Genomic DNA, 130,854 nt, shown 5'->3' on the forward strand with positions numbered 1-130,854 from the left:
GAGTCGTATCTTATGACTACAATCAGCATAAATTAATATTATGTACATAAAGTACGCATAGGTTAAGATTAATGCTCATTATCTTTATGGGTATGAGGAATTTCTGAAACGCTTACAAATATAAGGAAAATTTCCATTGAAGAATTTATTTAAGGTTAACGAAAATATCAATAAGGAAAAGTACAGAAGTTACGCTTTACTGATTATTTTTTTAATCGTAGCTTCTGACACTTTCCTCGACAGCTGCTGACAATCACGCTTTCGATGATTTCCTCAATGTTTAATCTTTATTACATCGTTTATGGTTAATTTTGTAATAAGTGTTATTATTGTTATTTCGTATGTTTTTAAAAAATCCTAGTTTACCGTCTATTAGATAAATATACGTTTTATAAACTTTCTAATGCATATTGCAACTTAAACATATTTCTACAAATTTCAATGTTTTTCTGGGTAATATATTTCATTGCTAATTGTCTGCTGTGCTCTTTTGTTTTACAACTTTATTCACCCTCGTATATCATTATTTTTTTTAACTTGGAGAAAAATAGTCGTAGACTAATAAATTCCCTGATATGTTTTAATAAATTAATTATTCGGGAACTAATGGTACAGGAAATATAAGCAGGGTTTTCGAAACTTCAAAGTATTCTGAATAAGATCGTTTTTTATAAAAAAGAATTTCAATGCAAGAAACTTGGTAAAAAAAAGGTAAAAAATTGCGTTTTTAATAATTTTCGTTAAATTTGAGATAATTTTACAATTAATAAATAGAATAAGGATATTTTCGAGTTTTTTTTAGTATCCCAAAGAGATCCTCAAGAGTTCAAACCGTTGTGAATTTTCTTTCATTGTGATCCGAATAATTGAAATTGTCTCTTTCGCTACAAAACAATTAAAGAATATATGTTGCATATATTTTAAATTTAAATTAAAAATGTTTTTTCGCACATCCATAATTATTTGATCAAAAAAATTTTAAATATCGAAGAAATTTTGAAAGAAAATGTTTCTATGAAAATTGTTTTTGCATTTTTTTCGATATTTAACATTTTTAGATAAAAAATACATGATTATTTGCTAAAAAAAAGAACCAAAATTAACAATTTTAATTATTGGGATCACAAGGACAGAAAAATTAGAGCGGTATCAGTAAGATAAAATAAAGTACATGGATGATTTCATCTTGTTTCATTTCATATCGATTTTAATTTATTCCAAAAAAATATAACAATTTAACTGAACGCCTACATACATAATTATAACAAAATTTTGTTTATTTTGCATGAACTACGAAGTTTATATTCAAAAATATTCGTATATCTTCACGTTTGTTTTGCCAATAAATTATTTAAAAGTTGATACTGTTGCCTTATATAAAAGATTTATCGATATTACGTCGGTGATGATATTTGCATATGTTCACCAAATGGAACTTCCTTACATTGCGGTAGATATACTAAACTGGATCTTAGCCTAGGTCAGGTTTATTGCATTTAAAATCGTCTAAGATGGTGCTATACCGGTTTTCCTACACTACATAGAAATGTCAGTTATAATTTAAATAGACAATTTATCTATCTTACACAATAGCAAACTAATAATGATTTGATATCAAATATTTGTAGCAATTAATGACATGTAAATAGGTACTTTAATTAATTTAAATTTTAAGAACATATCCACAGGCTATTTTTATTAGTTATACATACCTGCAGACTTGTATCTACTTCCTGTAACAGCTTTCTCTCATGTGTACGAAAAGGGTACCACTTATGCCATTTTTTAATTAGTTTTTGTTACAGGAATTGGGCCATTTTATAGAAATAGATTTTAATCCAGAATTGGTTACAATTTAACTGAATAATAAATAGAAAAATGAGTAAGTGAGAAATAAAAAATAATAATAACTAAGTAATAAGAGTTGTGAAAATAAACATTTTTCATAAATCTGATTTTTTGCTTTTTTAAATTGTTCTTTTAAATTTTTTAAATAAGCCATTTCGATAGGAAATTCAATTCTCTACAAATTTTTTCCTATGAACTATGCGAAATTTTGCTTCGTTTTCGAGCTACAATTAAAAACCTGGAAGGGGTGCTTTTTCACCCCTATCTCCAATTTCCACCCTCTAATTTAATAGCACTCCGCGGTTTCTTCATCTAAAATGACCCTTTGAACGAATCATGCAATAAAATTGCTTGAACGTCCTTTTAACCCTGTTTTTTGGATATAATCAATAGCCTATAGAGCCGTCTTTGTAGTTTCATCAAACGTAGAGCAACACAGGATCGGCCTAAGTCTCACGTAATAATTCTTTATTGTTTATTTTCACTTCCCCTATTACGCGTTTGACAAAACACACTGTGTAGTCATTGTATGAAGTATCTAATAGATTTATAATTAAGTGGGTTCATTTAGAAACATAGATGGAAACACTTCACATTATTAAAACTAAATAAAACAGAGAAAAGTAGAGGACAATCAATGAAAAAGAAACAAAAAAAGCTTTTCCAAGATTTACAAACTTGATTGTTCCTAAAGTGCCAATTTTCTAATTATTTACAAAACAACACATATATGAAATGTGTATATGAAAACGTAATTTTATGACTTCAATACGTTATTAAATTTTGCAAAAGTTAACATAAAACTTCAGAAGCAAAATTAAATACAAGTGCTTGTACTTAGTTCCGGTTATTGTTATTACATTTTCTTAATAAATGGATTTATCCACTGTAATTTTAAAGTCGTTACACTGCTCTTTATGTACCCATAAACAGGTGGAAAGTATTTTTTATGATGTAGGTCGGACGCTAAAAAATTAATGAAGCGTCCAGCCGTAAGCGATATTTTCTTAAAAACGCACTTGAGAAACGTTACCAGGCGAAATTAACACATCTTTGTACGTTAAGTATTTTGTATGAATTTATTTGCCGAGTCATTTGGTATATACAATACGTCTAATATTGTTTAGTCCAGTTGGACGCGACTTTTTGTTTCGACAAGCTGAATTTATCACTATAGATGCTAAATATTATGTATAATAACATATTAGTTTCCACAGTCATAAAAATGGGGGGAAGAAGAAAAAAGTTATAAGCGAAAAACGTGAATTTACGTAAAAATTATACAATTAACCACCCTGTAAACAATCTTGTCCCCATTTTTATGACTGTGGAAACTAATATTTTATTGCGCATAATATTTACTAATTCCAATAAATTGAAAAGGCAAGTTCAGAAAAACTTTGCAGAAAAAAAAGATTAATGACGCCACATACACATTTTGTTTATACTCTCATCACTAATGAAATACACTAACACACCGCAAAACAACCGTAAAGCAGTTGAGTAAATTGTGTATTGCGCGGAACACATTTATTTTTGCCTCTGTTTCTTTACATAAGCACCCAATTAGCAACTAAAAAAAAAAACTGAAACCGAGCCCTTCCCGCAAATAACGTGTTATTAAACATCGCTTTGCTATTATTTCAACTCATCGCAGTTACATCAGAATACCACGTAACATTTACTATCAATCACACAAAAGCTACCTACGCTCTACTACATCTAAGGCCTACTTACTGAAAAAAAAAAAAAAACATGCCAGTCATGACACTACAAGAATCTAACCGGTGCCTAATATCGGAAGTGGACTAATGACATTAATCATGTAACAGATTCCACGATAAAAAAAAACATTAGGAAGTAACGCAGTCGTGTTCCCCAAGCCATCGGATTTGAAGTCCATAGAAGAAAGCGCACTCCCAACCAGCCCCCCTTGGTACATCGCTAACCGCTCTCCTACAGCACATTGTGGCCGAATCGGGGGAAAGCAAGACAAAATACGAAATATCGCCCGCTATATAACGTCCGCAGATTGATAGCAGCTTTAGTAAAACATCTGCGTTTCAACGCCATAGTCCACCCCTTTTTTCGGGGATGATATCAATCATGAGGTGTTGGTCACTCTTGGTTAGTGCTTTTTTATACTTCTAGTGTTTGCCAGTGTGTGGAGTTTGTTGACCCTTTGGATTCGCGCATGTACAGGGTGTTGTTAATCGTGTAGACAGATATTAGGTCCAAAATATCTTTCAATCGCGCGTTAATTCTTCAAAATTGTAATTTTTAATTTGATTTTATTTATAAAATATTTCTCAATCATATATTTACGTTTCAAGAAATATTTACAATCGTAAATAAATCTAAACAGATATGAGATGCTATCTTCACAGCATTTTACAGAAAATCATTGCTTATACTTTGTTTTTTTAATGTAGAAACATAAACAGCTTTTAAAAACCAACCACATTAATTTTTCCTTTTGTTACTTAAATCGTTGTTTCTGTTACTGTAAATTCTAACGCAAAAAGATCTGTCAGACACTTTACAAATTGGTTTTGCCTAACCTAAAAAATAAATATATATAAAGTTCAAGGTTACGCTATGAACATTGTAGCAAGGTTAAAACAGGATAAGTTTTCCAAAGGTCACGTGTCACGTTACAATATTTATAGTAAAATCATCTTCAATTGTCTACTTTCTTACTGATCCTTTTGACGCAAGATGTTTCCATTCATTGTGGCATAAATGTATAATCAAATATAAAGAATTACAGACAATAATTTACATGTCGCACTATATTAACTTTATGATAAAACCATTCATGTGTATTTTACATAGTTTTGTATATTACAAGGGAATTAAAACAGCTTTTGCAAGAATGACTAAAAAAGTTTTTTTGCAGGTAATCCTTGGATGCTACTTTGCCGTCGTATCCGAAAGTAGTCCTGTTAGTCTCTCGCGTTCGAAGAGGTCCTATCATGAGCCTGAAGGATACTGGAGCAAGAAGCTCACCTGGAAGACGGATTGGGTCAAGGTCTGGAAGACGGAGAAAAAGCTGATCTGGAAACCAGACTGGAAGAAGATCCAGGTCCCCATCTGGAAGGAAATCCAGGTTCCCATCTGGAAGGAGATCCAAGTTCCAGACTGGAAAATAATAAACAAGCCCATCTGGAAGGAGACCCAAGTCCCCGCCTGGAAGGAAATCCAAGTCCCGGACTGGAAAGAAGTTCAAGTTCCGGCCTGGAAAGAAATCCAAGTTCCAGACTGGAAGGAAATTCAAGTACCGGACTGGAAGGAGATCCAGGTGCCAGCGTGGAAACAGATCTGGAAACCGGTGTGGGTCGAGGTCCAGGTACCAGCTTGGAAGGAGATCCAGGTGCCAGAATGGAAAAAATCGTTCGTACCTGAGTGGGTGAAGGAAGGAATCCACGGAGAGCACTATTTGGGAAAAGATCACCACGGCAACGAATACACTGCGCACGACCTCTGGAAGAAGAAGCTTATCTGGAAACCTGTTTGGAAGAAGGTGTGGCGAACGGAAAAGAAACAGATCTGGGTCCCTCAGAAGAAAATGGAGTGGAAGTCCGAGTGGAAGCAGATCTGGAAAACGGAAAAGAAACAGATTTGGCGAACGGAAAAGAAGCAGATCTGGAGGACAGAAAAGAAACAGATTTGGATCCCCAAGAAGGAGCAAATATGGAGGACGGAGAAGAAACAGATCTGGATTCCTAAGAAGGAACTGATCTGGAAACAGGAAAAAGTACAGATCTGGAGGACGGAGAAAGTACAGAAATGGGTGACAGACAAGAAACTCGTATGGAAGGACGAGTGGAAGCAGATATGGGTACCGGTTTGGAAAACGATAGAAGTGCCCGCATGGAAAAAGATCTCGAAACCTATATGGGAAAAAGTGTGGGTGAAAGTTCACCACCATCACGGGTGGGACAGATAAAGACGCTCGTGTACCTCACCTTCTGTAAATAATTCCTTGACTCTGTACCTAGTACAAACACACTGTTCTTCTTGTTAATTAGTAGACTTTTGTAATTATTGTTATTGTTGTATATTTAAGGATGTAGATTAAAGATTTTGTAATTAAGCGTATTTATTTGAATGCAAAGCGCACTCCCTATCCTGTAATTATGAAAACAAGCGAAGATCTGGAAATGGAATGCCTTGCTTTCACCGAGTTACGCAACACCCGCAACAAGAGATGCAACCGCCGCAGGCCCAGACTAGTTCTCGGTGCGTGTACGTAAGAACAGATAGTACTTTCACTATGTGAGCTACATTTGCGTTTTATAGAAATGGTGGCTTGCCCAAGATCAAGGGTGAATTTTTTGGTACGACCAATTGCAACACCGCTTTCTAACTCCTTTTAAAAAAAATTTATTGGATTGTACAAGGTGCCGTTTATCAGGCTGGTGTTACCACATTAATTCATTAAAAGTCATTCGAATGTTTGTCTATTAACAAGACAAATATAGAAATACCATGGATCGAATTTACATAAAAATAGGTTTGTAAATAGAAAGCTAATGCATTATGCTTTTTTCGCAGCTGTCCTATCGTGTTTATGTCATTAAAAGCAGGTAGGAAGGCTCAATACTTAGTAAGATAATACCAAATGTAAATAAAATTTGGGGAGGTCAATTTTCATTATTTTGTGCAATACCATCTTAACTGGGATATATCCTGTTTGCATAAGGGTGAAATTTTAGACAAAAAAATATATAAAGTAATACTAATATTATTTGAATTTCAGTACAGAAAGCACTATATCTCTGTTGCGATTTACATTAAGCTTCTTCTTGGATAAAAGTAAAAGTAACAAAATTATTCATTATATATAAAATAATTTATTATTTATTTTTCGTGTATTTTAAATATATGGGACACAAATAATGGAAAATTACAAACAAAGAAATGTTTCCTATGAGATTTTAAAAATATTTATGAGTAGGATGACATTGATTGTCGTTACAAAGATACCTACTTTCACTAAAAATTCTTATTAGTCATATCTATTAAATGTTTGAGCCAATATTCATAATTCCATTGAATCGTTTGTATTTATAGTCACAAAATCTTTTTTATAATTATTGAATTTCTATTTTAATCAAACTGAGAAAGTTATACTTTATTATTTCATTTTGCTTTAACAAATAAAACCATAATAAAAAATTGTAATAATATTAATTTTTAAGGTTATATTAATGGAAAAGGTGGAAGTTATTGTTCATCATCCATATTAATTTTGAAATTGAGGAACTGATTGATAAAAAACATGTTTTTCATAAGTTAGGTATTTAAAAAATCTATAATAATTGTAAAGTTTGCCAATTTAAACAAGTTCACAATACAATACAACATTTGAAAGAAAATTTAAAGTAGATTTTAAAAAATATACGGGGCATCCCATTTTAAGAAATTCTTTACAAATAACAGTTATTTTTATACATGGTGTCACATGCAAAACAATTAAAATTGTATCACTTAAAAGAACCACGATTTTGAGATATGGTTTCTGACATTCAATTTTGAAAATTGAACTCGAGACATCTCTTTTCGGAAAAGAAATGTATCGACATTGACCTAATTGAATAAAAAAAATTACACCCAGTTTCATAGAACTAATGTGGTTTTAAATACTCTTGTCAGAAAATGGAAAACTGAATATTTTAATCCGCGACGGATTTTAAATTTTTTACATTTTTAAGCTTGAAAATAAATAATTTTAATGTCGACATTGATTGATCGATATCTAGGAAGGTAATGCTTCGAAAAATTTGAAAATTTGCAACATAGCAATGTCCTTGTGGCGAATACAACTAAAATATCTAGAACTGTCCAGCACTTCTGGTTATACCGGAAGTCAACACCAACTTCGTTATTTTAAATGGGACACCCTATATATTAATGCATTTTCGGATTCTACGTGAAATTTGAGGGCCACTATTAAATATACCCTATACCTAGAAGTTATAGAATTTGAGATATTAATATTTAGAGAAAAAATTTGACAGATGCAAGAGTGAGCGGAGATGTTAGTAACTCTTTTCAGGAGCGTGATATCAAGTGGATTTTTGGTACCTGCAAAGGGCATAAGTAACACTAAATTATGGTGTACCAACAAATTAAAACATTTAATACTAGGTGTTTTATTTTTGCTGTTACATTTTGATAACTTCAAACAGCTACAACTTTGTTAATTTAAATAGAACACCCTGTATTTTTTTACTCTGTCATACGCAGATTAAAATTTCCTTTCAAGCCATATAAGTATTGTTAGTGTTGTCGTTTCTACATTTAGAGATATTTGCAATTTTCTATTTTTTGCACAGTTTTTCTCGTATCAGACCTGTTGTCAAATTGGCCATGACCAGAAACAATTGAAACAATTGAAATAACTTGACATTTGTCAAGTTAGTTGTCAAATTTCATTATGGAAAATTTGACAAAGTAATTTCAAGAACATTTGGAGAATTTGCTGCTTTTTCCATAAATAACAAACAAATTAAAATAATCCTCATTAGTACAATTTAAACGATCCGCGGGCATTTTTATTTAAATTTTCTTCAAAACCTATTTAGACACAACAATAATTTGACAACTAACTTGACAAACGTCAAGTAATTTCAATTGTTTTTGGAGATATCGATCGACGCGTTCCCGGTGGGACACCCTGTATATCAAAGCAATAACTAAAACATTACTTATAAATACTAAAATTTTTGTACAGTAATATGACATCTTCAGGTAAAACCTCTCTTTGTTTAAAAGTTGATTTATTTAAACAAAGGAGGCACCTGAAATCATGTATTGATTTGCAATCCTGCAATAGCGTAAATTATAAGTTTGTTTCTGCTGCTGTCTTAAACCGTTTTCAAACTATCACGATAACAATGTATTACTAATTATTATATAATCAGTTCAAATCAGTCCTTAACTTCTACAGAAACAGGCCTTAATTAGTTCACAAGTAGGCAACACACTCTACAAAATAAACACAGCTTAGTTACTGCCTTATTAAACTTTTAAATAATCTCAAGTATTCTGGTATAACTCCATTTTGTTTATTTATTAATATCGACTTATACTGTTAGAATGTATTCTGCTCTGAAAAAAGTCTTCCATATATTAAAAAATAATAATGTAAAGAAATATTTCATTCAAAAGCAATCAGCATAAAAACAGTAACTAAATCATGTAAGTGGTGCCATCTGGTTAACTGTTGTCTAACTAAAAATCTGCATCTGTTGCATACCTGTAAAGACTTGCAGTTTTTTATAAATAATTTTTAACAGGTTAAAAAAATGTGACCTAGAGTGGGCTAGCGATTTTAAGAAAGAATAGTTCTTCATTACACAAAGACGTAATAATTAAACACCACAACGTTCTGAAGGATATCGATGGTAGATGCTGTCAAGGAACAGCACTTGCTTGTAATTATCTAGTAGTTAGGCTACCTGCAATACAACGCAACTCTGTTCTTTGCCTATATGCGTTTGATGTTGATAATGTTAATATAATTTCGACGTATATGCAAGCCGATAGGTGGCTACAATTCTACTCTACGACGCTTTTTAGTAAGGTAAACATATATTTAAATATTGCTGCATTGTCCATCTACAGACAGAAAATACAAATAAACTCTTTCATTTACTACTTTACTAAAATTGATAGTCTGTTCTTTTTTTTTCTTATATTTGTAGGCATATTTTCTTTACTAAACCATAGCTTAAATCAAATTTTATTTTAAATTTATTTAATGTAGGAACATATTTAAATTTTATAATGAATAATAAGTAAATGTTTTCCTTTGTCAAACTCGTGCTACAAATTATTTTCTTCAAATGGAAAATGTATGTGGAACATTACACTAAAAGCACCGCTTCCAGTGAATGATCGAATATTAATTCCAACATGCCTGAAACTTCATAGTCTTTCATAACTATGTTTAGTAAACCATGACGTATATCACGTAGTGGCAGACGATAGCTGTGCCGGCCATACAAATGTTGTTTGTTTGAAACTGCAAAAACTAATTTGTTTTCGAATGGTGTCATTCACCAAGTCATTGTGAAACTGGTATTTCCTTAATGTACGTCTGGAGAATCGTTTCCTTTTAATAAAATCAGAATCGATATCTGCTGATATGGGTCTAATACCAGACTTACACCACATTGACCTTTGACACTTAAATGAAGTAATGGTTAAAATGAAGCTTTAATGTTCAGAATAAAGATTTTGGTGGAGTAAGGAAAGATAACGCTGCAACTCTGAGGATTCTTTTCCTGATCAGTCTGCAGAAATTCCCAACCAATCAAGAGACATATATTTTATAATTTTTACTTCAAATAGCTCGTTCTCCATAAGGTCTTGGCATTTTCTCTGTTAGTTTCAATAAAAGCATTAGTCGTTACTAGTTATATCAATATTTAAAGACGTTTTGTCACATCGTTCTGCAAATGAAGTAGCTTCAGAATGTAGAAAGAAGTTCTCGGTAACGACAAGGTTGTCTGCAATTACCTAAGGAACCCAATGTTATGCCATTATTACACTCGCTACCTTCTAAGTAACTCCAAGAAAGTTACATGTAGACCATTATGGATGGCCAGAGAAAGTTTTCCGATGATCGTGACTAGCTTACTCAGGAAGACATGTCGCTTCCATATAGAGTTGATACTACACCTGCAACAGTCGTAATTATAAAATGGAAATATGGAAATATTATTCTGTGGTAGCAACAAAAATGCATACTTGTGTACTTTCAAAGCAACGATGATTTAGAGGAAAAAGTTGTGGTAGCAAAGGTCAACCAAATACAAATGAGACATTTTCGCAATGTACAACAACTACATATGAGGGAAAAAACGTTAGATTTTGTTCACTTGAACTATTATGTGATATACAGAGTACCCCAGGATGTTACTCATACAGAAAAACATGTTCAAAAGGCTTCTATAAATTAAATGGGAACGGCTTCAGTATTTTGTTTTATTTTTGTAGTGGTTTGGCATCTCTTGAAGATGCTTTAAGGTATTTGCTTTTTTCCTGCCATTTTTGTAATTGTAGAACTCAGTTTTTCATTCTGTGAAGCTTAATATTTTATGGAATGCTGAATATATCTATCATAGTTAATGAATATGGTGACACAAGCAACTGTCTCTATCGAAAAATAGATCTTCAATACATTTCTCAAGGCAATATTAAATTTAACAATATCTGATCCAATTTCCAAAACGAATTCAATTATAAATCTCTTCCAACCAAGAGCGTTGACATCGCCCGTCTCTAAAATTCAGAACAATTATTATACTCAGCAAAAAGTAAGATAATAAAGGATGGCTTTTTTCCGCTCACTAATTATTTTTGCTCCTTATTTTTACGCTCAGTGAGTCGCATTGAACTGTATCAGATACATTTAATCGCCAACTGATGATAAATTAATGATTTGAGAGTTTAGCTTGCGCTTTCCAAATCATGAATATGCAAAATAAATGCATTTTAATCGCGACAAAGCTGCTTATCTAATATTTTAAAGGCTTGTAAATCGTATCGTATTGACAATTCTGAAGTAGTTTTGTGTTATAGCTATTAGGTTGTAAAATAAGTCTAAGAATATTCAAAAGTCAAAGAAATATGTTACCCTTCTGATTTTCATTTAATAACAACAAAGTAGTCTGACGTTTCGGGACCATCTCGCATTCTTTTTCAGGAAAAATTCTTAAAGATTTGTCTCTGTAAGCATGGCATTCAGGTAGAAGTTGAAGGAAGATAATTTTTCGTTAATATACAGGGTGGTCCGTTTTTCATGGCTCATCTGGGAAATCGTAAGATATACAAGGTGACTCAAATTAGAAAAAAGTTACGCCTTTTCAAGGTCATTAAAATAAACCAAACAGATCAAAGTTATCTGCTGCTGTTCCTGAAATATGGTGAAAAACCTGATTTTAGAAGAAAATGCCATCTAGCGTCCTTATTTCTCAACAGAAAGAGCTGAAATTTGGTACTGGGAGATAAGAAGATACGAAGAATCTATTTTCATCGAAAGAAAATTTCTAGGACCACTAGTTTCAGTTATGCAACATTCAATTGTTTTTTTTTTTCTTATGGGAGCCATATTGGATCTTGGCAGTAGCAGATAGAGGATAAAATTGCAAACACGTCAATATGTAACAATACTATTTTATTTGAAGAATAACCCATAAAATTAAAGAAATATATTAATATATTTAAAAAATTAATAAAATCTAGTTAGTTTTAATTGACGTAAAACAAAAATAAATACTCAATAATACAAAATACACAAACATTCTACAAATCCTATGTGGATATGTTTCTTAATGATTTATCTTAAACCGTATTAACTATTTTTTCTATTACAAAGGTAGTCGACCCTTTCACCAAGTGTCGATAAGTCAGTATTCTTAAGATAATCCGTAATTGTTGCTACATTTTTACGCTTTCCACCATTATCTCCCACGGGTTCTTGTCCATTTTACTTTCTTCCTTGTGTTATTTATAACAAGTTTCACTTTCTTGTCAAGACAAGCTAACTGAATCAATAAAAATGGTGTTTGACCCTTGATATAGCATTACCTGGAAATTTTTATTACATAAATTTATTATCTTGCATTTATGAGGTCAAGAATAGAAGAAGTACTGTTACTAAATGATGATCCGCGATTTTTGATAAATATTTTTATTTTACCCATAAAACGACATGCAAATATACAAGCACAAGTCACTCAAAAAGACCCTAATCTGAAGGAACAAAAAAATCATCCATAAAATATTACAGTCGATAACAGGTAATGCAAACATTCAGTGTTTGTAAAAATAATTTGAAATTAATGGAATTTTAGAAACTTCTTGTTTGTTTCGTTGTTATTTTTCTGTGTCTAAAAGCAGTGAAAGCTTGATCATACACATGCACAGTTTGCAATATTTGCAAATTACGCGATAATCACGGCATGATCATCAAACTAATAATTATTGGCATGTCTGTATGAAAATATTCACTGCCGATATAAAAAAATCATGAAATTGAAATTTACAATATCTCTCTCACTCATTCTATGTTGAGGAAATATAGCCTTACTTTTTAATTGGTAATAACTAACATTCGAAAATTCTAAAGGTGGGTAGTTTTTCAATAAATAATATATGGGATATATTGAACACGTAGACGTTTTGAATTCAAGCAAAAACTTCTAAGCGTAAATTAAATATCACTTTCGCGAGTGCTACTATTATCCTGATATTTCTTATCTGTAAATTTAAAAGAGCGCTATTAAATAGCGTAAATACTTCCTGCTTCCGGACTTATGTCGAAGAAAATAATAGTTACGGTCGTACAAAATATATATTCTATAAAATATAATCGTATAAATGTGCTATTAATATACATATATCAGGCTGACTTGGAAATATGCATTTATAAATAATTAGAAAGCTTACATACACACTACGTACAACTTATTATTTAATTATCCTCATCCTTCGTACGTATTTCTTACACACTCGTAAATCTTATTGAAAAATTTATTGAAATGATGCTTACTCGTCAATACTCGACAATAGGTAACGACTATAAACATTTAAACGATAATTTGCTATTGCTGTTGCCGCAAATTATGAGGTAATTGTTATTTTACGATGTCTTTTTTGTTATTTCAACACCAATAATGCAGTATTTCTAAAAAAAAAATGTAAAGCCAATACGGTTTTCTACAGCTGCTGGTACTTATATTTAAAGTGCTATGGATTTTCGGATTGTTAGGGCAATAGCTTATGTGCCTGGCCTAAGAATCTTTTATCTGCGCTTGTTGCTCTCGATCCAAGCTCTGTGGGAACGAACCGGTTCCTCAGACAATAATAAGGGATAGATTGCCAAACGAATATAATTTAAGCGTCTTGGACAAAAAATTATCCAAAAATTTGCCTATTTTTTATCAATTATTGCTATTTTGCAACATCGGTAATAAATTTAAACAATTAAACCTACAGTATTGTAAAAAATTCAATTCTAAAACTTTTTTTCCTTTTCAATATTCTTCCAAAATGCGTACGTTCCAAGATATAAGTAAACAACTCAGATAAAATAGGTATTTTTTAAAATTTTTTAAAAAAATTACAGGCGAATCTAACATATTAACATGATGATCTCATACAATAAGACATGGTTTCCATCTATTAAAATCATGGATAGCCACTTTCACATTGAATCTAAAACTATTTAAAATTGTCAGACGGTAGTAAATAACTCTGGTACTCCCCAATTCCGTAATATCAAAGAGAAAATTAATTAAATATGACGTCATAATGTAATAATATCAAGTGTAAACGGGTATTAGAACCCAAAGAAACTTTCTACAAATAATTCCAAGACGTTTTCCCCACCTAAACTGAATTCAATAAAGTTCATATATCCGTCATTAAATTGTTGTTTTTTTTTTTCTAAGAATTTAATAACAAAACGTTTGGAACTAAATAAAACAACGATTTCACATTGATTGAATTTTGGAAGGAAATATTTTCATCTCAATAAACATATTGTGTTTATTCTTATTCACTTTAAAGCAAATTTCCTTGAATATGTCAATTGCGATTAAATTTTTTAGTTCATTGAACTTTTCTATAACCCCAATTGCATGATTTTATTACACCCAGTGGCAAATAAATTATTTTATGATATATCATGTCACACTTAACATTTTATGACAGCGAAACACTTTCTGTCAGAATAACGATGAGAATAGAAATTAGTTTAAAAACATCATTTACTGCTTCTATATTTACACACATGTTAAAACGTATATAATAAATATGTGTTTTCTCTGATTTACAATATAATAAATCGATTGTTTGTCGTAATAAATACTAAGTAATAGCCATCCAGGGACTTCTGATGTTTATATCGTTATCTTCCAATTAATTCAATTTGATACAGTATACAGTACATTAATCAAACTAATTAATTTAATTTGAAGTTTGTTTTAAGTAGACGTATGTCAAAACAAAAAATAAATATCTTTAGTACTGTATTGCTTACTTATGTTACAAAATAATATATAATGTTAATTTAATAAGGTAATATCTCCCATGAATATTAATTTTCGTTAAACGATAGTAATGAAAATTAATTATTAATGAAGTATTTTAATATTTATGTCACGTTCTTTCTCAACCACAGTAATTGGTAATAGGGTATAACTTTCATTTAGTGCTTCAGCTTCATTCAAAAGTGTCGTTACTATCCATCTCCCATTTACATATTTGAAACAAGACGATTTGAGCTTTAATTTTTAGCATTGGACTTGTTAAAGAAATGTTATGCAACTTTGAAATTGTACCGCATGCTTGTTGTAACATAATCCGGATAAAATTTTCCGGCGTAGTAAAATAAAACAAATAAGAGGTGTACAATCTCACTTTCACGGATGCAGATCTTGACCCAGATGTGCTTGGAGATTCCGACATTCGCTTACGATTTGGTACCTTATTATTTCTTATTCACCCACGAAGATAATGGCGAAGTTCAGAAGCGTGAAATTTTTATATTTCCTTATACCTGTACTTAGATAATAACAGTTTCAAGCTTTTTAAGAAAATGTAGGCATGCATGCTTTCAGCCACGAACCTTGAATAATTCCAAATATTTAGAATTTTCCCCACCAAGAACGGCGGTGACAACATTTTTAACATTAAGGCGATGTTTCGCACTGTATTAGCTATGTGGCTTTGCAAATTTGTTGTCTACTTGTTATCACATACTCAGATATATTTGAGGAAGGGTATAATCTTAGATATAACTCTAATTGCATTGCACATAAATTTCTAATTGTAATTTTACTCAATGAAAGTCATGAATTGTTTTTTTCCACACCTACATAATTGGTATTAAAGAAAACATAACAATTGCATTAACTAAGTCATCAATATTTATTAGCCTACAATTTCCATTATAATTTTTTCAGTTACTTTGAGCGCTTCTTTGCATACTGATAGTATTTGGTACCAAACAACACACAACAGTTCAACTGGTTAATGAACAATTATTACAAGTAGTCTGCAATTTCTTTTACTTAGAAATATTGTTTCATTCACTGTCTTTTGACCTCATGTATTTATAGCATCAATCTGATAGTTTTATTTAAATAATTTATGTTCTTATTAACATATTTAACTTTACGGAAAGAAATTATAGAAATTAACAATTTTATTTGTAACGTTCTATCAGCCAATGCACTCGAATAGCTTCATGAAATCCAGGCAGATGATTCATTTCATGTAAACATAGCTTCACCTGTAACTAACGCATAAGACAAATGCAAACAATAAGACAGATGTAAACAATAAACCACGATAATAAGAGCGCTATAGAAACCACAGTAATGTTGAATGAATAAACAAATACATTGAGTTGTGATACATAAAATTCATTGCTTTGCACGACTTTCTATTCTTATTTTTGTTGGTGCTTTGGCATCTATTTGCAAATTTCGAATAAAGTATTGGCTCCACCGAAAACTATTCACTTAAAATTCTGGGCAACTCTGCATTTGGCGGTTTTACACGCGAATACAAATGCAATGCCACTTCTAACGGTTCCATCTGAAACCCATATATCTTCATATTTTACAAACCGTTAGCAATGTCAGTAGATCTGTGTGAAAGTGTTTTAATATTATTATGTACACTGACCGCTGCCACGCAATACTTGCCGGTCTTTTCACCTAGTCAACGAAAGTGAATACTCAAAGACCGGAACTATATGTGTTAACGAAACAAATGAAATTAAAGCTTAATTGGTTTAACCTGTAGGCCCGCTTAAATATGCGCGTTTATTAAATGAAAAAAAACGCGTTTGTAATATTTTTTACACGCTGTTAATTTCTTTTGTGTTTTGTATGCTTTGAATAATTATGTTACTAATCTAGGTGGGTACGTTAAAAAAATTAAAAATGAAGTTAATACCAAGGGTTTTAAAGGGAGTATAGTCTCTAATATAATTTTCACAGTTACTCAAGTAATATTCACGGCAATTATTTAAAAAAATTAAATTGTTTGCCCTAAACACGGCTCTTAAATTATTGTAAAATTGATTATGTGTTCGTGATTATCAGTCTCATAATTAAGACCTACTAGGCTTCGAAACAAATAGAAATAATTGCGTTTTGCGTTATTTGTTCCCAATTAGTGGAGAATCGCCATAATCAAATTAATTACAGTGTTTTCAGTGTGTAACAGGGCAGGATAGAAAATCAACAGAATAATAAGCAACTAAAGGAGAGACATCTACGATTTTAAGTAGGAATTTTTATAATCTTTAGCTTAAAATAATAGACTAGCATATTATAATCAACTTAAAGTATTATATTTTATTTAAGAACTATGATGTGCTATATTTTATTTAAAAACGTATTTTAGTTTTCATCAACGATGAACATGACACTCTACTTAATTCATAAGATAGATAATTCAGGCTTACCAGAATTTCTATTATATGTTATTGCATTATACGTGTCTATTTTTTCACTTATTAAATAGTGTATCGTTACAAACACTTGAGCACTTATTTAAAGCAGTAAATTACAGTTTGTTTACTTTCAAACAGAAATGTCAAAATTTTTGTTTGTTTTGTCCATGGCAATTAGGATTGAATTAAATAAATTATAAAATTTGTTGCTTTGCTTAATGAAATCTCTTCACCCAAGTACAATACAACATTGAACTTGAAACTTTTTGCTTTGTTTAATGGTGTAAAAATTCAACGTAATGTCCATAAGAAAATCAGAAGTTGGTTATGAAAATATAAGAATCTAGTAGGCTTGGGGCTTCCAAGAGAGTATCTGTAGTACTATATTTTCAATAATAAAAAGATATGGAAAAAATAATAAGGGACCAGTTTTTTCAGGATATTTCAGGAACGCTGCAACTTATCTACAATTTAACCAATCATGTATATCTTTTAGTTTAGGAGGTGTACGCTTAAAAAGTGACCACCCTGTATACCTACGTAAGTTAACAAATAGAACACAGTCTGTAGTAGTCTACGTCGACCTAGACAAGTTGCAAAATTTCTGGGTTTTTATAACTGTTATATAATGCAGGGAGAGTGTTTAGAAATACAAAACTATTTATTTACTTTTACTCACGATCTGCCTAGGCTTAGATTAATTTAAAATTAGGTAAATAAATACAGTGTTACGCAATATAAAAAACCGAGCATAATTTGATAAAAACGTTAAATTTTCAGGATATACAGGGTGCCCCCACCTAAGAGGGATTGATCTGTACTTTTGTAACTTTAAAATTTATAACAAAATGGTTTTAATAAAAGTTGTCTGGAATCATGGAATCACATCAGGGTGTTCCATTTCGCGTGGGCGCTACATAACTTTGTTATTTTAAATGGTAAACCCTCTATACAGGGTGTCCGCGTTTTTTGTAGCAGGACTTTCACAACTTGTACTAAAAGTCCTTTAAAAAAAAGTTCATGTAAACATACTATATGTATAGATGCGTCGTTTTCGATTTACAGAGTGTTCAAGTTTAAATTGAGAATTGATTTTTTATTCGTAAAACGAAAACCCCTTTTTAGACTTTGTTGAAACTTGGTAACTTTGTTTGTAATAATAATACTCATTTTCTCACATAATTTAATTTGTTCTATTTTCTCCAGTGGCGTCACAACAAGATACCAGCTTGATAAAAACAGAAAAAAATATGGTACGCCACTGCTTTTTGGTAAGTTTGAAATTTTTCTCAGATACAGATATCAAAAATACAACTTTCTTTGCTATTTAATTTTTTTCCTATCTCGCTTTGTTTAGTCAGAAATAAAACATTTTCATGAATAGGTTCGAGATTTGCTTAATTTATTTATTTACTTGTTACAAAGTGTGTCGTGAATATGTCTGTTTTTGAGTTGCCAATAATTTTTTGTTGGGACCTTACATCCTGCCCAATAGAAATGCCCGGGCATTTCGAACAGCTCCTTTGAGCTCTATTTATACAATAAGTTGTTTTTCCATACCGTGTTGTTTATTTTTTTTATGTTACAATAAACTGTGTGAAACAAAAAGTTTTATTTCTGTCTAAACAAAGCGAGATAGGAAAAAAAGTAAATAACAGAAAAGTTGTATTTTTGATAGCTAAATCTGAGAAAAATTTCAAACTTACCAAAAAGAAGTGGCGTACTATATTTTAAACTTGAACACTCTGTAAATCGAAAACAACGCATCTATACATATATGTTTACATGAACTTTTTTTTTTAAAGGACTTTTAGTACAAGTTGTGAAAGTCCTGCTACAAAAAACGTGAACACCCTGTATAACAATCAATGTACCTACTTTCTAACAAGTGTTGGAGGTTTTGTATTCAAAACAAGACAGTTTATGATATTTTCCTACGTTTTCGCATATTGCTCCGCGCCGTGAAACAGATCGGAATATCCATCCGCAGGACCCGCTGGCCACTTTCCTCCGGCTGACCGTAGCCTTGCGCCTTGGCCTTGCACCACGAGGGTGTTGGGGAAAGTGGTGGGCCCCACCTTGCTCTGCTGAATATGGCGAACCTATATAACAACGTGATCGACATCCAAAAACCATGAGTTAATAGTTTTTCCCCGGCGAAGAACTCCAAAATTTATCCCGGTGGCTCCCAAAAGCATGAGGGTCCACAGGAGCCTGGTGGTTAGTGAATTTTTTTTAAATTATTATTTTGTGCTTCGCTTCCAGGATTATAGAGTGTGTTGTGATGATTGCGGGGGTGAAATATCCTGATTTGTCATTAATTTGGACTATTTTTTACGGCAGTGATAATGAAGCAAAATAGTGGTGTTGGAAGAGTGGATTGATGCTAGCATTTATTTTCTAAATGTTTTTAAGTACAAGGAACCTGTCAAACAATACTATTTTGTTTCATTACTTGTGGTTAAAAAATATAGTTGCTTTACCGCTTAAATAAATAGAAACTAGACACATTTAATCATTATACTTATTTATTTTCAGCATGTTTTGATTGATAATACAATTTGGATATTAAACGAAGCTACTTTTGTGATACCTAATCCATTTGGACTGCGTATTTTCTTATAACGTACATCTTTTTCTAAATTAGGTCCTTTCTTGTTACTTCCTTTGTTTCCCGATTGAGATTTACAGTTGCATTGTTAACAATCAACAAGTATATTCAGATCCAACATCTTAGTCACTTGTTTATATATTTTATTCTTTGTTACCTATCTGATGCAGAAAAACAACATATAAACTTTTATTTACGGTGACGTAAAAACAGAAAAGCAAAACTCAATATCCTTACTTTAAAAAATGACGATCCATAAGCGCACAGCATCGTTATCAATGCACAAACAAATTGCTCCTTTAATAATATCAAATTAACTTTCATAGACGATCTTGAAGAGGGCTTAATATAAGCCAAAACGTAGGTATGCATGATCCTTTGCCTTCTGCATATTCTTTGTATTTCAAAAATGACAATTTCATTAGCAGTGTTTTGTTGCTATTAAATTCAAAATAATGCCAACGACTATTATACATTTGTACATATAATTTAATTGGATATTCCTGTCACACTAAAAGGAAAACAAAAAACTTATTATGCTAAAACAATCAGTCAAGGGGTTGATATAAATTTAATTTTGCCCAAATACAAATATCTGATATTAAAAGAAGCAATTAGGTAAAAAAAATGCCACTAATAGATATTTTCATACAATACAGTAGCTATATTAACCAAAAATTTTTTAATTGCTGCTAATTTTTTACAGGGTCCTCTTAAAAAAACATTACAAACTAAACTCGCCTATGATATTTTTAAATATAAAATTTGATTCGAAGATATGATTGATCTATCTCTAAATATATCTCTAATAATAAGAAAGATGTGGGCCTTAGAACGTGCTACATTACATAGTCCTGCTCAAATACGAAACAATATACAGAGCGTTCCATTTATAAGAGTCATAAGTTTAGTATATCACGCCTTTTAATAACTTCAATATAATCATAAAAATAATTTAGTTCTTATATACAACTTTTTTATTTAGCATTTTCTTATATTAACAAAATCAAAAATGTAATGAAGTCATTTATAATCTTTGAAACCTATATTTTATTTGTTTTTTAAATAAACTGTGTCGTCCATATCACCAAATTTTATTTAAAAAATACGAATCTAACAAATGTTCTATTGACAGTTAACTGGTACAGAATATTTTATGAATAATAAATTGGATAACGATATAAATATTTAAGACACGCCCCTCTGTAGATATCAAAGCTCTCTGTAAAGGAAAAGTGTCATACCACTTTCTAATTAACACCATACATTTTTTATTAATTCTCCTTCATATATTTTTTATCAATAACCTGCTAAAAGCTTAGTATTTATAATATGAAAGGTTTTAATACAATTAATGTATGCATGTATTTTATAGGCGTAGGAAAGTCTCAATTTCGTAACAATAAAGGCACGAATTTCCCATAATTGTACAATTATTTTCAATCACAATAAATAGAACGTTGGGAAACTTCTTCTTCGTTGAGAAAATTTATGCTAATTGTATGTGACATCATTTGTGTAGCGAAAAATAAATGTTTAGTACATTTTTAAGTTTATACAAATTTAAATTTGTTATCTTGAAATTCATGTTCAATTTAGGTTCGATATATCAATACAACCAAACAGATTTTCAAAATTTGTAAAAAAGATATATTTTATTATACTTAAGTTAATTCTATTTTTGTTTTCTAAAAAACCTTATCAAATTAAGTCTAGCTATGTTCTTCGATACCAGAATGGAACTGAATCCTATTCGAACAAAATCATATAAAAAACACACAAAAAGACCGGCTCTATTAGCACCTATGTATTTGGTTTTAACTGAAAGAACAAACGTCAACGTAACATTCTCTTTCTACAAATATAGCGTACTTTCTTTAATTAACAATTTTCGTATTTACCAAATTATTTTCTTTACGATACCCACAGCTAAAAGCTACTACTGGCTGCAAAGAGTTTTTTTGCCATAACCATTTAATAATTGATTACAAATAAATACTTCGTACAAAAAAAACATGAACAATTTCTCCGACCTTTATATATTCTAGGCAGACCAAAATGATAAATAATTCATTTCAAATTTATGCTAGTAAAAGTTTTTAACAATGTGACATAGGAATAAATTTCACGAAATTAAATATGACGGCATTGTTATTTAATACAGGGTGTTTCATTGTTAATAATACAAAGTTTTAAATGTTTTCTCAGATTTTCCGATTTTTCCCAACATAAAATAATTTGTAGTATAACATCCACACTGTGAAAAGGTCCTATTTTTTTTCTTGAAAGATAAAACTTAAAACAACATCTATCTGAGAGAAAGAAATTGCACTCGTTTTGCATTATTTTGGAATATGACTAACTCGATTAGGTCCCGTATCCGAGTTACTCTAATCGTAGACATTCACGACATTCCCTCTGTTTACTTCACCAGGAGAAAGTCTAGGCAGTGAACTTGGCAGTGTGGCAATTGTTTATGCCATCATTAATACCATGGTCATGCAATTAACTACTTGGCAAACGTGGCGCGGTGAGCTTAATAAAATTAATTCGGTTGTGTTTGTAATTGATTCCATTTACGGATTTAATTATCCACGACATTTCGCGTGATTGCATATTAGTTTTTTTTTCGCTTTTCCTTTTGGACAGAGAAAACTTCGTTGCGTAGAGATCTTTTAATATCTCATGAGCCGCGAAATGCGCGAAAGGTGTGGCGTATCCCCATAATTCTTCTAATAAGCACGTTGTGAAAACATTGACTCAGAATTAGACCACGTCAACTAGAAATGAGCTAAGGCGCTCGTGCATCAATAAAGTCAACTGGCCAACGTTCGTTATATATATTTTTATTGTTTAAATTAAAATAATAAAGAATAGGGCATTTTATTATGATATTTGTAATCGGATCAAAGGCTTGTTTACGCTAGAGCTCGAGAGAGACTGTGAATAATAGGTGCAATGTTTTTAGGATGTAGAATAATTTAGGCGACGGTCGGAATTATGTTTCTGCGCATATGAAGGTCAAAGCTCATAAGATTTTAAAACATCTCTAACTAGCACTTTAACTTGACATTCCTAATACTGCAAAGAATTAGGAATGTTATGTTTTTGTATTCAAAATGTTTTAAATAGCAGAGATACAACCAACAAATCCTTATCTCACAAAAGCGGTTTAGTTCCTAAAAATTTTTACTCGTCTTTTCATAAATATGGCGTATAATAACTTATAGACTAGGGCTTGCCCCCACTTCTTGGATGTAAGAGGGGGCAAGCTAATTTTTGCTGGAATATCTTCAGTACAACCCACATAATAAAAGTGTAGATCCTTATTTGGAAGAATATTGAAGAGGAAAAAAGTTTTAGAATTGAATTTTGCATAATATACTGTAAGTTAAAAATGTTTTAATTTATTGCCGTTGTTGCAAAATAGCAATAATTGATAAAAAAAAAAGGCAAAAAAAATTAAGTTTTTTTGGTAGTTCTTTTTAAGTGTTAATTTTTCCGAGGGCATTCTAATTTTGGAAAAAAAAACAATATAGTATAATAAAACAACACACCAAATTTCATTAAAATCGATACGATAGTTTTCACAAAATAATTTTTTTAAAAAAATTTTGAAAAAAAAAATTTTCGAATTTTCAAAATTTTGCACAGCTTCAAATAAAGCATCTAGATACTTGAAAAGCCCCCCTCCCTCACTCTTCGTGTTTTGAGTCACTTTTCGGGCGTGCGAGCGACAGCTTTTCCGCAGATTTATCTATGTTGTCGATAACTTATGGATATTAAAACTTTTTCCAGCTTAAACTCGGAAAAACGAAGCCACTGGATCAAAGATTATTGCTAAATTGTTTATAAATTAACGGTAAACAATAACGAGAACCAATAAACAGAATTTTACTTTGAAATTATAATTTTTGAAAAAAAAAACAAATTGCAAATTGATAAATGTAATCTCTAATTGTTTAAAAATAAAAAAAGAGTGTTAACTTTAAAAATTTATTATGGCCGTCTTAATCAACCGTTTTCAATTTTTCAAAAACCATTTGAAAAGTTGAGCGGTCTTTTCTATGTGAAAAAATTTTCAAGTAGGTATCTAGATTAGGGTGGCCCAAAAAAAATATTCTTTTTTTTTCGTGTCTTGTGAAAATATGTTAAATTTTCATGTTTTAAGAGCCCCCTCAAAAAATCAGCTCTAAAAAATTTTTTAAGAAGTCACTCAAGATTTTTAATTTCTTTGGAAATTAGTCAAAAATTAAAAATTTTTTCTAGTTATTTTATCATTTTTTAGGTTAAAAAAAATCTCGATTCTGAAAATTTCAAATCGATATTTTAATTTGTAAAGGTCACTCATAACTAAAAACATTAAAAAAATTAAATTTTTGACGATTTTGGAAATTTTTAAAAATCTTGAGCGACCCCTAAAAAAATTTTTTTTGAGCTGATTTTTTGAGGGGGCTCTTAAAACATGATAAACTAACATATTTTCACAAGAGACACGAAAAAAAATTTATCGTTTTTTTTGGGCCACCCTAATCTAGATTATTCGAGGCTGTGCAAAACTGAAAATTGAAAAAAATTATTTTGCGAAAATTATCCAACCGATTTTAATGAAATTTGATGTGTTGTTTTATTACACTATGAAGTTTTTTTTACCAAAATTAGAATGCCCTCGGAGCAATTAAAACATTTAAAATGAATTATCCATAAAACTTATTTTTATATTTATATTTGCCTTTATTTCATCAATTATTGCTATTTTGCAACAACAGCAATAAATTTAAACATTTATAACTTACAGTATGTTGTGCAAAATTCAATTCTAAAACTGTTTCTTCTCTTCAATATTTTCCAAAATGCATAAGTTCCAAGATATAAGTAAAAAAAATAGGTATTTTTTAAATTTTTAAACATATTTGCAATTTTGAAAATATTCCGGACCTCGCCAGATCTAGGGATCTACATTTTTATTATGTGTGTTGTACTGAAGGTAATCCAGAAAAAAAATTGCTTGCCCCCTCTCACATCCACCTCAAAACAGATCCGCCCTGATCTAGTACATGGTTTTACCTAACCATTCAATGGACAATTTTTTTAATACCTTACTCTGTCAAATCAATAATTTTTTAAAATATTTTGATTACTTTAATGTTTTTTTAGGTTACCCTTTGGGTAATTCTACATATTTCGTGGACAAGCGGCAAAGCCGTCGAGCCGGTTAACCAAACGCCTTTAGAAGGAACACAGCAGCAGTAAGTCTCTTTGCACCGCACTGTTAACATAAATAGAACCGTGATTGCTTTTCAAGGGTCGCCCAGAAGAGGGTAGGATACGACTACCCCGCGCCTGCACCATCGGTAGAGCACGTCTACGATGTCCAGCACATAACCGAACACCACGACAATCACCACGATCACCACGACCACCACGATCACCACGATCACCACGACCATCACGATCACCACGATCCAGGCTTCTGGAAGAAGAAGGTGATCTGGAAGAAGGGATGGAAGAAGATATGGAAACCAGGAAAGAAACAGATTTGGAAGCCCCACTGGAAGAAAATCTGGAAGCCGATATGGGTCGACACCAAAAAACCAGGCTGGAAAGAAATCCAGGTCCCTGACTGGAAGAAAATCTGGAAGCCAGTATGGAAACCCATCCAGGTACCTGCCTGGAAAGAGATACAAGTACCGGATTGGAAGAAGATATGGAAACCAGTGTGGAAACCAATCCAAGTACCTGCTTGGAAGGAAATCCAAGTCCCTGACTGGAAAAAAATCTGGAAACCCGTTTGGAAGGAAATTCAAGTGCCTGCTTGGAAGGAAATCCAAGTACCAGCTTGGAAAAAGGCGTGGATACCCATATGGGTTAAAGAAGGTATCCACGGGTCTCACTACTTAGGCAAAGATCATGAAGGCGCCGAGTATATAGCTCACGACTTATGGAAAAAGAAACTAGTTTGGAAGCCCATATGGAAGAAGTACTGGAAACCAGCTAAGAAACAGGTATGGGTCGCTGACAAGAAACTCGAATGGAAAGAGGCGTGGAAACAAATCTGGAGGACTGAGAAAAAGCAAATATGGGTAGCTGATAAGAAACTAGTATGGAAAGAGGCATGGAAACAAATCTGGAGGACGGAGAAGAAACAAATCTGGGTCACCGATAAGAAATTAGAGTGGAAGGAAGCTTGGAAGCAAATCTGGAGGACCGAGAAGAAACAAATCTGGCTACCCGACAAAAAGTTAGAATGGAAAGAAGCGTGGAAACAGATCTGGGTACCAGACTGGAAAGAAATCTGGGTACCGGGGTGGAAACTGATCTGGAGACCGGTGATCATCCAGGAATGGTTCCCTACTCCAGACCATCACGATGACCACCACAAAGAACACGGCTGGGATCGTAAAGATCACCAGTTGGGTGAGAGTAAAGTGCAATATGTCACAGCAGCTCCAAATCCAAAGGAGTCTGTCCCACAGCGGCAGGCGCAACGATCTAATAACTGGTCGTTCCCATCTTCGTAGTGTTTCCTCAGTGAACCGTTAACCACGTACCTTTTGTATATATTAGCTACTAGGTAATTTTATTGCATGAAGCGTATCCTCGACTGACTCTAATGTAGTGTAGCATAACAGTTTTTGTGAACTAGAGATTGTAGTTCGAATAAGAAGTTATTTTATTTTGTTAATAATTTTGTTTTCTGTGTAAATAATTGAAAATTGTTGACTGGTAGTTTTATTTAAAACCTTATAGATAGGGAGATGCAGAGTTAAACCCAGAATCCAAATATGTTTTTGATATTTTCCTAAATGCTTTGAATTGATTTTACAAAGTTTAAAAAGATGTACATATTTTGATAAAGGATGTACAACTGGGATATTGGAAATTATCACACCTGCTCTAGTTAGAGAAATTTTGGAAAAAGTATTCCCCTTTTTTATTTTTACGAACTTTTAAAATTAGAAAAAATTCAGAAGTTTTTTGGTAAAAATTTCACTGCGAAGAAACTATTCAACTTCTTTTTTTCTTATGTTTTTTATGTTTGTGATTATTCAAAAGCCAAAAAAAATGATTTTTTCGTTCAGCATTTTGAATTCATATTTGTCTTTAAAAATCCAAAATTACTGATTTATTAACTATGTTATTATTTATGCAAATTTAAAAAATGGAGCAGCAAAGCCTGTGTAAGAAAAATTTACTTTTTGCAAAACGTAATGTCGTCGACATTTTTAACTACTTTTCAATAGATGTTCATATATTTCAAATTTATAGAACTGAGTTTGTTTATTGATTATTTATACTCCGTCTCCTATACATGTGACTCATTAGACTAAAGAAAGTATTTTCACTTTCTACAAACTGATCACCCAAAAGTGAAAAGTTGTCTAGACGACTTAACATATTCGCGGCATAAGAGATTCGACGCTTATATTCAATATCCTCGTTTCCCTTATCTGAAAATTCCTTTAATTCAATTATCGCTTTCATTGAACCTATTAAGTGTAGAGAAAGTTACCACAGGAAGTTCATCTCGTGACCATTAGTACATTAGTACAGTATATTTAATTTTTATATTAATATACCTAACTAAACAGTATATAATAGATATTAATTATCACTATAGCGACCTTTTTTTATAAATAAATCTGATTATGGGATTAGTATTACATTTTTGAAGAGGAATTACACTGATGGTGGCTTTCATGATTCGAAACGTTACTAACAATAACATAAGACTCATTTTGACACCAGAAAACATTGAAACGCGGTCTAAAAAACAAATCTAAAAAAATCTTATTGAACAAGGTACCGTAAGTGGTTTTGGTAGGTTCTTTTGATTGCCCATCCTTAGTTTTACTCCGTTAATAAAAATAAATCATAAAAAAATTTACAAGTGTTAAGTTTATTACGCATTAGTACGAAAATTCTAAAAATTTTATTACAAAATTTTTATAACAGGAAAAACATTCATACAAAAATAAATAACAACCAACGAAAAACGAAAAATAAATATTATCTGAAATAAATATCTTATCTAACAAACAATTAGCTACGTTATCACTTGTTCAGAGTTGACAGGAGGGCATACAACGTACAATTGTATACAGTAATACTGCCCAGTATGTTGAGACTTGGAGCAACTCTGTCTAATGTGGCGGTGGTGGACTTGGGATAGGGATCCATTCTCTGACGTCCACAGGCGTCCATATTTTTCGCCACACCGGCACATATATCTGAAATAATCAATGATATTGATCACCTTTGATTTTTAGAAGGAAACAAAAAGAATATAATTGAATGACACAACACTACTACAAATAAAATGCAGTCGGATAGTTTATTTCGAAAATTCACCACACTTTCCATTCGGGACCACGTGCTCCCGTACGACGATGCTGAGGGAAAATCAAGTGCCCAATGCTGTTGGACAGTCTAATGATCTAGTTCCGCAACAGCTCGAACTATCTTCCTGATTGGATAAGCCCAATCTGCCTGTTCCGATATGTTTTTCTTAGAATTTTAAGTGCTTATGAACTGAGACAAGTATTGTTTCCAGTGAGTCAAGTCAAATGACGAACGTTACAATCATTAGAACAAAAAAATCACCAAATTTGCCAGTAAAATGTGGATAAACTGTAAGAACTACCTCTTACCTTTCTTATGTGCCACTCTTTGACCCATTGTGCTTTCCATTCTACGTTACTTTTCCAGATTCCACCAATGCCTTCTCCTTGTCTAACTGAAATAATACTTCAACGAAATTAATATAGTTATATACATTTCGAAATGTAGGTAGCCATTATTTTAGAAGCTACTTAAATAATGATCGTTCAAAATAAATGACAGCGTTTACTTTGATTTATTATATTGGAATGTATGATTACAAACATTTCTTCAGATTAAGTAGGTATAAAGATATGTTAAGAACGATTTATAGTAGATATACAACAAACCATTTTGTAGTTGTGTGTTACTTACTTTTTTGGTAAATAGCTACACCAAATAGTTCCAAAGAAAACAGCCAGGAATATTAACACCTAAAAAAGTATTCAGTTCTTTTTACATGCACTGTCTCACAATATAATAGATACACTCACACAAATTTTCATTTTATGCAAAATCTCGGTATACGAACACCATACGATTGCACCTGCAACTCAACAGAATAAGAATAAATGCAGCAAGTCCATAGGTGGTAGTAGAATTTATACCACGGCATGTTTGTCAAATCTACATATCGCAGAAAGTGATACAATTGTTTCGAATTTAGGTCGCGGGCCGAAAAAGTCTCATCTCATCAAAATTATTATCATGGCATTGAAAGCTTTCATGGTCATTATTATAAAACTTATAGCGCGCATTATATTTAAATAGATAAACCCGCTCGGAATACCAATTGCGATGTAGAAACCAGCTTTATCCTAAATTTGTGCTTTTCCCGAGAAATAGAAACTTAATCTGCATGGAATTTACTTTCATTTGTTTCGATAACTGATGAATATCGTACAATACCTACTTTAACATAATTTTACACAATGTTAAAATTTTTTAAAAAGTATGACTAATAATAAATTCATCGATAGCTTTGTTCCTAGAGCAATCCGAAACAGTTTCCAACAATTTAGACGCATGCGCATTCCAATATAATCCATACATAAAGTTCAAAATTCATTGTTTCCATTGTTGAAACTCTTCCTAATGCTAATCTTTAACAACAAAGCTAATCTTTATACCAGAACAGAACATAGAACACAGTCGAATCAGGTGTTCGATTCCAAGTTGGAGGAAACATTATTACATAACCTCATTTATCTTAATCTAGAAATAGAACTCGTCAATTCTGTGTATTTTTGTCCTTTGTATTTTCTTGTTTTGTGAGAGAAATATTATAATTTGCCTTATTTATTTATTAATTATTTAAATTAGAGAATGAATATTATTCATTGGTAAACATTAATTGGGGTGAAATATATGAAGCTCTAAAAAGCAGTTCCAGCTTGTGGACAATTAATTGTCTTACAGTACAGAAATGCTTGTGGAGATGCTGACTTTCTTGTGCTGTCTAAATTTGCTGTATAGTTTTTAAATTTACCTTGGAGCATACCTATACTACTGCTACTGGGAGATAGCTTTGCCGGATTCAAACTACAAAATTTGTATTTATTAAATACAATCTTTTTGAAATTTACGAAAATGTGTTTCGTGAACAGTGTTAATTGTTCATAACAGATGTTCTGAAAAGCTGCATAAAATATACAGAGTTCTACGTAGTGTTATCTGAAATATCCAGGTTAGAATTTTGAAATAATTTTTTCTCAAAAACTAGGTTCGACCGTACAAAAAAAACTGCAGTTTCGTGTTCAGCACCATCGAAAATAGAGGGATAGACAAAATTTTGTGAAAATTGGAGGTGGTGCCACTAAAGTAAATAATTACCCAAGAATTTTAGATATTCTTGGGATAGAACAAAATTAAACAACATAACTCAAACTCACAAAATATTTTTGTGATTACATACGTAGGACATTATTCTGCAACAATGAATGTGTTAAATAACAGTGATTATCATTATTTATATAGCATAGAAGATTGTTAATCGCTTGGTATTTTATAAGGAAAACAGAAAATAGAAAAGTAAGTAGTCAAAATTATTGCGATAATTGCCAAAAATAAAAACCGTTTCTATTTTCCTGCTCCTTATATTTAAATTATGTGATTCTCGCAATATATTGAAATGAAATTAAAACCCGCGAATTGCTACTGCATGAACTTACCTTTCAATTCTCTTTTTCATTATCGATTATTGTTAAACGCAGATATTTATTAAGAAAATATGCAAAAAACATACATTATGTTTCGAAACGGTCAGCATTATGAGAAGAAAACGATCATTTTTTTATATTGAAAGCTGAACAGGGATTTCGGAAAAATTTTTCATGTTCTCTCACTCCATTTCTGTAAAAATATTTGAGAAATTTTATTCAATGATCAAACTATGGAGTGTATACAAGGAGTGACGTTTCCTCGTTAAAAAAAGAGCCGTTTCTTGAGTCGCGTACAGGCGGTACTGATGTAAGTCGAGTATGAAAAAGACGCGTGACGTAAGTGCAACATCGTTACTAGACTCTCCAGTACATCACCGCTACAACGTCGATTCCTTAAACTTTACTTTGGATAATAAAACGGGATCCGAATTTGTATGCGCTGCTCATGAGTCTATTAACAACCTGCCTGTTACTGGTGTTACAAATAAAATATTTCAACAAAAAACCTAGAAGACAATAAAGTGTGTGGAAGAAATGGCGGCATATTATTAACGTTCATTTCGGAACTTTGTCCAAAAAATTACACGGGCTTGGGTTAACAAATTAAACGATCCAAATGAAAATAGCTATATTTTAAGTATAATCGCCAGGTGTTTTTACACAGTCTTTACTTGGAGGTGCCTCAATGCCACCACCAACGACTTCACTATTACTACAAACGGTTTTTTCATTATTACTAATAGCGGTATCACTACTATTACTTTCTTCATCAGTACCATCGTTTTCACTAAAAGTTTGGAAATCGACTGTTACTGGAAGGAGATCGCCCCATTTCGACGACCTAGCGCAGTGGTACGTTATCCTGAAAAGAAGCAAATAAAACACTAAACATTAAAAAATCGCAAATAAAAACACTTTCTACTGGAGCTGATCGATTAAAGGAGTGTCCTGCTTTATAAAATCAAAAAAAAAACTTTTTTTCGTGATGTTCTTTAAAGGGGAAAAAGACAATTCAGCTTCGTAAACTTTCAGGTATATTTGAACTAGATTCAAAGAGTACAAAAAAAATTATAAAATATCGCGAATTTATCAGCCGATTCCTGAAATGCCTCACCACTGCTGTCTAATTGGCAGGAAAGATTCAACCTGTAATTCTTGTTTGAAATGATTTTTAATTCTCATATATTTTTCTTCTCGGTGAATCAAGAAAAAGCAGGAAAACGTGAAATTATTAATAATTTTTTCAGTTTGAAAAGAAAAACGTGTATTTAAAGCTTATTTAAAAAGACTTTTCTAATATTTTCAGTTACCTAGAAAAGAATTTAAAACTAAAGAGAATGAATAAGCTTTGGTTCGGTTGACAGTTTTTTTACTACCACTCCCGCCAATTTTCAAAAATCGAAAAAATGAAACTAGGAGAAAACTGGTCGAAGCTTTATAAAAAAAATATACTGTTTATAGGTACAAATAAATATTTTACTATTATTATTGCATGAATGGATAAATATTGCATATTGCTCGAAAATATACTTACTTTCCGTGTTTCGAAGCCGTAAATATGACTTCACTGAGGTTTCCTTTAGCCGTACACACCCGGCAAATGGTATGTTTCGATCTGACGAGGGTAGGTCTGACGATCCTCGGCCACCGGAGATCGTTTTCCCCTCGCATACCTCAAAATATTACAAAATACAAAAAGGAAATTCATCCTCGAGTCACTTACCCTTCTTAAGCACCACGTACGAATAAAGCTCGGTTTTGGACTGGGATATTTGGCCAACGGGCAACGTGAAATATCTTACTTCAAAATTACACGGCGTTCCGTCGTCCAGCAGAAATCTTGGGCATGTTTCGTCGTGGGGGCACTAAAATTGAGCGTTTACTTTCAGTAGTGCATTTCGTGAGATTAATAACTTACCGGACTGAAGACGTGACCTTTGTTCGATCCGTCTTGCACTTGAAGTATAAAGTCTCGTATTTCGTTGATAACCTGAAATCGTTACACGTTACGTACTTCTTCTTTTTTAATCGTTACTACAGAAAGTTACTTTAAAACCTGCGTTAGTCCCTTGCTCTACAATTACGAGATACCTCTCCGTCTTATTCCACAAGTTTACAAGAGTTTGGAGCCTGGCCTCGAGCGAAGGCAGTTCAAGTAACGAATAGGCACACGTTACCAAATCGTATGTTACCTGAAAAGCAAATAGTATGGCAACTTACTGATAAGTTGTTAATCTACAGTGAATGTCAGCGAAATGCTGCGGAGGCATTTCAGAACATTTTATTTTATATCGTACCTTAGAAGCGGGTAGGAACTGTCGATAAAACGTGCCTTTAGGAAGATTGCCCGTGCCTCTGCCACCTTGTAGTAATATTAGGGCTAGATCATTCATATCTCGAGATGAATCGACATTAAAATATTCAAAGATGTGATTCTTCCAATACATCTGAGCGGCCCTAAAATTGATATTAAACGTACTTCTGATTCTGATGGTGAACTGTACGTTAAAAGAGGGATAAAAATCTTACCATGATGCTGTACCGACACCAGATCCAAAATCGAAAAGGCTCTTAGGCTTAAATTCAGGATCCCTGGAAGAAATTTCACCAAATATTTTTATTAAAACTGCGTACTCGGGCGGTGCTCTAACCAGTAAATATAAAAGGGAATTATAAGCATCATAGTTAATAGGTTTCCAGTTGTAAATTTTTTCTCTTAAAATATTATTTACTTTATTTTGAACCATTTGTTGAAACCTCTTCTCGTCCTCCTCGTTTTCGATGATTATGCCTTCGAACTTTGATAAAACTTTAGCATGCATTTCTTGAGTTTTATTTTTAATTTCTTCCTTCTCCATGGGAGGCACTCTACCTTTTAAATGTCTACTTAACTTTTGGCTATTTACGTGCAGTGTTTTGATAGGATAATCTGTAAATTAAAAAAATATTTAGACCATTACAATTACCGGAAAGTACTATAAATCCTACCTTCTGTAACACATGCTATTGCTTTAACAAATTCTTCTGGAAGTGTTACCGTTTTGGGGTTCATAACACCCGGGTGTTTCCTTGGTCTAAAAACATTATCACTAATTTTGTTCAGGACATTTTCATCGGTCACGACAATTGGTCTAACCTTAACAGAGTACTAAAAAAGTGTGCAGTCAACTAACTGAAATTGAAAAATTGCTTTATTTACCTTGCAAACAAAATTTGTAAGAGACATTATTTTAAAAGATTGCATATTTAAGAGAAATCTTTACAATACTTAGGTTATGTTAACAAAAAATAGGGTTATATATGTAACCATGGACCATGTAAACTTATCTTACCGGATGTCAAAAATAATTGGTTCGTTAATTTGTCTCTTCAAACATACTCTTGTACTCGTGCCTGGTGCGGATTATGTGAGTCAAGAATAAACTATAAACAAAATTCATGGCTAATGCCATGTATTAAAGTTATCATGGTCATATTTGATAGCTGCCAAATTCTTTATTAAGTTGCACGTAAAGTAATTTTTATCCCTATCCAAATGACTGAATACCAGAACCTGCATTTTCTCGAAATGTCCCTGGTTCTGGTTGATAAGCTCAAGCCAACAGAAGCCGACGCATGCTTAAACGACCAAGCAGCGTCCCGACGTCAGTCGCCTTTTGACGTCTCGACGTGGGATCGACACAACTGGCCTCTCAAAACACATAATGGTTTTTAAATTGTTAACTAGTAGCATTTAGATCAACGCGATGAAGTTCGCAGAGCATTTATCGGCCCATATTACTCCCGAGTGGAGAAAACAGTACATAAATTATGAAGTAAGTTATTTTGGCCGACGTGTTTGAAAATATTCTATTTCAATTTGGTTTTAGGAAATGAAATCCATGCTCTACGCCGCCGTCGAACAGGCACCCTCTGCGGAGGTCGTAGAGCCTGAAATCCTCAGCAGGTATTTCGCTAAGTTCGATGAACAATTCTTCTCTTACTGTGATAAAGAGCTGGCTAAGATAAATACTTTCTATTCAGGTATGGGCTTATGTTTTAAGTAGCCCCACTAGTATCGCTGCTAGACCATTAATTTTTAATTTTATATCAGGTCACTAAGAGAGCGAAGGTAGCAATAAATTGTAAATATTGCGCAAGTTATGTCAGTGAAAATGACAAATCTTTTTATGGGTAGTTTTAAAATACGTATACGGAAAAATCATGTTAGAAGCAGTTATTTTTAAACTGGCTGCAAAATTGTCATTGCAACTTTAAACTAAAGAATTTTTATAAACATTTTAATATGTGCAGTGCCAGAATTTGTTAGATATTATAAATTTGTGACTAAATACCTAATAACTTTAGATAATCATGATTTTCCTGGAAAGGCATTTTGTTATGTCTTCTTGTAATTTCAGAAAAGTTAGCTGAAGCAACAAGAAAATACGCAAGCTTAAAAAGCGAGCTGAGCGAGACTAGGGATGTCCACTTCACTGGAAAAAGCAGATCTATCAAAAATAATATTTTACGCAAGAAGACCGTCCCTGCAAGAAAAATGCAAGAAATCAAATTGGCTTTTAGTGAATTTTACTTGAGCCTTATTCTGCTCCAAAATTATCAGAATTTGAATTTCACGGGGTTTAGAAAAATCTTAAAGAAACACGACAAGGTAAGTAAGCTTAGGCTAGAACAAGTTTTGCGGAAATACCTGTCTATTATATTGTTTTAAATAGAATCAGCAAAAATAATAAATAAAAACAGAAATAGTAACCTTACGCAAATTATCAAACTCTTTTATTTAACTTTAAGTCATAAAATGATAAAATAAAACGACCCTCAGCAAAATAAGAAGAATTTTAAACTATTAAGTTAAAGAAAAATATTTAAATGGAAGCCATAAAAACCAAACAAGTCATAAAGACTAGAGATGAGGCGAAAAGAAAGGAAAGTTAATCTATATTGGTTAAAATTGGAACAAAAAGCTAGCTACACAGAGTAAGGAACCGAAAAGTTCGACGTTTAGGGTGTCATCCTTATTAATAGACCAGGGCGGATCTTTTTTCAGGATTACCTTCAGTACAACTCGCATAATAAAAGTGTAGATCCCTAGATCTGGGCGAGGTCCGGAACATTTTCAAAATTGCAAAAATGTTATTTTAAAAAATACCTATTTTATCTGAGTTTGTTACTTATATCTTGGAACCTATGCATTTTGGAAGAATATTGAAGAGGAAATAAAGTTTTAGAACTGAATTCTTCACAATATATATCGTAAGTTAAAAATGTTTAGATTTATTGCCGATGTTGCAAAATAGCAGTAATTGCAAAATCTTTTCTTTCGGATAATTTTAATTGCTCCGAGAGCATTCTAATTTTGGTAAAAAAAACTTTAGAGTATAATAAAACGACACACTAAATTTCATTAAAATCGGTTCTATAGTTTTCGCAAAATAGTTTTTTGAAAAAAGAATTGAAAAATTTTTCGAATTTTCAAAATGTTGCACAGCCTTAAATAAAGCATCTATACTTGAACATTTTTTCACATAGAAAAGACCGCTCAACCTTTAAAATGGTTTTTGAGAAATTGAAGTGTCGCAGTGTCGACCGCATTCGACAAAAGACAGTCTCGGATAGCTCAGAGTATTGAGACATTAGCTGGTTTTTTACTTTTTCTTTAACATACCTTCGCAACGAACCAAAAAATCCACCAACATTTCCTCTTCCTCATCTTAGTTATTATTGATCCATTTCAAATCAATTTTCTTTAAATTATACTAAAGTAACCGAAATTGCGCAATCAATCAATGTTTGGATCGCATTTACGTCTGCATACAATCGTTATAAATATTTGTAGTTGCTTTCAATGGATTACGGTGCAATATGGCGGATAGAACACGTGGAAAGCTCGCATTTTTACAACAACAAAGACATTGACCGCTTGATTCGAGAGACCGAATCGACGGTCACCCAAGAACTCGAAGGCGGAGATCGGCAAAGGGCTATGAAAAGGTTAAGGGTGCCGCCCCTAGGTGAACATCAAAGCCCGTGGACAACTTTCAAAGTTGGACTTTTCTCGGGAGCCTTGATCATTCTTATAATTTCCGTAATTTTATCGGGTAAGAAAAGCTTTAATAGTTACACTCTTGTTTGCTAGGTGATAAGTAAACTTTGGATTATCATTTTTTTTAGGAGTTTTTCACAAACGACGCGATGACTGGCGCATAGTGACGAGGCTGTACAGAGGTCCATTCCTTATAGTAGAATTCCTTTTACTGTGGGGAATCAACATATACGGTTGGAGGTCATCGGGCGTCAACCACGTGCTGATCTTCGAAATGGACCCCAGGAATCACCTCTCCGAGCAACACATAATTGAAATGGGTGCTGTCTTCGGGGTGGTGTGGTGCATTTCCGTCCTATCCTTCTTGTACAGCGATCAACTAAGTATCCCAGCTTACATCAATCCGTTGGTGTTGATGATTGTCATGATGCTGTTCGTTTTAAATCCAACCAAGACGTTTAGGCACGAAGCAAGATTTTGGGCTCTTAGAGTAATGGTTTGTAATATTTAAATGATCACGATATAATAATAAAACTCAACTAATAGTCCGGGCGAATAAGGTTTTTTTTATGGGCTTAAAATTAAGTAAAAAATACTCAGACCACGATGCCTATCAACAGTTCCGTAGAGGGACTGTGTTTATCTAAAACCTAGGTCTGTTTGTTCTAGGGGAAAGCTCTTATGGCGCCATTTTTCTATGTTTCCTTCGCAGATTTCTGGGTGGCCGACCAGCTAAACAGTCTGGTGACGCTGTTCACGGACCTGCAGTATTTCGTGTGCTTCTACTTCACCAATCCGAGTTGGTCCGTTGGTGTAGGTTTGTATTCGCTGGCAGTGTCACAGGATAATATTAAAAATGCCCGTTTCGACAGATGCCAATTACTGCGTTGCCAATCACATGTGGATCAGAGCGTTCATGGCTTGCCTTCCGCCCTGGTTCAGGTTCGCGCAGTGCATGAGGAGGTACAGAGACACCAAGGAAGCTTTCCCGCACGTTGTCAACGCTTGCAAGTACGCCACCTCCTTCTTCGTGGTAGTGTTCTCGACGCTGAACAAAGTTTATGACAGTAAGCGAGTCATTTTTTCTTTTGTATTACCCTGATTTTGGCGATCTTAAAATATCACAAACAAGTAAAGTTATCGTTCAAAAGGGACATGTAGTTCCGAGCGACGTGTAAGGCTTGTACGGAATGCGATTCCATAGGCGTATCATTATAGAGAGTTATCAAGAAATTCGAGTAATAGAAGTTCCAATTATCAAGTAAAAATAACCTTAAATTCTCACTGGTAATGCTTCATAACAAGCTGAAACATTTTTGCTTTTAGCTGCTAACACAAAGGGCTTACAGTACATTTGTATGAGGGCAGTGATAACAGCCACTAACTGAAAGCAAATTCAAACAACTTGGCCAACGATGGCCAAGCTTATATGGATTTATTAAATACCTAAATATTGCAAACTCGTAGGAGTTATCAGTTCGTTTTTATATTTATAAGCAGAAAATGGTGATTAATCGACCGCAATCACGCAGCTTTAGATTAATTAGTAAGTTTAGATTTTCATTATAAGATAAAATGTCATAAGTCGCAAGCGCTAAGTGGAACACGAGGCTCATTTCCTTACGGCAAGGGATGAAGTGATTAGTTTCCCTGTAGTACTGCAACTCGAAGCATGGACTTGAAAATTACTAATTTTCTACAATTACAGAAGAGAAACGCTTATTAAATACTTTCCACGGATAGAATTTTAAGTCGGTCAATGCTGTCCGATCGGACAAGCCCTGCGCTCAGCGGTTACGACCGAACATTTGCATAACTTTAAAAATTCCCAAACACGTTTTCCTAACGCTACACTACCGATTCCTTAATATTAAAAACAATTAAATCTGTTTCATCCTGATTCTGGCAAAAACAATTTTTGTTCCTCACAACAAGACTCCCTTTTGAATTATGTTTTTTAATTTTAACCGAAACATGGTTCAGTTAAGGGAAAATGTAGTAAGCTATCGCAAGTGATGTATTGAGATTGACTGCCTGTTCCCCTCAGATCTATAGAATTAATTATAAAATATTTTCTGTAGAATTCGAAACTTTACCGGGTAATTAGAAAGAGAATAAAAGAAACAACCGCAGGCGTCTATTCTTTCAGAACAGAAAACTTTAGGTACAAATCTCTCATATCAGTTGAAGCAAAGTATATTCTGAAGATTCGCATGCTTTTTTTTACCACGAAATCTGAATCCAAATACGTGTTTGTCACGGTGTAGAACCTGTGGAAGGTAACCTCTTCTCTTATATGCAGGGTGTAAGAAGTTTCACTGCCATTACTTCAGCGTGAGATAGAGTAATTATGAATGAACAAAAAAAGTTGTATATTACAAGGGCGTAAGAATAACAGGTTTCAAAATACAGCGAATATTAATATTGGGGAGTTTCATAATAACACGACAACAACGCTACACATCTGATTCTAATGTATACCACGTGTGCACGCGGCAGACTTGTCCTACGGAAAAAATGTAAACAACTATTATTGTGAAACATTTAGTAAATTTTCCAGTTTTTAAATAAATAAAATAAAACTTTTTAACGATAATAATTATGTATCTATTGCAGGTTTTTAACATGGGGCATATGAATAACCTTTTCTTTTATGAACAGTAACTATTTCTGATGAAGATATTATAGGCCCCCAATATTTCATTTTAAATTCAATTCATATAACTATTCCTCCAGTCTACAAGAATGTTATTTTTATGTAATAGATACGTGTAGGTACTCTGGAAAATCTGTATTAACGTCGATGAAATTCAATGATCAATACCTACAGTATTTTTAATTGATAGTCATTTACCAGGTAGCCGCAATTACATGGAAAAACAATCTCGTTAAGACCTCTGGCGTATGTAGGCGTGCAACAGACCTTGACTTTGAACCCTTCCCAGGTGAAATCGATAAAGTTGCCGCAAAGTTTTTTTTTTTTACCACCTGCTACAATAAAGTACCATTGTAGAAATATAACAACAAAAGTATTAAAATAAGTTTTGATAATACTTTAAATTGAATAATTACGATAAGAATATTATTAATTACTATTAATATTAATTATATTTAATTAATTAATATTAATATTAGAATATTAACTGAATTTTAATATTTGTATTTTATAATTATACAGGATGATTCAAAAAACCGCTGACAGACTTCTAGGGTAGATAATACATGAAAAGTTAAGACGAAAAATTTTAATAAACATAAGGTCGCAAATGCCTTCTTAACGAGATACAGGGCGTTTCTGTTTCAAAAACTAATCAAAAAATGAAAACGAAAAGATGTACTTTAGTCCCTTATTATAAAGGATGTTTTTAAAAGTGGGGTTGTAATTTTACTAGTTGCCTATTTATATAAAAATGGAGCAGTATAACCAATAGTTATGAATAAAGTTTTATATTTTAAAGAAATTTTGTATTAGGTGCGTAATCATGAAAAGCTCAAGGGTTTTTAATGGCGTATTGTAATAATAATTATTATTATTATTAACGTTTTACGTCACAAAAAACGCCAAAATCAATTTGTTCGCCACTTATGGTATAGTCTTACTGAAGTCAGTTGAACATGTATAAAAACGCCTAGCAATAAAATTAATGAGTTTCATAGGCGTCCCTAAAAAAATTTTCTACTAAAGGTAAAAAATTATAATAATTTGTATATAATGTGTAGAATATAATATATATGTTACATGTTCATATGGCCAACAACATATTTTAATTATATATGTCCTCAAACAATTTTATTACATTGATGGTATATTTCGTTTTGTTCCGTTTCAAAAGGTCTCCAAAATGCCATGTTGTAATGATATTAGTAAACAAAATATCCGTCTTATTTCTCCCTTTCGCAATTGTAATATGAATGATTAATAAAAGGTGCCTATAATAAATTAAAATTACCTGAATCACACCAAATTCCGCATTACTGCACTGCACTGCTAGGCAATTCGTCAACTACTTGTCAACAACTGAGATTTATTGCCCAGTTGCCCAGTGCAGTTGTGTTATACACAGGTTACCCGCGCGCGTATTCTTCAACTTTTTTCTCCTACCCTAGACGAGAAAGAAAATCAGTTGCATATAATTTTGGTGAGTTTTATTCTTTGTTAACCAATATATTTTTAATATGCTTGAAAGACCTGTTTCGAACTCAATAGAAATCGCTGTTGTATTAAAAAAATAATGAAAAAAAATTCTTTATGGTTTCTACGTGCTATGTAACAGAGTCTACTGATGAGGTATGGCGTTTTTATTCAAAGAATTCTGTTTCTGTAAAATTAAACATTGTCAGCTATAATTCTAAAATGCCTGAACATTTCTATTTCAAATTTGCTATGCGTAGTTATCACCTTAAGACCAATGTTTGATGAACTGCTCAAAATTTTATGAGCAGCAGTGTCGTAGAGACGGGGTCAACGTGACACTTTTTTAAATATATTTTCTACGCCACTGTTAATTTTGTCAAAAGGGCACTACTTTCGTGTAAAGTGTTCAATTGTCTATCGAATTGGTCTCTTGCAAAATTTGGATTAAAGCAACCATTTTTAAGAGAAACACCTTTGTAGAAAATTTGTAAATCCAATTTTATTTTCATTCATTTTAGTTTCGCATAGTAGGCTTGTGCTATTCAAAATAAAATTAAACATCGCCTGTCACTAATGTCAATGTGTACAAGTGAGTTAAGTAAACTAGATTAAAAGCTTATTTTTGTCATTTTTACGCTTTAATTTTACGGAAACTTTGACGCCCTGTATCTCGTTAAGGTTTATTAAGACTTTTCGTCTTAATTTTTCATGTATTACTTACCCTAGAAGTCTGTCAGCGGTTTTTTTAATCACCCTGTATATATTCGTAAACGAATGGCCATGTAATTTGTTACAAGCAATATCAAGATACACATTTATTTATCTTCTGGTATTCTCATTCCTCACGGGGTCAAAAATCCCTAAGATTTACAAAAACTTCGGCGCCCTAATGCCATAAATCCCGATAATAACAGACATAACGTTTGATACACGGCCTTTTTTTCAGATGGTTCCGAAGCCGACGAAAATCCGTTTTTCTATTTATGGATATGCGCCTCGTTGATAAGTTCGTGCTACGCATACACGTGGGACATCAAGCTGGATTGGGGGCTTTTCGATGCCAAAGCTGGAGATAACAAGTTCCTCCGAGAAGAAATCGTATACTCCTCAACGGTAATCACGCGTTAATGATGCTCTAAATATTTTAGTATCCGCAATTTGCGCTTCCCGTTCGAACAGACAGAAATGTATGCGATTTTCTGATAGAAAATGGTTTGGCTGCCTGAAACATAGAATTTGCATTTGATCATTTGAAATCAGTCACAAAATTGAAGGGTAAAAGAATTTTTTCTTTGACCATCTTCCAGGAAATCAGGTAGTCCAGCGGAAAAATATTTCAGTTCCCTTTCGAAAGGTCCACGGACTTTTTTTCACAAAATGACCTTTTTGGTTTTGATATTCGGAAAATATTCTCGTTCTCATTCAATAGGAACATTTTTTTATTAAGTAAAAGTTTGTGTCTGATTGACCGTGACATTTGAAGGGTTATTTGTGCTTGAAATAGCACAAAGGGTGAATATAAAATGGAAATGCTTATCTTCAATTTTCACGTGAACGAGAACAAATACTTTTTACACGCGGGTATATTATTGCACTCACATATATTAATACTTTTTCTTTGGTATGTTTGAACCAAAACAAGTTAAAGTTACAAATCCATAAATGATAAACATTTATAAAATACTGAGTGTTGCAAGAATTGGTACATCTCTTGTATTTGAGAAGGAAATTGGATATTCTGGTTTGCTCAGTAGATCAGGGCCGATCTGTCGAAATATCTAAGTTCTTGGATGTAAGAAGGGGTAAGCTAATACCTTCAGTAGAAAAATGTTTAAAAAATTTTATAATTTAAAAAAAAATAAATAGCAAATTGATAAATGTAATCTAATTGTTTAAAAATAAAAAAAAGAGTGTCAACTTTAGAAATTTATTGTGGCCGTTCTTATCAACCGATTTCAATTTTTCAAAAACCGGTTGAAAGGTTGAGCGGTGTTTTCTATGTGAAAAAATTTTCAAGTATCTAGATGCTTTATTTGAGGCTGTGCAATATTTTGAAAATTCGAATTTTTTTTTCAAAATTTAAAAAAAAAATATTTTGCGAAAACTATGGAACCGATTTTATTGATATTTAGTGTGATGTTTTATTATACTCTAAAGTTTTTTTTGCCAAAATTAGAATGCCCTCGAAGCAATTAAAATATTTTTAAAAAATTATCCAAGAAAACTTGATTATTTTGCATTCTTTTCATCAACTATTGCTATTTTGCAACATCGGTAATAAATTTAAACATTTTTAATTTACAGTGTATTGTGCAAAATTCAATTCTAAAACTTTTCTTCCTCTTCAATATTCTTTCAAAATGTATAGGTTCCAAGATATCAGTAATAAAATAGATATTTTTTTAAATTTTTTAAACATTTTTGCAATTTTGAAAATGTTCCGGACCTCGCCCAGATCTAGGGATCTAGACTTTTATTATGTGAGTTGTGCTGAAGGTAATCCAGAAAAAAATTGCTTGCCCCCTCTCATATCCACCTTAAAACAGATCCGCCCTGATCTATAGTATCAATCCGTCAATGTCAACTGACATTTTTTGGAATTCCAATATTTTTCAACTTACTTTCAACAATTTCGCTATTCACATTACAGACAAAGCGTAATTGTAAAACTTTTTGCAGTGGTTTTATTACTTCGCCATAATTGAAGATTTCATTCTGAGATTTGGTTGGGCCTTTCTGATATCGATGACTGAGATGGGTTACGCCTTGGAAAATTCCATGGTAACAGTGTTGGCCCCTCTTGAAGTATTTCGGTAAGCTCTTAAACAATTTTATATTCCCAAAATCTAACTTTTTGGAATTGTACATTTTTACAAGTGAAATGAAAAATCTGACCTTACCTAAAATTGTCTTTTATCTAATACAAAGGGAAACTTAGCCTGACCTAACCTAAGTTAGATTAAGTCAGGTAAAGGATTTTCTTTGTACCTACAATATAACAAAGTTAGATTAGGGCAGGTTCAATTTTGTTTTGTATAAAACCTAAACTCTTTATGCTCTGATTAAATTCTAATATATCAAAAATTAGGGATGTTTGTCTGCAATTTTACTCTACAAACTCAAATTAATCACATTATTTCCTTATCTTTATGAAAACCCTAAACAGCCCTTTTATTTTCGGTAATTTGTACCTACTGTATTATTTATTATTACGATCAGAGCTTTGCTACCACCTACGGAACCCTCGAGATCCAACGGCTTAATATACTCGTACGCTGACATTTAACAAACAATATCCGTATGTTGGTTTGTTTGCCTTTCGGCACAATCAAACCGCCACACTTGACATTTGACGCAATAGAATTCTCAACGAATATAACCATTATTGTTCGGAGACACTTATAGAAATCTCTCAACTGGAGTTTCTTTATTGGAATCGACTTTTTTTTCTACCGAAGAAAATGTAGGATACAGGATGGTCCTTAATAGTATGACGGTTAATAAATTTTTGGTTTCGGAAGTTGATTTAGATTTTAATTTATGATACACAAAGAGGGACGCTTTTTTATCTAGTAATACTACTTTTATCGTAATAAAAACCATAAATCAGACCTACGACCACTAATGGTTGAAAGGCTAACTTATTTATTGTCCCAGGAGGTTCATCTGGAACTTCTTCCGCTTGGAAAACGAGCATCTGAACAACTGCGGCAAGTTCAGAGCGGTCAGGGACATATCCGTTGCTCCCCTGGACACCTCCGACCAGATGCTGATCGTGCGGATGATGGACGAAGAGGACGGCGTCATTAATCGAAGGAAAAGGAAGAACGCCAAGAAGAAAGAGGAGCAGCCGAGATTTACGCTGGGGGAGGGAGAGTCCACCGACGATATGGATTAGGGAAGGCGTCTGCTTAACGTCGTCGTGATCTATCTAATGTACCTACTTGAGTTTGTCAGATATAGAATGTACGTTTTATTTTTGTATTTGGTTAGAAATAAATGCCTAGGTCTTTCCCGTTTCAGGGTGTTGTCGTTTCATTGACCTGACATTCTGGTTTTCAGCGAAGAGAAGGATGCGATTATATTTCCCGCCAAAGGGGTAAGGTAAGTGATGTGAAGTTTTCGTTGAAGTCAATTATACAGTTAAAAATTACCTTGTTCACTTGGAAACATTGTTTTTATATGTAAAATGAGATGAGGCACATCAATTAAAGACAGAATATAGGTTTTTTAAATCCATAAATCTTAAAAATATAAACTTTATTGGTAATATTGCTGTCTACATATTTTTATAGTAGTGGTATAACGAGCAATTCGAAAATGACTGATGGTATCAAGAATATCCTTTCTCGGTACATTAAAAAAACCAATTGGTACATTAATAAATTCGCGTTTCGAATAAATAAGTTCGCCGAAACTGTTCTGTAATTTCCTAACCTCACAAAAGATTCTGTAAGTAAAAAATTACGATTTTATAAGCATTTCTCTAAGCTACATGTCTTGCAGAATTGAAAATTCTCTCCATCATTAATTATATTGCGCGCTCAGTTAGTTACATTCCTGGTAGAGTAAATATCATCTAAACTTTTTATCCCTCAAATATGGATAAGTTGAACTAAAAATAATGAAGGCATGTCCAATTTTGGAAGGTAAAAAGCAAAATTTCAAGTTAAAGCTTATTGTAGGTATGTGTTTGGAAAAGAATCTATATTGATTGGCAGATTTTCGTGGCAAATGTCAAAGGTTAAACAAACTTCGTGCTTGTTGCCGCGTTGTCATTTCTTAAGACTTGAGAATTCTAAACGAATGGCGTGACAACCAACTTGGAACTTGTTCCATCAGTGACATAGACCTGTTTGGCAAACGTAAGGTTTGAAATAAAAGGTATTTTAATTTAATTTTTTTATTTTTGACTTTCGACTGGTACCATTTTCATCCAAAATCACTCAAGTTTTCGTTACACTCCTTATAAACTTTGACAGATGGTGGCTTGATTAATTTCAATGATTTTCTCTTCTTCGAGAAGAAGGAAAGCCCGCTCCAAAAAAAGGCCATTCGTGCTATTGAAATGTATGTAACTACAAAATGAATCTTCATTTATCAAAATGATAGACCAATCAACGCGCTACATCCACGATTTTAACGAACTGATGAGCCAGCAATTAAAGCCCTAATTACGGCTCGAGAGGTGCTTTCCAAATAAACAAACAAACAACAATTATCAGACCGGGATTCGCTTATCAGCATAGCCGGTGCGAGCGCCGAAGAGGTGGCGCATGTGCGACGACGTCGCGATATTTGTAGCAGTTCGCTTCAGTCAATGAAAACCGTCAGTTAGAATAGCCGGGAAAGTCGAGCTTCGAAGTAGTGACGTACCAAGCAGCGCCCAATGGCATGCCCGGCTTGCTATTGATTGCTTGGGAAAATGGCAGATCTGTGAAAACATATGGAGTGAACCAAGCCAGAATCCGCAACATGAAATTCGCTTTTATATGTATCGCCGCCGTCATATCATGCAGTGTGTGTGCTTCTGGTGACCTGGAAATCTATCCCGGTGAGTGCCTTCCAGATTTCAAAGTTTTTCAGTTGATGTGTCGCAGCTTTTGTGCACACATGGATTTTTTGAAATACCGCCAAATAATTAGACACGTACTGACGGGATTTGAATCATTTAGTTGCGATTTCAAATTTAGTTTACGATTCAGTTTTACCTCGATGAACTCTCCTTTTTTATGTTATACAATTAACGCTTGTTTTGAATTTAGACCACAGAAAACCAAAATTATGCATGTACATAGAAAAAAAATATGGAATTTCATAATAATTATATTGTTGGTGATAGCTTATCAGCTAAGCAGCTGTAATTTCCATAACATTTAATTTACTGTCGTTTTGTAAACATGAGGCACTAAATGCAACTTCGATATGTTTAAATAAAGGTCATAAATTATTCAAACATCATCGACATGGCCAACTAAATTTGATTTTTGATTAAACAATAAGCGCTCACTTGAAGAAATATTACAATCTTACGTTAGTATCACTGAGAGAGCACCAAAAAACGATTAATAAAGAAGCATTAGCAACTACTATTTTAATTTGTGGAATTATACAATTTTCTGAGATGACCGTACCCAAATAGTATGGGAAAATATAAAATGCGTAGAATTGGTAAAGTAAAGACAAACGATTTAATGAAGAAAGAATATTCAAAGACTATATAAGACACTTTACGTCATCTTCAGTAGCTGGTTGTGACAGTCCTGTCCCGATTAAAGAAAAGGGAACAGAAGCTCAGTTAAAATTCTCGAATTATTACATCGAGAAGAATGCACTTGTCAGGATACTCCAGATTGATTTCAAAACATACATAAAAAACTTGATGGATAAAACTAGTAAAACATTCTTGTTTGATATAAAATCAAAACCAGCTTTCGGATGTCATTAAAATTTCTCCACGTTTCTTCTTCATCCGATTCTTTTAATTTGCTGTGTTTCTTAGAAAGACACTTTATCAGATTTCAATTAAATCCTTGCACGTACTTTTTCAGCTAATTAAAACTGTTTGAAACTTGAATAGTATCGTCATAAATTATATCAAAACTTTAAAGCGTATCAAAGGGAAGATCAATTTGATTAGCAACATGGTAGAAATGTAACTAGACGTACAAAGCGGAACGCGATATTTTCCAGTAAAATTCTTTTGAGAAAATAAAGTCTCTTGGTGTAAGAAACTCTAAAGTATGTAAATTTTATGTCTCCTGTAATCAACCTACAGATTTGACTACCATCAGTCACGTATTTCATTTTACAAAGCAACAAACGGAATGAGCTATTCTTTGTTGTCACATCACTATGCAAATTATTGCTTCCCATTCATACTTTTCATCGACGTTGTTCTATATGTCCAATAACAAAGTATGCTCGAGGAATTTGCGATTATTTTTTAGATTACAAACTTACTTCATGATAGGGATTTCCTCAAATTACCTTGTGATCCAGGACCCACTCTGGTTCCAACTTAATCTTAACGTAATTAAAAAAAAAGCAATGTTGGTCCCTTCTTGCCAACAATACCTTCGTTATTTATAACCTCAAGGGACAAGCCTGCTTCCCTTTTCCATTATTGGTCCCTGTAGAATAAAGTAACTGCTTTTCTTGTTAAGAGTTCATAATGAACCCTAAAATAACATTGAAACAAAATAAATGTCCTGAACATCACAATTGGAGGAATGAATTTCTCATTTAATGTGAATCAATGAAAATTATTTATTAGAGGCATTTTGTAAAGCGTTTCAATTTCTACTTTTGTCAAAATCTTCGACTTCTTTGATTTTTTAGCGAACGTCTAAGATTTTGATGATTTACTTTTCAAATATAGTTTCAATTGATACACTTCAAATACAAACGCCTCAAATGCGCTACCGCCTGGACTACAACTAGTAAATTATGAATTTAAAGAAAATAGTGCAGGCTTTGGAGAAGCAACGAGAAATATCTCTCCTTACGAAGGCAGTTCATAAAATTCCCTCATAAAACCCCCATAAAACCGCATGTGTATGTATTTACTGGCAATCTTATCCGTATTACACTAGTCTGAAAGAGCGAATCTGCTGCGATCGAAGGAAAATCCAACAATACGAACCGAAGACGTTTACATTTCACGCAACGGAGATAAAGAGAAACTTTATCACTCCTTCACTACCTTACCAGTTCGGATGTCGTCCTGCCTAATGAGAACGGCAATTTCCGCTCACGATTTTAGAAAATTGCCCTCAAAAAGTTGACAGAAGCCGTTAAGAACTTTCCACGAACGTGATCTCTAGCGGTATTCATTGCTCCGTCATTTATTAAAAGAAGAGTGTTTTATAGTCGCAGAGCATGACGGTGTAGAATGGGAATTCGGGGACGAAAATATGGCACCCGACTGCATTTTTACGCAGAGGGGTTTTCTGGCTCGATGGGCACGTAAATTGTGGAGGCGAGCTGCAGTTAAGTGTTTAATTCGTGTGGGTTCAGAAAAACAGGAGCACTGTAAATGATATTGATGATAAAATTATGTTGACGTAGATTATATGCTGACTTTAACTTTTTAATTTTTTAATAAAACACAATTTATTCGAGATAACTAGATATTAAATATCAAATTAGACATGTTACGGTTGATAATAAAAAAGAATGTGAGATAAGTGACCACCTCATGCAGTTCTACAAGCCTTCAATCTTACAGCAAAATTTTCCATCACGTGTTCACATAATAGTGGTTCAATTTGAGTCATTTAATTGGATTCTCTATCTATTTCCAATTTATTTTTGAAAAAAATGTCCACCCCCGAGAAGGGGTGTCAACCCCCAACAGGGTGGAAGCGTCAATCGGGGCTATGTCACTAATGTTCATTGACCTTTTCTCTAACTATCTGCCAAATTTCAAGTCGATCGGTTTAGTTTCAAAAAACGTGTACCTATAGATTATAATAAAATGATAAATACAGACAAAAATAGTATGATAAACCATTAAAAAGAGAGAAAATTTAAAAAACTGGACAGAGGGACAGAAGTATTTAATTAAAAGACACATATTACCTATACTATATATGTGTACGCCTATAAATCTCTTCGTGATACGAGGAGCTGCTTCATCTGCCTACGGAAAGACAAAATACTTGGTGTTCCTTTTATATTGTTAGGGATTTTGTTAAATATCTTCGCAGCGTTATACGAAAAAGAACCTTGAAGTTGAGCAGATTTGTGTTCTGGAACCAAGTACAGGTGTCGGTATCGGGTGGAACGGTTGTGTACTTCACTGCCTTTTACTAGTTTGTTGCACAGATAAACAGGAGAATTAAATGTTTCAGTTTTATAATCTATGCAAGACAAATGTAGCCCATACATTTCTTTTAAATATAACCATCTGGATTCCAAAAACTTATGTGATCAAAATTTCTTTGATGTTCGATGATATCCGCAGGTTTTCAGAGTTGCTGACGACAAATCTGGTACGCGTTGGATTATATACAGAAAACTTATCCTCTTTACAAAAAGCAAATATTTTCACAAACAAAAACGTTATAGAGCATCATAAAATAGACAGAAAATTGAAATACGCTGATCTGATTTAATCTAAAGTAAACTGTAAATCCTGAGGCATACCAGTTGTTCCAGTTCCAGTCAACTTTTTATGGATAAAGCTATCACTTATCAATGTGTGACGTAAAATATCATATTATCTTATCAATCCATGTATAATTTCATTAATGAAAGTGATACAATATAACTGACTTTTCCGTAGAAACAAGAGACTGTATGTTTAATATCGTCATTTACCATGATTGCGATATTCATGGTAAATGACTATATTAAACACGTCCAAAATTATAGATTACGCAATACTGAAAATGTATACTTGTACAGTAATTGTAATTATACAGGGTATCCGAGAAAATGTGGGAAATCTCTCGAAAAAATGTTATAGGAACTTATCATCTTACTTTTTCATGTTCTGTCTGCACCCGAGAGATTTCCCACATTTTCTCGAACACCTTGTATATACGTATTGGTTCAAAAAGTTTGAAACTCGTTAATATTTCAAAAAATGATGTTGAAAAGCATAAAATAACAGTAAAGTATAAATTATGGCATCTTAAGGTACTGGTCATAGTTTTAGACATCATCTGCAACCATGGCTCGAGATACAGAGCTAATGTTTTAAAGTTGAGCTGGCGTGATGGTTGGAATGGTAGGAACCTACTTACAAGGACAGTAAAAAGGTAGAAATTAAAAAGATAAACCCACCAACGCACACAACTCATCGTTCTTAAGGATTAGCCAGAACACCTCGAATACAAACGATGTACTTCGTTGTCTTACGGGATATAACTGGAATTGTACCTGCAAGCTCCTTCGAGACGATGAATTCGCAGTAGCTCTCCAAGGAATCAAATAATTTCAACTCTCGAGATAGCCGTTTGTAGGAGAGTTTTGTGTAATACGCGCCCTCTGCTGACCTCGATTCAGATTTGATAAATTGGGAGCATACGTTGCACTGTCGAGCAGCTGCAACCATAAAGTTTATTTCAGCTAGGTTTAAGAGCGAAGCCTCTTCTAGATTTTATTGTCACGAGCGCATGTCTCAACTCATCTCATAAATACGCGAAATGTGCGAGGAATGTGTGAGAAACCGAATATTTCTTGGAAATTAAGGAGCTGGATTAGTCGAAGACAAGAGATATAGTAAAGAAAGTATAACTGCAACAATAACAACAAATTGGATTGATGCCATTTACTGCTGACATATTTTTTATTGATCCACCTGAACAAGTCTGTCTTCTTTTATTTTATTCTTTCAAATATCTCCGCAAGGAAAATCGAATTGTGTTAAATCCGAAACAATTGAAAATCCTCTTACATTGAAAATGCTCGGTAATGATGGGATTCTCTTGCTCGAACGTTTTGAGATTAATATACCTCCAACATGAACTAACCGAAGCTAAGAAAATCTAAGTATTTTTCTTTCAGGATTATTCTATAGTATATAGCAGTCTAGTGCAAAAGTTGAAGATATTTGTTGATTAAAAACATGTTGCTGGCGTTAATATATTTCTATAACACGTTTCAGTTTCTTCGTAATTTCTTCAATACAGTCAGAACAACGACCTTTTAAATGTAGTTCCATTTGAGGAACGGGACACTACGAAGTCGACGATAAGGAGAACAGTAATCATGATGTTTTTTGGTTTCCACTCTTCCCATCGGTCAAATCTTACTCCATGCTATTTCTTCCACTTCCCTAAAATCAAGAGACCAATTAAAAGGACTAACATATCATTTAAACAAGAGGAATATATGTATAATTTATTTAAAATCATATCCAATAGATATCAATTTCGATGGGCATCAATGAAAATGATATGCTTGCGATATTACAATAATTGTTAAAAATTTTATGAATTAAAATACAACAACCTGACACGAAGAATAACAAGGGCTTTGGGACCGCACAGGGCTTATAAAATAAATTTTGGGATTATAGAGGTGTAAAATTTTGCCTTCAGCTTTAACACGCCAAGATACTTTGAGAATAACTGAACTCTAAGGGAAATATTTTAACCGCCTGAGCGTTTTCACGGTCTTGTGCTTTCCTTTAGCACCTTTTTATCCCCAAATTAAATGTATTTTCCACCTTGCTTCGCGTCTTGCGTGAGCAGAATATTAAATATTCTCCTTTAATTACAGCAATTATATATCTGAAAAATACCTACTTACTCTTAAACTGCCATCTGAATGTATTCGAAACGTATAAATTGTACGAAGCAAGACCGATACGTCTCAGAAATAAAAGAATGAACGTGATTGCACAGTCATTGAATTCCGTCTTGGAAAATTGTATCAAAACCCGTTTGCAACATACATTATTCAAAAGGGAGCATTTAATAGCTCGAAACTGCGACATTTAAACTTATTTCATCCTCATTTAAGTTTTAAATCAGAACGGGGTAGAAATTTCAGCGTAAAACAATATTTTTTAGCAATTAGTACTAGAATAACAGAGTCCTTAGAGTCCTTGATTATTTAGCGTCCTGCAAACTCGTTATGTTTCACTTTCTGCTTGTACAAGAAATAACGTGGACGAAATGTTAAAATTACAATCACAGGTCTCTAGAAATGTGCGTATAATTGTGAATTATATTCGTCTTTCGTGTTTAAAACGTTTCTATCCGCAAAGTTCGGGCATAACTGTAAATTATTGTCCGCGTTTCTTATATCACAAAATGAAATGAAAATAAGTATTTTAATTAAAGGTGAATTAGAAGAAATTTCTTCTACACTTATACTAATCTAGTGAGACAATGCGACAGTGAAGATAAAAACAAAGTGAATGAATGAAATTAATAATTACATTAAAGAGATACTTTTTCACAAATTTGGATGAATCATTTCCAGTCAAAACTTTTGCACATCTATAGCTAACGCAAGCAGTTGCAGATGGAAATATTAAATCTGTTTGATAATAGTCTAGAGTATTCTACGGGAAAAATCAAAGTTATCATCAATTTCCATTGGAAATGGGCCTTCCAAATCTATAAAACAATATTCCTTCCAGATATCACTGTTTAGTCCCGGACTGTACTGTAACAAATTTAATGTATATCCTGAGAAAATCTTCAGTAAATGATCAAAAACTATTTCATGTTGAACTGAAAATCTGAAATTTACCTTTCCGTTTATTTGGACAGGTGAAACCTAAGCGAAAATCTAAATACATTTTCCCTTTACAGTCAAGTAAAATGAGATAGCAGAGTTCAGTGAGCAAAGGTCATTCCACAATTTATTTTCAAATTTGCACCTACTATTAATCATCTCGTTTGACTCATGTACATGTAGAGATATAAAAAATAGAACGTTGCGTGAGTTCTGGGGAGATTGGATATTCGAGACTAGGAAAATCACACCCTGAAACAGCGTATACCCAAACATATGAATGTAGAGTTGGCAACCTTTCCTCGAATAAACACAAAAAAAATTTTGCCGTAAGTTTTCGGTTTGTGGCCAATTCTACATTTCTCTGAACGCCAGGACGACGCCTCTTCATAGGCTGTTTGGAAAAGGGATGATAATAGAAATTCAAAAGTTAATCCAACATTATTAGGACTGATTTCAACAACAATACAACAATTTTCGACATTTTCAAAACAGTCCTGGATTACTTTTATTGAAGGAAATGTGGGAAACATAAAAATTTAACTTTTATTCGCTATACTTTTGAATATAAAATAAATAATTAGAAATAATTAACTTTAAGTAGTCAAGGAATATAATTTTGAGCCCCAGTACAGACTGCAGAGATAAAAAATAAGCTTCCGGAGCTTTTAAATGTCAAATAATAAATAATCATTCTGGTTTTCAGACTCCTTATAAAGACGCTGTTTTATTTTGTGTCAGAGTCTAGCCACTAATACAAAACGGTAACCAAAGTCTCCTAAGAACTAAGATAATAAAAATAAGTTATTTTTGCTTTATTATAAATGAACCAAAAATAAAGGTGATGTTCTTTCATGAAAATCGCCCTGTACATCCTAAACGTCTATTTAGGTACGTCAGTATTATACTGAAAACAGCCACAATAACCGACCAAATCTTTTATTCAAAAGAAGACGTAATGTCCATAGGATGAATTGAATGAGATCACAATTACGTAAGCTTTTCTGTATACACAGCCGTCTCCTCAGGCAAACGGTATTATTCCTTTAATAGTAAAACACCCTCTTTATTCTCCTTAAACTGTGTTATATAACTAAGCCGATGATTCGCCTCATTAAAAGCGAATTGGCTAGACGACGACAAAAGGATTTCCTGAAGAGTATCGTTTGCTTTGTGTAATTGAGTTCCATTCCAACTTTATTTTTGAGGAGAAAATGAGACGTAAAATGCTGTTTCTCTAATTATGGCATTATCTGATCTACAACAATGTTACTTTTTAATAAAATTATTTTGTTTTTCTACGTATCTTCTAAGTTTCTAGTCTCAGGATCTGAAAGTCAAAATGTTTTTCGTTGTTCACGTTTCAGATAAAGACATTGTATTTGCAGTGTTATCGATTGCATCATCTACGCTGTCGCTAGCAGATCTGGATAATCACCCACACGTCGAAACCTTTTCAATAGGCTGAATTTACCAGAAAGAATATAATTGCCTTCCCAAAGGACTGCTACTTTGAATCTTTCCAAGAAACTGTAAAAATATTCTTTCCGGACCGACCTATATAAAATTGTGTTTATCATAGACCGTATTGATGTTATAAATGAAATATTTCATTCACTACTTGGTCATTATTATTCCTGAGTCTTCTACGGTGAATGTTTCAGACGTGTCTTAATGTTGGTTGTGAAAATTAGTCCCAACCTGCCGAAATTAAATGTATCACCCCAACAACCATAATTAATTACGATTAATAATTCAGAGGGGCAAAGGGAAGGATTAAATCATTAGCAAAGGTCTTGAACGCTGTTGCTTTGTTTCGTGCCTCCAATCTCTGATGAATGCTATGTTTATTCGCTTGAAAATGTTGTTTCGGATTTTGGGTGTAAACATATGCAAAATTTAAAGCTTGAGGTTGACAATCTTACCACGCCTCCATTTAAATTAACCCAGCTACCAGCTGTCAATGTTTGTCTTCGAGCTTGTGGAACACCCTGTATAGCTGTGTACTTACTATTCCTACATTGTAGAACATATATCTCTAGCTTAAAATAAGAAGCACATCTTCCAACGTTCCCCAGACAGTATGCAATAATATTAGTGGACGTCAAGCATATTACGTTCAATAAAATAACACGGACGTGCTTGGCTGCTGTGTCAGGTATGGTTATGACGGCCTAGCATAATTTTATATTTCCAACAGTTTTCTACTACCTGTTATACTTAGTAGTGTTATGTAGGTACACTATGAGCTTACTTTGTGTGCAGTATAGCTGTAATATTCTTTTAAATTCGACGTGAAATTTATCTCATAAAATTTGGAGAGCTGCCAATAATGTAAGTTTCCCCTTCATTTAAATATAATACCTGCCGGATTGAGTGTCCCTCTCCCAATCAATTTTTCCACTTTAATTTATTGGCAAGGGCTCTTGACTATAACAGAAACGCTAATTAGAACAGAGGCTACAAAATTGCTGAATCAAAATCCAATTTGAAGTGGCGAGATACCGTTTCCGGAAAGAACGTCTTAAATTTATTATCAAATGTCGATTTTTGATTAAGAAAACTTTGTATCTAACTGGCATTTCTTTAAACTAGTTACTTGGAAACGACGTACCAGAACCATTTCCTATATTATTCAATATTAAAGGTTTTCCCTGTCAAATTGTCGACGTTTCGATACCTTTATTGTGTCTTTCTCAAGACTGCAGATAAACCAATCAATATAAGAATTACGCAATTCTTGCCATTTCGAATATTTATAAGACTGGGGATTTTTTTACCCAGATGAAGTACAACAAATTTGCACCTAAAGGCAACATCCAATCATTGCACCATTTTGCAGTGTTGCTTAGATAGGCTTGGAGCATAGCAGAGTCCATGTGGGGATTCGCATAGAGCTTGGCATTATCAGTAGGAAGAAACTCACGAGTTTATATGGTACAAAGATCAAACAACGAGCACTAAAACAACAGCGGTCCCAAAACCGATTCCTAGGGCACACCATAGGACTAGGACACCAAAAGTTCTGTCGCGAAGAATAAGACGATAGATTTCACTACAGAGTTTGTCCCTTTCTTGAATATTGGAGGTAAAGATGATTGCTTCCAGATATTTGGATGTACAAGCTTACATAATCACAGATAGAGGTAGAGATTTGTGAGCAGCATTTCTTTAAAAATTGTACACCCAATCCGTCGAGGGCAAGGGACGAATCATTTTTATTTCTTTGAATGTAAGCCTCGATTTTTGATTGAGGAAATTGAAGTTCGCCGAAAATATTATTAGAAACAGTATCAATTTCTTGCTGCACAATATTTAATTGCCATTTCGATATTTTAACTCTATCTATAAACAAATGACTAATAGGTCGATAGTCGTATTATACTTAACCCACTTCAGTGTTTGAAAAACCGCTAGATTAAAAATAAAAATAGTTTCCATTGCCTTTGAGTGCTGCCTCACATGAATTACGGCATTTACTTCATATTATCATTAAAATATCCGGTGTGTGGTCTGATAAAACCCTGCATGTTCGCTATGAATAATGTATTTCGATAATAAAGCGGCACTACCGAAATATTCGGTACGTCTTTCGTGTAATTCGATACAAAAAATATGGACTGAAGTGCTGTAAGCTATTTTTAATAATATCGTATCGTTATTTTTAAATAATATATTTAGAATGATAGAAAAATTAGAAAAAAATACTGAAATACAGTCGAAAAATGAAAAATATGAAACAATTATTATTATTATAATTAAAATTATATTAAATCTAACCCTTTTCACAATCGCTTTCATGAGTAGCATTGACGCAATCAATATTTTATTCAAATGGGAGAAAAATTGCATATATACTCCATTATTATTTCTACAAGTAGTTTTATTCCTGTCTAATTTATAAACGAATAAGTGCCTTAATCATTTATTCTTCAGCTATACATTTATCATACAATCTCAACTCAGTGTGAGTCTATTATATTATTCATCAAAGAAACAGATTTCCATACTATAGTCCTTTAAATTTGAGCCTAAAAAACTTATGCCTGCAATAAGTCACAATTAAGATACTGGAATGACCTAATCTACAATTCAAGTTACTATTTTGGTAAAAAAAAACCTCCAAGTTAACATGCAAATTGAGCTACCTCACACAAGATTGAAATCAGATAAGCAAAGAACGTATATACATATAATATTAGTGTGTAACAAGTGTATAATTATTTTTTTTACTACCTAAAGATATTTTCTCGCACCATTTTCAGAAAAATAATACATTTTTCTAAAAAAGCATCTTAAATAACACAAAAAGCTATCGATAGCTAAGATTCTGTGGGGGCTACGAAAACCCTTACGCCCTCCCTGTTATCGATGAGCCTAGACCTAGGAATCTTCTTAAACTTTCTTAAACAATAGACAATTCTTAGACAATAATATTAGTCTGTTTTCAGGTTTAAAATACAATCTCAACAGGGAAGAACGGAGGACCCTCCTGGAAAGCTACGAGGACCCGACCTACGACCCGGACGACAAGCGATACCCTTGGCAAAACGACCCTTTGGAGGCCTACAGAGAGATCGACCTTCCCGAAATAATCCGCCAGCTCTACGGCAACGACTTCGAGAAGCCCCATTCGAGGCACATCAACCACCAGCCTCACTATGAAACTCCGAGACACCACTATGAGTTCGGGGAGGTGTACAAGCAGTTCAAAGACTCCAGCAAGCCCTACCACAAGGGTTACGGCTTAGGTATTCCCAACACGCAGATTCTGGATGACGTGAGGATGTACCCGCAAGAAGACGATTTCAGTTTTAAGAGCGAGGACGACGGTCAGAAGGTCTATGGTCAGCCTAGTTTGGAGGAGCAGGAGAGGATGTTGTCGATGGAGAAAATTGGTTTGAGTGACGGCGGAGAAGCTTCAGGAGGTGGCATGCACCACGAGTACAGAGAAACCAAGTTGACAAGCGAAGAGCAGTTTCCTTCCGGGCAATATAAGTATGCCAGAGTTGCTGATGATCCTTCTGAGTTTGCCTACCCGCCGTCTGATCCGAGGTTCTTCGGAAAACAAGATTCTACAACCAGTTTAGGTATTATTTTTTTATCAATATATTAATTACCTACAGTTACAGTTATAAACAGAATACAAGGTTGTGGGTATAACCGAGATTTTAAATTCCCATATGTGATACGTACCCTAATTTGCAAGAGAGACAGCAAAAACAAAAAAAAAATCGATTTTTGACGGTTTTTTCGATATATCTCGAAAAGTAATATAGCAATCGATATATTGAAAAATACGAATCGATAGGTGTTTCTAATAGCTACAACTTTCTCATTTACCTTTTTTCGATTGGAGTTCAAGTTTTTTTTTATTAGCGAAAAACCGTTTTTTGACATTTATAAATATTTTAGGTTAACTTCGCTGTTTATGCGACACAGGAAAAAACACTTTCTTAGAATTTTTTTCCTATATCACCATATTTTTTGTTTCCAGGTGGTATTTTTTGTAAATTTAACATTAGATCGTGACAGATTGATTGGACTATTGTGCCAAAAGTAGCTTAAAAAAACATTTTGCAAGCTGTCAAGAGATAAAAATACATTTCACAAGAGTATATATTACACTAGAAACACAATACTGTTTCAAATACAAATTTTTTCTCCGTGGAACTGTGTTATTTTCAATACCAACCGTACAAATTTAATAAATTGGTAAGCTTTAAGAAAGAGTGCACATAATTTTATTCTCTGTAACAAACTGGAAAGATCCGTAACAAAGTTTTAAGGGTACAATCTTGTTTTCTGCGGTCGCAATAGAAGTAAGAACTTTTTTGCGTGGCTTTTTTAAATTAACTGAATTCAATTTCAGTATAAGTAGCTTACCCTTATCCGAGTATAATATATTAAATTTAGGCGCAATACATTTACATAGATGATGTTTATACGTTCTTGAGTCTCTCTTAATTAAAAGGAATATTTTTCTACCACGACAGTAAACAAACATTACAAAGGTAAGTATCATTTATTGATGTGTTATACATAGATGAAATTGTTGTTAGAGTTTATAATTATAATTTTTAGGCATCAAGATTTTCCTTTTTAGGTGAGTTTGAGTCGTCGTCCAATGGAGTTACATATTAAACAACTTATTCTAGGTATTTTCTGAGTAAGTACAGAAAGAATCGGCCATATCGACCATTATTTATCATACTGTAGATAAAATTAGCTGTGGATAGGCCTTTCAGATAAGATATTAATTATTTACCGAAAGAATTATTATCCTGTGACACCCGTGATGCTTTTTATGTTTAATGCACCTCTAGTCTATGTTTTATAATCAATTTCTTTACATATAGGTGGTATAACATCTGTTTAAAATTTAATATGTGTTGATGCTAAAAAAGTGTATCTGTTTAAAAATGTTCAGAGATTGTTGTAACTGAATGTCATAAATAAAATTATGTGATTAAATACTTTATAAGTAAATTCAAAACTTTAAAATTTCTCAGAAAATCAATACAACTCTACGAATCAAAAATGGACTTTTTTTAAAAAAATACAAAAAGAGTATTTAATTAAAATTTTTGAGTGCTTTTTCTAGATAGATTTTTTTTCAAATACAACTTTTAGTTACTGTTTTCTATTTCAGGATAAATTTACAGTGAAGACCTAAGAATTGTCGTTGAGGACTAAATAGTGACCTTCAATATCGAGCACCGTCGTTTTAGCAAATTACAACACTTTTAAAAACCACTAAAATGGTACTAAAACTGATACAATGCATTTTTATTCATATTTCATAACTTTAGTATGCTACATGTACATTGTATGTAGTGACATTGACATTTTTAACACAACACAAATTCCACTGGGGATATTGGAGGTGCCTTGGTACTGTTTCAATTAAAAAAAAAATGTTAGCGGGAAAATCGATTACTTTCTCAGAACTACAAAAAACTTTGGGCTGTAGAATATAAAAACAGACTCATATGTATCAGTATCTAACAATGTGAGGTTTATTGATCAAATTTAGTTTTATTGTGCAGTATTGTGCATAAAAATAGATATTGTATATGGAAGAGAAGAAATTGTGAAAGGCAATCTCCGAAATATTTTCCTAAAAAGATAAAAGGGTGTACATATTTATTATAACTTTTTATTCTGATATACAGAAAATACATTTTAAAATAATTTTGGAAATATAAGAAAATTATTCTTATTGAGATAACCATTTCTTCACATGTTTTTTAACAAGAAAAAAAATGAAATTTATTTACATGCGAGTATGTAGTTATAATTTTTTCATTCCACTAGCATAATTAATATCGTATTTTAACTTTAAGTTATAATGAATTCAAATCAAGTAGCAATTAATTTCCCATCTCTGAAAATTTCTGATTTTAAAACGAAGGGAAACTTAAAATTTAAAATGTAAATGAAAGCACCTACCTGAAACGACTCAAACAACTTCCTTAAGTTATGCATAGAATTCTAAATTTATAATAAGGGAAGATTATAGTTCCTGGAACTTTTCCTTAAGACAAATCCCTTTTGTTATGGTTTCGTCGGTTGTGGGATGAATGTTGTTAAGTTAACTACTAATCAATTTCTGTTTCAGTCTTTATTTTTCAGCTAGGTAGGGTGCGCCAATCAAGTTTCTCACTGCCGTTTCATCTTCATACCCATAGATGGCGTTGCTATACAAAGAAACTTTCGATCGCGGAAACAAAAATACATCTATTGGTTTATCTGGACACAGCAATAAGAATCTTAACAGAACTGATGATGTATATTGAAATTTGGTCTAATTTTAGTAATTTTGTACATAAAATGTTCATCCAACTGATAAATTATGTTATGATACATTATTAAATCATCATTTATTAAAACATTGTAATATATTTCTAGCTACATATTCTTTTTTATTAACCCTAACATCTCGAAGACCAATATTCATTTAAGAAATTCATCTGAATTTTCTTTGCCACAGTTATTTAAAAAAAAATGGTTAAAAAATCTTTACTAAATAGTATTTGAGAAATGTTTACAACTAATTACACTGACTAACCAAATAAAACATTTTTCAGACTCGAAGGAGCAAAAAACCGAAAAACTGACCGACACGAACACCTCGGAGAATCCCTTCAAAGTGAAGCTGAGGAGCGACCAAGTCCTGAGGAGTGAGGGTAGGGGGCAAGTGGACAACTTGAGTTTTAAAAGCAACGGAGAACTGCTGTCTCGGAATGGGGTGGACGTGGTTGCGGTGAAGCCCAGCATGTCGGACGTCAATTCTGCTGGCGTTTACATTATCGCAATTGTAGCTGGAATCAGCGCAGCTGCCACGGTCGGACTGATCGCAGTCGCCATTGGATGGTACAAGTAAGTTAATTTGATTGCGTTGTTAGTTCTTTCTGTCACTTCAATTTAACTTCTCTTCACTCGAATGTGGTAGTGAGTGAGCTGTGGGCACAAATCCAGAAACAATCTAGATCGCGTAGTCCATTTTGTTGTCATATAATAAGATATTAAAATTTGTTTGCAAATTTCTACAGTTTGTGCTTGAAGTAATCAACGAATTGTTTCAGCATGGTGATGGTATAACCCATCTTTAATGATCATTGATATAAATTAAAAATGGATTGGTCTCAGAACTGAGCCTCGTGGTACACCCATCCTTACGAGGCACTACACTGCACAGCCAACTTTTTATGGCGACATAGTTATGAGTTCTAATATTAAGGAAAGGTTTTACCAAACCCCGTATACCATAAATTAACAATATTTGACGGAATCCAATATCCTACTAAGACCACAAAAGATGTCAATAGTGCACTGTCAAGCTCAATGAAGTTTTGGTGGTACTAATGTTAAAATGCAGACTTGTTTTGACTAAAACTTGTTTTTTTTTCAATTCATTTCAATCAAACCCACAGGCTGTATCGATAATAGTTGAAAAAGTATCGACATACAGATAAATAGACAATTTTTATTTAGCGGAAGTGTACATAAAATATTCACCTAATACTAAATAACAAAAATATTATTTAAAACATAATCCGTATTCCTTAAAATACAGTAAATTATAAAGAAAACCTCTTTTCTGGTTGTTCCCTCAACATCGCAGCGGCCTTCTCGACAGTTAGATCCCTTTGAGCCTGCGCTAGCACCTCATAACCAACCATGAACTTCTTCACAGTTGCCGATCGTAACAGTGGAGGGATATAGATCCCGTGGAAGGTCCAGTGTGGCTGACACTCTTCCAGTTTATCACCAGTGGGTGCCCCATGCCAACCCATGGAGTAGGGAAATTTGCATTTGAACAGGTTATCATACTTGACTACAACCGTCTGTAGAACCTGTGCCAAGGCCTCTTTCTGCCTATCATCCACGTCTGTGAAACGCTGGATTTGACGCTTTGGTAGTACCATGGTCTCGAAAGGCCAAACGGCCCAGTAGGGCACCACAACCACCCACTCGGAGTTCTCGTAAACGATCCTCTCTCGCTTCTGCAGCTCCTTCTCCACGTAGTCTTGAAGCATGGGCTTCTGGTATTTGTCATAGAACTTCCTCAAGTTAATATCCTTGATTCTAGGCTCGTTCGGTAAGAACGTGGACGCCCAGATCTGACAATGTGGATGGGGATTCGAGCAGCCCATCATGGTACCACGGTTTTCGAATATCTGGACCCAGGTGTATTCCCGCCCCAGTTCTTTCGCTTGCTTTATCCATTCGTCTATAACAGCCACTATTTCCTTAGTGGATAAGTTGTAAAAGTACACGTCAGTGTAAGGGTGGTAACATATCACCCTACATGTACCCTTGGCGGTTTTTGTTTGGAATAAAGGATCGTCGCTTTCGGCTGGTTCGGGACCTTCTTGAAGCAACGCCGGAAAGTCGTTTTCGAAGACGTAGGTCGATTCATACTTAGGAGTCACTTTCCCCGACGCTCGTGTGACACCAGGACACAAAGGATTCGTAGGGTCAAATCTGGGTACTTCTTCTGTTGGAGGTGTTTCTGTTTGGCCGCTCCATGGGCGTAGGCTTCGGTGTGGGGATACCAAAACCCATTCGTCTTTGAGTGGATTGTACCTCAAGTGCTGATGTTCTGAAAAGTTCGACATTGTAATATGTTCTAAATGAGTAAATAGCTTGTAATAGGAATTTAACGTTAGACCTTTGAAGATGTTTTTTGAACTAGTTTTTTAATCTTTTATCTGAGTCTTCAACACAGGAGACGAATCTATGATCATGTCTGTGCTGGATAGTGCTGCTGATAAACGATTTTCATTATATAATCTCGAATTCTCATGATTGTTCAATGTTTTCTTTAAAAAGTTCTAGGAACTATTTAATCGACTGTCTTTTTAAAAATAACTTAATCAAGATTCGATGTGTGATATGAAAACAGCAATGAACTTTTACACGCTTTGTTGAAGATTACATTTACATGCCAGTTCAATTTTATTAACACTCATTTATCAGTTTGCATTATGTAGTGAATAAATAACTAATTACACTTGTCTTTATCTAAACATCTGATAAAGTATATAAAAATATTGTTCCGCAAATGTGCTGTTATTTCTCGAAAACACTTATTCTACTTTTCCAGGGGATATTATCTGTACAAGTTGATAATGTTCCAAAACGTCGATTAGTTCATTTTGATTAGTAACAAAAAAGCAATATGTACGAATTTAATGCTAATAAAAAGAATTAAAAACATTTACTGCTACTCTATCTGCTAAATTAAAGGCAAATCACCGATCAAATATTCAGTGGAATGTCAACGAACTTTCAATGTAAGTGACATTTCTACTTGAAGCAAGAATGCGTATTAGATTTAAGTAAAATTTGACATGTAAGTGCAATATAACGTTTCTTCACTTACCATTTGGGTTAAATGTCATGTTCTCATTAACAAATTATTTGAGAGAGTTTAGTAGTAAATAACCAGGTCTGTCAAGTAGCTGTACTGTCTAACATCACGCGTTGATGCTTACTGCTCAAGCGTAACACTTGTACTAAGTAACAAGGTCACTGATAATCCACGATAAATTTAAAAACACCGTTCCTGGTCCTGCGCGTTCAATTGGTGCATTATAAACTAGAGCTGCAAGTTACATCACTTAAAATATATATTCTTTTGTTAATCAAAGTCATCTTCATAGTTATCGTCACATCTTATCGGTATCACGCTACTCTTGACATAATATTCTACATAAACTATCTAATTCAATAAAAATTCACAAGTACCTTTTGTAAAATTTGTAAAAGCGTGCAAATATATTTTTATATTTTCAAATTTGGTGTGGTGTTTATATTTGCACATGTGCATAATTTACTGTAAAATTTACAAATTTTTGTAGGTCAGTGACGTAGGAATGGGTATTGTACATCCTATACAAAGCGAAATATGGTTAGTGGAAGGGGACTTATTTTGGGGGGAATACTCGAATCTATGTACTTATTCAACGTCAAATAACGGAAAAAGGATTAATTTTACGTGTATAACGCTGTAAGAGTTTTTTGTAGTACCTACCCAAAAAGACCTTCAAAGTGAGCACTTATAAAAATTAATTAGAGCAAGGAGTTATCGTCAAAAACAGATGGGTTCCTCATATTTTTTAAGGAAAAATGAGCAGTAAACGCTGTACCATTTCGATCAGAATTAAAATTTATCGTAGACCCTTTACAATTAGTTTTGTTTTAGTGTTTTTCATAGGATCCTGAAGCTAGACCGGTTTAGAATGCGTATTTTTTTAATAATATACTGTAAAAATTGAAAACGTATTTTTCATTATTCAAAAAAAATTGCCTTATTTATATAATAACTCTGAAACCATGAAATATACGTAAAAAATGATAGACAACAAAAATGTAGCTTTGTTTTCAACAAATATTTTGCTTTTTTTATTCCTATAGCATAAAAAATAAAGGAGATATCGCCGCTTAGTGAAAAAACAACCGCTCTCGAGCCGTTCGATCCCTTCCCTTTAAAAAACGAAGGACTTAAAAGGTTTTATATGCAAACGATCTTACAACTCTTGAAATTATCTTTAAAATGCCTTTTTGTAGGATACTATAGCTTCAAAATTAACCGAGTTATGGTAAAAAACCAACGACATTTTTTCGGAGCAATATAGGCTTCCTCATTTTTATATATTATATATTATATTAGAATAAAATAAGTAAAAAAATTAGTGTGATTATTTATATGCAGCGTAGCAATTTTTTTATGATTGATTATATTTAAAAATTGATTATAATAAAAATATTTTACATTAATATTGGTAAAAGGGTAGTTTATAAGAGTTGAAAATGGCAAAAGTAGAATATTCTTTTTTAAATTATTGCACAATCATATCATTACAAGATTTAAAACGTAATTTTTTATAATTTTTTTAGCACAGGGGTGATTTATAAGGGTTGAAAAGTGTTATGAGATACAAATTCTTTCATAAGCAATGAGGGAATTTTTATTTTAAATAATTGCACCGTTAAAGCATTCCAAGCTTTTAAAAAGTAATTTTTTATCATTTTTGTCAATACAGGGGCGGTTTTTAGGGGTTGAAATGGAAAAATTCATTTATTAGCTATAAGGTAATTTTTATTTTAAATTATTACACGATATAATGATTCCAAATCTTTAAAAAGTAATTTTTTATCATTATTTTTTACATAGAGGTAGTTTTTAAAGGTTAAATAAAGGGTCGAAAAGATCAAATATATCATAAAACATGTTCGAGAACATGGAACATTATTTAATCTTTGTGCTTGAACAAGATTTTTATCAATAAAATGCTTAAAACTTTTTAAATTTTTTCAATTTTTTTCACTTAGGGGTAGTTTTTATCCCTAAAAAACAAAAAGCGTCAATCGGGCTTATGTTACTTTTGAACTTGAGCCAAAGATGAGCCTTATTCTAAATTTTCATGCAAATCCATGCAGTTTCAAAGAATTCGGAGGTTACAATAGATTTTCAACTTCAATGACTGTACTAAATAATCATTTGGGATTCATTTTTAGATTTCGTGGACAGTTTTGCATAAAAAAAGCTATACTTGTTGAAAATCTGTATAGGGTATCGTTTTACCCATGCTTTATAAGGCAATTCTGAATTATTTATTGAGTTCTATTTGTGGTTAAAGTTTGATTCACTCGAACTGAAGCACCCTGTATACTTTTTAATTCTTCCACTTTTCAGAACAAAGTTGTAAGTACTGAACATTATTAAAATTTCATTCCAACAACTTAAGAAATTACTTTCAAAAACAAACCCGCGCCTGTCTTTCTATGTAATTCTAAGGGTTTTGAATGTGCTTTAACACATTAATTTGTTAAATTGAAGCACTAAAGCGTCTCCAAAATAACAGTAACAATCTAGGCGTGATTTCGAGTCGAATAACCTCATTTTCCGTAGAAGTGAATTTTAATAAGTTAAAATTCTACCTTCGTAGCCTTAGTCAATTACTTTCCGAATTCTCCTTTTTTTTCCTTCTTCACTTCTCAGCATTCACGGACCCGTTATTGGCTAAATTCTCCTTTCTCAGGTCCCGGCGTATTTCCAGAAATACAAGCAACGTGTTGTCGTCTAAAATATCGCGAATTCCTTGTTCATCTACAGCTGGGGAATGCAATAAAGAGATATTAAACCGCTTATATCGAACTTTTGCGTCTCCCACAACGATAAGATTATAAGCGCTCTATTAGGATACGCGAAAATTAATGGTTTACCTCTCAGAAGACTCTCAGAGTAACCGCTCTCAATTTTCTCGTAACGACCATTTTTTTTAAATCAAACAAATATTAAAAAAAATGCATGGTTATAGATAAAAAACACCGGGTTTACGGTTAATATTTTTCTTATGAAGCGGACGCCACACCTGTGGAAAACTTCGATCTTGCCCAATTTCCAGTGACCACCCGAAGAGTAAAATAATCGGAAAATTTGGTCCAGTCCTAGCGAAATTGAATCCCGATGTTGAGGTTTAAGCCTTAATACATTTTTCTTCGCCCACGCTTATCGTATCCATTGTCCACGCTCGCAATATGAAACATTCGAAAAAAAAATTGCAAATGTCTGGAATCTCAGTTTCAACGACTCATAATTCCATGGCGGAAGGCCGCATGAAAAATGGCAGACGAGTAAGTGAAAGGGGGTAGAAGGATGCTAATTTATCACGGCAATAATAAAATGAAGCGTGTATTTTTCAAGTCTCGGGAGTAATTAAACTGTCTCTAGGCTTCTAAGGCGGCGCTCAATCACTTCCTCTAGAAAATCCGAGCGAAAAGGAACAGACCGATTTAATTTAAAGTACAGCGTATCGTGAAGGTAATGTTTTGAAACGTGGACAAAAAAGTACCTTCAACCGGAACTTTTAAAAAGATATTATTTTGAGCTGAAAAGTAAATTATTGCAATGTACTGCATGTTTAAATCTCGAACAGTGGCAACAATCCTTTGTTTTTACACCTCTTCATAGGGGACCATCTAGCCGGGTGTCTTGGCCGGTGTATTTCGATCTGCCGAGGTAAGCATCACGGACGCAGGCTGGAATTTGGATGGGTGACCTAAGGCAGGCTCAGGGACGTGGCTGTGGCAGCCTACCAGAGACCTGGGTCGAGCAACACTTTCCGCATGCGTGTGGTCCCCGATAAATGGTAATGAGAACAGAGCAAAGAAAATCTCTGTTGCCACCCGTGTAGTAAATAGAATAATTTGAAGAAAATTACTCGACTAATGAAGGAGGGTGTACAAGGGGCCTAATAAGGCCTATGTGCCGCGGTGGAAAAACAATTGCACCACCCTCCGACATACATACATACATACATACATACATACACCTCTTCTTCAACTTCAGTGTTTTTTTACTAATTTCATTCTTGGAATAGTAAAATTATCTATTGTAGTATTCAGTATGTAACATCCACAATATACCTTCCTTCACTATTTGCTGTATCGCATTAAATTTACTAGATATAAATCATGCCAAATCATGCCAATAATCTGTAAACCAAAACTTCTATAACGTACTTCTGTATAGCCCTAAAACTTCTAGAAACTTACCAATTACACGTATCAAGTTTCTGAATATATTAGTCTTAAATGAAGCAGCTTATTTAATGTTTAAATATACCAATTCGCCTTTGATATATGCGGTTGCTTATGTGTATGATCCAGAAAGTTTTGTATACCTCCCAGTATTTTCGAGTATTCAGTTGGAAACCCATACGGTTTTGTTCAAATGTCATTAGGTAAGATCTTAGCAGAGATAAATCCCCAGAGCTAGAATTAGAAAATGGTTAAGATTATTGCAAGATACTAACTGAAACTCGTTATCTTTTAAATTTGATTTCGCCCTGAAAGTTTGGAACGATTCAGTCACACCTACTCCCAGAGCAATTTCAAGTTGCATAATTAAATTTTGTTCAAGAATAATATCGCTAAACATTATCAAATTAAAACAACTAATCTGAATCTTCTAAAGCAATTAATTTCGACCTAACACTGATTAGCTCAAGGATCATTGACAGCCAGACTAAATAAAATCTCGCAGTTATTAAACATAGTGGAGTCAAGATAGATTTTGACTTCGCGAAAATTACTGGATGATAGAACTTTTTATTTTTCGCTTTGTAAAGTTGTCAGAAACAACATATAAAAAGTTGCCAACTGTAGAGTGTACGCTAAATTGTTTATTTAACAAATTAGTTGCAAAATTACAGTTTTTGCAAAATATATAAAAAGATATAATTTAAAAAAAAATTAACTGCGCCATTCGAAAGAATACAAAATTTTACATAAAAAATGTTAATAAAGTTTTTTTCTAAAATGCGAATTGAAGGCTGTAGAATTTTTTTTCTAACGTACAAAAAATGAGACGGGCGGCCCCGAGCGCGCTACACTAAACTTGTTATAGCTTTTGATCTAATTGATCAAATCGACCTCACAAAAATTTAAATGAAAGAAGAGTCATCCGGCTATTAAAATTTTATGTCTTTAAACTTGAGAAAAAAAATATATAGTACGTATACAAAGTTACGTCATTCTATAATTTTGTACAATAATAATAAAATAGCTGTCATTCTTTTAATTTTTAAAATCAATATCTAACTTTCACAGACTTCAAATGACGATTGAAACAGTGAGCGATATGGAAAAAATCTTAAAAATTTAATTTAAAAAATATTGAGCCCAACATATTCAATAATTTTAAAAAATCACAAATTTGACTTTTTAGGCCATAGTTCAATCAAAGAATAATTCAAATTTCGTACAATTTCAAAGATACTAGAAAGTTTAAAGCGCAACATTTTCATCAGCATCATTGAGTTAACTCCTGATTATATCAGACGTCACTCCGGTTCAAAATCCAAATCTGGCCTTTTGCTTTGGTTTAATTTCAGTCAAAAACGTCATGAGCGTACAAAATGCCCCAGGTATTCACACAGAGAAACATAATTAGTAAACGACTGGGCACGTGATGAGAATCTAATTTTTTTTTGCAACCTCAGTTAGTTGAAATTAACCATCAGTATTATTAATATTATTTTAGATTTTAAAGGGTTGATAGAGAGACAAATTTATTAGTGTGAAATCAAAACATGGTCAAATTATTGTAAGGTCACTTCTAGTACCTATTGTTTCAATATTTAAAACTGTGGTCGCGTAGCCCTTTCCTCAGCCACTGCTCAGGAAAGGATTTAGTTCCACGACCGAACCCCAGATTGCTGGAATAATTCGAGCGCGTACTGTTTCAATCTATGCTTGGACTGAACTGTCATTGTTAATGCCATAAATAGGTTTCCGTAACCCAATCTTGTGAATCAGAGTATTAGGGCACTATTTGACTAACAAATAGTGGAAATGTCTATTGTGCTCAGCTGGTCTTCAGACAAACACATCGTTATTATACATATTACGGAGCAGCTTCTGTCAGTCCTTGATCATCTCTAATAGACGCTTGAATTGGATTCGAAAAGTCCATAAAATTTTCTTCCAATTAAAACTGAGTACAGAATATACTAAATTCAGTTCCATAACATATTCTAGAATTTTGATCTAACTTAACTGAGATACAAATTATGTTATATCTACTGAATTCTTTTTATGGGATTTTGTTGAAAGATGTGTACAGTTTCAAACAATGTGTTACCGACAAGCTAACGATCGTGTCCCTGCTAGAAAAAATGGAGAAAACTTTGCACAAGGAAAAGAAAGCCTTCAAGTGTATAACTTGAGTTGAATAAAATATGAAAGTTCCCAGGAAGAAGTCGATCAATGTCAAAGACAACTGTTGCCCACACAAATAATATGAGAACAAGAATACACACGATGCCACTGATAAATGACATATATTGGTATGCCCTTGAGACTAAAAAATTACAATCAATACGAACGCATTGCCAATTGGCATGCTGCAAAGGTACTTTTATTTTACAATGTTGAAGGAGTTTGCTCAATTGCAAAATAAATGAGAAAATTGATTCGAAAAACTGACATTATAGCTTTTCAATACATATTGCAAATAGGTGCCCAGACCAAAGAAGCATATTCAAGCTTAGATCTGGCAAATGCAGTAAATAATAAATTCGAGGTATCAGGGTTTTGAAAGTTCATCATATTACGAACCATGTAATCGAAAATTTTGTATACGGTTTTTTCCCTGCTTAGTAAAAGAAAGCTTAGAACAGAAAAATCTCCCTAAGTCTTTAACCAGGTCGTTGAAGGATAAACCCAAACTCCGATCCAAAAATGACCTACATGAAAGTTGTTCGGATCATTTGGGGGAAGCGGCCGCTGACCTTGGATATGACCTTAACCGTGACCTTGAATGTCAATTCAAGGTCAATTTCATAATTTTAAATGGGACCCTCTATTTTTAATCCTGAGAATGAAGTTAAGATTACATCCAGATGTACAATTTGCTGCCGAATCCATTCCAAGGGTAAATAATAGAGGGCCCTATAAAAAATATGGAGTTGACCTTCAATTGACTTTCAAGGTCGTGGTTAAGGTCAAATTGAAGGTCAGGAACCGGTTGCCCCCAATCAACTGAACGTTTGGGCCATTTTTAGATCGGAGGCTTCACTGACGAAATATTCACGTATATCGATTCAAATGGGACACTTGGTATTTATAAATTGTAGAGTTATTGCAATCATTTCCGTTCCATTCTAAAAGCATGTCACTGCATAAGCAATATTTGCCAGAATTAAGTTACTTCACCTTATACGCATTATAAATTGATTTCCTAGCGTACAATTGTGTGCCGTCAGTTCAACCAGATAATTTATTTTGTTCAACTTAATGCCTGTTTCCTTTGCGCCAAAACATATATACATATATGGATTTTCCACATAAGGTCGACTTAATGTTTTTCCACGCGCCTCTCGCTTAAAAAAATCCATTAATCATACAAACATGCTCTTACTAAATACAATGCGAGTTACATTATGGATGGTCCTGTACGGGAAAAACATAATAATGCGTGGTATATTGTTGTCTGGGTGACGCATCGGATCGATCTAGTTGGTCGGTTTGTTATATACACGAAACAAAACAATATCGTGCTTCAGACTAGCTGGCAAATGGAATGTATCCAGGAAATTCGATCTTAATTTAACGAGAATTATGCGGCGTGATTTTGCCGAGGCCCCTTCCACGATCTCGAGGAAACAGCGCGATATAGGGAAAGTCCGGAATAAAATTTGAATTTGGATTAAGGTATATTTCATTGATTCCATGACCCCAGCCGTTAGGCTGCCCAGCTGTCGCAGATTTGTTCCGCGGAAGTTTTGAAAGGAAACGGAACCGGCGGATTATCGTGTTATAATTTTATCGTTTTCGGGTGTCTTATAAAGCCAATGTAACAGAAGCCAGAAGAGATCAAAGATATATCAAAAAGATAAAATATATACAGGGTGTTTCAAAAAGACCTCCCGTAAATTCAGGGGGTGATAGTACGACAAAAAATAATAATTTATTGTCATATGAGCTATATGTTGATCTCCTCTTGTTTTCGAGATACAGAGCGACAAAATACATTTTTTTAAATAGAGTTTTTACGAAAATTTCCAAACGGTGCGAAATATTTTCATGAAATTTGGTATTCCGGGATTTTTAAGGGCGCCAAATACGCTGGTCTAATTATTTTTTGTATCTCGAAAACAAGAAGAGATAGACATATAGTTCATAACACAAAAAAATCTTATTTTTTGTCGTACTATCACCCCCTGAATTTACGGGAGGTCTTTCTGAAACACTCTGTATAATAAAAATATATAAATTGGTTGCTTTTTTCAAGATATAGAAAATCTTTATTGTTAACTGGGTGAATTTCATTTTTGGTCACCATTTGTGAATCACTGTATACAACTACGTAGTGAAAAACACTGGAAAATCCTTTTTTACATCTGTAATATTTCATGTTACATCCAAAACATCGGGCTGATATTACGAGAGCCTATAAATAAACTGAAACATTTATCTTTTTAGCCCCAAACTTCAGTAAATCGAATATTGTTTATTTTTAATGCAGGCATCTGAAATATGCGCACCCAATAACTGTATGAAATTTCAAAGAATTCCTGCTCCCTATGTAAAATAAAACGAAAGTGGTATGCAACACCGGCAACATTTCGCTTGAACTGGCTTTTTATTTTATTTGCCCTCTTTAATATTACCTGTATCATATTTGGTTAAAAAGTCCGTTTCAAATTCTACGTACCTAACGTATAATTGAAGTTGACATTAATATCGCAACTTAAAAAACAATGAGTGGGCATAAAATATCTGTTAAAAAAACATCGTCTGTGAATAAAAGTTTAGAGGTAATATTAGTATGTAAAACAGAGTCCATGGTAACTTTGAGGACTTGGAAGTTTAAAAAACAAGTCTTGATCCTCGATAATACCATTATCGTTGATATTTGTTAGAATAAGTAGGATACAATTATTTGATCGTTTAAATCATGTTTTTAACTATGTTCTCTATTTAATACCTCCTTAACTAGAAACTAATTTAACATAAGAAGAAGAGAAGCTCAAAGGATTTTCTTAATTAAATTTAATGTTTCCTTCTCAAGATATAAAGTAAAAGTAAAGTAAATAAAGTCTTACCAGTAGTTTTAAACAGACATCAACAAAAAATATCAAAGGAAATCAGTGAATTAATTAATTTCTATATTAGATTATTTTTTAATGGTTTAATTATAATTATTTTGTATCCACCATGTGTCCTATAACCAGTTTTAGTAAATTTATAAAGTACATCCAACTATTTACATCATCATGCATCCACTTAGTTGCAAATCGCCAGAGGAAATAAATATGGTTTTATTTAGTACGTAATAAACTGTGGAATACTTTGGACAGAGACAGAAACTTTTCATAAAACCCCCCCGAAACAGTTTTTAAAGTTTAAAAATAAATGTATTTGATTGTGACTCCAAGAAACAACTAGTAGCGTCAAAAATTTCTGATATTCTTATTGGTTTAAAGTTACTGAAAGCTTTTCGTGCATTAGCAAAATATGCTTCCAAAAATCTCCATCTTGAAATATTTAAAAGCAGTATTTTATCCTTAGCTGCTTCTATTGTTGTTTCTTGTCCTGGTACGTCTAGAAATAATATCCATTCGTTTCTATGTTATATATATCTCCATCTCCTTTCTCTCTAATATTTATTATTAACCTGGCCTGTCCACTGTATCCTCATAATTCGTCTTTAATTCCCTTCGCCATATTCGCTTTCCGCGACCCATAATAACAGTTTTAACGGCCCCTACCACATTTCTAAATTTATTGTTACTAAAAATAACACCTATTTCTTTTCATTAATATCATATCTCTGTTTTATTACAGCTATTAACAATTGTTCGTCTTTATATTTTAGCTTTAGCCCTGCCAAATCACCTTTCTCTCTACCTACCTCCAATTTTGTTTATTATTTTTGTGCCAATCTCATTATTACTGGCTCAAGTCCAAAAGTTACTCAACCTATGTAAGTATTAACAAACAGCTAAATTGGTAATTCGTAAAGATTTTTTTAAATGAAAATTAATCCTACGCTTTTATAACAGGTTTCCAGCTTACTAATTAGATACCGTAAAAATATTCTATACTCGTAACAGTTGAACAGTATTATCCCATTTATTTAGCACTGTCAAGCCACCCCTCGCCGGAAAAGCCTCCCTTTATGTATATGAGATTATGTTACTTCTCCTGCGTTTCGTTGTAGATCCAAATACGGAACAACGAAGACCAAACTGCTCAGTCAAACTCAGATGCGGGATAGTAAGAGGGCGAACGACTGTAGCTTTATCCGTTTCATTTTTTATTGACGTTATTATTCACGTGGCGTCCTGTGAAGTCTTTCATCTCATTTAAAGGATACGCGATCCCTTGAAAAATAGTATATTGTGTTATCTTGTAAGGATATGCGGCCATATTAGTATTGTAAGTAGGTAAAAAATTGATTGGCATCAGAAAATACGCTACTGTTTCGATTTTTTATTAATATTCGTTCATTATTCATTCACCGAATCATGAAATTTATGCATTATGGAATGAGAAATAAGAATGCAGAAAATTCCAAATTAGTTATAATTTATTTCAATATTTTCTCAAATTTATTTTCATCCAAGGAAGCTATCCCTAAAGTATGCACATTCTTAGTGAGCACCCCGCATATTTTTCTGTATTAGAGATATCCACTGCCCCTCATCTCCCGATCTTCCCCCACTACTCGACTGCGTACGCGCGCTCGTCCGTTTTTGAGCACGTTCGGAGGAATTTTTCACCTATTTCGTATCATTTTATCGGAAAATCAGAATATACGTGTTGTAGTATTAAAATCCGGCTGAAAAATTAAAATCGGACCACTCCCAACGCATCCAGAAAATTTCCAAAATATTGCACCAAAAAATTCAAATTGAAATTGTCCCAAAACTGATGGTCCGACAGCGCCTGCTTTGCGCACACTTAAAATACATATACGCAAAATTTTCCGATTTTTCTAGGTTTTCTTCGTTTCTAATTATCCGATCCGATTGGATCGATCAACAATAAAGTTTATTAATAATGTATATACAGTGTGTCCATGGATGAAGTTAACAAAAGGAGAAACTCTTTTGTTTTTGACTTTATCGAAAAATGTCACTCTTTATAAAAAGTTCCGCCCCTCGAAAAAATGCGACTGTCATACAAACATCTTAAATTAGATATACAGAGTGCTCATAAATTAAAAAAACACGAAAATACTCAAGACAGAACAACCATTATTTATTATTTTACATATTTTACACATTTTACCCAAAATCTCCTCTCTACCCCCCCCCCTCCCCCCTCCGCACCGCTCATATCGCTGTAACTATCTTTATTTCTGAGAATTTACAAAAATCATGTAAGTAAGTAGGAAATCATGTAAGTAAGCAGGATGATTTGACAGTTTGACGGCAGTTTCTTCATCTGACGATTCCGTTCAAAGAAACCGCAGTTTCCGGGCCTAACCTATTAGTAAATTGCGTAACCAAAGCGAAGATGTATCATACGCGTCACGTACCTACCCCGATTTTTCCGAAACGCTTTCCAATCAGCAAACGCAGCGGCAATAAAAGCCTCCCGCGTTCACCGAACGGCCCTTACGGTCGCGACGCCTAACATGTGCCCTCCGCCGTGGAGGGGAAAGTACACGCCGGAGCGGAACCCCGGAGTCGTAAAATAGTAAACGGCGGAGGGGCCGGAGCGACGCGCAAGCCAGTCCGTCGCGTGACCGCATGGGAGAGGAGCACGCGGGTGCCGCCGATCCATGTTCCAAAATGTGATTGAATTTCTCGCCTCTATCCGGAGTGGGTTTTACCATTTCACCCATGACGTGTAAGAAATGTTTGTTTTCTTTTTTTCTAGCAGCTTTTCAGCCTCCCTCGCTTAATTATTAATTTAGAAATGTTGTTGCTGTGTAAATGTACAGAAATGTGCTAATTTCGCACGAGTTGAAAAACCTTTGCTTGCACACTATACTTTTCCCACCATTGTTAATTATAACGGATTCATAATTTCAAGGAATTGCTTAATTCGCAAGTTACAGGGTGTTTAAGCTTTTGAAAAACATCATGGAAACAATAAATATTAATATAATAAAAGCTTTGGAAAAAATTAAAGTTCGTATGACAATATGATACAAATGAATGAAATTTTTTTGCTGAAGCTGAATTTATCACTATAGATGCTAAATATTACGTACAATGACATATTAGTTTCCACACTCATAAAAATGGGGGGAAGATTGTTTACAGGGTGGTTAATTGTTGTTATTTTTACGTAAATACACGTTTTTCGCTTATAATTTTTTTCCATTCATTTCCACGAGAAAACAATGAAGTACTTTTTTTTCGTCTTCAAAAGACCTACAAAACTAGCCCTCGAGCGACAAAAAATATTGATTAGATCAAAAGTTATAAACAGAAGAAGTTTATTTATGACTTTTGAATTAAATATTTATAAATTGCGTTATTATTACCAGAACGTTTTGGCATCGCATCCTCTCATTCCTTATCACTGTCTAATAACTCACACGAAATCTGGAATTGGTAAGTTGAATAGTTTACAAGATATGGCCTTATAAACAAATTAACTAATTATTAGTCTGGACGATCCCGAGTATCTTCCGTAATCCCACTGATTTTTTTCAGAGTAGATTTCATAATAATACATTGAAATCTATAATTTTTTCTTTAAATTTCAAATTTGCAACCTGGAAAGTTATTTTATTTTTTAGCCTTAGTTGCAAAATGAAATATATTCATAAGTTCAAAAAATATTCTTATAAATCCTATCAAAAAAGTCAAAAACTGTTCTTCATTACCAAAAATCTAGATATGCAATAGATATCCATAACGTCATTGACAAGAATTTTAAGAGAAGTAACAAAATTTTTTGAAATATTAATGCACCCTAAAAATATAAGCCGTACCCTAATAAATTCATTTTATGGCCTATAATAATGTTTATAACGATTTTTTTTAATATCCTTTTTATTACTGCATCTCATATAAAAAATTAAATATAAGTTTATGTTACAGTTTATTTTGTCACCTATTTGGACATTTAACATTTTAGTGGCTATACACATATGTATTTGTACCTGTCAAAATGTAGGCGCATGTAGGGATGTCCAAAATATTGTAATTTAACCAAACTTACCTATATACAAAAAAAATTAATATCCCTGCAACATTTTACTGTAGAAGAACCAAATTTACATTTAAATGACTTAGGTTTATTACTGGTCTTCTTTGACTATGATTTGAAGTTAATTGAAGCACTACAAGGTGTTCATTGGAGCTGACTCACCCCTAAAATTGTACCGAACTTTGTTTTCATTGACCGAATTGAAAAATTGTAATATTAATTCACAGCAAAATTTAAATTAAATTTTTTTTTGCTCTTGTTAAATGGTTTTCAAGAGTGTTCATTAGAAAATAATCAAAAAGTCAGTAGTAGGCTTTATCTTTCAAATTTGACAATTGACCAAATAAGTTTTATTTCTCTCCTAATTCTACAAAAAGAAAACAAGTACCTAGGTAGTTTTTAAATAAGCGAATATTGTATTAAGTAAAAAACACAAATAAATAATAAAAATAATAATTTATATTTTTTCAACAACAGTCAGTCAATCAATTGTTGAAATAAAATAATTTTATTACTAACTGACAAGAATGAAAGATAAATTCATTGCCTACTACCGACTTTTCGATTCTTTTCTAATAAACACTGTTAAAATCTTGTTTCAGTTAATACGGTTTTTCTGGAAAACAATCAAGTTTTTTAAAATTTAACAAGAGGAAAAATTTTTAAAATTAATATCTGCGCTGTGTCAGGACCCTGTATATGGAATATTGCCCCTGAAAAGTTCGTGGTATCATGAGTCACAAATGCTGAAATAAAAATTTTTACTAAACTTTCCAATGCTTATATTAAATCTATAAGTGACTACTGTTATCGGTGAAAGGTTACTGATGGAAGATACATGTGATTCACGTGGTGCTATGCCGTTATAAAACCTCGTTAGCACTATTTTTAACTTACGATCTTACATAAAACTTTCTTTATGTTGAAGGAACAACAGAATCAGTAAACTTCTATCAAGTTCTCGGAAATTTTGACACGATTGCATCTCTCAAACTATTTTCAACTAAGTAAAAGCCATTCTTCTCTCAAATACTAGAAACATTTCCACAAGTCTTGTATATAGTACTTGAAAAATATAACCTTTTCCAACATGTTTTTATTTAAAATTTGTTCACGACGTGACATGTGATCAAATACTCGATCTGATAAGTATCACGCTTCTGATACAACCGTCTCACTCAACACGTACCTGACATGTGATCAATATGATACTTTTAACAATCTTTGGGCTTCAAAAAAATATTTATCTACAGTTCTATTAAATTTTTTCTTAAAAGTCACAGAAAGTGATCTGAGTGACCTCACCGGAGGTCCTGATACCTTCATTGCTTGTTCAGTGGTCGGTAGGAGTCGTTCCAATATCGCTCTCGTTTTTTTTCTTGTTTGTTTTGACGAGAGGAATCAAACCAGGACGATCGTCGCGACGTCGCCCCCGTACATTTACGCGTTTTTGTCTACCCCGTGCTTTCCTATTTGTGCCGGAATCGTAATTTATTAATGTAGAGTAAGGCCCCACCGACGCCAGAAAGGGGACGAACTGATTGCCTGGGTCATTTACTCCAGAAGAAGTCCCGCTACATCGGTTTATAATACCGGCAGACAAATTTCGTTTTTGCACGGAAAGTCCTCGTTTGGACGTGCCAATTATATGGGTCGTGTTTCTTAAGGAGAGCCCTAATGCCAAAGCAGCAGCTCTGTGGTAAATATTTTGGAGGAGTTGATATAATTTTTTCATTTGTGTATTTTATTCAAGACTTTACATCATTAGCGACATAGGCGGGAAGAAAAGGAAATTAATTTGAAGCGCGTTTGTATTTTTGACAACATACAATACTGATTTTAACATTAAAAGGTCTTTCCACAAGCCGGAAATTCTAGTATTATCATCGTTGTCATGTTGGTAAGACGGTGACTGCGAGTCAAATCAAAAAAATTTTATAGTTAAAGTTACGAGCTAGTTATTTTATAGTTATAGTTAAAGTTACGAGCGTTAGGTACAAAATGTATCACCTTATACCAAAATAAGATAATTGTTAGAGCCCTACACTTTGCAATTTTTTGTGAAAACATAGAAAAGCACTTCAACATATTGTTCAGTGAAACATTCCAGCTTAAACATTTTAAGTGAAACAAAAATAGCTCGAAGCCGTTCAACATAATTCATTTGCAGTTTTCATTTACAGCGAATCCCTTTTAGAAGCGACAGACCACATGTAAATCATTGTGCTTTCTATCCTAAGTGCATCCACTGACCGCGAAACAACTTGAAAGTTTTCCATCCCTCACGAATCAACAATTTGAAACTTTTCTAACCTCGCTAACACATACATCTATTTAAATAATAAATATAGACACACGTTACTCAAAACTTACAGTTTTAACTTAGCTCTCAGTACCAAAATTTAGAACAGAATATGGACATGTAAAATTCGAATAATACCATTGTTTTTTTTTCTCATATATTCACGCCTACATTTGTTATTCTCGGGCGAGGCTCTGGTAGTCCTTTGAGAAGTTCCGAAGTGGCATCCGTGGCAACCATTGATTGACCAAGGGCAGGTCAAAGATTGTTAGCTAGGGCTAAGCAAGTTTTTAAACGTCTGTTCATATTGCTATCTAGTCATAAATTAAATCCATTGTTTAATGGCCCTAGAAATGAATTATTCTCTGCGACAGCTAAAATTGTTGTATTCGCATATCGCCAATATATTTTATTGGCTCATCCTATGTCTTAAACTCTCTGAAAATTGATACGTTCTGTTTGCTGTACCCCACTTACAAAAGTAAAATAAAATAAAATAGGAATACCCTACATGTTAAGGAATCAATAAAATGACCAACTTCCATGTAATGGCTGTAAAATTCCGTACGAGAATAGAACTAGGTTTTATGGATCCAATGGAAAAATAAGTGACAATCGTCTGCAGTTTTTCTAGTTGAAAAACTATAGTCTTTATATCATAGATGACGCCCTTGTTTTCATCATTTGTCATGTTTGAGGTTACAGATCGATAAGCAAAACAAATGAAAATCAGTTCCGAATTCTTAAATCGATAGATAGTTTGAACTTTGGAAAGCTTTTTCTTTAAATTATATTAGAAAATCAACAGATTTGTTTAGGAATGCTTCAATCATATAATCGTACATTAAGAAACTCAGAAAATATGCTACAAAACACCTGACTCCATTCTTCTGTATTTTGTGCAATTGAATTACAGAAGCCTTCTGGATTCTGAACATCACTTTAAATCGATATACTTTTTTACAATTGAATTTAAATATTTTTTGAATATATTGTCATAAGAACCGTTTTTTTCCTACGAATGACAAACAGCGAGACACGCAGAAATTTCAATAGAATCATCCCTCCTTGTTTATTACAATGCATTATTAAAGAATCGTTCATTTATGAAATGAAATCGATAATCATATTGAAACATTCGTTCAGCTGGAAAACTTGGCATTTGTAATGTAATCGATTTTTTCCTGAAGCATTCTCCAAATTTTCTTAAATCAAAAACATTCACAAGTTTTTGCCAATTTATACCAAGTAAAATTAATCATTAACGAAATATTTTCTCACCGAAAGATAAAAAGCAGTAAAAATCAATAATAAATTACATACAAGTATGTAAAATGTTTCAATACTCTTTTGGATCTAAGTTTTATGAAACTGAAATAATTTGTAGAAAATTATTGAAACAAGACTAGGAAGTTCGATAAAACTGTATTGAACATTGCCTGGAAAAACTTTGAAACTATTTAAAAGTTAACCAGGTATCAGCCGGTTATATAAAATTATATAAAGCAAAGGAGATACTCTCATCCCTTTTTCGCTATTATAGCGTTGTTTAAAGGCATATTCCACCGTAATATATCAAATATATCAGTTATAATATAACAAGTTTCTTTATTGTGTTGACTACCAGCTCTATTCCATCATCACAGACAAAGCACAAAAAAAAGAAACAGTTATCAATGAGTTATTGACTTCGAAAGGAGAAATAGATCCATTCTGGTAGCTTGAGGCATGATATTCTGCAGAGTATTTCATGAAAATAACATTGAAAATATTGAAAATTAACAAGATGTGATTGAACCCACTTTGAAATATTATCAGAAAATACACGACATACCTAATAAATATTGCAAGGTAAATGCCCTTTTGGAAAAAGTTCTAAACTAACATAGCAAAGCTATTAGAAGGCATTTTCATCTGGTGGAAACGGTTTCCCGCCAAGCAAATTAATATTTGCAATTTCCTTTCGAACAAACGATATCATTTGTATGAATTATATCCTTAGCGAAATAAATTCTCCTCTTCGACAAGTAATTAAAATACAACCAAAATCTGTGTCTTTAATAAGAAAATCTGGAAATAAATCTTCCCCCTTTGATATACATTTATTGTAAACGGAGTGATGAATATTGTTACCGAAAATGCGTTGTCGACTGTACTGATGTTCCACCGAATGAATGGTTGAATGAAAAAAGCCTGTACATCAGTTTTCTATTGTGGTTTTATTGATGAACTGCTGGCGCTGGCTAAAATGGAGTTAATAAGCGTTAATTAATGAAAAGAGAGACAGGAAAAGAGAGAAATGTTTATTTATTTTAATACTATAGTAGCGTTTTATTAAACGTGAATGCAACAAAGATGAAATAAAATTTATAAGAACTTACTCTAAAACATCGTTATCATTGTTACCTTCATACTGACGTTGCAAAGAATAATTTCAAAATCAATATTTGCTGTTTTGATTCGACTTGTAGGTGGGTTGGTGTTAGTTTAGGTCTAAATGTAAGCTTATTGTCGACAAATACGGGAGGGCAGAAATAAACCATTAAAAAGCCCTATAGGATCGTAAATTTTTCATTTATCTAAATAATAAATTCATCCAAATAATTGAAACTTGTATCAGTCTTATAAGACATGCGTTTTACGGTTGCATCTTATGAAATGGGAGGAGTTGACACCGTTGTGAAGGGTTGTTTTAGGGAGTCTATACGGAGCACACGTAATATTTCATCTAAATGAGCTTACACGAGCTGAGAAAATATTAGATAAAGTTTGAGTTATGACAAAAAGTGTTCTTATTGCATGAATCCCTTGGTTTTAGAAGTTTTCGGGACGCCCAAAGATATATGCAGACGATGCTTTGCAAGAATAATTCGGAGCATAAATCAAAAGTTTGTCCCTTGAAGGGATAAGTATATTTGCATCAAATACGTACTGATGCACGAATAAGTAGAATAGGGGCTATTGAAGCATGTTAGCATTGAAGCATATTATTCATATTCCAGCTAGTACTGTACTGCTGTTTAGACGATATCTAAAACATCTTTGTAATTTTTCTGCAGAAGTCCTGTTTCTCCAATCTTTGAACATTATAAACATACCACGATCTGCAGGATGAAATCGCAAAGAAAACATTAGGCATGCAATCGTAATGCTATGGCAGCGTTTTGCTGACAATCCCCGTGTACAAATATATGTTATTTCGAAAATTTGTTAACATTGTATGTGTTTTTAAGTTCTATCTAGATAACAATTAATATTACTTTAGCACCATTCAAGACAATAGTGAATCAAAGGTTATTAACTAGACGCGCTTCAGCATTTGACAAACGACTAAAATGTATGTAAGGTTTTCGGCGAGTTGATTAGAAACGGCAGACTAGTACACTGTAAGCGTCTTTATTTTATCAGGATTATTTCGACTGATGAACACCTGCCCTCCTACATAATTATTCGAACTGAAACTCACGGTTCGGCGCTAAGTAGTTGTCAAGTTTTAATTTTGTTGACGTTTTAGACCCAGGTGAAGAATTTAATGTTTTAATTGGAGAACGAAGTGGAAGCACACAGCTAACTTTTAAGAACACGAAATTAGTTCAAATCGAGTGACTGGACTTCAGATGCTTATAGTCCAGGGAACGAAGAGAAAATAGGGTAAAACCTCCGAATACTTTCAATAAATAATTTATTACAATATTTGAACCCATAAAAAACTACCCCTAATACCTAACAAAATATTTAAAAAATAGTTTTTAACAGTTTGAAATGATTTGAGAGTACAAACAGGACAAATTAAATTCTTTTACCTGTTTATAATACAATTTATAATTTATCGCATTGTTTTAACCCTTGAATGACAAAATATAAAAAAAATGCCTTTTAAATTATTTAAAATGAATTACAAATATAGTGTTTATTAGATCAGTGGGATTCTTAAAAATCAACTTTCATTATACATACAAATAAAAACAATTTTATACATTGTTGATAAGTAGAATTAACAGATTAAAGGGAAAAGGCATTCTATGTATGCAGAATGCTCCAAAGTTGTGGATAACCCAAATATTGATATTCTCCGAAATTGAAGCGGTAAGGTACCGTTGGTTTTTTTAACGATAATTTCCTTAATTTTAAAGCTATTAAGACGATCCAAAAACGATTTTACGCAAAATTTTGACAGTTAAAAGTACCATAAAATTTAATATTTTCTAACGCGTTATTTTTGAGATTTTTAATGTTAAAAGGGTTTGAAAAACATGACCTTCGCCTTCAACTACAAAATTCTAACAGCGACATCTCTGTTAATTTTTATCCTACACAAATAAAAAAAAAAACAAAATATTCTGTGAAAAAAAAATCTGATCTTTTGTACTCGTGAACATTTTTCGTATCTTTTTTTATTTTTAAAGTTATTTTCAAAAATATGTTATTTTTTTTTAATGTAAAAAAAATTTTAATCAAAACGTCGGTTATATTTTCAAAAATATGCATTCTAAACCGCTTAAACTTGTATAATATATTGTCAATACATAAAAAATGTTAAATAATAGATTTCTTTTAGTTATTTTAGTTAAATGCTTCCAATTTAGTTTCTAGCGGACATGAAATTATCTTCAACCAGTCGTAACTCAGCACCTACTGCACCTACATAGATGAAAAAAACTCAATATCTCTCTTTTCCTATAAACTTCATTTTCTTTAGGATGTTTTATTTTCATAGAATGTCTATTTTTCGAGTTATTCGAGAAAAACTACTAAAAAAGGTTTTTTTTTAATAAAAAATGTACATCTTCAATCACCAATAACTCAGAAAATATTGACTTATCGAAGAATCTTTATAAGATACTTTTTGCTTAAAATTGATTGCTTTATCGATTCCTGGTGTTATTTTCAATATTTTATTTTTCACCCCCTAGAAGGGGGTTCTATCCGAAGAATTCGGAAGGGAAAATATAGTCACTGAAACTAGAGTAAGAATCTACGTATTTGTAAATTTTAGAGAAATTCTTTAAACGTTTAAAACTTAATGCAAATCATGAAACAGAGTTAAGAATTTCCTGCATTTATCTGTGCATTTGCTTAATTAATCTTTATGAATAGTCCCTGCTAATTTGAGTTTACTTTGATTTAAACATGCCCCTCTCAAATAAAACTTGAAACTTCTCCTCGGGGATATGAGCGCTTCAACTTCCTTTCTAAGAATTTATGTGTCTAGAGAACTGAGCTGAGAAATTTTGATAAGGTTAATATAAACATACGTTTACAACTTCAAAATTAATTTTAAGATATCAATTTTCTTTTTCTATTGTAGTTTATTGACCTTAGCAGAGAATTGCCAATTAAGAAATAAATTTTTATAACGTTATTTTACAAAGCTTAAAATATACTGAAAAACCTGTCAATCGGTATTACAGATATAATTTTTTTGTAAAATAAGAAAGGGCAAAATCAGCGTTGTCGACACTTTGTCTATTAACTTTTTTATCATCTGCTTGAATCAAAAAAGGCCAGAAAGATGACTACACTTCATACAGCTTTTAAAATTAAACTGCTGAAATTACCTTCACAGTGGACTAAATGGGATACTGAGGAATCGCCCATTTGAAGTTATTTCATAATTAAACTGATTTGCGACGACAAACTTATTTTATAGCAGGAGTAGTTAATCTTTAAAAGCGAGTTTCTATAAGTATATAATTTAAAATTTACTAAATGTTTCGCAATAATAGTTCTAGAAGCGATATTATTTGAGACTAGGTACGGCATATATATTACATGTTATACAACATTTAACTCTTTAACTTTGTACATTTGGCACCAATAAAAAACAAATTACAACAATAAACAGTAAACTTAAATCTTAAATAGGGGCGGAAATAAATTAATAATTGCTCATCCCTACTTCTCTGAGCCTTACAAGAAAGACGTGAATTATGTAGTGAGTTTGTTAAAACTTAACACCATAATATTCTTACTAAACCACCTAGGACTTGCTCGATATATTCACAGAGATTCAGGCGCCGTATCTGGGGTTTAGCAACACCTTTGAAGCCCTGTTGGGGAACTCCTGTAAACGTTTGATTGTACTGAAAGTCACTACGAACTTCTACATTTTAAATGAAGTAAAGTAACATTGATAGATGTCCTCATGGCTTTAAAAATATTAATAAAACTCCTCAAAGGTTGGCATGTGCTTAACTTTTATTAAACAAACGAATCTTTCGACTTTGTTAGTTAGTTATAACTGTAAGTTCTCACTGAAGTATTTTATACCACCCTGTGTACGTATACACACAGATAAACCTTATGGTTTTAATCACATTACTCCATCCAACCCTCATTAACGCTTTTTGCTGGTTGATTTTGCGTGTATATAAGTAAGTACAGTACGACAGAGTATAATAAATTACTCCAGACATCCACTCACAAGGGAATCGATAAGTCGTATTTAATGTACCTAATGGGAAAGGCAGTGACTAAGCAAACTTTACTTTAAAATCTTCCGAAGTTCTACCTATTACCAACATACCTATAGCAATTCTCGAGAATCGTACAAATAATAGCCGAGGCATTTTACGTTCATCAATCATCTCTTCAATTAATTCGCTCTGATTTTAACCTGGGGAAAGTACTATAAAAATTCAAAGGTAGTAAATTATTGCGCGCAGTGAAGAATGTAATGGATCTGAAGTTTGACTCGCCCGTTCGAGGTTTTTCCGTCCATTAGGGGTTTTTGAGACCGGCATTCAAAGATGAGGAAACTTCGTTTAGTGAATTTAAAATGTATGCCAGGCAAATCTTATTTTTCTTCTACTGGACAGTAGATTTTGCATTATGAGGCTACCACGTATCCTCCTATCTTTCAGAGACTGCATATTAGGCGGTTGAAATGTGTCTCGTAACTACCAAATCTTTAGACACTATTTTAATCAAATTATGAATTTGATAATTATGTAATTAAAGTGTCCAACTTTAAAAATTTACTGTGGCAGTCCTAATCAACCGATTTCAATTTTTCATAAACCATTTGAAAAAATTTTCAAGTATCCAGATGCTTTATTAGAGGCTGTGCAAAATTTTAAAAAATTGATAATTTTTTTCAATTTTTTTTTTCAAAAATTTATTTTGCGAAATGTATTGAACCGATTTTAATGAAATTTGGTGTGTTGTTTTATTATACTATAAAGTTTTTTTTACCAAAATTAGAATGCCCTCGGAGCAATTAAAACATTTTTAAAAAATTATCCAAGAAAACTTGTTTTTTGCCTTTTTTTTCATCAATTTTGCAATTTTGAAAATGTTCCGGCCTCGCCCAGATCCAGGGATCTACACTTTTATTATGTGAGTTATACTGAAGGTAATCCAGAAAAAATTTGAAGGTATTTATAACCAACCCCCGAACATATTTTTGTCATTTTTTTGTGTAACAAAGTGGCTAGTCTACCGGAAACAAACGCTTCATTGGTCATAAAACCAAACCGCTTACAGCTACCTAAAATTTCATATATCGTTCATTTTTTTTGGCATCGTGTAAGTTTTTAAGAAGATATTCCGATCGAAGAAGAATCCAAATAAGGTCTATTATATATTTTTCTCTACCTATATTAAAGACGTCTCTAGTTTTGGACAAAACCGCTTTAACTTTATGTTAAAATCACTGCGTCTTTCTCTTTAATCAACAAAGACAATTAAACATTAAAGGAAAAGACAACCATACAACAGCGGTGAACTCTGATGTAAATCTAGACAAATAATGATGCTGCTTTTAATGAAAATGTGGTTATACGGAAGTGCAGCTCGTACAGTGAAGTGTCTTTGACTTGGGGAGATTTCAAGGTTTTCTTTGAAATTTGAGAATGAACCCATATTAATTATTTTTTTAAATAAAAAATACATATTAATTTTATAATGCTTAACCATGTCCTGTACATGGTATTACTTTTATAAATTGTAAAATATATTTGTAATTTGCAACCAGTAGCCCATTAAAAATTAAAATTACGAACATATTCACTTGTATTAATTCTTTAATACAACATAAATTGCCCCAAATATGGTTATATTTAATATTGTAATTAGTCCAAATTTATATTCACATTTTATAGCAAAAATCCATTTATGTTCAAAATACTAACAATGCGATGTTATTAAATATCAAATTCATTAAAATTATTACTGACCCGCTTTAGGCAAAGGCTAATTTAATTGCTTTTTATTTTTTGTCAAAATACGCAAATAAATGCTGAAATAACATTTGTAACGGGTCGCATATCAAACCCCAACTGGGCAAAAGTAAAATTAACGTCTTTTGATTATGTCTTATGATCCTCAAATGAGCAGTAAAACAATTTTAATGTACTTAGGCCAAACATAAAACAACTCGTGTAGCTGGCCATTTGCTTTTGATTTCAAATAAAAAATTCGCCTCTTTGAAGCCAAATAAAATACAGCACGACTAATTAACTGGGGCTCTTTAAATAATTTCTATGGCATTTCTCAATAGAATTTTCATAACTTTCATTAAGTCCTCTTTCCGTGAAAAAGGGGGACATGGCACACTCCTTCCAAAAATAAATATAGCTTACAGTTTTCTAAATTTCGCAAATACAGGGTGTGTATGGGTGTGTGTATACTACTTTGTAAGCTTTAAAATACTAGTTTCAATTTTACTGCCCGCTTTCACCGGACTTACATAGTTTTCATTTCATGCGTATCATTGGCGGCTTAATTTTGTTGCTACTTTGTTATTTCTGAAAAACACGTACTATTACCCTTAAAAACGTACCCCTGCGTAAAGTTCCACCCTATATCCTTACACGACATCTTTTTCCTTTCTTTCCAACTTTGCACAGCGTCATATTTTATTAATTTCCCCGCCAAATCATCCAAAGCATTTCGGAGGTTTATTCTGCGGTTCAAAAACTTTTTATATCCCCCCGAGGGCTAACTTTTTCTAACTTTTTTGTTGACCGAAGGAAGCTAAAGAATACATTAATACAATCTGATGTTTGCGCGAGTCAGAGGAGATATACAATCGCATGCCGGGATATTTACGTTCGTAAAAGATGAAGAGGGAAAGATCAATAAGAAAAATTGGGGATAATGGTCTATTATACAGATAAGTTTACGTGAAAGGTATAGGTCTGCGAGTATCCATGAGCTGTCTCCATATCGACATCTAAATAATCGGAACAGCCCATTGAACACGTATTAGTTGCGTTCATGCCGGTTTATATTCGGTCCCTGGGGGGTTGCTATTTTTAGAAAAGGCACGCGCGAAGAAACATCGGCTCACTTTTTAAATCATCTGTGTGATGGAAATTTTACATCTGAGCCCACACGGCGACGCGAATGACTTTTTTGTGAACAAGCACTTAAAGTTGAGAGTTCGAAGTAGGGAACTGATTTTTAATTCAGCGGCGAAGCCCAGCTTAAAAAGTCGCCTGCGGTTTTATTTAACCTCGAGTCTATTCAGGAAATTCGTAATTTTTTTTAAGCAAAGTTGGTACACGCTTCTGTCAGTGTTTCATTTTATGGCTAAATCTTCTATGAAATAAACTGTGTGTTAGAAAAACTTAGGCTTAGACTTAGTTTCATAAGCTTTTATTGACACAAATATTGTAACGAAGATTATGACTGATGCACTTCGTATAATCTTAATTAATTTCCAGAACTGCATTAGTCTTTATCTGTACCCCATCAGTTGACCTAATCCCAAATCAAATTTTAAAACGATTGTTGGGAATTAAATTATAGATCTCTAAAATTTCATTTGTTTGTTACTTGTTTTGAATAACGCCCCCCTCAGAGAAGCACTTTCAAGCTTATATTTGTTAGAACAGTTTTCCTTAGTTTTGAACGTAGTATCTAACGAGGAAATTTGGTAGGTTGGTTATAGAACTGTGTATTTCAGATCCTTCTAATCTTTAAAATGATTATAAAAAAGATGCCGGGGATTTAACATAACTTTATATCTCCCAAAGTCGACTAAAAAATTTTAAAAAGTGTTTTTGTTGCTAAGGGGAAACTGCTGTAGAGACAAGCGAGTATAAACTTTGTGAATACACAGAAAGAAAAATTCTGAGCTGTAAAAATTACTTTTGAAATGCAAATTCGTAATATAGAAGCATTTGCTTACTAAATTCACAATTTATTTACTTGTAACTGAAAATATTATGCCATAAGTATACGAAAACATTAAAATTACGTAAGTAAAGTCATGATGCAAGTTTATGGAAAATACGGATATACTTTTACAAAATGTGCATTTTTGTGAAAAAAAAAACATTTTCGATTTAAGAAAATGAATAAAAGATGCAAAATTTATCGTTTAATTGATTTTTTGTAAAAGTGAAAATTTCAATCATTCGAATCAAAATGAAAGAAAAATCGCAACGACTTAATATCTCGAGGGTTTCTTTGGGATACTTTGAAGTTAAAAAAATACTAAAATATCCTTAGCCTATTCATTATTTGTAAGGTTATCACAAGTTTAGCGAAAATTCTTAAATACGTAATTTTGTACCGACCTTTTTTATCAAAGTTTCTTGCAACAAAAAAAAAATGATCAAAAAATGATAAGAGCGTCTCATAAAGGAGCTTTGTAGTTTTCAAAACTCTGTTTAGATTTTCTGTAGGGCCATTAAATCTCGGGTAATTAATTATTATCAACGTTAAAAAGGTCTTGAACAGCTCAAGGAAGATAAATCAATTTAAAAGAGCTGAAGGTGCCAAAAAAAAATTGAAGCCCGCGGACTTTTCGAAAGGGACGCAAAAATTTTGAAAATTTTTTATCTGCTAGAGTCTTATGAGTTCTTAAAGGTGGTGAATGATCAAAATTTTTGACTTTCAGAACCTGAAACCATAAACTTTAAACTTTCAGCTAATTTGCTTTTGTTTTTATTGCTCTAAGACCATTTTTCGTTAAATTGCAGCCTAAAAATGTAGGATTTACTGATTTATCCTTTAAATTTTGTGATTTTCTTTAACTTTCAACACACTGTGTCACGAAATCGAAACGATGATAGTTCATAGAAACTTTTTTCCGTAAGAGCCTTATATTGGGCTCTATATTGACATCGCTCCCCATCGCACGCGGTGAAATTCGAAGAATTTCGACAAAACCCCACCCCCCGCGAAATATCTTAATAAAGAGCCTCTACGGAATGCCCGCCTCCGACAGAACGCCGAATATTATTTATTCCGCAGACATTTGTCCTCTCCCATTCTATTATACATTAATTTTCAGCTTGCAGAAACACGTGAAGAATGCTTCGGATGTCGAATATCCGGCGTACGGCGTCACTGGGCCCAACAAGGATATATCGCCGTCGGGAGACAGGCGGCTGGCCCAATCGGCCCAAATGTACCACTACCAGCACCAGAAGCAGCAGATCATAGCCATGGAAAGGTAAGGGAGGGTTATTTTTCTTAATAGCAACTATTTTTGTTATTTGGACCAAGAATAATCCGGTTTGCGAAGCCCAAAACATCGTGATTGTGGTCATTTTCCATAAATTTAAAAAATTTTTCACAACTGGGCTACAAATATGTTATAGAAAACACACTTGTGTGACAATGACGGCCTTGAGTGCATGTTCTAATGGTAATATTGAAAAAAAACTATTGGCTCAGTGTAAAAAATATACTAGAAATATGAACTTAACAGGTATTTGCTTTGAATGAATGAAATTTGTGAATTTGTGAATTTGTGAAATTTGAATGAATGAATGAAATTTGAATGAATGAATGAAATTTGTAAAATATCCGTCATTATCATTTTTTTACATATACAGGGTGTCCCATAATTAGTATGCAATACTTTAACAGTAGATTCTACAATTAAAAATAAGATTTTTTCCTATAAACCAGGGTCGAAAAATGCTTCCTAGGGAAGCTACGCCCCCCTAAAAGGAGCCTCAGGAGATCATATTTTTCAAAATGTTTCCAAGGCCAGTTGACGTATCATTATGAATTTTGGTATGTTGACATGATGACACTCAATTAATGTTCTAACGAATTACGCGAAAACTGTTTAAAAATTTTAGTAAATGGTAAAGTTTTAAAAAATAAAGTTAGGTTATTTTCTCAACAGACCTCGAATTTACCATAAAGAACCTAAGTATAGTAATTGCTAAATGGATTATATGGAGGTAATAACAGTGAAACGGGGGCTTTTGCGACGACTGGTAGAGCACTCAATATACTTCGTATATTACTGAATTATAGATGAACTGGAAAATTACATTTATACCTAGTAGATATTTAATAGCCTTAATGTTCCATTCCAGCGAAATATGTACGTTTATAGGTATCTAATGAAAAGGAACTATTTCATATCCTCCAAGACATGGTTTGAAAAAAACATTCTTTTACCAAAAGTATATTCACTTTGGAAAATACAGATCAGGAAGTTGTTCGCTTAAGTCACGAAAAAAAGATTTAAAAAAGAGGACACTGTTCACAAAATAACATTTTTTCTTGAAAATAATTATACCGCGCTTTTTATTCTAAAAACACCTTACTATTTGACATCTCCATCTTCCATCAGCTATTTTCTAGTTGAAAGAAATACCACCACGAACTACCAAAACTTAGAACTAACTATGTCTTCATAACCCCTAGTTAATGAACTCCAAGCAAACTTCGAGGTTGACCCATAACGTTGCATATTCCCAGCTGATCCGATATTACCTTTCACGTATCTCGGTGGCTATGTAACTCCCACGATGGGCAGACCTATGTCATCCCTTACTTCAACAAACTGGCGCCCGATTTAAATAATACAGAGCCGTATTTATTCAAGTCGTCTGGTTCGAGTTATTAGTCAACTAACTCCGTCATTCCAGCGTATTGCGGCTTGGCAAACATCTGCCGTTGATGGATAGTTAACATTGTTAGTTGGGTTTCATTCTGCATCTGATATCCGTTCTCAAATATTTCAAATATTAATATTTGAGTAGCGTTCTAGCTGGAAACTCTAAACCAAATCGGGATAGTATTATTTGTACGTTTTAAATGAATGTATAGCGCGTGTTCTAAATCTATCTCATAATTTAAGGACGTCCTTTGGATTTTGGGTGCTAAACCTTACTCAAATTTTTATGAAATCTCTTGCAAATGACTGAAATTGACAGAAATTGTGGGTAGCAGTTTTAGTTGTACTGAAATATTATTTTTAATTGTTGCTTTATCATCGTTAACAGTCACTTTTGTTGTCAGGGCCCCACCAGGAGACAGACACGGCTCTGTATCAGATGCAGACAGCGATGAGGAAAATGAAGAGGGCGACTACACCGTCTATGAATGTCCAGGATTAGCTCCAGTAAGTATATTTTGCATTGAAATAAGATTAACCATTTTAGTTTTCTTTTTCTATTGTTTCTTAAAAAATAAAAGGGAAAATTAAGGTCTTCTAATTGCCACGTAAAGGAGGTGTTATTTACCAGTCGAGGACGATTTTGCGCCCGAGCGGAGCGAGGGCTGGCCATAGAGTTTGAGACTGGTAAATTATACATAACTGCTGCGTGGTGTATAATTTATCTGCTCTCACAGTTCTTTATGGTTCATGAAATAAAGATTAATTAGTTCTCGTCTGGGTTCCGTTTCTCACCTAGAAATTCTCAAGAAATATATCAAGATTAGATTGGAAATTAAAACTGAAATTTCACGCTTTTTTATCCGCTATCTAGCAGGTAGATGTCCAACCAACCAGTCGGCAAGAATACCCTTCTATGATTCCTAATAAGATTGCACAGTTTTTGAAACTGGAACATCCTGAAACATATACAGGCCATTCATTCCGAAGAACATCGATAACGTTACTGGCTAATTCAGGAGTTGATGAATTAACAATCAAGAGACATGGTGGGTGGAAATCAGCCACAATTACAGAAAGTTATGTTGCTGACTGTTTAAGTAACAAAAATGAAATAGATAACAGGATTCTTTACAATGACACTTCACGTCGCATCATGCTGTTTTAATGGATCGTCATGCAGATAATATTGAGCCTCCGGTGATTGAAATGGAGCGGTCAAATCATTTTGAGGAACATGTGACAATTAGTAAACGCGAGGGGAATAATTATCCAGATTTTATCCAGATTTAAAAACAATGTTTAGTCTATTTATTATAGTGAGAGCAGATATATAAATTTTACGTACTTATATCTATAAAAATTGCATTTAATGATGTAAATAGCAGATACAAAGATAATATAGCACAGCAAATTCCACTGTAAGGTTGATCTGGAAATATTTCGAGACTTCCATGATCTCGTCCAGCTTTAACCGTTTTCAATTTTTAATGAGGAAGTCGCTTACCTCCGTATAACATCCCTTCAGACAGCTATCTCTAAATTGTAAATTATTTGCGGGATAATATAACTATTTATTTCTCTCAGTCCAGTTCCGCTCCCAGTAAGTAAAAAGGAGATTGATAGCCGTATATCAGATGACCAGAGAGTCCTGGGATAATACGAAAACCCTCACAAATGTAAAGAGTGCGGTTCCAAAATTTATAGAGATTGATTTGTTTCATTTTGAATGGAAACAAACATGTAGTAATTACTGGTAATGCTGGTGGTAATGATGATGTGGCAATTGATGTTTGTAATATTTTTTCTCTTTTGTAGACCGGAGAAATGGAAGTGAAGAACCCTCTCTTCCAAGACGATCCCACGCCTGCGCAAACACCAGCCATCCAACCTAACGAAGAGAACAAGTAAAGTGACCAGACAGAAATAACAATATCACCCTTCAAGTTTGTGTACATTATCCTTTAAACCAATTGATTATCCCTAACCATGAGTATTTTAGAGAGTGTTCATATAGTTTATCGTTTAACGAGATTTTATTAGAGATTAAATATAGACAATTTGAATTATTTGTTATATTAAAATGTTGATTAACAATTATATATATACATACACAATTATCACTGTAAAAAAATCTACCGCATAGATATCTAAATAATTAATATTTATTGAAACTTGGCTCCATATGTAAGTGTACACATATAATCAAAATAAATTATTGTAATGCAACTGGAAACTGTGTTTCATTTTGACAGAGGTATAATTTATTTTGATGGTGTGTACATCCCTACTTTATCTGAAGACTGATGAAGAGAATTAGCGTAATGTGATTTTGAGTTGATTCTGATGAATTGAAAGGGACGCACTTTAATTATTGTTAATACACGCACTAGTCTGTAAATTAGTTTAAATGGTAGAAAATGTAGCGGATTAGTTTTGAGAAAAGCAGGCGAAGTGGGCAAAAATGTTTGTTCAGTTGAACCTCGATAATTAAATTACATACTTACATACAACTTTTTTCATTTCAGCTAATACAACTATTTATGTCTTGAAATATCAACAACAAATTTCTGTAAGAGTGAAATGACGATTAAACTCGCTCATCTTCAACGTGACACATAAACTTCAAATGAGGCTCAAATCTGCAGATCGTTGGGCTAAAATATATAAATCTCTTTTATATTTAGTTCTTTTTGTTTGTTCGTCGATGAAAACAAATTGACTGGACGAAAACGGATTCGGCAAATAACGCTACATACCAAACTGCAAAATTCTTGAGTAAATTCTCTCTACTTTAGAACTATTTAGGAGATATCTCAATCACTGTTCTACTTTAGGCTCATTTCCAACGCCATACCTCCCCGTCGCAAACTACATCGGGTACTGTCGTTCACGATCGCACGGGAACCACAAGCGCGCTTTATTTAAATTCACTTGGAGGGCTTTATTGAACTACGAACTATACTTTACATAATATAATTTATTAAACACGTTAACCAATTAAATGATTAAAAAAACTCAGTATAGTGGATTTAAGTTTATTAATACTGGTATGTATTCATTGAATAAAACAGGATCCTTACAAACATGTTTTGTCCACTTGGCCTTTAAGTATTACAGTTTTGTTTTATGGGTTGATATTCGATACCTAGAGTTAAATTTTGGTATAACTCACGCCCCAGTGTTGCCTGAAGGCATAGTTTTAATTTTTTCTTTCTTTATTCAGGTATTTTTCCACCTGTGGAAAAAATTTAACAATTAGTGAAATATTCACACCAGAAAGATCAGTCAAGGTTTATTTTGATTAGGCACAAAGCCCCATTGTATAAAAAATCCTGAAAAAAATGCGTTTTCATGATTTTAAAAAGTCCATATAAAATAAACACGATTTGATTTCAGTTTTTCATAATTGTTTTCAACTTCCTTATTTTTGCGTTTTCTGTGACCCTCATTGCAGATTTATCCAGCAAAGAAAAAGAAAAAACATAGCTTTAAAAAATTACAAAACTTTTACCTGCATGTCTTTGTTTCGTTGACAATTAATTCATAGAAAAATACTGTAATTACATGTATTTAATAAAATAAGGGTGCCATTGTCCATTTTTATTTTGACGACATTCTATTATTATTTTATAGATTCCTGTTAGTATATAGGTATGAGTTCGTAAAACTCTTAGAATATAATATTTATTTTTTTAAGCTTCATTCTGATCTATACATAATAACATAGGATTTAAATAATTATAAAAAAACAATCCATATATGTATATGATGACATTATCATAAAAATAGAGTAATATATCCCTTAAAAAACTAGCAGGATCCTTAAATGCACCTTATATTTTGAAAATAGTTTGGTTCTCGACAACTGCTTCAAATTATATTTTATATTTTAGTGAAACCTTTTGTTTTATTACGGTTTTAAAGCACAATATCCTATTGAATTGGCTAATATAATTTTTTCTAGAGCATGGCTGAAAAATATAGGCTAACTGGATGCTTTTGAAATACATTGTGCATTTAAAGTTTCCATCAGTATAGTTTAAGCAAATTAGAATAGAAGAAATATGTAATATAATACAAGCTGCAGCATTAAATAATGTTTTGGAGAATCAGTACTACAACATATAGAAATCTATATAATTATCAATGCACATTATTTTGATGAGAAATAAATTAATTTTATTTTACATTCCTCGTGACTTTTTCTTACCTACCTATATACAGAACTATCATTTCATAGTAAAAAGCAGCAAAACGTAAATATAAAATAGCTTATAAAATCGGTCAAATTAGTTTGTTGCCCAGTGCCTTACTTGCCTGGGGCCCAAATATCCGTGACGCCACTGGGTATGTTAGAAAATGAGTGAAGCAATTTATTATACACCATGCTGTATCACTGGTTGCCTAACGTACTAAAGCGTTGAAAGTTTAACGCATGCGTACTGTAATCGATTGCACCTGTCAGTTTTATTTTGATATAGCTTCATGGCTTGATAGTACCAGAAATGTTCTACAATGTTTAATGTAGTTCACAAAGCAATATTGTTGTGTAGTGTCTATGTTTTTACCAATTCTTTTCGTTACAGTATCATTTAGTTTGTTCAATGAAAGATGCTTTTTTATTGAATTTTCGGGGTGTAGGCTTGTGTGATAGTGACCAATTACCTAGAGAACGACCGCTTTTCAAGTAAGTACACTTTTTAACAAATCGTTAGTTGTTTATTAATAATTGATAAATGGTAAAATTATAACTGAAACTGTATGGCTTTAAGGTCAACGCGTACTGGGTATGAAAATTATTCATTTTTGTATCAGATATGGCCTGTTAGAGGAAAAAATGTAGTTATAAATAATGCAAATTTGAATGATAAATCAAATAACTGCCAATATTTTGTGTGACATGTTGCGTTCTGAGGAGAATATTTTTCTATTAGTAAATAAATCAGAATTGTGTTATCCTTCTAAGTTTGATTATTTATATATTATATATATATAGCCTAGTTATGCATTTTCGTTTAACGTCGACATTTACTTCGTTTTATGTACCTACCTATCCACCTAAAAGTTAAACAGAACAGATTGATTTAAAAAATACCTATTTCCAATCAAACTTTGAAGTTTGCATCCGCCTACTGATTAAATTATATTTTCCATTTTTACCAAAGACCACGTTTGGAAACGTGCACGAAAATAATTCTGGTTTACAGAAATAAAACATCCCTCAAAGTAAGGGTAAAAAAACCACAAATCGATTTACAGCTGTTGCGCAAAACCTTGCGATGTATTGTACAGCCAGTGAGTTTCATCACACCACTAGTGTTTCAAAATTATTTTTAGATATTAGCAGTAGTCGTTAGAAGAAAAACCAACACAGATCTTGATATCACCTACAAATAATTCCATAACATATTCGTCGTAAGTAATGTTGTATTCATTAATTCAAACACAGCTTGTGAAGTAACGTTTTGTTCATGCAAAGAGAATTGTTTCTTTTATTTGGAACAATCTTATGTTTATTCAAGTACTCAGTGCTCTATCCAAAATTATATTTAAAGAATATATTGGAGAAATATAATAGGGGTTGTGTTTGTTCTGAAAATAGTATTACTTACTAGAAATATTTGTAGAATGAACAGAATTATTTAACATAGACGATCCTATTTTATCAATTAACACCTCGATTAATACTAGCGAATCTCAAAAAAAGTTTTTTTGACTGTTTATTAATATTTATCAATCATTTATCAGATAAATTGTGTATGCATTGATTCAGGATGTGTAGGAAGATAATACTTTAATACATGCTTATAAGACAAGATAATTTAAATATAATAGGTAGTACATTATGTCTATTATAACATATTAATCTAATACAAATTGTTTTGATAAATATTGATAAACAGTTATTTTAATTCAGAGATAAATCGAATGATAGTAATATAAGTATTGGTGGATAAATAGTTCAGTAAATTGCTAAAAAATGATGCATTGTTACTGGAATTTTTTCAGAACATAAATGTGCAGCAAAGTTTGTCTATTGGGCTATTGATTATAGGATTTTAAAAGATATTTTATTTTATTAGGTACATGAATCGTTCAAAGGGTCATTTTGGATGAAAAACCGCGGAGTGCTATTAAATTAGAGGGTAGAAATTGGAGGTAGGGGTGAAAATGCACCCCTTTCAGTTTTTTAATTGTAGCTCGACGAAGCAAAATTTCACTATAGTTCATAGGAAAAATTATTTAGAGAATTGAATTTCCTATCGAAATGGCTAATTTAAAAAATTTAAAAGGAAAATTTTATGCAAAAAATCGTTAATAAACAATTTGAAAAAAAACAAAAAATTAGATTTTTTATTTTTTTTTACTTTTTTGCCTCTAGTTTTTTTTTTGAGTAAAGATAGGTATAGGCAAAAAAAGTAGATAAAATTTCCTTCAAAATAAGAGGTTGTAAAGCATTTTTGGATGAAAATTGACTGATACATATTTAGAGAATTGAATTTCCTATCGAAATGGCTTATTTAAAAAATTTAAAAGGAAAATTTTATGCAAAAAATCGTTAATAAACAATTTGAAAAAAACAAAAAATTAGATTTTTTAATTTTTTTTACTTTTTTGCCTCTAGTTTTTTTTTGAGTAAAGATAGGTATAGGCAAAAAAAGTAGATAAAATTTCCTTCAAAATAAGAGGTTATAAAGCATTTTTGGATGAAAATTGACTGATACATGGCTGCTCAAACTTACAATTAGCCAATTTTTCGGTTTTTGTCGCGTTTACCCTTCTACGTTTTAATTCTAATTTTTTGCAAAAAAGGAAGGAAATAAAACGTTCAAGGATTTTCATCACATGACTTGTTCGAAGGGTGATTAAAAATGAAAAAACCGGGGGGTGCTATTAAATTAGAGGGTTGAAATTGAAGATATGGTGAAAATGCACTTTTGCAGTTTTTTTAATATAGCACGAAAACGAAACAAAATTTCGGTATAGTTCATAGGAAAAATTTTGTAGAGAATTGAATTTCCCATCGAAATGGCTTATTTAAAAAATTTAAAAGAAAGAAATAAACAATTTTAAACAAAGCAAAACTTTTGACTCTGTTGTGAAAATCTTTATTTATTATTAACAAATATGTAAAACTTTTGAAATAATTTTTATTAAGTAAAGAACCAATTTATTGTAAAAATAATAAGAATTATAATCAATTATAAAAAACGACGAAAATCTAAAATATATTTAAGTTTGACCGGTTATAATTCAGTCAATATTAGTCCAAAAACTATTGAAAACGCATAATTTTGAAGGGAATCTCATCTAGTTTTTTTGTACAGCAATTTTCTTTGCCTACTTCTACTAAAAAAAAAATTAAGTCAAAAAAGTAAAAAAAAATCAAAAAATCTTATTTTTGTTTTTTTTTAATTATTTAACGGTTTTTTGCATAAAATTTTTCATTTAAACGTTTTAAAATAGCCATTTCGATGGGAAATTCAATTCTCTACAAAAATTTTTCTATAAACTATACCGAAATTTAGCTTCGTTTTCGAGCTATAATTAAAAAACTGAATGGGGTGCATTTTCACCCTTATCTCCAATTTCCACCCTCTAATTCAATAGCACTCCGCGGTTTTTTCATCTAAAATGACCCTTTGAACGATTCAAGCAATAAAATTGCTTGAACGTCACATTTCCCCATGATCTATGCGGCTCACATTCCAAAATCTACCACGACACCACCACTTTTCCAGTATGAAAAATATCGTGCATTTATAATTGCGTTACTTCACGGAATCACGTCATCACATTCTTCACTTTGAGTTTATCCAACATTTATACAATTCATTCATTTTCTAAAATGAAAAATAAACAGGCCTTCACCTTCGTAAACACTGTCGTTACATTTCATTCCGATTCATTGCGTCGTGTTGTGTTTCCTATTTTAATTAAATATCGGAATGTTTCGCGGCCTGAAATATTACGCAACTGCTGAAAATTTAATTCAGGTCTCGTTTTATTGGAACATTGAATTTTTCCAGAATAATTATTTATTATTTTAGTGCTAGATATCTTATAACAAAACGTTTTGTTGCATTTCAAAAACGTTACCTTTTACGTTACAATAATTGTAAGTCAAATTTGAAATACAAAATAAACTTGTGAAAATTACTATTTTTTCCATATTTTTATAAACTGAAGGTTCGTTTTACTCGCGCGCCTTTCCAAAACACCAAATCGGGCCAAATTACAAATAGAGGGGTCGTTATTATGCGTGTTGCGAGTACATTCGTGTGCCGAGGTTGCATAATTATTAACAGGAAACGGCGAAGAGGAAGCGAACTTTACGGTCGAAAGGGCAGCGCAGAAAAGCGCGCCTTATTGAGTACTAAATAGAAATGTTCGGGTGTATACCCCCGGCATGTATATCTGGTGCCATGCCTTACCTAAACACCACACCGGATATTGTACAGGTAATGGCTGTCGATGTTGAATCAAATAATAATGGGGTTATCAAAGGCTGAGGAAATATTGCTTTGCTTTAATTGTCTTTACTTAAATTAATTTAAAATAAAAGCAGGGACTGCAAATCGCCTTTACAAGGTACCACATACCTAAAAACAGCCTGGAAATAAAAAAGAATACTTCGAAACAGCCCTTGATACAACAATACATGACACCACATCGCCGTAAATCAGAAGAGCTTCAAAGTCCATCAAATTTCCTCGATTTGGCTTCGATAAAATATGTTGAAGTACATCGGAAGGATTCAGAAATAAAACGAATCCAAAAACATTTATTTTAAATTTAGTTGGTTGTCTGCCTCCATATCTCTATTTTTATTCCTATTAAAACTATCCTTTATCGTTTAATTGTTGGATTAAATAAAAATGCTAAACCATGCGGAAGCGTGCTGGAAGAAGTTAATTTTTAATGTGTTTAAAATAGAATTGTTACTATAGTAACGACATGCATACAACATACACTATTTAAGTGGTATTGATATCTAATTGCGAGCCCTATCATATTATTAGGACTGTGATATTTATCATTTCAGTTTTGATCAGCATCTTGGGGCAATATTATTTTCAAACCAGTCTTATGTGGCCCTTGAATCTGGTTTTTGTCTTCCTCACATATTGTTGCACTGAGTATAATAACACTTATATCTACTTGCCAAAATTTTCAGACAGCTAGTCCATTTCCATGTATATTGTTTTGAATAGATAAATATTGAAATATTTGATGAGCCACCTTTAGTGTTAATCATTATTTTGGTTTATCTTGTTGTTCCGTCAAACTGTCTGCATTTTTGGCACTGAACTACCACTATTACAAAACATGTTATTCATATTCAAAACAAATCGGCAAATCACTGTTATTAAAAATGTGTTTTCAACCAAGAAAAATTTTGTTACTTATTTGACCTAGTTTGTTGTTTATGGGCAAATTAAAATTTTGTTATTAATTTGGAAGCTCGTTTAAAGAACATTTCATAACTAAAACAGGACGGATGATTATTAAGTCATACATCGGAATGTAACAGTAATTATTTGTTTAATAGTTTATTATGAAGATGCCGAAAAACATCTGTCGAGTTCTGTTTACTGGAAGAAAGAATGTTCTATAATTTTAAGGTAAATATTGAATGTTCCAAAATAACTGTTGCAAATTAGATACCAAAGGATCACTTTTTGATAAAAGCAAAACATAATTGTTTAGATATTGAAAATGATATTGTTTATTTTCCGGTCGAGTGAACAAATTGAAAAACGTGTATGCATTTTTTATCTATTTATTTATGCAATAGAATCAAAATAAATTTAAGAACTTGTAAATTGGATTTCACTACAATTTATAAATGCAAATTCTTTTACAAAACTGCAATTTTTTTAACGTATCGCATTATGCTTTAAAATATTTGGAGTACGTATATTTTTCTTTAAACGCTAAGTAATTATTTTCTGTAGAAATGCCCATAATGTGGTAAGGAGATCGTTAAATTACTGTCAGTCATTATATTCAAATTTATTAAGATAATACTCGGTAAAACCAAGTACAAGAATATATCGCTTCCTGACCTTATATCTTATCTGTGTGAGGACGTCGTGTTATCTAGTGTAGTTCAACGCATACACTACAAATAAATGTTAAATATAAAGTAGGCGTGAATTTGTTGTAATGATTTTTATATTTCCATGAATCGACCGGAAATTAAAAACAGAAGAGTGACATTTTCAATCAAATATAATTAAGGATTGTATTTTGAAGTTCAAAGAAGTTACAGTACGGTTTGAGAGTATGAAGATGGCTATACCTCGACTCGATAACTTATCCAAGACACTTGCAAGAATATTTCGTCAGTCGGTAGCAATGTCTAAAGATGTCTAAACAATGCAGAAACATTCTAAGAAGAACGAGATGGTGATGAAAACCAAATCACAACACACCTTAAAATTGAAGCAAGCTCTGAACGCCTGCTAAGTATCTGCCATACGTTCCAGACTTATCTCCATGTGAGTTGCTGAGAGAAGTATTGCCGTTTGTGAGGGATATTTGGAAGAGAACTTTAAATTTATGATTCAGAAACACTATAAAGACAATTGTCTCGCTCGCAAAGGTATCCCCATGCAACAATATATCAAAGTATTGTCACGCTAAAATTACCACGCTGTTTCGTCAAACCCTTTTTATGGGGTGGCATGTCAGAGGGCCATAAATCCGCTCTGGATTAACATAACAGTTTGGCGCAAACTTGAAACCGAAGTAACAAGTGAATCATCGATCAAGGACCAACCCTGTTGTTCTATATATTGTCTAGTTTATGTTCAAGGTTGACTGGTACAAAGTGTATTAAAATATTTTTTCAGGCTTCGTTGTAATGGCAGATATGTTAATTTATATGGAAATGATTCTGGGAAGAACATTCGGCGAAGCACGAGACAAATTTGTCGCATTTTTCTTCTTCCTCTTCTGAAGCTTCCTTTATTACTCATAGACCCACAGAACAGGAAAGAACCCGCTGCTTTTTAGTATGGTTGCTTTGCTCAAGGTCACAATTGTGTATCCCCTTAAACCCCATTTATAACTAGGTGTATGTCCTTTTGACACGTTTTAATGTTTTCTGCGGTCGTTTCAACGTATTTTACAATTGTTTTAAGTTTTTTTGGAAGAATCTAAATTTGATTCGTCGGATTTTAAAACAATTTCGGGGCGTCCTGAAAAGTTTTTATACGTTTTGGAACGACGTAAAGTTGTTTTGAAAGGCATTTCAAAGTGTTTCGTAATTTTCGGGATATTTCGAATTATTTTTACATTTTCGTCGCGGTATTTTAAATAGAGTGTGTTCTCCTCCTAAAACTCGCTCCGACACGACATTCTCGGATATTCCAGGAAGTTACGCTTGCCCACAAATTCTCTGTACGTAAATATTTATTTTTAAAGTACCTACCTTTCGGTTACGGGCTAGATTTCGGGTTATTAACCCGCAAAGCAAAAATTTAGTTAGTCACAGGCTCTAAAACATGCAATCGCCTTTTAAGTTCGCGTTTTAATTTTCTTGGCAATATCATTCGCTGCGTGTTACTGAATAATGCATAAACTAATAAAAAGGTAATGAGAGGTGAAGTACGCTCGTGATGGTGAACTAACGACCGTGATAATTCATTAAATTTGCGCGTTAATGTACACTTGTATTATATTGGCATTACTCTCAATCTTAGCGTTATGGGCTTAATAAGCTTGTTATGAAATGCATACGGGATGGCAAACTACTTATTTTGAGGAATTGGTGATTAAATTTATCAATGCCCAAGGGTTATTCGGCTAGAATTTTTTTAAAAGCAAAATTTTAAAGCATTTATTCGTTAAATTTAAATTTTCTTCGCTAAAACGTGAAAAACTGCTAACTTGTACGCCATCTACCGCCAAACGGTTCATTTACCAGTCTTGTATAATTAGAATTTGTTGGCCGCCCCGTAAGTATTTTATTTTTATTCTATCTTCGTCAATTCATGATGAAACAAAGGAAGCATTACCGTCATTTTCTCTTTCATTAAGCTAATGTGTATATTGCGATAATAGTTATCGAAAACAAAGTCATTTTTAAGTTGATTCGACTAATCGAACCGTGGCATTTTTCGAATGTTTGTTTATTTCAAGGTCGCTGAGTTAAAAAAAATGTAATTCTAATCGCATTTGTGTAGAACTGATACGCTGACAATTGCCTAACCAGTAATTGTTAATGGTGGATGTGGAGCATGAAACTCGATACAGTTGAATTTAAATATTTACCTGTTACAAGTTTATTTTACCAACGCCAGATGACTGGTCTCCTGGTATCTGGGATACTTGCTTGTTGTATTGAATGAAATAATGAGGTTCTTGTCAGTTGTTTCAAAGGGAGGGTGGGTATCCTCCAGGATAAGCCAACTTTGACCCAATTCGTTATATTAATTGGACGAGATTGTATGATTTCGCTCTTTCTTGACTTCAGAGAAATAAAGACAGCACGAGTTATTTTATTCTTGTGGTCAATTTTCTTGTTAACCAATTAGGTGAATTTCTAAGTTTTCTAAAATGGGTACCTAGATAATATCGCATTGTTAGCAGATTTTTTCGTTTCTTTTTTTTTTGTCTCTCAGGCCATGCATTGGAGCGTGTAGGTATATCTTTTGAGATTTTGAAGTGCTATAAGTAATTGTATTATACTTTTAAGTTAGTGAAAAAAAAAATTGTTAATTGTTCCATATTATTTTGATAATGTGAAAATAGCAACAAATTTTAATTACCTTTTTTTGTAAAGATAATAATACCAATATTACTTCATTTTAATGGTGTAGGTAGATATTAATAGTTTTATTTTCTAATTGAATTATAAGATCTATTTAATCTATTGACATTCACATCCGGATTTCAGTGTAATGGATGTTAATGATCTATTTCTCGATTATTCACCATCTACAAAACCAACAAAAAAATAGTGTACTTGAATAACTTCCTCTGTTGCGAAGAATCCTTGTTTACTAACTACCACAGATTAATAACTTAATTGTTACAAATAATTAATCTATTTATTGAATTAGTAATAAACACAATGAGATATTTATCGTAGAATTTATTAAAAAGTACTAGGTGGTCCTAAATTGTCTCTTGATATTTTCGTATAGGAAGATATTACATAAAAAATGTTTATACAAAAGGATAATCGTGGATTTAGGGGTGGTTTTATAAAAGATTGGGGTCGATGGAATAATTCTGACTACGGACTTCGTTATTTTAAATGGGACACCCTATATATTATTGCATTTTCGGATTCTGCGTGAAATTTGAGGGTCACTTTATTAAATATTCCCTATACCTAGGAGTTATAGAATTTGAGATATTAATACTTAAAGAAAAAATTTGACAGGTGCAAGGATACTTGGAGATGCTAGTAACTCTTTTCAGGAGCAAGATATCAATGGGATTTTTGGTACCTGTAAAGGGCATAGGTAACACTAAGTTGTGGTATACCAACAAGTTAAAACATTTAATACTAGGTGTTTCATTTTTGCTGTTACATTTTGATAACTTCAAACAGCTCTAACTTTGTTAACTTAAATGGAACACCCTGTATTTTACTGTGTCGTGTACAGATTGAAATTTCCTTTCAAGCCATATAAGCATTGCTAGGGTTGCCGTTGCTGCTTTTAGAGATTTTTGCAATTTTCTACTTTTTGTACAGTTTTTCTCGTATCAGACCTGTTGTCAAGATGGCCATGATCAGAAACACTTTAAAAACAATTGAAGCAACTTGACGTTTGTCAAGTTAGTTGTCAAATTATTGTTGTGTCTAAATAGTTTTTGCTGACAATTTAAATAAAAATGCCTGGGGTTCGTTTAAATTATACTAATGAGGATTATTTTAATTTGTTTGTTATTTATGGAAAAAAGCAGCAGTCTTCACATGTTCTTGAAATAACTTTGTCACATTTCAAGCTTTAATTTGCGAAGTTACAGCCTTTTAAAAGCTCCGGATGCTGTACATGAGCTGATGCTGCATTTGCGCCAATTGCCCCGCGACCAGCTATTCAAGCATCACGTGTCGCGACATCCTAACGCTCCCGAACGAGAAAATAGAGCCCGTACGGGTCTATTTTTACGCCCAATCAGCTGATCTTGGAGTTCAAGGTGACGTCTGCATCGTTTCAGTTTTTGTATTATTTAAAGCTATTAAAAAACAATAAGTTTGCTTTATCCGGTGGAGTCACGTATTTCGTTAGCAGCCGCACCTCCAGTCCAGACACAACAAATACTGGTTTGGAGGTACTAACTCTGAAATATATATGCAGATTATTCGAAATCCGAATCGCCCAGTTGCCTAGTTCGCCGTTCGGTTATTCTAACTGTGAGGAATGCGCTTTTACAACTGATGCTGTTGATTGAATGTATGCGAAGGTCTAGCGGAATCCAAACATATATGGGAGACTTGAAAGTTTTACGGATTATAATTGTGCAGCTGCTTTGTATTTTTTCTGAAACTGTTAATAGTTGGAAACATCGGCTTGAGTGTTTTTACAGCATTCTATTCACAATTTTCCATTTCAATAATTCTTTCGTATAGATGTACGTTATAAATTATAATTAAACAATTTTTAGTTGAGACTTACGACAAAATATCTACTGACCTACGTAGAATGCGATGAGCATATATGAATATTGATTAAGTCTGTATATTCTGTGGTCAAAGTTGACTGACGTTAATCAAAGCGAGATTATTAAATTCCCACACGTCAGTCACTGATTGTGAGTGCTAACATAACGTTATCAACTGCCAGCCGAGGTCATTATAAGCTTCAGTAAGCCTTAAGTATGTCTTTAAAAAATTCCTGCACCAAGTTTAGTACAGTCATTGAAGCTGAAAATCAGCTGTAACCTCCAAATTCTTTGAAACTGCATGGATTTGCATGAAAATTTAGAATAAGGCTCAAGTTCAAAAGTGACATAAGCCCGATTGACGCTTTTCGTTTTTTAGGGGTAAAATCTACCCCAAGTGAAAAGAATTGAAAAAAATAAGTTTTAAGCATTTTATTGATAAAAATCTTGTTCAAGCACAAAGATTAAATAATGTTCCATGTTCTCGAACATGTTTTATGATATATTTGATCTTTTCTACCCTTTATTTAACCCTTAAAAACTGCCCCTATGCAAAAAATAATGATAAAAAATTACTTTTTAAAGATTTGGAATGATTAAATCGTGCAATTATTTAAAATAAAAGTTACCTTACAGCTAATAAAAGAATTTTTCCCTTTCAACCCCTAAAAACCACCCCTGTATTGACAAAATTGATGAAAAATTACTTTTTAAAAGCTTGGAATGCTTTAACGGTGCAATTATTTAAAATAAAAATTCCCTCATTGCTTATGAAAGAATTTGTATCTCATAACACTTTCCAACCCTTATAAATCACCCCTGTACTAAAAAATGATAAAAAATTACGTTTTAAATCTTGGAATGCTATAATTGTGCAATAATTTAAAATAAAAATTCCCTTGTATTGTTTATGAAAGAATATTTTACTTTTGCCATTTTCAACTCTTATAAACTACCCTTTTGCCAATATTAATGTAAAATATTTTTATTATAATCAATTTTTAAATATAATCAATCATAAAAAAATTACTACGCTGCATATAAATAATCATACTAAATTTTTTTACTTATTTTATTTGTTTAATATAAAATAACGAGGGTTCAAATAAAAACGTGGTCAAAGTTGGCTCCGACACATTGGACGTAGGGCGTAGCTTATAGCGACCAACTTAACCTCATTTCTCAACAAGCTGTATAGCAGCTGTCAGTTTCAATAACAAAGCGGCGATATAGCGCTTTGACAGATGACGTTTAAGTTCATTTGCTATACGCTACGCCCTACGTCCAAATTTTCAGAACCAACTTGACCACGTTTTTATTTGAACGCTCGTTATAATATATAAAAATGAGTGAGCGTATTCTGCTCCGAAAAAATGTCATTGGTTTTTTTACCATAACTCGGTTAATTTTGAAGCTATAGTATCGTACAAAAAAGAATTTTAAAGATAATTTCAAGAGCTGTAAGATCGTTTGCATATAAAACCTTTTAAGTCCTTCATTTTTTAAAGGGAAAGGGTCAAAGGGCTCGGCACAGGTCGATTTTTCACTAAAATGTACTAGTATCCAAGGGGCGATATCTCCTTTATTTTTTATACTATAGGAAAAAAAGCAAAATATTTGTTGGAAAAAAAGCTACATTTTTGTTGTCTATCATTTTTTACGTATCTTTCATAGTTTCAGAGTTATAATATATATAAGGCAATTTTTTTTGAATAATGAAAAATACGTTTTCAACTTTTACCGTACATTATTCAAAAAATACGCATTCTAAACCGGTCTAACTTCAGGATCGTATGACAAACACTAAAACAAAACTAATTGAAAAGGGTCTACGATTAATTTTAATTTTGATGGAAATGGTACAGCGTTTACTGCTCATTTTTCCTTAAAAAATATGAGCAACCCATCTGTTTTTGACGATAACTCCTTCAATTTTGTTCTAATTAACTTTTATAAATACTTATTTTGAATGTCTTTTTGAGTACTACAAAAAACTCCAGGAGCATTATACACGTAAAATTAATCATTTTTCCGTTATTTGACGTTGAATACATCGATTCGAGTATACCCCCCAAAAACAAGTCCCCTTCCACTAACCATATTTCGCTTTGTATAGGATGTACAACACTTTTTAAAAAACGATTTTCTTTGTTTATTTATAAGCTACATATTTGTTCATAACACTTTCTTAATAAAATGCGTAGTTTTTGAGTTACTCGCGAAAAATACTTTGAAAGTGTTTTTTTTTTTTTTTCATTCAAAATTCCAAGTTTTCAATCGTGAATAACTAAAAAATTATTGATTTCTCGAAAAAATTTATTTTTGAAAAAATTTTTTTTACCCCCAATAAGGGGTATCAACCCCCAACAGGGTGGAAGCGTCAATCGGCGCTATGTCACTAACATTCATTGACATTTTCTGTAACTATCTGCCAAATTTCAAGTCGATCCGTTCAGTTTCAAAGAATTCGGATGTGAAAAGCTTCAATGACTGTATTATTTGTAAATTTGTAAAATATGAAATCAGTATATGGCATTTGATTTTCCGAATTGGTATCACCAAATTCTTAAATATGTTTATTCCCAATTTAATACTCTAATAAGCTAGTTATATACGATTAATTTTTGATATTCATACATTTCATTCGTAGTAAAAGTTGGTTATTAGGATAAAAAAATATTCTTACTTAATCCGTACCGATATGTCAATATAAAACGATAGATTAGATTTTGCATAATAAAATGGACGATGTGAAGATGTTTCGGGTCACAAAAGTTCTGGATTATCAGGAAAACGATAGAAAGTTCCATTTTCACGGCAACATATGCCGTGATTTCGCCGGGCTCTCTCTCAAGTGACGTCACGTCATGCATTTAGACACACCATATATTCACACAAAGATATAACTGATATTGATACTACTGGATAAAAATCAAAAGCCTTTAAAAGTCACCAAAATTGTGAAATGAATTAGAACCGATTCTATTGTCTTCATTCTAACAATTTCTTTACTACATGCACCAATTTAAATCTGTAAGTTCTTGGCCAATTTGTTGGTGAAATTTTGTAAATGTAAATCGGGCTTAAGTAATATTATACTCATTCCATTTCAATAAAAAAACATAGTTATTTTAACTATACAGGGTTTTCCACCTAAGAGGAATTTAAAAACGTGATAATATACAGGGTGTTCCATTTAAAATAACAAAGTTATGTAGCGCCCACGCGAATGGAACCGCCTGTAAAGCTAAAAATGGCCGACATGATTCCAGGTAACTTTTATTAAAACCATTTTTTTATAAATTTTACAGTTGCAGAGTTATAGAAGAATCCCTCGTAGGTGGAACACCCTGTATATATTTTATTGAAGAGAATTTTCCAAAGGGCGCACTATCTGAATTCCTTACGAACTTCTGTATTCGTTATTTGCGGAACAATTCCGTTCCGCCTTCCGTGCAGCCGTGAATCGCGCATAAATTAGGTGTTACTGTTGTGGTATTTCTCGCAATCCTTTCGACATTGCTGGTGAAACTGAACCTAGCCATCTGAACTGTGACGGTTATCACTCCAGCGGTTCACGGTCTCTAAATAGAAAAAGTGATAAATGGCACAACTTTTGCGTCAGAGGATTTGAATTGCGCTGCGCAAGATGATAATTAGTCGGGTGTTATTTTGTATACAGTCCACTTTCTGTTAATATCCCGTTTGCGCAATTATTGCGACCTACGTGACGCCTCCTACACTTTTTTAGTTAGTTTTCTAGATCTAGACAGTGCGTTGGGGACGAAACATAAATAGGAAGTTGGAGAACCATAACAATATCCATAAATTTGAACAGCATGGAAATACTGGACAACCACTGAAATATTGCCTTTGTATCACACGAGAAAGTGAAAAAAATAAGTTAATGTTTACTTTAATTAAGTGTAAACAGTTGTTTATAACAAAAATGTCTTCTAATTGACAAGAATATTATGAAACATTTGATACGAAATGTCGATGTTTAAAAAAACAAGTCAGAATGTAATAATGAAGAATTAAACAGTTTTGGCTTGGAACGAACTCTTGAAATAAACGAGGGTTATTGGAAACACTCTAAAAAATGTCTTTCTTGTCCTTTCTATTAGTAATACTCATTCATTATTTATATTGTGGCTGTTCTAAGTACATTAATTATTGTTTGACGCTACAGTCTAATTGTTGTGGATAAGGGTAATTATGTTTAATTTATTGTCGACAAGTAGTTTTTGACTGACGAACGAACTAGAACATTGGACTCGTACAGGGTGTTCCATTGCTGTATCCGACATGAGTTTCTACCGAATTTTCTTCTCAAAGTGAAATTTGGACATATTTGGACGTTTATTATATAATTCCTGAAGAATAATGGATAATTGGAGAGGTTGTATTATCATTAATATAAATAGAAAAAGTATAATAGATTGTCGAAAAGAAATACTTTCTTGAAAGAGCCTTTAGACATTTTATTGAGTTGGTTATTGTTCTCGTTATTTTATTGCTCAAAAGCTGTAACCCAACGGAACCATCGAGGTTAGGACACCCGGTAGCCTCAAGGCACGATTCCTTGTTTACACTAAGTTACATCAATCGACCCAAGTCCCAATTAAATAGATTATACTTCGCGTCACGTCCGAACCGTAATTGTTTATTTTTATTGTTATTTTTAACTTTATTCCGCCGCTCGTGACACTAAATATGTGCATTTGTCAATGCTGGATGACAGTGGCAGTTTGATTATAGTGATACATAGATGGGTCCCCACGATAAGTCTGTCGGGAATGTTCCCAAAAGTTTGTTGGATCAGATCAAAAGAGTCATATTGTGCTTCGTAAGTGTTCTTCCATGTTAAATTGATTGTTTTTGTTCAATCTATAATCAGTGATTTGTTAATAATAAAACATATTGTCATTTTTTTCCACTTAATGATGAGGATTATAATTATTAGCAGTTATAACAGTAATTTTATTTCTTTAAATAAATGTTTATGTTTTTATATTTTTTTTTCACGTCATTGCTTTTTATAAAAAAGATAAAATATACTTAATGAATGTTATGCCAAATTGCTTCATAACAAAACGAGATTGAAAAATGTTTATTATTGAATTAAATTAATATCAAGATGCAGAAATTTGTTACTAAATAATGTTAAGCCATTATTTTAAACGCTTGGTTTTATTGTTATTCTTAATACTAAATAAAACCGTGAGATTTCAATTCAATTCTAAACAATTTCAAACCAAGCCTTTAAAAATAAAGCATTTATATTGGTTAATCAAAAGCTATCAAATATGTCTCATTACAAGCTTACTCCATCAAATTAGAATACTTCTTACAATCAAGGAACTATGTAGATGAATTTAAAAAATGAAAATGCAAAATGCGGCTCTTCTAAAAAATCTCTGTCGCCCTTATGTATGCTATTAACACTAAAACCAACGGTTCAATCAATCAATAGTGATTGGATTTACCATGAAGCTTTAATAAACAAGAGCGAATATGTAAACAAGGCTTATGTTATTTGTTCTATTAGTTTCAGAATACAAAATATGACCATGACCTGAAAATGATGCGTTATTCGGAAATACCAAGAGATATTTCTGGAGACAGTCTTTCTATGCTTAAAATCTCAGAGGTAACACAATATGAAAAAAAAGTATTTTTTTCTAACATAAATATTGCAGGGTCGAGATGACAAAAGCTATACATCACAAAAAGATAGTGAACTAGCAATAGTACCTCAAAATGACAGAATTTCTGGTATTAAAACTAGAAAACACTCATCACCTAGCATATCAGGTGGGCCCGGACCACCATATTATCATAGTTATGGGTAAGTTACCTTTACGTTAAATAAATAACAAACACTGTAAATCAGACCGACCAGAAACCAGACTGTACTTTCTGGAAACATGGTTTTCGATGTTACTGCATCTGAAAATACTCCTTCCCCCTTCAAAATCCATTTCGAATCATTCGAATGTTCGTTGAAATGTATTAGTATGCCGTACTTGTTGATAATCGGAAATTGAGCGGCATCAGGGTCAGAAAGAGAGAAAAATCAAATTACAAACACCCAAATTCCACTGGTTCTTCTGGTTTTCGAAATTTGACGAATTTTTTCAGTTCTAAATCCCAGCACTTCTTTTTTTATTCCATCCGCCATTTTGAATTTTGTTATAGTAACATCAGATTCGTAATAAGCGACTTCCCCAACTCCATGTAAACAAAAATCTTACAAAAATAAGAGGGCGCTAGTGTTCCATATGTATCGTTAAATTATTTTTCGAAACTTTTTATTTACCATTATAAAAACAAATTGTAATAATTATTAGCTTTGTTCGTAAACCTACACAACGTGTAGTGTAGTGTAGTGTAGTGGAATTCAGTGTTACACTAAAATAATATTTGTGCACCACTTTTAGAGAACATTTGGCTGTTCGTTAATTCAATTTGGGTAAACTGGCATAACCTAATTGTAAATCATGGAGAAAATATTTGTGATGAGTGAATTATTTAGTAACTCTGGAAGCGAATCGGAATCAGATGATGATTACCTTCGTAAAAAAAGAAAAATTCATGTTTTATTGGAGACCTGTTTCCAAAAAAATAAAAAAAAGTGCATTACAAATGTTATAGAACTTGTTCGAAACTGTGAGGAAGACGAATTTATCAGCCATTTCAGAGTAAAATCAAATATTGCCAAATTTTTAACGATCTATCTAAAATATCTACCAAGATGTGACATTTGTGATAAAAGTTTCATTTTCGCGCCACAAATATACTACACTACACTTTTACACCACCTTGTTAGCCAGTGTAGTAGTGTCTGCACTATTACACTACACTGGACTTTACGAACACCTGGATTATACCTGCACTTGGCTACACTGCAATAAACGAACAACGTATTACTACACTAGTAGCAGTGGAAGGTTTACGAACAAAGCTATTGACTTGACTTCTAGTTTTTAGGTTAGTATACCTCCCCGATATATCTACTAAACTCATTATAAAATAAAATTGGTTATTTGCTTACTTCACTCGTATTTATTATTCTACATTCACTTGGGACATATGGAACACTAGCGCCACCCCAACTTTGCCATTTCTTGGACAAATTTTGTCAATTTTCCCGTATGAGTTCGTGCTCCTTGTCTAGTCTCCCTGGTAACGTCATTCTAAATCCAATATGGTTGACCAGTTACGGACCGTGGTACCAGTTATTTTTTATGCACCTTCCTCCCCCCCAATGTGCACCCCCATGAATATCAAATGAAAGGGTTTGCTGAGAAGAATAAGGAAATAAAATGACGTCACTAAAAGCTTGTTTTTTATTTAAAAAAAATTGTATACATGAACTTATTGAGGCTTCAACTGATGATACCCTATACGTCAAAGTAATCACTAATCAGTTTCAGCAGACAATGTCTTGGTGAGGAAAAGTGATATTCGAACCATTCAAAATGGATTTTGAAGACGAAGAGTAGTACTTTCAGGTGTCGAAACGATTTTTTTAGAGAAAAATTACCTCTGATCATAAAATACAGCGAAAAAACGTGATGAAGCAAAAACCTTGGAAAACCTACAGTCTGGTTTCTAGTTTAAAATTTTGTCTATTTTCTGCTAGCTGAATATCTTTTTTCAGGAATTCCCTCACTCCAGTACCTGTTCATGTGAAATCTCAGAGCTTGCCCAATCACGCCTCACACTGCAAGAAAGATTATAGTTGTGCTATTTTTGACATACTCAAAATATCGCCGGAGGACTTTGCCAGTCAGCTAACCCTCTTAGATCTACCTGTTTTCCTGGGTATCCAGCCCGACGAACTCACGAGCTGCGCCTGGAACAAGAAAAACAAATTGACCGTAGCCCCTAACGTCGTGGCCTTCAGTAGGAGGTTTAACCACGTAAGTGTACCGATAAAAAATATTCAGCAAGTAAGTAAATCGATAATTCTTAGGTGAGTTTTTGGGCGGTGCAGGAAATTTTGTCGGGATCGACCCCGAAACAGAGATCCGAGACGCTTACTCACTTTATTAAGATTGCGAAGAAGCTGTACGATTTGAACAATCTCCACTCGTTGTTTGCAATAATCTCTGCCTTACAAAGTGCCTCCGTGTATAGGTTAGTTGGTGGCGTAGTTTTTCTTTAAACGTATTAAATCGTGTTCCGTTTAGGTTATCGAAAACTTGGTATTGTTTGTCTAAGAAAGAGAAGCAAATGTTCGACAAGCTCGCAGAAGTCTTTTCCGACGACAACAACTGGGAGAATCTCAGGAAACACATTGAAAGCTTGAAGTTACCGTGTATACCTTATCTTGGTACGTCTTTGTTATAACGCGGCGTTTACAAACTTGGAAACTATATTCGAATTATTTCAGGGTTATATTTAACTGATTTAGTGTATATCGATATGGCCCATCCTCATTCGGGTGGGTTGGAATCTCACCAGAGACAGTTAAAAATGAACAACATACTCAGAATAATCTCAAATTACCAACATTCGGATTACTCCCATCTGCCCGTAATCCGCCACGTGCAGGATTATTTGAACTCGATCAGATATATCGAAGAATTGCAGAAATTCGTCGAAGACGACCAATACAAGTTAGTAGAAAGGTTAACTTAACTTTTTTGTGACGATCTACAAAACCGGCGGTACTTTTTAGGTTGTCTCTTAGACTGGAACCCGTCTCGCCTCCACCCAGTTCCTCCAGTTGTAGTTCTAAGGAGTCCATTGTCGCCGACGCTGTCGCTATAGCTTCGCTTAACTTGTCCCCCGCTAAAGCTTCGTCCGGTTCATTGAGATTGCACGCCGTCACCGCAGGCAGCAAGTTCATGCCTGGGCACAACAGGTCTCGAAGTCTAGGAACAAAGTACGTATTATATTTTTTTTTCGATCGTCGGATAAATACGTTGAACCACGGGTATAACGCATAAAAATGACACACTACACAAGATACAGATGCATAAATTTTAATTGCAGATATAATTGTTTAAAAAATTCATCCATACTTACATTTTACATACTTACTTTTGAATTGCGACTTTGCCAAGTTATGTGTCAAGAAAATTATTTAGAGTAGGTCGATCAGTAATATAAAAAATATTGATACTTCATTGTTTTTGTACGCTTGTAAACGTTATTTTAAACCAACACACATACCGTCATGTTCATTCGAGTGAGTGTGTGAAATTTATTTTTGTCGTAATAATCTACCTTCTCACCCTGGTGTTTTGTTTAGATTTCGTAGCACAAGTCTTCCTCGTAATTTCCACAAAACAGGGTATCCCTCCGTGGTGTTACCCTGGGGGTAAGTTCTTCCGAATGCCTTGCTTAAACAGAGACGTCGTAGAGATCTCCTAGAATGTCTGTGTGTAGATAGAGAGTATAATATAAATTAATGTTGTCGTTGCCGGCGAAGCTCACTAATATAATCGTTAAAAGTTAGTATTAACAATTTTCAGGATGGTTGCCATGTCGTCGGTTTAGACAATCAGTTGAAATTCAGTAACTTTCAGCCAACGATGTGGTGACCATCACGGAAGATTAATTTTAAAACTGTGTATTTTGCGAAAATAATAACCGATGTCTCTACCAGTAGGTGCAAAGCATGCTTTGTGCCAGTAGCCATGGAATAGCAGTGATATTTAAGATGTGACATGTCCTTTATAGGTTATATTTCACAAAGTTACCTACTCCCAGTAGGCACAAAGTTATGCTTTGTGCCAGTAGGCGTTGAGTAGCAATGACATTTGAGTGGTGATGTACACTTTGTTAGGTTATGTTGCTAAGAAGTTTTGTTACCTCTTTTGTTATTCTCGCAAATAATCATTGTCATTGAAGTGCATGACTAGGGCGATATACGTTGTTGGAATCATGCTGTATATAGCTTAAAATGTACATGAATTAGTCCACCACACCAAATTTGACCCAAAAATCAGTCTTGACATTTTTTATTAAAATTTTATGATTTATATATACTCTCTCCAGTAGTTTTACGTGCAGGTACTGAATTGACGAGTAGAAAAGGCACATTATTTTTATTTTCCGAAGCGAACAATGCAAGGTTTTATAATTTAGTAATTTTTTGGGAATGTTTGTGGAAATTCATCGTCATCTATGTAAATTATTCATACATTCGAGTCGTTTATGGGACAAACTGTTACTGTTTTTTTTTACCTTTCAGCAGATTTATTCCCAGAACTAGAACCGATTGTCCTTTTCCTCAATTCAAAACAGTAACTTTAACCGTCCCATAAAATGCGGCGATAATTTCATTTTATCGGTTAATTTGTTGCAGTATTTTTAGCAAATCTCATCAAGTCGGTAGCTTCGATCTACCGAATCTACCGAAGACGCTCCACCTTTTAGACGACTCGGAGTTAGAGGACACCACGAGGGTCCTGCCCATGATCCACAGTAACTTGCCATCGCCCACGTCGGAGCTGCCGCTCCAGGCATCACAAAGTAGCGCGGATAATTGTACGTTGCTCACACGGTGAGTTTTCTCTAGTTTTTCCTAGCATTTCTTATTTTTGGGGCGTGTAAAGCAGATCGTCGCAGACGGGCCTATAAAAATTTGGAAAGGGAGTTAAAAATTCGAGCAAGATATTTTTGTACAAGTTTATTTAGATTTTTTTAAGTTTCGGTTGTTTTTAGCTGCGAAAAGGTTGTAGGCAAATTACAAAATGAAATGTGTAAATTTGGAAAATATTTTTAACAATTTTGTTGATTTATTCTGAACAAATCCATTGAAAAAAGCTTAAGGCTTGCCTTTTTAAAAAGATATACAGGATGTCCCACCGGGAACTGCGTCAGTCGATATCTAGGAAAGTACCGGTATGAAAAATTTGAAAATTTGGCAACAATGCAATATCCCTGGAGCGAACACAACTAAAATATCTAGAACTCTAGCACTTATACTAGAAGTTGACACCTACTTCGTTATTTTAAATTCGAACAGCTATAACTTTGTTAACTTAAATGGAACACCCTGTATTTTTTTCTCTGTCATATGCAGATTGAAATTTCCTTTCAAGCCATATAAGCATTGTTTGCAATTCTCTACTTTTTGGACAGTTCTTCTTGTATCAGACCTGTTGTCAAATTGGCCATGACTAGAATCACTCCGAAAACAATTGAAATAATTTGACATTTGTCAAGTTAGTTATCAAACTACTGTTGTCTGAATAGTTTTTACAGAAAATTTAAATAAAAATGTGTGGGGATCGTTTAAATTATACTATTGAGGATTATTTTAATTTGCTTGTTATTTATGGAAAATGTGATAAAGTAATAATCCTCATGAATATAATTTAAGCGATCCCCATTTAAATTTTCAGTAAAAACTAGACACAACAATAATTTGACAACTAACTTGACGAATGTCAACTTATTTCAATTATTTTTGGAGTGTTTCTGGTCATGGCCAATTTGATAACAGGTCTGATACGGGAAAAAGTGTCCAAAGAATAGAAAATTGCAAATATCTCTAAAAGTAGTAACGACAACCCTAACAATGCTTATATGGCTTGAAAGGAAATTTCAATCTGCGGACGACAGATTAAAAAAATACATTTATACAACACATTTGGGTGGTCCAGATTTTAATAGACAAACTTCGGGAAAATTTGAACGTAGAAAACTACCGTTTATGAGATACAGGGCGTTGAAATTAACAGAAATAAACTAATTTTTTTAAATATCTAGAAAACCGCATCATAATATGTCTCATAACATAACTCTTAAACCATTCACTTTTCGACAAAAATAAAACAGTGTTTTTTCATCTGGAATGTGTCAGACCGCTGTAAAATGTATTCATATTACGAATTAATTCAGTGGCATAAAAGTTTTACTCTAAATAAGGAAACAACGTCCTTGTTTCTCCGCCACTGGTTTTTGGATTTGGACTGTGTGCGTACATATCTAGGAGAAATATTTGAAAAAGTATGTGTACCAAATTTGGATAAATTTGATGGAGCGGTTTTCCAGATATTTAAAAAAATTGTTTTATTTTTGATAATTTCAACGCCCTGTATCTCATAAATGGTGGCTTTCTGCCCTTATGTTCATAGAGCAAAGTGATGTTAATTTTTGTTGTTTAGTCCCTTCCCGAAGTTTGTCTATTAAAATCTGGACCACCCTGTATACTTTCCTAGATATCGATCGACGCAGTTCCCGGTGGACACCCTGTATATCACGTAACGAATCCAAATGAGTATTAAATATGGAATAATTTGACCTATGGTACTTTTAACCTTCCTCAAGGTAGGAAAGTTATTATTTATTTATAATAACGGACTAATTTTAATAAATTATACACTGTCGTGATACGAGAAAATGTGTCGCTCGCGAAGTGAAACAGATTCAATCCTTCATTTTAAATTAAAAACTCGAAACTAATCAATGTAAATATTATGTTCAGGTATTGTTTATGTACGAAAACTGAATCCCATTAAACTGTTCAATATTCCGCAAGTCACGAATGCGATTCGAGCGAGCAAACGAATTGCCCCTTTCTTAGGGCAAAGCGTTTGTTCTTTCACTGACTGGCATCGACGTGTTTCTGCCGCAGGTTGTCCGAGGACTCGATAAGTTCGGAAGAGAACGTTTGTGCCATGCAGGGTTCCATCCGGAGGAAAACGATGTTGAAGGAAGGCAAGAGGCCAACCGTCTCGTCTTGGCAGCGGTACTGGTTGCAGATCTGGTCGTCGTCGCTGGTTTATTTCGCCCCCAAAGGATTTAAAGGGTAGGCGAATCGTATTTATTTAGTCGTACGGTTGAGGTGATCATTAGAAAAAATTTTCAGGCATCACCGGAGCGATTTCAAGCGAGAACCGTGCAAGTTGGTGTCGCTCGCTAGCTGTCAAGTGGTGAGGGAGGAGAATACGCTGCAGCAGGACACGTTTCAAATTATCGACCATCAGAGAGGTGAGCGATAAGATACTGTGTGCCTGGCTATTTTGTTGCACTAGTGCAATATTTATTTCTCACCAGTGCTATATTTATTTCGCATTGGTGCAATATTTATTTCGTAGTTGTGCAATATTTATTTCACACCAGTGCAATATTTATTTCGCACCAGTGCAATATTTATTTTGCACCAGTGCAATATTTATTTCGCACTAGTGCAATAAAGATCGCAATCAAAATTTTATCACTACATCTTGACAGTGTCTGTATGTCGATTCGCACTTATACACAACTTTTTTTAATAATTTAGGTAAGGTTAAAAGATATAATGGAATATAACTTGACTTTTACAGTTCTGACAATTTTTCCTGGTTTGTAGTTGGAAACGTTGCTAAAAATTTGAGAGATGCGAACTAATTTAGGAGCAAAAGGAATTTGAAGTTTTGTTATGAACTTGAAACATTTTTGGCAGCGTAAATTAATTTTTCCCATTTTCAGTGTAATAAATGATACTCCGATGGAACATTTTGATTGCAAGAGGTGTACCTTTATCGCATTGGTGCAATAAAGTGCTATACGTCGAATACCAGTTATTTACAGCTTTTTGTTAAATAATTACTGAAATAATTGTTAAAACACGATTGTTTGACAATTCTAAGAAAAAACACTTAATTTTGCAGTAGTCGCACATTCAGAACTGCCGTTTTTAAATATTTTTAAGAAACATGTTTCTTTGAAAATGCGAATTTAGTTAATTTATTTCAAGTGCATGTCTAGAAAAAAAATTGCTTCAACGTTAATAATGTCATGTGTTGGCGTTGTGTTTCAGGAAACATTTACAAATTTCGAACGGGCAGCAGGAGTATGGCGGAACGGTGGTGCTGCTGCATAAGGCAAGCTACTAACGGCGAGCAGATGCCCCTGCCGAGTAATCTTATGTCTTTTGAATGACTGAAACTGTTGATATTTAGTTTCTATTTATTAAGTTATTTTTTATATTTGCATTTATTGTAATACAAGCCTTTTTTATTGTTTAATATACATTGTTTTATTTATCAATAAATCTCTTCTTCTTCTGGAACGTCGAACGTAAAACTTTAGTTTTACCTCCAACAATTGCACAAAGCGTTTCAGGATTAATCTACCGCACCTAAAATTTGAATCGCTTTCGAGATAAACGATGTCGAAACTTGAAAACAAGCAAAGTAAAAATCGGTGGAATTCATACGCAAATACGTCGACCAGTGATGAAGATATATTGCGATTGATTGTGAAAGCAGGGTTATAATTTTCAAGGGCAGATGCCAAAATAAGACGTTTCACAAAAGTTTAGTTGCAGAAGGCAAGGAAATAGCTTTTTTTACCTATTTAGTTAGTCAAAATGAAACGGTAATGATTTTAGTTTACGGAGAATGTCGTCAAAATGCTGTACAAGCATCTCGATCTATGCGGAGCACAATTCTATAGGATATAGAATAAAAATGAAACGGTAATGATTTTAGTTTACGGAGAATGTCGTCAAAATGCTGTACAAGCATCTCGATCTATGCGGAGCGCAATTCTATAGGATATATCCCGGATCCCGAATTGTTAAATTTTGATTCATACACAGGGTGTTCCAAAACGACCTGAACCTCTTGTAACGTTTCAGAATTAAGTCCTATAAAAGAAAGTTTCAGGTAAAAGTAGTTGGATGTCAAGAAACCAAGTATAATTTTCAAGGGTTATATAGCTGATGCCAAAATAACACATTTCATAAAAGTTTAGTTGCAGAAGGCAAGGAAATAGCTTTTTTTACCTATTTAGTTAGTCAAAATGAAACGGTAATGATTTTAGTTTACGGAGAATGTCGTCAAAATGCTGTACAAGCATCTCGGTCTATGCAAAGCGCAATTCTAATAGGATATATCCCAGACCCCGAATTGTTGAACTTTGATTCATATACAGGGTGCTCCAAAAGGACTGAACCTCTCGTAACTTTTCAGGATTAAGTCCTTTCAAAGAAAGTTTCAGGTAAAAGTTGATGGGTATCAAGAAACTAATATGCTGGTGACCTTGACCTTAAATTTCAAGCTCAACATGAAAATATTAAATAAAATGTCCTATTGATGGAGCCCTAAATATTCTATAAAAAGAAAGTTAAATAAAAGTTGTAATATATCAAGAATCCAATATGACCTTGAATTTGATTTTGGATTTTTAAGTCAGCGATCAATAGAGTGCCGAATTTTGAGAGGGCTGTATAGCAAATAGGCGACCAGCAATACGCTTCTATAGATTTTATTACACAAGGTGGCTAGGTTAAATTTCTTTACACCAAAAATTAATTTCAGTTTCAACCATTTTATAGAAAATCTGCGTTAGAATGGAGGAAAATCTGTTAGTTGTGCATTAATTTATATTTAGACAAACTGTGTAATAAAATCTATAAAAATGTATTGCTGGTTGCCTATTTGCGTACAAATTTGGGAATATGGAGTCCAAATATCTCCTAAATTTCGCAGGATCGAATAGCAAAAGAAAATATTTCAAACATTCGAAGGATTTTGAACGACGCTTACTGAATTTTTTATAATTTTTTAACCAGGAAATTTCGATGTACAAAGCTCGGTAGCACTAATCTTCGTACAAAAAAAATTATATAAACTTTGTTATTGAAACGAGTAATTCTACATGTTTCATCATTCTCCGTCAAACATCTTCGGAGACGTTTTAGAAACCGTAATTTTTTTCAGTTTGTGTCTCGAAAACAAAACCTTCATTCGTTTCCTGTTTTGACCGCCTAAATTCAAATTCCAAGCTGCACCGATTAATCCTAAAACACTTTGTACATTACATATTTACAATTTTTAATAAATTATTCCAATTTATAAAGCTTATCCCCTCTCATCTTTGACCGAATACGTTTAATTATGCTTCTGACTAATTTATATTCGATGAACAAAATTACCACCAAAATAAAAAAGAAAGTCGCTATAACGTCAAGTAGGTAATATTGGTAATACGGCATGTGCGGTACGTCACTCCTCAGTATCTTCGCACCTCTGTGTCTGATTACGTATTCCGTCCACCAAACAGCTTTCTCCAGGCTAGAAATCGGCTCCTCTTTTAACAAAACTGACAATTCCTGCACCGCTTTCAAGTAACTGCAAAAAAACAATATATTTAATACCACAACTTGGATACATTTGCATACCAGACATGGCAGAGTGATCAGTGCAATTAGCCAAACTGATATTTCACTGACGACATTACAGGAAACTATCCTACAGACTAATGACCCGACCAGCATTGAATTATACCAACAATATCAAGTAAACATTCATAGATTTAACTACACCTGGTCTATATTCACTCCAAGACATCAAAAACAGCCTGAATTATGCATCAGTTGTCTCACCTATGACACACCGACTACAACTAATAAATCTGAAACCAGTATATGTCTGGTGAGTTCCTCTGAGGAATGATCCTAGCTGTTTAGCAGATACCGTTGGTATAACTCAATGCCGGTCAGGGCTGATAGTCCCCAGAGTAGTTGGTTCCTAAAATATTGTCAGTCGGATACCTTTGATTTGTAGTAATTTCATAGACAGCCTTCTGAAAGTCTTCTTTTCTCATATTTTCGATGTCTAAACCTATACACGCTCCTTTCCTCGATAATCTCCTGATGTTGGCAAACTGGTCAACGTAGAACGGTAAACCAATTATCGGAACTCCGTAATAAATTGCTTCTTCGAGCGACTGCTGCCCTCCTTGTGTCACAAAGGCTTTAACACTTTTGTGAGCTAAAATATAGTGGTATTTCTAAATTTAACCCAAAAAATGTTGTTTATCAGAAACACCAAGTCTCTCATCAAATTTGGATCCTTACCTAATATCTCTTGCTGCGGTAACCAAGCGCTGGCATAGATGTTGCTTACGTTATTTATGAAATTAGTTTTTTCAGTTTTCCACACAATTCTGAATGGTAACTCGGCCAACGTCTCCAATAATATAGTAAAAGTTTCTGCGGGTAAGTCTCGCACTTTAACATTGGACCCTAAACTAAAATAAATCGCTCCTTGTTCCGAACTATTAAGGAATAGTTCTAAATCCTAAAACGCATTCTCTGAACTGATTTTATCACTTAAAAATGCTGTTTATTTTACCTGCGGCAAAGCTGTCAGATTACGTAAATGAATGGCACCGCCTATTTGAATAACATTAGGCATTAAAGGTCTCACGTCATGGAGAACAGGATGGGTGTTTAAAAATACTAAGCTCGCTTTCTTCTGCACCTCTTCCAACTTTGGGATATTTTCGCCGAAATACCTTTTTATAAAAACATCTTCTCTAGGGTACACGTAACAATGAAAGTACAGCCATGTTCCTAAGTAACTAAGTGTGTTTAAGAGTCGTTCTAAATAATTCATTTTAGAATCGTAAGGAACAAGAAAATCAGTGTAAATCGCCGGATTCGTTGGATTACCCATCGCTTCATGCCCACTAGTGATTATATCCATCGAAGAAACACCAATGAATGGACAATTAAACCTTTCGCTGAAAGCTAACATTGTGGGATGTAGAAATTCTATTATAGCTAAATCGAAACGTTCGTTCTCGTCGTGAATTAGTTTTTGTACGTCTTCATGATCTAGTTCTTGACTCAATATATCTTGCATCATTGTGAAAAAGAGATTAAAGCTGTTCAACTTATTTTGCCTGAAATTTATTATGATGCTACTAAAATTATGAGTCTCGTGCCACAAACGGTAAGTGAAACTCCAATCGATTTGTTTCAAGCCAGTGTAGTTTGAATCTTTTAAAGGATCTGTCGTTAAAAGCGTAATTTCATGTCCCCTCAACAACAAATTTTTCCAAAGAGGCTGGAATACTACTTGATGGCTATAAGATGGAGTAGGCATTACTGCTAGAATTTTCGCACATTCACAAAAATTACATAACAGTAACAGGTTTAGTAAAATTAATTGTCTTGAATACATACTGATATAAAAAATTAGTACACGCTGGACTATCTCTACATAACTGACTTGATTTAACAATCTGATAACAATTTAAAAAATATTTAAATTATCAAAGTAAATAAAAATTTCTATTGTTCTTAAGACATATCTTAGGAAACTGCATATATTGCAACATCATTTTTACAAGAAACTTGTTAACTTCAGACATGATGACAGCTCAAAACTACAATTATTTATTTTATAATTTCATTATTAGAACTGAATTTTAATCAAGGCTGTTAATAGGTACCAAATTGGTACCAGCGACATACAGAGAACTCTAGAAGACTTCCCGATAAATAATAAATAACTGGAATGGAAAAAAAGTCATTTATTGTGGTGTAATGAATATAACAATTCGAATTTTTTATACAAAATTCCAATTTGCCCAGACAATAAAAAAGGCATTTTCTTTATAAAAGTAAGTCTTTGGCGTAAAAAAACATACTTAATATTACACAATCACATGTACATATAATAAGGAAAATATAATATAAAAATATTTACAGTTTAATAAATAACTACTGTCAACAACAAATTTCAATTTAACAACTGCCGAAATACAATAAGTTCTTTAGCTAGAAATTAAAATCACCTCATCAATGTAAAGCTATCAAATCCTTGTGATGATAACTTAGTATCCTTTCCACAGCAAGCACAAGTGTTATCCATTCTCGTTTTCACAGTACGATGCCCAAATTAAGCAATTACCTAGACCACTGTAACAAATCAGAAATACTGTTGCTAGAAATACTAGACTGCATATCGTACATGGTTTTTTCTCCAAGAAAAATCCTATTAGATATAACACCATAAACATTACGTGGGTTTGAACCAGTGCTGGATTTGATGGTTTTGGCATTAACAAAACCGGAATAAGCCACTGCAGACAGTACATAATTTGTTGAAGATACTTCTTTCACATTTTTATTTGTTATATTTTTGTATCAAATCGACTACAAAAATAGTGCAAATTCCTTAAATAAATTTTGTTCACTCCTGTCAGAGCTGTCAAACGACGTTGACGTTAGTTTTAGTTGTTTTTCTAGTTGTCAAGTTTTCACAACTGATATTTAGTGACTTTTGATTTTGGCAATTTTTTGCGATCGTATACGTATACTAATCCGACCTAGGCTATAACGAAATTAAATAAATCTGCATTAACGTCCCACCATATGTAAATACGTAGACTTTGCACACTTTCCTAATAAATGTAATAATATTTATACTCAAATGTCAGAAAAATACCAAAAAGAATGTGACAGCCCATAGAACTCAAAATTTGAATTTACCGCTGAATTCGAACGGAACTCGATTTTCCTTCTGTTGGACATGCGTACAACACAACTTCCTTCTTTTCGTTAAAAATACAGGCGACTAACGTGTGTGTTTTTCACGCTTAGCAAAATCTAAAAAAATGGATAAGCCCGTAGTTCTCGCACGCGTTGTTAAAGTTTTAGGACGTACCGGATCCCAGGGACAATGTACTCAAGTAAAAGTAGAATTCATTGCTGAGCAAAATCGTCAGATCATTCGCAATGTAAAGGGGCCCGTCAGAGAAGGTGATATCCTTACCTTGCTGGAATCTGAACGTGAAGCTAGAAGGCTAAGATAGGATGTTAATTTAGGTAAATTTGTTTGCATATCATAATAGTGATTTCTTAACCATTATTATGAGATATTTCTCATCAGTTGAACCAATTGAAACACATGGTGTGATCTATTCGCTTAGTGAAGCTGTTGAGTAATGGTGAAAATTAAAAATGTATTTTTGTGGTGTAGTCAGCAATGAGAATTACAGAATTTTATTTGCTTTTTTTTTGTACAAATTGAACTGTAAAATCTAACCTCACTTTTTTGTTACAGGAATTTTTCAAGAAAGAAAGCTGTTGGAATGGATCGTAACCTTGTGTATCACACTTGTACATTTATTAAAAAATATATAATAAATTTGTTCCAATAGTATTCATCTGTATTATTGAAACCGGGCTGAAAATGTTTATAGACGACTGAACAAAATTTGAAGCGACATGAAGTTACAACTATAAAAGTGCATTCTGTACTGTTCGTTTTATCGTTTGATTATCAGTATTGGTGAAAAAAAATTGTAATGGTCAATCCCTAAAAATTTATTGGTTATTTTAATTTACAATAAAATTAACATTATTTATCTTTGAAATAATCACTAATATACTGTTCGGCCTTTTTACGATTCACCATTTTTGTGACTTTGGCTTGAAATTTATTCCCTTTGCCGGCGCCTTTCCCTTTAAACATTTCACATATCCTTAAAAAAAATAAACGGTAAGTACTAAAACATTTTTATAACGGAAAACATTTGCTTACTGGTTTCCTAGGTCCGAAACATATTTCTCTTCCCCATAGAGCACTATATTTCCGACTGTCTTTTCATCCCCAGTGGAAAGGAATAAAAATATATCCGTTCGTCCCAATTCCTTAATTAACACGTTCATAAAATCCGGTTCGGCTTCCTTCCTGTGAAGAAAGAAATATTTCGGCGGAGGATCCAAAATTTTTAAGTTTTTAGCTTCTGTTACCGCGACGTCTTTCAGAACAGTCTGTAGATTTTTGGATAACGTTTTTACGTTTTTCAAGAGCTTGTCCACCAGGTCAGTGTGTTCAGAAGGGTTGTTCCTAGAAGAAAGGCAATTATAACCTATCGAACAAGTAAAATCTCACTTACTTCAGTAAAACCGTCATTTTTTGTTCACGATCAATACACGTCTCCAATCTGTTGATAACCCTGTTTCCCACTAAGAAATACAGGAAGATTTTATCTTTCCTCTTGCTCTTTTCAGCATGAAGAAGCTTAATAACTTGTAACTGACTGAGGTTCTTGACGTGAGTACCGCAACACATCGTACTCTCTACGTCTTCGATATTAATGACTCTAATATCCCCTTTGTGGTCAGCTGGTAGTCCCCTAGTACTTCTCGCCTAGAAAAAAACTACAGAAATTTACAATGCATTTAACATTAATATTTGTATATTAATTTAATGATTGTTACCTCTTTGAGCTGTTCTTCAGGAGTGTCTTTCGTATAAACCTTCACCGTCACATTTTTTCCGTCTCGTATCAACTCGTTCGCGATTCTCTCAGCGTTTTTTATCTGTTCTGGTGTTATCGATGGTGTATCTACGAATGAGACGTACATAATAACGTACAAAATATTTAACGTACGTTTTCTACCTAGTTCCACATGTGAAATTTCCTCACCCAACCACCAGGAAGCTGTGGCGAACCCAAATTCTTTCTCAATAATGGCCGTTATGAGATGTTGGCCAGAATGTTGTTGCATGTGGTCGAATCTACGTTCCCAGTCAACATTTTGTTTTACGTCATCGCCAATGTTAAATGGTTTGTCGACGTAGTGGATGGCTATATCTTCCTTCCTGACAACGAGTTTAACTGGAACTTCGTTTAAGTAACCATGGTCACAGGGCTAAATCAAATATTTAATAAAAATATGTTTTAAATATTTGGGTTTTTAATTAATTTGTTTATCTGTCTGAGATAAAAAAATAAAATTGTATTATGTAACAAATAACCACATACCTGACCTCCGCCTTCTGGAAAAAGAATTGTATCCTCTAAAATCAGTTCATAACCTTTTATGTCTTCTTTTTTTCCATTTATTACAGTATTTAATTCAACTTCTTTACATGATACTACTTTAGAAGTAAACTAGAATTAATTTATAATTACTCTTTTTTTAAATCTTTGTTTTAAGTTTATAACGCATAATTTTTTAATATATGAAAAGAAATTTTAATTGTCACAAAAATTAAAAAAAATCAATAATAAAAACTATTAGTCAACCTACCTCTTTTAAAAATGAATTTTCTTGACACTTAAATACCATTTTTTTAATACACTATCGTATACTATCCTAACTCTAAATATTTTTTCTGAAAAAATTTTTGGAAATTTTCTTGGTTATGAAATTATCATAGCATAGAATATTATTAAATAATATAGAACAAAAGATATGTCTTAAGGCCCTTTCGATTTGGCAAAAATAGTAGCTAATAGCAACTCAGAGTTACTCTGAACTGATATTAGGTACCATTGTTTGTGAAAACGAAAACCTCCTTGGTTACTCTGTTGCATGTTGCATTCTTATCAATTGTACGACGCTGGGTCATCAGCCAATGCGATGACGTTAAAAAAAGCAACTTTTCATATATTCTCAAAATTGAGGCAAAACCACCTTTAGATGAGCACTTTAATTTCTATTCAAAGATCGAAAACCATTGTTTACAAAGTTTCAAGGTCTGATTGTGCATTATTATGGAATTTTGTATCTGCATATTATCTCCAAGTCTGTATATTGCACGATATATTGTTAAACATATACAACAGCTTATAAAGTCATTCTGTCATTCTGTAAATAAATATTACTCATATGTATAAAGTGTAATTTGCAACACAGTTGCAAGTTCAGGCCCGGATCCAGAGACTGGTTTTGGGGGTGGCGCAAAGCACTTCTTTATCATTATTATTGTTATTATTATTATTATTATTATTATTATTATTATTATTATTATTATTGTTGCTGTTGTTGTTGTTGTTATTTTTTTGATGACGTAAGGTGTAGGTTAGGAAGGGGGACTTGCATTAATATCGACTAACTGCCTGTTGTCGTTTGGAGAAATTGAAGATCTTTAAAAAATGTTTTGCTTTGGGGGTGGCGATCGCCACATCGCCACCCCCTCTGGATCCGGGCCTGTGCAAGTTGCAACATGCAACAAAGATTTTTTATATTGTGTTATTTTCAATTTATGAATCATGGAATTTTCATGCATTCCAGTTTATGCGATAGTTATTATCGAAGAACAGAAATAAATATGAGTCAACTAAACGTCCTGTTTACATACATTTGAAATAATCAGTCATTAGTGTTCTATGTAGGTACGTTTTATGGGTATAAATTTAAAGGTATGTACGTTTTATTTAACATTTCCAGTACTTAACTTATTGGTAATTATCTGTAGGTATTTATAAAGATGATTTTATGTTTTTCTACAGATTTACGTAATTATTTAGAATTTGTTTAACTTTCACTTGTGCTTACTGATCAAGGTGAAGATACAAGCATATCAGCCAGTTCCAGTTAATCTTTGTTGAGTGTTTGCTTCGCACTCGACAATATTTGTATTGTTACAAAATTTTTATACAAATAAAAATTTTCAACAAATATGCTTTTAAAAGCTGCATTCCTTTTCAGTTTGCTCGTTATTACCATGGCTCAACTAACATTGGAAGAAAAATGGACCAGTTTCAAGGTACGGTTATTATTAAATAAGTTATATTCAGTGATTACTGTAATTTTTAAATTTTAGACGGAGCATGGAAAATCTTATGAAGCCGAAGAAGAGGCCAAGAGATTTGCAATTTTCCAAGAGAATGTGAAGAAGATCGAAGAACACAACAAAAAATATGACGCTGGGGAGGTGACTTACAAACAGGGCATCAACAAATTTTCTGATTTGACTCCAGAGGAATTCAAGAAATTTTCAGGAGGCGTCAGAAGACCGCGCCATTATTCTATGGCTAGAAATTGGCCTCAATGATTTGGGATCGAGGGGGATTATCCCTCTTTATCCTGCCTCATCTCGTGTAGGCCTGGACAGCCTTCGTAGGTGGGCCCCATCCGTCGTCTACCCCGACCGCAAATGCGGCCGGTGTAGGCGCTTTGTGGGACCTCCTTTTGTCCTGGCTGGGCCCCGCCGGCTAGGGCCCTTTCTTCTGGCGCTCTTCTTGCTTCGCCGGCTCGTCTGTGTAAACCCCGGGGGTAGTGTCATGTTTATGTGTGGTATGGTTGGGTAGGGTAGTGCGGCTATGCAGCCTGGGATGCGCTTTGCTAAGG

General features: G+C 33.1%; 12 protein-coding genes and 1 pseudogene across 14 annotated transcripts in view; 7 read left to right on the forward strand and 6 right to left on the reverse strand.

The window, feature by feature from the left end:
• The first annotated feature begins 3,954 nt into the window (after positions 1-3,954).
• Positions 3,955-5,797, forward strand: LOC108907604 (golgin subfamily A member 6-like protein 22). The gene is made up of 2 exons (XM_018711346.1): positions 3,955-3,975; positions 4,748-5,797. The coding sequence occupies exons 1-2, from the start codon at positions 3,955-3,957 to the stop codon at positions 5,795-5,797; spliced, it is 1,071 nt and encodes a 356-aa protein (XP_018566862.1).
• A 13,688-nt stretch (positions 5,798-19,485) lies between these two features.
• Positions 19,486-26,464, forward strand: LOC108907605 (annotated as a pseudogene).
• Positions 26,465-28,003: 1,539 nt separating this feature from the next.
• LOC108907606 lies at positions 28,004-29,050 on the reverse strand. The gene is made up of 4 exons (XM_018711349.1): positions 29,039-29,050; positions 28,920-28,978; positions 28,595-28,691; positions 28,004-28,174 (listed from the first exon to the last, which is right to left on the reverse strand). Exons 1-4 carry the CDS (start codon positions 29,048-29,050, stop codon positions 28,088-28,090), a joined length of 255 nt encoding a protein of 84 aa, XP_018566865.1. The 3' UTR covers positions 28,004-28,087.
• A 2,269-nt stretch (positions 29,051-31,319) lies between these two features.
• LOC108907615 (methyltransferase-like protein 17, mitochondrial) lies at positions 31,320-33,996 on the reverse strand. The gene is made up of 9 exons (XM_018711357.1): positions 33,906-33,996; positions 33,695-33,854; positions 33,236-33,635; positions 33,004-33,163; positions 32,755-32,898; positions 32,625-32,696; positions 32,430-32,571; positions 32,241-32,379; positions 31,320-31,568 (listed from the first exon to the last, which is right to left on the reverse strand). Exons 1-9 carry the CDS (start codon positions 33,948-33,950, stop codon positions 31,340-31,342), a joined length of 1,491 nt encoding a protein of 496 aa, XP_018566873.1. The 5' UTR covers positions 33,951-33,996; the 3' UTR covers positions 31,320-31,339.
• Positions 33,997-34,452: 456 nt separating this feature from the next.
• On the forward strand, positions 34,453-44,782 carry LOC108907614 (xenotropic and polytropic retrovirus receptor 1). Its single transcript, XM_018711356.2, has 10 exons — positions 34,453-34,521; positions 34,576-34,729; positions 35,107-35,357; positions 36,543-36,804; positions 36,878-37,245; positions 37,419-37,566; positions 37,622-37,816; positions 41,831-41,997; positions 43,564-43,697; positions 44,542-44,782. Exons 1-10 carry the CDS (start codon positions 34,453-34,455, stop codon positions 44,780-44,782), a joined length of 1,989 nt encoding a protein of 662 aa, XP_018566872.1.
• A 1,419-nt stretch (positions 44,783-46,201) lies between these two features.
• LOC108907666 lies at positions 46,202-96,580 on the forward strand. Its single transcript, XM_018711442.1, has 6 exons — positions 46,202-46,438; positions 57,534-58,172; positions 61,173-61,464; positions 90,822-90,983; positions 92,795-92,897; positions 94,209-96,580. The coding sequence occupies exons 1-6, from the start codon at positions 46,279-46,281 to the stop codon at positions 94,299-94,301; spliced, it is 1,449 nt and encodes a 482-aa protein (XP_018566958.1). The 5' UTR covers positions 46,202-46,278; the 3' UTR covers positions 94,302-96,580.
• LOC108907667 (probable galactose-1-phosphate uridylyltransferase) lies at positions 62,052-64,154 on the reverse strand. The gene is made up of 2 exons (XM_018711443.1): positions 63,974-64,154; positions 62,052-63,190 (listed from the first exon to the last, which is right to left on the reverse strand). The coding sequence occupies exons 1-2, from the start codon at positions 63,990-63,992 to the stop codon at positions 62,166-62,168; spliced, it is 1,044 nt and encodes a 347-aa protein (XP_018566959.1). The 5' UTR covers positions 63,993-64,154; the 3' UTR covers positions 62,052-62,165.
• Positions 96,581-96,875: 295 nt separating the features above from the next.
• On the forward strand, positions 96,876-120,994 carry LOC108907673 (ras-specific guanine nucleotide-releasing factor RalGPS2). 2 transcript variants are annotated; one of them, XM_018711449.1, is made up of 12 exons: positions 96,876-97,080; positions 112,570-112,671; positions 112,721-112,869; positions 114,685-114,946; positions 115,000-115,163; positions 115,217-115,359; positions 115,420-115,645; positions 115,708-115,914; positions 117,343-117,540; positions 119,620-119,793; positions 119,854-119,975; positions 120,787-120,994. In XM_018711449.1, exons 2-12 carry the CDS (start codon positions 112,603-112,605, stop codon positions 120,906-120,908), a joined length of 1,836 nt encoding a protein of 611 aa, XP_018566965.1. In that variant the 5' UTR covers positions 96,876-97,080; positions 112,570-112,602; the 3' UTR covers positions 120,909-120,994. The 2 variants fall into 2 exon arrangements, with proteins under 2 accessions (XP_018566965.1, XP_018566964.1); XM_018711448.1 differs by lacking the exon at positions 96,876-97,080 and adding an exon at positions 111,754-111,867.
• Positions 120,995-122,550: 1,556 nt separating this feature from the next.
• Positions 122,551-124,944, reverse strand: LOC108907632 (UDP-glucuronosyltransferase 2B15-like). Its single transcript, XM_018711387.1, has 4 exons — positions 124,109-124,944; positions 123,832-124,054; positions 123,526-123,745; positions 122,551-123,103 (listed from the first exon to the last, which is right to left on the reverse strand). Exons 1-4 carry the CDS (start codon positions 124,940-124,942, stop codon positions 122,815-122,817), a joined length of 1,566 nt encoding a protein of 521 aa, XP_018566903.1. The 5' UTR covers positions 124,943-124,944; the 3' UTR covers positions 122,551-122,814.
• Positions 124,945-125,279: 335 nt separating this feature from the next.
• LOC108907631 (bladder cancer-associated protein) lies at positions 125,280-125,980 on the reverse strand. The gene has a single exon (XM_018711386.1). The coding sequence runs from the start codon at positions 125,859-125,861 to the stop codon at positions 125,628-125,630; it is 234 nt and encodes a 77-aa protein (XP_018566902.1). The 5' UTR covers positions 125,862-125,980; the 3' UTR covers positions 125,280-125,627.
• A 324-nt stretch (positions 125,981-126,304) lies between these two features.
• On the forward strand, positions 126,305-126,928 carry LOC108907613 (40S ribosomal protein S28). The gene is made up of 2 exons (XM_018711355.1): positions 126,305-126,591; positions 126,830-126,928. The coding sequence occupies exon 1, from the start codon at positions 126,381-126,383 to the stop codon at positions 126,576-126,578; it is 198 nt and encodes a 65-aa protein (XP_018566871.1). The 5' UTR covers positions 126,305-126,380; the 3' UTR covers positions 126,579-126,591; positions 126,830-126,928.
• Positions 126,929-127,076: 148 nt separating this feature from the next.
• On the reverse strand, positions 127,077-128,847 carry LOC108907611 (alanyl-tRNA editing protein Aarsd1-B). Its single transcript, XM_018711354.1, has 7 exons — positions 128,809-128,847; positions 128,541-128,669; positions 128,175-128,427; positions 127,993-128,120; positions 127,668-127,921; positions 127,310-127,618; positions 127,077-127,250 (listed from the first exon to the last, which is right to left on the reverse strand). The coding sequence occupies exons 1-7, from the start codon at positions 128,845-128,847 to the stop codon at positions 127,127-127,129; spliced, it is 1,236 nt and encodes a 411-aa protein (XP_018566870.1). The 3' UTR covers positions 127,077-127,126.
• Positions 128,848-129,819: 972 nt separating this feature from the next.
• The window catches only part of LOC108907624 (protein CTLA-2-alpha-like), a 5,706-nt gene continuing 4,671 nt past the window's right edge, over positions 129,820-130,854 (forward strand). Inside the window, exons 1-3 of one of the 2 annotated variants that reach the window (XM_023454093.1) lie at positions 129,820-129,923; positions 130,213-130,270; positions 130,328-130,522. In XM_023454093.1, coding sequence (XP_023309861.1) covers positions 130,229-130,270; positions 130,328-130,522 — 237 coding nt within the window. In that variant the 5' untranslated portion in view covers positions 129,820-129,923; positions 130,213-130,228. Of the gene's footprint in view, positions 129,924-130,084; positions 130,271-130,327; positions 130,523-130,854 lie in introns of those variants that run through there. The other variant, XM_023454092.1, reaches the window with a different exon arrangement.

This window comes from Anoplophora glabripennis, unplaced genomic scaffold (assembly GCF_000390285.2).
Source record: "Anoplophora glabripennis isolate ALB-LARVAE unplaced genomic scaffold, Agla_2.0 scaffold51, whole genome shotgun sequence".
In the NCBI taxonomy this organism is placed as follows: domain Eukaryota; kingdom Metazoa; phylum Arthropoda; class Insecta; order Coleoptera; family Cerambycidae; genus Anoplophora; species Anoplophora glabripennis.

What these genes read in the sequence shown, in the direction of transcription:
- LOC108907604 (XM_018711346.1), top strand. Translation starts at nt 3,955, where the DNA reads ATGAGGTGTTGGTCACTCTTG. An exon ending in TGAGGTGTTGGTCACTCTTG is followed by an intron (nt 3,976 to 4,747) that starts GTTAGTGCTTTT and finishes GTTTTTTTGCAG; the next exon opens with GTAATCCTTGGATGCTACTT.
- LOC108907606 (XM_018711349.1), bottom strand. An exon ending in TGTAGCTATTTACCAAAAAA is followed by an intron (nt 28,692 to 28,919) that starts GTAAGTAACACA and finishes ATTTCGTTGAAG; the next exon opens with TATTATTTCAGTTAGACAAG. An exon ending in AAGAGTGGCACATAAGAAAG is followed by an intron (nt 28,175 to 28,594) that starts GTAAGAGGTAGT and finishes TGATTATTTCAG; the next exon opens with ATATATGTGCCGGTGTGGCG.
- LOC108907615 (XM_018711357.1), bottom strand. Translation starts at nt 33,950, where the DNA reads ATGCAATCTTTTAAAATAATGTCTCTTACAAATTTTGTTTGCAAG. An exon ending in TTACAAATTTTGTTTGCAAG is followed by an intron (nt 33,855 to 33,905) that starts GTAAATAAAGCA and finishes ACACTTTTTTAG; the next exon opens with TACTCTGTTAAGGTTAGACC. An exon ending in AATAGCATGTGTTACAGAAG is followed by an intron (nt 33,636 to 33,694) that starts GTAGGATTTATA and finishes TTTAATTTACAG; the next exon opens with ATTATCCTATCAAAACACTG.
- LOC108907614 (XM_018711356.2), top strand. Translation starts at nt 34,453, where the DNA reads ATGAAGTTCGCAGAGCATTTATCGGCCCATATTACTCCCGAGTGGAGA. An exon ending in GAGTTGGTCCGTTGGTGTAG is followed by an intron (nt 37,567 to 37,621) that starts GTTTGTATTCGC and finishes CCGTTTCGACAG; the next exon opens with ATGCCAATTACTGCGTTGCC. An exon ending in GCCCCTCTTGAAGTATTTCG is followed by an intron (nt 43,698 to 44,541) that starts GTAAGCTCTTAA and finishes TTATTGTCCCAG; the next exon opens with GAGGTTCATCTGGAACTTCT.
- LOC108907666 (XM_018711442.1), top strand. Translation starts at nt 46,279, where the DNA reads ATGCCCGGCTTGCTATTGATTGCTTGGGAAAATGGCAGATCTGTGAAA. An exon ending in TGACCTGGAAATCTATCCCG is followed by an intron (nt 46,439 to 57,533) that starts GTGAGTGCCTTC and finishes GTCTGTTTTCAG; the next exon opens with GTTTAAAATACAATCTCAAC. An exon ending in AGATTCTACAACCAGTTTAG is followed by an intron (nt 58,173 to 61,172) that starts GTATTATTTTTT and finishes AACATTTTTCAG; the next exon opens with ACTCGAAGGAGCAAAAAACC.
- LOC108907673 (XM_018711448.1), top strand. Translation starts at nt 111,790, where the DNA reads ATGGGTCCCCACGATAAGTCTGTCGGGAATGTTCCCAAAAGTTTGTTG. An exon ending in CTATGCTTAAAATCTCAGAG is followed by an intron (nt 112,672 to 112,720) that starts GTAACACAATAT and finishes TAAATATTGCAG; the next exon opens with GGTCGAGATGACAAAAGCTA. An exon ending in GTCGAAGACGACCAATACAA is followed by an intron (nt 115,646 to 115,707) that starts GTTAGTAGAAAG and finishes GGTACTTTTTAG; the next exon opens with GTTGTCTCTTAGACTGGAAC.
- LOC108907632 (XM_018711387.1), bottom strand. Translation starts at nt 124,942, where the DNA reads ATGTATTCAAGACAATTAATTTTACTAAACCTGTTACTGTTATGTAAT. An exon ending in ACCGCAGCAAGAGATATTAG is followed by an intron (nt 123,746 to 123,831) that starts GTAAGGATCCAA and finishes ACTATATTTTAG; the next exon opens with CTCACAAAAGTGTTAAAGCC. An exon ending in GAAATTACTACAAATCAAAG is followed by an intron (nt 123,104 to 123,525) that starts GTATCCGACTGA and finishes GTTTTTTTGCAG; the next exon opens with TTACTTGAAAGCGGTGCAGG.
- LOC108907631 (XM_018711386.1), bottom strand. Translation starts at nt 125,861, where the DNA reads ATGTACTGTCTGCAGTGGCTTATTCCGGTTTTGTTAATGCCAAAACCA.
- LOC108907613 (XM_018711355.1), top strand. Translation starts at nt 126,381, where the DNA reads ATGGATAAGCCCGTAGTTCTCGCACGCGTTGTTAAAGTTTTAGGACGT.
- LOC108907611 (XM_018711354.1), bottom strand. Translation starts at nt 128,847, where the DNA reads ATGGTATTTAAGTGTCAAGAAAATTCATTTTTAAAAGAG. An exon ending in TTCCAGAAGGCGGAGGTCAG is followed by an intron (nt 128,428 to 128,540) that starts GTATGTGGTTAT and finishes TATTTGATTTAG; the next exon opens with CCCTGTGACCATGGTTACTT. An exon ending in AAAATGACGGTTTTACTGAA is followed by an intron (nt 127,619 to 127,667) that starts GTAAGTGAGATT and finishes CCTTTCTTCTAG; the next exon opens with GAACAACCCTTCTGAACACA.